The 139225-nt window shown below is 41.5% G+C and overlaps 15 protein-coding genes, 1 long non-coding RNA gene, 1 other non-coding gene and 1 pseudogene across 32 annotated transcripts; 10 read left to right on the top strand and 8 right to left on the bottom strand.

Moving 5' to 3' along the window:
* Positions 1-4108: 4108 nt before the first annotated feature.
* On the bottom strand, positions 4109-5200 carry LOC135649124 (F-box/kelch-repeat protein At1g57790-like). The gene has a single exon (XM_065167234.1). The coding sequence runs from the start codon at positions 5198-5200 to the stop codon at positions 4109-4111; it is 1092 nt and encodes a 363-aa protein (XP_065023306.1).
* Positions 5201-8790: 3590 nt separating this feature from the next.
* On the top strand, positions 8791-17424 carry LOC135648967 (putative RING-type E3 ubiquitin transferase C3H69). 6 transcript variants are annotated; one of them, XM_065167013.1, is made up of 6 exons: positions 8791-8906; positions 10375-10462; positions 10605-10876; positions 10984-11332; positions 12427-12496; positions 16923-17424. In XM_065167013.1, the coding sequence occupies exons 2-6, from the start codon at positions 10437-10439 to the stop codon at positions 17205-17207; spliced, it is 1002 nt and encodes a 333-aa protein (XP_065023085.1). In that variant the 5' UTR covers positions 8791-8906; positions 10375-10436; the 3' UTR covers positions 17208-17424. The 6 variants fall into 6 exon arrangements, with proteins under 6 accessions (XP_065023085.1, XP_065023083.1, XP_065023082.1 ...); XM_065167011.1 differs by having other exon boundaries at positions 10602-10876; XM_065167010.1 differs by having other exon boundaries at positions 8838-8906; positions 10561-10876.
* A 405-nt stretch (positions 17425-17829) lies between these two features.
* On the top strand, positions 17830-18377 carry LOC103999230 (arabinogalactan protein 23-like). Its single transcript, XM_009420908.3, has one exon. The coding sequence runs from the start codon at positions 18043-18045 to the stop codon at positions 18220-18222; it is 180 nt and encodes a 59-aa protein (XP_009419183.3). The 5' UTR covers positions 17830-18042; the 3' UTR covers positions 18223-18377.
* A 137-nt stretch (positions 18378-18514) lies between these two features.
* On the top strand, positions 18515-19596 carry LOC135648968 (uncharacterized). The gene is made up of 2 exons (XM_065167017.1): positions 18515-19328; positions 19434-19596. The coding sequence occupies exon 1, from the start codon at positions 18723-18725 to the stop codon at positions 19290-19292; it is 570 nt and encodes a 189-aa protein (XP_065023089.1). The 5' UTR covers positions 18515-18722; the 3' UTR covers positions 19293-19328; positions 19434-19596.
* A 3685-nt stretch (positions 19597-23281) lies between these two features.
* LOC103999228 (probably inactive leucine-rich repeat receptor-like protein kinase At5g06940) lies at positions 23282-29191 on the top strand. Of its 3 annotated transcripts, none has more exons than XM_009420906.3 (5): positions 23282-23744; positions 23857-24607; positions 24692-24917; positions 25044-27610; positions 28650-29191. In XM_009420906.3, the coding sequence occupies exons 4-5, from the start codon at positions 25150-25152 to the stop codon at positions 29006-29008; spliced, it is 2820 nt and encodes a 939-aa protein (XP_009419181.2). In that variant the 5' UTR covers positions 23282-23744; positions 23857-24607; positions 24692-24917; positions 25044-25149; the 3' UTR covers positions 29009-29191. The 3 variants fall into 3 exon arrangements, with proteins under 3 accessions (XP_009419181.2, XP_065023081.1, XP_018686579.2); XM_065167009.1 differs by having other exon boundaries at positions 25033-27610; XM_018831034.2 differs by having other exon boundaries at positions 24692-27610.
* A 12973-nt stretch (positions 29192-42164) lies between these two features.
* On the top strand, positions 42165-44573 carry LOC135648982 (transcription factor bHLH130-like). Of its 4 annotated transcripts, none has more exons than XM_065167043.1 (7): positions 42165-42852; positions 42919-43075; positions 43393-43694; positions 43771-43941; positions 44018-44083; positions 44185-44253; positions 44341-44573. In XM_065167043.1, the coding sequence occupies exons 1-7, from the start codon at positions 42526-42528 to the stop codon at positions 44428-44430; spliced, it is 1182 nt and encodes a 393-aa protein (XP_065023115.1). In that variant the 5' UTR covers positions 42165-42525; the 3' UTR covers positions 44431-44573. The 4 variants fall into 4 exon arrangements, with proteins under 4 accessions (XP_065023115.1, XP_065023113.1, XP_065023112.1 ...); XM_065167041.1 differs by having other exon boundaries at positions 42916-43075; XM_065167044.1 differs by having other exon boundaries at positions 42166-42852; positions 42928-43075.
* A 1030-nt stretch (positions 44574-45603) lies between these two features.
* Positions 45604-50522, top strand: LOC135648756 (uncharacterized). 3 transcript variants are annotated; one of them, XR_010501052.1, is made up of 8 exons: positions 45604-46068; positions 46759-47007; positions 47093-47227; positions 47673-47792; positions 47861-47947; positions 48032-48498; positions 49687-49875; positions 50132-50522. XR_010501052.1 is itself a non-coding variant. In XM_065166684.1 (7 exons), the coding sequence occupies exons 1-6, from the start codon at positions 45712-45714 to the stop codon at positions 48479-48481; spliced, it is 1398 nt and encodes a 465-aa protein (XP_065022756.1). In that variant the 5' UTR covers positions 45604-45711; the 3' UTR covers positions 48482-48498; positions 49687-50000. The 3 variants fall into 3 exon arrangements, 1 of the variants encoding a protein (XP_065022756.1); XR_010501053.1 differs by having other exon boundaries at positions 45607-46068; positions 46759-46884; XM_065166684.1 differs by lacking the exon at positions 50132-50522 and having other exon boundaries at positions 49687-50000.
* Positions 50523-50682: 160 nt separating this feature from the next.
* LOC135648754 (uncharacterized) lies at positions 50683-54559 on the top strand. The gene is made up of 5 exons (XM_065166683.1): positions 50683-50914; positions 50996-51410; positions 53039-53322; positions 53498-53716; positions 53910-54559. The coding sequence occupies exons 2-5, from the start codon at positions 51020-51022 to the stop codon at positions 54315-54317; spliced, it is 1302 nt and encodes a 433-aa protein (XP_065022755.1). The 5' UTR covers positions 50683-50914; positions 50996-51019; the 3' UTR covers positions 54318-54559.
* A 646-nt stretch (positions 54560-55205) lies between these two features.
* On the top strand, positions 55206-68258 carry LOC103999222 (uncharacterized). The gene is made up of 18 exons (XM_009420900.3): positions 55206-55416; positions 55548-55644; positions 55800-55853; positions 55947-55999; positions 57030-57063; positions 57780-57870; positions 58913-59004; positions 60881-60955; positions 61301-61395; positions 62464-62593; positions 63537-63626; positions 64994-65059; positions 65990-66081; positions 66360-66425; positions 66534-66597; positions 66986-67074; positions 67304-67430; positions 67717-68258. Exons 1-18 carry the CDS (start codon positions 55358-55360, stop codon positions 67780-67782), a joined length of 1440 nt encoding a protein of 479 aa, XP_009419175.3. The 5' UTR covers positions 55206-55357; the 3' UTR covers positions 67783-68258.
* Positions 68259-69814: 1556 nt separating this feature from the next.
* Positions 69815-74670, bottom strand: LOC103999221 (IRK-interacting protein). The gene is made up of 2 exons (XM_009420899.3): positions 74045-74670; positions 69815-71539 (listed from the first exon to the last, which is right to left on the bottom strand). Exons 1-2 carry the CDS (start codon positions 74267-74269, stop codon positions 70016-70018), a joined length of 1749 nt encoding a protein of 582 aa, XP_009419174.2. The 5' UTR covers positions 74270-74670; the 3' UTR covers positions 69815-70015.
* A 985-nt stretch (positions 74671-75655) lies between these two features.
* LOC135649424 (uncharacterized) lies at positions 75656-76780 on the bottom strand. Its single transcript, XR_010501262.1, has 3 exons — positions 76446-76780; positions 76190-76378; positions 75656-76019 (listed from the first exon to the last, which is right to left on the bottom strand). It is a non-coding gene; the product is annotated as an uncharacterized LOC135649424 (long non-coding RNA).
* Positions 76781-79652: 2872 nt separating this feature from the next.
* LOC135649613 (FT-interacting protein 1-like) lies at positions 79653-82229 on the top strand. Its single transcript, XM_065168157.1, has 2 exons — positions 79653-81194; positions 81294-82229. Exons 1-2 carry the CDS (start codon positions 79653-79655, stop codon positions 82044-82046), a joined length of 2295 nt encoding a protein of 764 aa, XP_065024229.1. The 3' UTR covers positions 82047-82229.
* Positions 82230-88171: 5942 nt separating this feature from the next.
* LOC135649478 (bZIP transcription factor TGA10-like) lies at positions 88172-92494 on the bottom strand. Its single transcript, XM_065167865.1, has 11 exons — positions 92146-92494; positions 91518-91621; positions 90866-90918; positions 90643-90780; positions 90471-90536; positions 90323-90382; positions 90139-90216; positions 89999-90059; positions 89623-89894; positions 88670-88909; positions 88172-88513 (listed from the first exon to the last, which is right to left on the bottom strand). Exons 1-11 carry the CDS (start codon positions 92259-92261, stop codon positions 88364-88366), a joined length of 1338 nt encoding a protein of 445 aa, XP_065023937.1. The 5' UTR covers positions 92262-92494; the 3' UTR covers positions 88172-88363.
* An 18932-nt stretch (positions 92495-111426) lies between these two features.
* On the bottom strand, positions 111427-114892 carry LOC135649768 (ETHYLENE INSENSITIVE 3-like 3 protein). Of its 3 annotated transcripts, none has more exons than XM_065168540.1 (3): positions 114592-114892; positions 114168-114498; positions 111427-113381 (listed from the first exon to the last, which is right to left on the bottom strand). In XM_065168540.1, the coding sequence occupies exon 3, from the start codon at positions 113291-113293 to the stop codon at positions 111461-111463; it is 1833 nt and encodes a 610-aa protein (XP_065024612.1). In that variant the 5' UTR covers positions 113294-113381; positions 114168-114498; positions 114592-114892; the 3' UTR covers positions 111427-111460. The 3 variants fall into 3 exon arrangements, with proteins under 3 accessions (XP_065024612.1, XP_065024613.1, XP_065024611.1); XM_065168541.1 differs by having other exon boundaries at positions 114168-114485; XM_065168539.1 differs by having other exon boundaries at positions 114168-114892.
* A 3080-nt stretch (positions 114893-117972) lies between these two features.
* LOC135649455 (squamosa promoter-binding-like protein 14) lies at positions 117973-121570 on the bottom strand (annotated as a pseudogene). The gene is made up of 2 exons (XR_010501268.1): positions 121025-121570; positions 117973-118945 (listed from the first exon to the last, which is right to left on the bottom strand). The product of XR_010501268.1 is annotated as a squamosa promoter-binding-like protein 14 (transcript).
* Positions 121571-121690: 120 nt separating this feature from the next.
* On the bottom strand, positions 121691-133203 carry LOC103999215 (G-type lectin S-receptor-like serine/threonine-protein kinase LECRK3). The gene is made up of 5 exons (XM_065167233.1): positions 133067-133203; positions 129352-129626; positions 129207-129240; positions 126995-129117; positions 121691-122538 (listed from the first exon to the last, which is right to left on the bottom strand). Exons 4-5 carry the CDS (start codon positions 128834-128836, stop codon positions 121855-121857), a joined length of 2526 nt encoding a protein of 841 aa, XP_065023305.1. The 5' UTR covers positions 128837-129117; positions 129207-129240; positions 129352-129626; positions 133067-133203; the 3' UTR covers positions 121691-121854.
* Positions 131822-131894, top strand: TRNAF-GAA (transfer RNA phenylalanine (anticodon GAA)). Its single transcript has one exon. It is a non-coding gene; the product is annotated as a tRNA-Phe (tRNA).
* A 1447-nt stretch (positions 133204-134650) lies between the features above and the next one.
* Positions 134651-138032, bottom strand: LOC135648617 (uncharacterized). The gene is made up of 3 exons (XM_065166458.1): positions 137475-138032; positions 136700-137321; positions 134651-135847 (listed from the first exon to the last, which is right to left on the bottom strand). The coding sequence occupies exons 1-3, from the start codon at positions 137801-137803 to the stop codon at positions 134837-134839; spliced, it is 1962 nt and encodes a 653-aa protein (XP_065022530.1). The 5' UTR covers positions 137804-138032; the 3' UTR covers positions 134651-134836.
* Positions 138033-139225: the final 1193 nt, after the last annotated feature.

Below are 139225 nucleotides of genomic sequence, written 5' to 3'. Positions count from 1 at the left end.
ATGTAAAGGAATTCGTATCTCCTTGATTAGTAGATCCTAATCCGTGAATGAATGAGATCTCGCGTTCTCCTCTCTAGTGATGATCTACACGACAGATGAAGTGGTGACACACCTCCTCTTACGGTGCGTTTTTTTCTCGCCTTCACGCACCACTACTCACAATAAGGGTAGTCCTTTTTGTTGCCTTCTTATACTAGAGAGGGGCCAGTTGGTTAAGAAAGAAGTAGGGAGAGAAAGATAGGGGGCGACGACTATTAGGTCCAACCTATGACTTATGTAGCCCCAACTCCTATTTATAGAGGGCTCTTACTGCTAACCTTAATAGATCTTATCATAATGGGTACTAGATCTTCATCCAATTACCTTGGGTTTAAAGTATATTAGATCAATATCCAATAACTATTCTAGGCTTTATTAGGTCTCACCCAAGGATCCATTAAAACAGGGGCCTATTGGACATCCCATGTCCAATCCTCTATTCGTCGTGTCATCTACCATATGTGTGTGACCCTCCAGGCCCAATACCGAGCTGGCCGTGAGTTGTACTTATTAGAACTTTTATTGACTTATAATTTTTTTTGACTCAGTGAATTATTATCTCCATAATAATTCACTCAACTCGTCGATTATGGATGTACTAGGCTACTACGCCATAGTCCCCAAACGATACAAGAGGATCTAATTCATTGGACCTGTCTATCCTTAGTTACCATGTATCTACAGTCCCTCAGCCATCTAATACCCCAGAGACCATATATTGAGTATGGTACTGTCAGGCCCATATGAAATTTACTCGAGTCTTGCTCTAAACGGATTCTCCTGAAGAACTTATTCTCTCTCAATCTGAATAATCCTGGCTAGGGATTTGTTTTAGTGAGAATATATATAATATTCCTTATATAATACTTAAAGTAGATGATCCTCTATTGATACTCAATTGCCCTCGTAAGATTGGCTATCACTCTTGATGATTGGCTATGTTAGATTTAAAATTTTCAGACCTTTCAGTCTGGTATCAAAGTATATAGTACTCATATAGGACATTCTTAATGTCTCAAGTCTAATGACCAAATACATAATTAGGATAACGGAATCACTATTTGACGATAAGGTATCATTAACCATCTAGTATTCCATGAGCGGATTATTTAGTGAACTCATTCTCTAATAAACACTTGCACTATATCCCTAGTGTCCTCACACAAATAGCTATGAGACTAGTTGTCTCTATCATATGGACGAGTATATAGTACACCAATTTATTCGATTATCTCAATGTCTCTCTCGAGCAATCTATGACCGGGAATATTTAGAGTATGTGTTTATAGGCGAATTGGTCTCATTATCATGATCTCATCATGATCTAATTCTTATTACACAGATCCAATGACATCATAATATATTTATCATCCAATATAAAGTACGAAAATGTCATAATAAAAATAACAAAACAGATTGTACAGCGTGTCATATGTCTCATCACCCACGTGATTGACTTGCAAAGTACATGTAACTAGCACCTCTAGTTGAGGGGGTACCTTGGTCCCTCCATTGTCAAGTTCAATGAGCCATGACACATACAATCAATAACGCCCGAGTCTAAGGCTTAATTTGCGGACTTGGAGTACACCCTCCAATCATAGCTTCAGTAGATGGACCAACGCCTCGAAGATATATATCATATGTTCCATACGATGAGGATAGGACCCTAGCTAACCTCAGTTTGGTCAAGTCCCCGTTCATTTAGCAGAGAAAGGAGGAGCGGGTTCCTATAGGCTTCCAACTCATAAAGCTAGAAGCATTCAACCCATTAGGACCCTAGGGGTGTTCAAATTAGATCAAACCGAATTGTTAAGGGTGGAATCGATCTAAATCATTTATTTTATTTGATTGGATTAAACTAAGGTAGTTCGAACTAGTACCGATTCAGATTTACTTAAGAAAATCGATTAATCTAGTTTGGTTAACCAATTTTATAATTTTAAGTAATTATATATATATATATTTATATATTTAAATGAACTAGTTTAATTCAATTGAATCCAAGCAAAATCTTAGTTCAATTGTAAAATTAAGGCTATGTCATTTGTAAAATTAGGCCTTAGAGCTAATTTGATAAATCGATTTGAACTGGTTAAGGGTTTAAGATAGTGAATTTATTGATATCTTTTAAATTAAAATCAATTTGGCTCAAACCGATTAACTAAATCAAAGAAGAGGACCCTTGAACTAAAACTATTTATAATCTTCAAATATAAATCATTGATGAATTGATTCAAATTAAATTGATTTTGAATTTGATCCGATTTGAACACTCCTAATGGGCCCCACAAAGCATGTGGTAGCTTTTCAAAACTAAATGATATTATACAACACCTCTAATGTCTTGGTGTGTTGTGTTTTCCCCACAACCCTAAGAGGTATAGCCTGAGAGTGATACACCCACATGAAACCCCCCTCTTAGTGAGCACCTTTACTCAAGAGTTTAAGGAGCATTTTGCTAGGAATATAGGCCCCTAATGCTTAACCTTTAGGGTATTCGAGGACAAGTCGCTAGGCCGAGATGGTCCTACCTGATCAAGGAACATATGTCACAGAAGATCTCAACGTTCGAGTAAGAGCAAGAGTTCCTACTTTGAGCATCTTCCTGATTCCTCATACCTCTTTACCGGATGACATATTGATTGATCCTTTAAAGCATCATTGATGAAGCCTAAGGGGTCATTAATGCCCACCACTTTATTCTCATCCAAGTTTTTATGATGGAACTTAAGCACACTAAACTCTTCTAACTATTTATAGACATACAATCGATCATTATACTCGCTTTAAAGGATCAATCAATATGTCATCCGGTAAAGAGGTATGAGGAATCAGGAAAATGCTCAAAGTAGGAACTCTTGCTCTTACCCGAACGTTGAGATCTTCTGTGACATATGTTCCTTGATCAGGTAGGACCATCTCGGCCTAATTCAAATGTTACCATGAGCCTCATCAAGTCCGATTAATTCAAATGTTACCAACATCACCACATCAGTCAGGTTGATCTGAATACTAAAGATGACAGTGATGCTAGGCAAATATTAGCCATCCAAAACTAGATATAACATATGTATTCAATCTAACTATCCATTTTATTGTTTTTATCTCATTAAACACAAGTTTTCATACTAGTTATTGTATCTTTACCCTCTTGCATGCTTTCAGAAGGTAAATTTTATTATTCTTGATTAACATATGCATCTTGAAAGTGACAGTTTACCATGACTTTACATGCGACCTGTGATAGAATATTCCAGGACTCTCTTATTTAGTTTCCATGATAAGGCTAAAATTTATCTCATTTGACTGAATTTGTTTTCTAATTAATTTTATTTAATCTATTTTTGTTTAATGGATCATGGTCTCTTGTTTTATTGTTATTAATTATAAATTATATAAAGTTCAATCTCATTTGACTTAATTTTGGTTTTGTATTTATAATATTATATAGAGGTTCAAGACCCATTTTGGGAAGAAGAGGATTAGGGTTTGCTATATCATAGAGTTCTAATTTGTTCCCCTTTTAACCACCCTAATAAAAGCATAAGACTGACTAATTACTTACAAGATTAGAAATTTCAAAATCTCCAAGTTCTAAGTTACTTCCATACAAGTGATCAAATGCAATTGTACTTTTGCTTAGATGGATGGAGATGAATGGTGGAATCAAATTCATGCATTGCATTTGTTCTAAAGAAAAGCTAGAGAGCAAATATGAGAGTGAGAGAAAAAGAAATGAAATTAGTAGCACCATTTCCTGCCGGTATTAAGGATTTTTTTCAACATCAAAATGTATTCCTTGTCCTGACGAAAAGTAACATTATCAACATTTACATGTAAGGTAAACATGCGGCAAATTGACTAGCTAAATTTGATATGTTCTTGGGAAGAATAGATTCCTCCTAGTTTGGTGTTTTGGTCTCCTATGACAAGAGAGGAGATGGATGTATTCGTTTAAGATCTTAATATTGTTCATCAGCAATACATTTTCCTTTGTTGCCTTTTGTTCGCTCCTTTTGTTAGAGAGTAATTTGTGCTGCAAAGGTGGCCAAGAACATGGAATGACTCATGCCTCGAGGTTCATAGCAGGAGTCTCCATCTTCGACGAGTCAGGGGTGAACCACGCTAACGTTTGGTGTCTTAAACCTATCCCTGCAAGCTCAAACATACCTTCATCCTTCATGGAGTAAGCCATCATGGTTTCCCGAGAACACTTTGAAAAGCCGTAGATGCAATCCTCTCTAAAAGCTGCTGATCCTTTTGTCGACACCGCCTCGGAGAATTGGCTGATGAGCAACGTGCCACCGCCCAAGCTATTCACCTGCACCACAGGATCGTCTGCCATTTCCGGGAGTTTGAAGACCTTTATATCGAACTCTTGGCACAGATGTAAGCCGTAGGCTATGATCAAAATATCGTCATTCAACTCTGCCAACTGACCATCGTACCAACAATCATACTCTTTTCGCAAAGGAACACGGATGGTCGACAACATCACTGGGTCAGGATCGAATTCGTAAACTATGACTTCCCATGATTGTGTCAGGACATATAACCTTCCACCATGAAAATAAATATTCATTGGGTTCAAAGCTTCCAAGCTCCGATAGTCGCCCATCGTCGTCCTTACGATTGCAACTTTCCTTCTGTGATATTTTGTGTAGCCTATAGCTGCAAACATGTAGTCCTTTGTTAGTGGAGACGCCGATAGGATGCCATTGGCGATGTTGGTGAAGCATGTGAACAACTCAACCTTAGCTCCGGTGATCGGATTCAGGAGGCAAATATGTAGACAATCATGATTATGTTTCCTCCATGATATTAGGAGCCAACCTTTGGATGACCCGCATAACCACTTGTTTTGGAGATTATCCAAGAATTTGATGTCTGAGACTGGTTCACCAACGACAGTCTTCAAGCTCCAGGGCCAGTTATAGAAAGTGGAGGCAAATAACCACGGAGGACGGGCAGCCTCGAGGAAGCCTAGAGTGCAAGTGACCGACTGCCAAGGCTTGCAAACTGCAGTGACACAAATGCGATCAGAAATGCTCAAGCAATTGAGTAACGTCTCCATTAAATCGAGTGGGAGTTGAGACCATCTTCCTCCTTCTTCTTCGACTTCTGTTGTTGTTGATTGAACTTGAACATGGGAAGCCATGCACGCTTTGTTTGGTCCTACACATCAACAAGATAGTATATTTTTTTATAGATACACATATAATATATATATATAATTAAATTACACGAGACATTTAAATGTTTTTATTATTGGAATGAAGATTTTGGTTTAGGGAAGATGATGATTTGGCTCAACTAATATGCTTTGGCTTATTTGAAAAGTTCAAAATAATATTAAATTTAATGGTGAAAGAATGATCCCTTCTTTCATTCTTATTAGAGCATTTGTTAGATATTAAAGACCATTGTGTTTTTAAAAGATATAGGTGGGATAAATCTATTAAATGGAGTTTGCTTGACATCTCATGGACTAAGGTAAATAATGATGGTTTGGGGAATTTTTATATGATGGATTGTATTATATTTTAAGAAATGAAACTGGAATAAATATTTTTTATATACATTGGATGCACACGAGGATAAACCCATTTTATTCAATAAAATTATTGTAATTTGAACACTCCAAGTAGCAAAGTATCAAAGGGTCCAATGGCTATACATAGAGAATCACTTTGATGTCTTGGTGAAGATTTTATAATATGATATTTGAATGCAATTTTCGATATTCTTGTTCCAAGGATTGAATTACTATATTTATTGGGAAGGTAGTGCCTCCACCCTAGCTATTTGAATCTCCCCTTGTCTCTCTTCGAAGTTTTTCATTTGAGGGAGTCATACATGTATGAATAGATATTGATCCAAATGAAACCATCAAAGGGCCCTTATAGATATGGTAGGACCCACAGTTAGACTATCAACACTAGGAGGTTTCCCTCCTAACCATATGAATTTAAGCTTGACTTCGGTGAAAGTGATATATGTATCTCTACCTAGACTTGACTTATCAAGGAACACAACCTTGGTGTTGGCAAGATGAAAATGTGCATGTCAAAAATTTTCCTATCCACATTTTCTTTTAAATCATTCTTTTGTATATAAAATCATCATTTGATAATCGTGCACCTTAATTCATTTGTATCTCTCATAGTCATTCTATAGGGGTTTTTAATAAACTAGATGAGTCGATTAGAGTTTAATGGAAGTCGCTCAACGTGGGCTAATATATTTGAATCAGAGAACATCAATCTCACCCATCGAGTCGAGGAATTGATCGATCAACTTCAATTGGGTAAATCCCTCTAGCAACAATATAATAATATCAAAAGTAGATAAAAAATATAGATCAACTTATAAGTGATTAACGGATATACTACTATTAACTTGGGCTAATGGATTAGACTCGAAAAGTTAATATGTCAATTATCCGATTAAGTTAAATTATGATAATTAATATTAAGGCTAACCAACGGAACATGGATATAGTGAGAGGCTTGAGTAGGAAAGACTTGACTAGGCTATAGGATAATTTTTTTTCAATGAAATTAGTGGATTAGTTATTTCATAGTGACAATTATTTGGTCACCTTTAGATAAAATCGTATGGTCTATGCTAGAGTATAATTCTGGGCTATGTAAGGCTTTAACTTATTAAGCCTTTAAATAGGAGAGATTGTAATATCTCAGTTTAGTCCCATACTAAAAATAGGTCCCTCTTCTTATGGTGATTTGATTGTATGTTCATTAATTATGATATTTTCTAAAATCCTCTATTGTTATAGTAATTAAATTTTTTTTTAATCCAAATTCACATCATGGAGAATATGCTTTATGTATTTTGATGGATTCACAATAAAGGAAATAAGGAAACTTTATTTCTATTTGATGCAACTTTCCTATATCTCTTTGGAATATTGGATTTAAGAGGGGCTATATACAATTGTGATAATCCTCAATCAATCAATAAAAGTGAAAGGAAAATCTCTAAAATTTGAAAGGGGCTGGTTCATTAGATTTTGTTGCAATTGATATATCTATCTATACACTAATTTAACCTAAAAGCTCAAGTTGACTGAATTATGAGTCAAACTTAATAAAATTTATAAATCTTAATCATCTTTTTAAACTTTATAAATAAATATTCCTAAGATGAACTAATTTTTGTTGGCTAGGTACCGGTAGGAGTCACTCAATTGCTTGCCTCCATTTGTGATAAGTTAGGTTTGATCCTTCTAACCTCAAACACGCTTTCATCCTTGATGGATTAAGCCATCATGCTATACCAAATATGCTTTTGGAAGTCATAGATGTAATCCATTCTAGAGCCTCGTGATCATTTGATTGACGATTAACATCGTCTCAAAAAAATTACTAATGAGCTATACGCTATCACCCAAGCTCTTCACCTACACCACAATATCGTTCACCATCTCCTAGAGCTTCAAGACCTTCAAGTCGAACCCCTGTCTCATAGTGAAAATATAGGTTATGACCAAAACATTATCGTTCAACTCTGTCAGCTTATCATAGCAAGACCAATAGCACTAATCATTTCCTGAAGGAAGATGGATTATTAACAATATCACTTATTCGTGGTTAAAATTCATAAATTATGACTTCCCATGATTGTGTTAGAACATACAAATTTTCACTATGAAAATAAATATCTATTGGATTTAAAGCTTCTAAAATCCAATAGCCACCTATTGTCGTCATTATGATTATGTCTATCGTTTTGTGATATCTTATGTAGCCTATAACTAATAATATATAGTCTTTTGTTATAATGGAGATGTCGAAAGGATGCCATTGACGACCTTAGTGAAGAATGCAAACAACTCAACCTTACCTCTAGGGATTAGATTCAAGAGGCAAAGATGAAGAGAGTCATGATTATATTCTTTCTATGAGATTAGTAGTCAATCTTTGGATCCTCACATAACTATTTGGCCCGAAGAATTTGATGTCTAAGATTAGTTCACTAATGATGATCTACAAGTCTCGGCACCAATTATAGAAAGTGGAGACAAACAAACATCCACGGATGATGAGCAACCTCAAGGATGCCTATAGTGGAAGTGGTCGACAAATAAACTATGATAATACAAATGCAATTAGAAATTATCAAGCACTTGAGTAACATCTCCAACAAATCGAGCAAAAATTGATGGAGCTTCAACATTCGAAGCCATGTTGATATATATACATACATACATACATATATATATATATACATATATATATATATATATATATATATACATACATATATATATTATATATCTATATCAAGCCGTTACCGGTTTATTTTGCAACCGCCAACGAACCCGCCCTGTTCGTAACGCTGTTGTGAACGAACGAACCAAACCTCCATCTCGTACTATTTTAGAGATATCTTAAATCGTTTTGGTCGACGCGTTCCTCGTTTGACTTTCTATATGTTTCTTTCCACACCCAGAACATTAGTCCGCAAATGTACCCGACTTTCCTGGCCATGCCAACCAGCGGACCTACATAAATTATCTCTGATACCTTCCCTCACCCAAGGCATCGGTTGGTACCTCTAAGATGCCAATTTATCTGAGCCGACAACACCAATAGTTATCTACCCTCGGAATTTTAACAGAATTACATTACTGTCACTTCGCTGATTCTCTAAGGTGATCTCTGATAGAGGCATTTTCGTAGTTTCATGAAAAATACGAGAATCATTTGGGACACGAGGAGGACAGCAATGAGCCCTAAAAGAAAACAGAATAAATTGGGTAAACTCTTTACTCTTTTCTCCGTTCTACTCCTCCGGCTTCGAGTTCGTCGTCTGCTCTTCTTCCCTCCCGCGATGCCGAGAAGGTGATATCACCTTGATCCTTTACCCGTGACCGGTATCTAAGTTCTCGACAGCTTACTACCCGATCTTTTTGCAGTTTTTTGTTTTTGATCGATGGAATTTTGTGATGCTTTTCGAGAAAAAAACATTCGATGATTCTTCCGGTTGTGTCGGTGGATTTTTCTGCTTTGTTAAACCTTTTTTGGGCTTTCTTTAGATGCTCATAGTAACGCTTGAATTTTGGGAATTATATGGTTCGATGCGTTAATGATTCAGTTTGATGGTTCGGGATTGTTTAGGAAGATGTTTTTGGGGGATTGTTATTGATGTCGAATTTCTATGTGTTTTTAAGCGGGGTATATGATCTTGGTCGGATGCGTAAGATATTGACTGTAGAAGACTTGTTTGAGACAGACTAGAGAACTTCAAGTGGGGACAAAATAGGTTTTTGAGATAAAATAGTTTGTTGGTTGTGATATCTCAATTAATATTCTATCTGTTTAATTTATAATGGGTATATGAGGACTTAAACCAGCAGAAAAAGACATTGGCAGTTCAAACCAGTTATAGAGGGAAGGGGATGACGATAACAAAGGAAAGCAGGGCATTTTTAACTTCGGTATCTTGAGTTATTAGAAATTTTTTTTCTTAACTTGAGGGCATATGTTAGGAATTGTTTTGAAGAGCAGATGAGGTTTAGTATCACCATTTAACAACGAGATATAGAATTATGGAGGCTGCTTAATTTGCACTATTTTTAGCACTATTCTGAAATAACAACTCGTGATGGTCCACTGTTCTAGCCTTCTAGGTACTTCTAGTTTTGGATTTTGGAAGTTTGTAAGTTTTTTGGAAGCTCCATGGGCCGTATCTTCATTGAATTCAGTTTGATGATATGGCTGGGAGCTGATGTTTAGAACTTCTTGACTAAAAAACTATGGTGTTTTTAGTTTTGGCTTATATTTGATATTATTTGTTGATCGAGGTCAACAAGAAAGGGTAGGTTATTTTTAATACATTATGCAAATTGTTCCTTTCAAAGTCTTAATTTTTAAGGATCTATAAACTTTGGATCTAATCTGTAATTTAAGATCTAATATTTCATTCTCAGAACTCTCAAAAAATTTTGGTTTAATTTGAAGATCTAATCAAATGATCACTTACATCTATTTGACCTCCAAGCTGGGAAATGATTTGGTCCAGTTCTGTAATTTTCTTTCTTGAAACACCAGATACCTAATAACTATCTTATGTGGAACAGATGCTTTCCTATAGTTGGCATAATATCTCCGAGTCGAAGCACAAATATCAGACATTTAAACATGCCTTTTTTGTATGACTTTTTCAGACGTTTACTGTCACAAGTATCAAACAATATTTCTATATAAGCAATATTGCGTATATTTGCTTAGTTTACAAACACCTTTTTACGAGCTTATGAAAAATGAGCATTTGCTTTATTTTCTCTAATATATGTTCTTGATAGCCCAGGGTTCTTTGCAAGTACTTTGCACATGGAACATGCCTAAAAGCAGAGTATTGTGAATTTTCACATGATTGGAGGGATCGATCCAATAAAGTAATGTTATTAACCTCTTAGGTCATGCTTTTCAGCATAGTTACCTTACTTTCCTAGTGTGCATAGAGCTTTGCTTTAATGATTATTTATGATTATAGGCATGTACCTTTTATCAAAAAGGTCTCTGCATCTATGGTAGTAGGTGCAGGTATAGCCATGTTGGAGATTCCTGTCATGAAACATCTGATCCGGCATCATCAATATCTCACCATGCATCCAGTTCTTCGCAAGTTGCTTGTCCTTTTAGAGCTTCTTTGAGCAGAGAAACTACTCAAGCATTTAGAATTCCATTGAATTTACCAGCTTCAAGCCAATCCCATATCCGTCCTTGTGAGCATGCACAAACCCAGAAAGTTGGAGCTGATACTTTCCTGAGTGATGAGAGCAGCCATGTTCATGCATGCATCGGGCCAGGTAGTACTGTTCCCAGTGAATTTATGATTGCCTGTAGTATTTGCATTTTGCAAAAGGTTTCCTGACATTGACAAAGACTTGCTCTATTTGTGAACCGCTCTCTTCAGGTAAAAGAGAAGAGCACTCAATGACCGGTCAAAAAAAGAACAAGCTCCTTGAAACTCTAAAGTATAGTCAGGAGATAGAATGCAGTATTTGCCTGGAGATTGTTTTGTTTAAACCCACAGATGCTGAACGGAAGTTTGGTATGTTATCTGAGTGTGATCACCCATTCTGCATTTCATGTATTCGGAATTGGCGTAGGAATTCTCCAGCTTCTGGGATTGATTTGAACACCGCATTAAGGGCCTGCCCAGTGTGCCGAAAGCATTCATACTTTGTTGTTCCCAGTGTCACTTGGTTCTCCACAAAGGAAGAAAAACAAGAGATAATTGATACCTACAAAAACAAGCTCAAGTATGTATAGTTTTATTATTTTATGCGTACTGATTCTAGTTGTTATGCATTTTATTTGCACTAACCTAGGATGTTCTTTTTCATTTGGATTATATGATGTTCAGACATTTACTGCGAAGTAACTAACCTAATGCTTAGCAATGTATCCCTATACATGTCAGTTATTTTGTTCCTAAGTGTAACAAGTCTCATAATTTTCATTTCTTAAGAGGTTTCAACACTTTATGATACAGGACATGTAGTCTATAATTCCTGTTGTTTAATTATATTTGCTGCCTTTTGCCAATCTGTTGACTTTCTCTTGTTCCTCTTAAAAGGAAACACATATATTTGGATTACAAAATTTTCTTCTCGATAATCTAGCTCAGTCTTAGGCAGTATCTTCCGAAACCACTTAAATAAGATTTACATGAGTGGCACACCATACAAGAATACTAATTCTTATTAACTGCCAGACCTCCTCAGTCTGTGACTTCTGGTGTGCATCATGATCTTTGACATCGGTACCATTTTTTTGGGTGTAAATCACATAAACAACAATAACTGCACACACATCTCTACGTTTTATATTACCTGTATTCGCATTATCATCATATATTGCTTAGCTTTTTCAGCCTAGCAGCTCCCATGAGTAAAGGCAATGCAAATTGTCAAGTAACACTTTCTGACATACAAGCTTACCAAAGCCTTAGTGATGGCTAGCTTATTCTTGTTTATAATTTGAACTTATTTGCAGATGAACTCTCTATTTTCCCATCGTATTAAAATTCCACGAGAAAATGCTGGATAAAATAACAAGGAATGAATCTTTATTACTAAAAAATTAACATCAATCTTCAAGGGCAATGCTTCATCATGCTTAATCATATATAATAATTATATATAATCTTACCAAAGGACAAGTATGTTGTTCGATGCTTCATTATGAAACATAATCATATACTATTATGAAGTTACTCTAATAATGAAAATAATCATATATTAGGTGATATACTGTTTGAGGATCATCAATTTTTTATCCTTGTTTGCCAATTTCATTTTCTGTTAGTCTAATTATGCACACTGTGGTCTGACTCATAGCTTTTCCTCGGCAGGTCGATTGATTGTAAATACTATGACTTTGGAAATGGGACATGTCCCTTTGGAACCAGTTGTTTCTACAAGGTACAAATGGTTTACACTTTGATTTTTATGACATGGGTGTTACATGCATATGCCTCTGCGTCACATGGGTGTCACATGTCAATGTCTTTAATCACGGGGAACCTGTTCATATAACTTGAAAATTAGCTTCAAGGTGGTACATTTCATTCTAGATATATATCTGAAAAGCAGCAGCCTACCAGGCCAGAGTGGAAAAAAAAGGATGCTAGATATATATTTAAAGGTTATTGTTTATGTATGTTGGGAGAATATTTTATTCGTGAAAAGGAAGAAGTGCTACCTTGCTCAGATGGAGATCTTATTCTTTGGGCATCGTATGCTTTATACAAAATATATATCTTTTTATTATATCTTCAAATATATTATCTTTCAAGAATCAAAACTAGTTTGAAATGCTTCATGTATAACATGTAAATGTGTATATAAATTGTATCATCTTCTTTTCTTTTCTTCCTTTTTTCCCCTCCTTTCAGTTTTTTCTCTTTTGTTGAGACTTGGGATGTGAGACTTGGTAGATGGGGCCCATGTCTGTGGATGGTTGTGATGTGAGGAACAGAAATCCTATCAAAATTACCAGTAGGTAGAATCCTCACTGCAAGTAGTCTGTCTGTTGATTGGATTTGAATCCTTCAAGTCATGGAGTTGAGGCAACTGGTCTATCTGTTTTGAAGTTAGGGATCTCTCTCTTCTATCCCTCTATCTTCCCTCCCCATCTCCCTTGTCTTTCTTTATATCTGTCACTGCCCTTCTTAGACATCAGTGACATGGATATGACAGTGATAAGCTATTCCTTTCTCCTTTCCTCTTCTTTTCTCTCCTTATATCCTATTTTCCTCCTTCGCTCCATGGTGTGTCTATATGTTGGTAGACTGTACGATGCTGTGAATGATGAATTTAGTGTATGTCATGGTGTTGGATATGTGTGGCTGTCAGGGCATCCATCTAGCACTTTCCATCTACTAAATGTTGGCTCTTAGCACACAAGCTTGCGTGTCTTACAGGTGTCCATGTTTGATAGTTGAAGAAGATTAGCATTCTAACTACTGGTAACCTAGCTCTAGACATGTAAGCTTCTTTGAGAACAAATAGTTATATCATTATATCCTAACTTACAACAATACTTAATGCTTCTCATTTGCAACAAACTATTCGTTGGCATTACAAGTAAACATTGTATTCCTACATATGTTTTGAAAACCACCTTCCACGCAAAGCTTAGATTATTATATAAATTCATTCTTTAAGTTCTTAGGAAGGTGGTGTATAGCCTTCCTCTACTAGTATGACTATGAACTCCTTGGTCAGTATTGATTTCTAAAATGTAACAATTATCTTTGACAAGCTATGGATGAAGACTAGAGATCTGTGAACGTGGGCACTTGTACCCCATATCCCAGATCAAATCTCGTTAATCTACATGTCTGAAAGTTTCTTAAATTGCCTTTGTATGTTTGTGGTGTCACTTTGTCTTGTTACAAAGAATTTCATCTAATCATTTATATTTCCATATCACATAAGACATATGTAATAATAAGACATATATTCTTTCTTAATTTAGATTATTTTTATTAAAATTATACTAAATTTATATTTATTTCCAACTAAAAAACCCTAATCTATTTTTTTTATTTTTAGGTATTTTTGGAGTTATTTTTTATATTTTTTAGGCATATCGTTAGTACACTCGGTACGTATCGTACCAACCATTGGTTCGTACACTAGTACGGACCGAAATTGCAAACCTTGTGTCAAACATAAGTTAATACCAAGATATAGTAATGTCTTGTACGGCTCAAGGGTAAAGTTCTCATAGCAATTTCACCATTCAATTTTTATGCCATTGTGGCTATTGTAGTTGTCATATGTTGATGTCTTCACAATCATTCTCATCTTATATATACTTGTTGAATTATATTCATTAGGGTTAAGGTTCATTTTAGCCCCTGTGGTTTTAGTTGTGAACCATTTAAGCCCTTATGATTTACTCGTGTCTAAAATAACACCTACATTTTAAAAAACGTAGCATATAAACCCCTCCCATCAAGTTTGAGTTAATAGATGTTAGAATCTGCTTACGTGGTATACTGATTCACAATAAACCATTAATACAATGACATGTATGATTTAAGTTTAAAAAATGATTAAGGTCCATTTTAGCTATGGACTACTTAAGTCCTTATGGTTTACTCGTGTTTAGAATAACCCTTACATTTTCAAAAACGTAGCATATAAGTCCTTCCCGTCAAGTATGAATTAACAAACGTTAGAATCTACTTACATGGTATGCTGACTCACAATAAATCATTAATATAATGATATGCGTAATTTAAGTTTTAAGGTTCATCTTATCGAGGAAGAGGAAGCGACGAATGCCATTGTGGACGAAGACAAAGAGGTAGAGGTAAGAGAGGTCAGAGGCAAAGGTTGTTGTGAGTCAACAATGTTGTTGTACAAGGAATACAGTGTAATCTAACAATAGATTGAAATAAGCACTTCTGTAATAAAGAGTATCCAAGCAACAAGTGAAGGCTCATACATGCCAAAGGAATTTGAAGAATTGAGAACCAATAGTAAGAACAAACTCAGACCAATCCTTCAGCAATCACTGTTTTCTTAATTCTTTAGAAGATTCAAGATATAGCAATAGAATGCATCATAGAAAGACAAAATTATCTTTATGACATCAACTACATCTAACATTGATAACTATAACAGAAAAGACTTCAAAACACACATAATGTTGATAGTTTCACATATTCTTCTTACCATAGTCTTTGAAACCTAGGGAATAAGAACTCTCCCCCTCGATGGTATAAATAAACTGCAAAACACATCTGGAGCAGACCGCCAAAAAACACTCAAGCCAAATGTTACATGTGAATCTTCAAGCTAAACAATGAGTTGATCTTACTGGGCTCAGTCCATGAAGGAACAGAAAGGCAATGGTCTACTTTGAGTAACTTGGACCATCCCAGTTCATTCTTTCAGCTTAGAGTATCGATTCCAACATTAAAGAGTGCTGCACAAAGGTTGATAACCTGTTGATAGTTTCTTTCAAAAGAAACAAATATTTATCCATGCTAAAAAGTGGCCCTAATAATCATTATCATAGCTTCCATAAACATTAACGATTATTAAACTCGACCTATCAAAAGGAACAGATGCAAGTCAGTTTAAAAGCCATTTCTTATCCTAATGAAATTCATCAACAAATGCATGTTTCTGGCTTGCTACAAAGCGTTACTCTAGGCTTGTAAGATTTGAGTTCTTGAGTCAATAGATCTATTAGGTTGGGTTGTAATAATTGGTATCAAAGCAAACCTGACACTATCTATGTGATATGAGCGATCTGGAGTTGGGAATATGGACTCATGGATGGTGCAAGAGACACTTCAAGATGTGAAGCCACCATTAGACTATGAATTGTACATGATGCCTAGTAGAGAATGGTTCAAGATTATGTTTCAGGTCCTGATGTCAGCACATAAGGTTAAGCTTGCAAATCTAAGTTACTGGAACAATAGTTTTATCAGGTTAAATCATAGCAATTTTCATATTTATTTTATATAAAAAATAAAATTAGCGAAAGTAGAAAGTAGAGTTGCTAAAAACAGACCACATTAACAAACTTGCTAAAGCTACACAATTTAAAAATGTGTAGTAGATGGATTTGGCACAACAATTATCAATTTGAAGGAAGCTCACGCTTCTAGATATGAAAATGTATACACTGATAACAGAGAGAAAACCATTACCCACAAAATCTCCTGAAAGAAAAACTTTGGAAAAGAAGAAATTTACAAAGACCTAAAATGGCAGTCGGAAAGATGAATGATTAGATGATAGCACAGGATATGAGAATCATGCAAGAGAATAATTAACTTTGACCACGACAGAATTGAAGATTTCCAATCACATTATAAGGTTCTTTTAGAAGAACATGAACAGATACCTTAGACTGTGTAGCAGTGATTTAAAAAGTGTTAGGCGCCAAAAGACGCCAAGATCCAAAAACGCCCGAGGTGTTAGGCGCTCGTCCGAGCGAAGCGAGGCGCTAAAATATAAAAATATATAATATAATTAACAACATTAAAATCGAAATAATATATTATTAATCTATTAACAGTATTGAAAATTAATCATTTCAAAATTCAAATAAACTTAATATTAAGAGTATACTGTATACTGAGCCTGACGGAGAAACGAGGAAGCGACGGCAGCGGGGAAGGGAAAGAGAGCGGGAGGCTCTCTTATGAATCATCATCCCTAGTCCAGGTACTGTAATCTGTTAATTTTATTCCAGATTGTGGTATGATGCCATCGCATTTTGTAAGACGTTAAGGTTTTCAGTACTTGTTCTGCAATTCGATGAATCACATTCGTTAAGGTTTTGGCTATAACCAGTGATGTATGCATTTTCTTCCAGCACATTTACAAGCCAAGTACAAATAGGCGAAACACATGCAGACCTCACAGATATAGACCCCATCCACACCGGCACGGACAAGTAATGGAGGGAGAGGAGCTAGAAGATGTTGTAAACCAACTTGTCATGGGGAATGAGTTAGCCAATCTTGCTGCTCTATTAGATATCAACGAAGGGGAATCTGAGGATCTTGATGATGCAGATCTTGGCAGTCTACTAGCGAGTTTTCTACTTATGCAGATGGACGATGAAGATTCACAAAGCGATGATGATAATTATCCATGATGTAATCAAAGTTGTAATACCAGGATATATAATTTGTGGAGTCTGGATTAGGCTCTAAAAGTCCGAGTCTGATGAGTTTCCTGTTAGCATTTATTCAGGAACTGCAGCTCAAAACTATAATTCTCTAGCATTTGTTATGTTGTATATTTTCAGCACTCCTTACATTTTGTTATGTGCTTGCTGCATATGCCATATTGGTCTCAAGATTTACTGATCAGTACTTACAATTCCAATTCCTCAGCTGAGTACACTTTGTAATTTTAATTAATACGTAGACAGCACCAGAGAAGCTTGATTGAGTGAGCTGAAAGATGACCTGAACTTGAGCACTCTTTGAATTCGATGCTGTTCCTAACAATTCTGCCTGCTGAAGAATGAGGGAGTTTTGACTCGATGCATCATTGCAATGTGGCTCTAATTGTTGTGGTTGTCCGATTCAAAACAATCCATCAAACAATCACCTGTTGTGTGCTAAATTGGACTCGAAATTTCTGGTGTTCATAACCTGGTCAGCAGACCCCCCACTATCCATGCAAATGCAAGCACGTAAACCTTCCCTTGCCAAACATGGCCACCACACATTCCTCAAAATATGGATCCCTTAGAAAAACCAGAGGCCACAAATCCTTGACAGCTCTCAGAGAGAGAGAGAGAGAGAGAGAGAGAGCACGGCAACTGTCAATACGGTCCTATAAGATCTCCCTCGCTTCGCTCCCATTCCTCCTCAGGCCTGCCAAAGAAGAGGGAGGCAAGCCCAGAGTCTAATTCCCTCGTCTCCTCTGCAGCTCGGGCGGCTTCCGTTCCAACTCTCGCGCCGCCCACCCGCCCGTTCGCAATGGAGATGAGAAAGATCGCCTGCGCCATCCTCGTCGCTGCCGCCACGGCCACCACCGCCCTGGCGGCTGAGGGCCCCGCCCCTGGCCCCGCCAGTGCTGCTTCCTTCGCAGCCGCCCCCGCCGTGGGGGCCGCCATCGGAGCCTCCGTCCTGTCTTTCTTCGCCTTCTACCTGCAGTAGCCTCACAAGGAAAAGGAAGAAAAGAAAGAAGCCTCGAAGTGAATAATGTTTCATGTCGTCGACATCTCTTCGTCTCTTTCGTCTTCTTCTGCCTGGTGTTTGTACTACTGTGACTGGCGATCAACTTAAAAGACCATCATTTGCTACTTACTTCACCTGCATCGTTTCGTCCATCTGATACATTACACTCTCCGTCATTACGTATGTCCGACTCGGGTTAACAAAAACTCAACCGTCAGACTCGAGCCATATCGGATCGATTGTGAAGCCCGACTCGTTCAGATCCGAACCCGAACTCATCTCAACTAGGCCGAGCCGCCCGAGTCACACCGTGCCTTTCTCAACACGGCGTTTCAATCTTCAAATGTGAAACCGCCCCCGTCTTCCATTTCTCCGCTCCATTTCCGTCTCCTCACGCCGCCACCATCGCAGCTGCCCACCGCCGCCATAAAACCCCTGGGCTTCTCTGCCTGCCGCAAAACCTTAATCTGCGCCGCCCGATGGTTCGCGCGTACACCCAGGAGCACGTGTACCACCACCCGTGGGACCGCGTGACGACGGCTGCGTGGCGCAAATTTACGGATCCCGATACCCCTGCCGTACTCTCCCACATCGTCGACGTCCACACGCTCGATCGCCGCCTCGACCCAGACTCCGGTCGCCTCCAGGCCGTTCGCTCCATCACCGTCCGATCGCCGCCACTACCCTTCCTCCTCCGCCGGATCCTCGGCCAAGACGCCGTCGTATGCCACTGCGTGGAGTCCACGGTGGTCGATGCGCGCGGGCGGTCCATGGAGATCGTGGTCCGCAACGCTAGCCTTCGTGGCCTGCTCGAGGTGGAGGAGCGGTCCACCTACCGGCCCCACCCTGATCGGCCGGAGGGGTGGACCGCCTTCCGTCAGGAGACCAGCATCCGGTGCAAGCCCTTCTCGGCTCTCGCCGCCGTCGCCGAGAAGGTGGAGCAGCGCTGCGCCGAGAGGTTCCAGCAGAACAGCGTCAAGGGGAGGGAGGTCGTCGAGAGGATCTGCAACTATCTAGAGGCCGAGACCGCCGCCGCCATTTCTTGCTGATCTCCGATCTATAAGAGTCAAACACAAGATGTAAAGGTAAAGGGTTATTCCCCTCTTGCGATCCGTTTGGAATTCGTTGAATAAGGTTATGGTGTTGATGTTGTCTCCTTGTTGATGCTTTACTGGATCATGCATTTGTAGAACGCTCTAGAAATTGCTGTCAGCAATTCCATGGTGTTCGACGGAATCTGAGGTGTTGTTCTCTTTGGTACCATGAATCTGTATTGATCATAAAACTCTATAGTGAATGGTAACCTTACAATTGTATGATTCTGAGAACTAAATGCATTCCCCTCTTGCGATCCGTTTGGATTTCGTAGAATAAGGTTATGGTGTTGATGTTGTCTCCTTGTTGATGCTTTATTGGATCATGCATTTGTAGAATTCTTTAGAAATTGCTGTCAGCAATTCCATGGTGTTCAACAGAATCTGGGGTGTTGTTCTCTTTGGTACCATGAATCTGTATTGATCATAAAACTCTATAGTGAATGGTAACCTGACAATTGTATGATTCTGAGATCTAAATGCACCTCTTGCGATCCGTTTGGAATTCGTAGAATAAGGTTATGGTGTTGATGTTGTCTCCTTGTTGATGCTTTACTGGATCATGCATTTGTAGAACGCTTTAGAAATTGCTGTCAGCAATTCCATGGTGTTCAACAGAATCTGAGGTGTTGTTCTCTTTGATACCATGAATCTGTATTGATCATAGAACTCTATAGTGAATGGTAACCTGACAATTGTATGATTCTGAGAACTAAATGCATTCCCCTCTTGTGATTCGTTTGGAATTCATAGAATAAGGTTATGGTGTTGATGTTGTCTCCTTGTTGATGCTTTACTGGATCATGCATTTGTAGAATGCTTTAGAAATTGCTGTCACCAATTCCATGGTGTTTGACGGAATCTGAGGTGTTGTTCTCTTTGGTACCATGAGTCTGTATTGATCATAAAACTCTATAGTGAATGGTAACCTGACATTTGTATGATTCTGAGAACTAAATGCATTGAAATTGTTAGATTTCGCCTCTGATCTCTAAGATATGTCATTTTGTTTTCATTGGCTATATTTGGATAATTCATAGTTTATACCCACAGTTACATGTTATTGTAAGGCTTCCTCTCTTGTTGATAAGATGGTACAATTAATTGTACCTTTAGTTACATATAATGAGGTCGAAGGGAATTTTGTCAAAAACACATTTATAGTCTTTACTCTGGAACAAATCTATGAGCCTAAGTTTTCTATACAAGAGTTGAATAAGGACTCCAAAATTTTGGCTACTGAATACAAGTGACCTTCTTATAAACCATCACAACATGTAATTTTTCTTGAGATTGATATTAATTCAAAGAAAATATTTTGTTGACCTGCTTAGCTATGGTGCCACATTGTTTCACTTGATTTTGGAAATTTCAGTTTTTACTGAACTTTAGCACTTAGAATTGCAGTTTAAATGACCTTCATGTGGAGGAGAGTTGTGGTGCCCTGTGCTCAGTATCTTTTTTCTTATGTCCCTCTATGCAATTAACATCACCTTTATTAATATGTCATTTCCTTAACTTAGCAAGTTTGCATGTCATTCTCCAGCCATTTGATATGAACTATACGGTGAGCCATCTATAATCTATTTCACAATGTATTATACTGTTCCTACTAATGTCACTTTTTTATCACTTATTTTTAAGCCCTAGAGTTTGTTTTATAATTGATCTGTTTTTACAGTGATAATTGAACAAAAATTGCTTTCTCCAAGTGATGTATAATAAGATCATAAAACAGAAAATTGCAGTGACATACTTCCCATTTGTCTTTTTTTTTCCTCATATTTATGGCTCTTAATTTTGCTTCCCATATGCAACTTTCTTTACATGACCCTTTATGTCTTCCCATTCAATTTCTTTTGCTACACAGCAGTGATTGAAAGAGGCGCTCAGGCGCTCGGGTGAGGCGAGGCAAGGCCCGAGCACCTCGCTAATGTCCCAGGCGGCGCGCTTCAAACAGGCGCCGCTTGGGCGCTCGCCCGAGCCCAGGCGCTGGGCGCTTCGGGCGAGCGCCTGGGTAAACCAAGTGACCGAACCAGGATTTTAGGTCTGGTTCGATCCTGGTTCGGTTGTTAGTTGGTTCAATCGAACCAACTAAACCGATATAACCCTTACCCAACCCTAACCCGCTGCTGCTGCCGCTCCCGATCTCGCTGCTCATCGCTCCTGCTCCCGCTGCCGTTGCTCGTCGCTGTCGCTGCTCGCGCCTCCCGCGAGCCCTCCAGCTGCTCGCACCTCCCGCGAGCCTTTCCGCTGCTCGTGACTCCCGCGAGCCCTCCCGCTGCTCGCGCCTCCCGCTGCTCACGCCTCCCGCTGCTCGCGCCTCCCGCGAGCCCTCCCGCTCTCTTTCCCTTCCCCGCTGCCGCCGCTTCCTCGTTTCTCCGTCAGGCTCAGTATACAGTATACTCTTAATATTAAGTTTATTTGAATTTTGAAATGATTAATTTTCAATACTGTTAATAGATTAATAATATATTATTTCGATTTTAATATTGTTAATTATATTATATATTTTTATATTTTAGCGCCTCGCTTCGCTCGGGCGAGCGCCTAGCGCCTCGGGCGTTTTTGGACCTTGGCGCCTTTTGGCGCCTAGCGTTTTTTAAATCACTGCTACACAGTCTAAGGTATCTGTTCATGTTCTTCTAAAAGAACCTTATAATGTGATTGGAAATCTTCAATTCTGTCGTGGTCAAAGTTAATTATTCTCTTGCATGATTCTCATATCCTGTGCTATCGTCTAATCATTCATCTTTCCGACTGCCATTTTAGGTCTTTGTAAATTTCTTCTTTTCCAAAGTTTTTCTTTCGGGAGATTTTGTGGGTAATGGTTTTCTCTCTGTTATCAGTGTATACATTTTCATGTCTAGAAGCGTGAGCTTCCTTCAAATTGATAATTGTTGTGCCAAATCCATCTACTACACATTTTTTAATTGTGTAGCTTTAGCAAGTTTGTTAATGTGGTCTGTTTTTAGCAACTCTACTTTCTACTTTCGCTAATTTTATTTTTTATATAAAATAAATATGAAAATTGCCATGATTTAACCTGATAAAACCATTGTTCCAGTAACTTGGATTTGCAAGCTTAACCTTATGTGCTGACATCAGGACCTGAAACATAATCTTGAACCATTCTCTACTAGGCATCATGTACAATTCATGGTCTAATGGTGGCTTCACATCTTGAAGTGTCTCTTGCACCATCCATGAGTCCATATTCCCAACTCCAGATCACTCATATCACATAGATAGTGTCAGGTTTGCTTTGATACCAATTATTACAACCCAACCTAATAGATCTATTGACTCAAGAACTCAAATCTTACAAGCCTAGAGTAACGCTTTCTTCCAAGCCAGAAACTTGCATTTGTTGATGAATTTCATTAGGATAAGAAATGGCTTTTAAACTGACTTGCATCTGTTCCTTTTGATAGGTCGAGTTTAATAATCGTTAATGTTTATGGAAGCTATGATAATGATTATTAGGGCCACTTTTTAGCATGGATAAATATTTGTTTCTTTTGAAAGAAACTATCAACAGGTTATCAACCTTTGTGCAGCACTCTTTAATGTTGGAATCGATACTCTAAGCTGAAAGAATGAACTGGGATGGTCCAAGTTACTCAAAGTAGACCATTGCCTTTCTGTTCCTTCATGGACTGAGCCCAGTAAGATCAACTCATTGTTTAGCTTGAAGATTCACATGTAACATTTGGCTTGAGTGTTTTTTGGCGGTCTGCTCCAGATGTGTTTTGCAGTTTATTTATACCATCGAGGGGGAGAGTTCTTATTCCCTAGGTTTCAAAGACTATGGTAAGAAGAATATGTGAAACTATCAACATTATGTGTGTTTTGAAGTCTTTTCTGTTATAGTTATCAATGTTAGATGTAGTTGATGTCATAAAGATGATTTTGTCTTTCTATGATGCATTCTATTGCTATATCTTGAATCTTCTAAAGAATTAAGAAAACAGTGATTGCTGAAGGATTGGTCTGAGTTTGTTCTTACTATTGGTTCTCAATTCTTCAAATTCCTTTGGCATGTCTGAGCTTTCACTTGTTGCTTGGATACTCTTTATTACAGAAGTGCTTATTTCAATCTATTGTTAGATTACACTGTATTCCTTGTACAACAACATTGTTGATGATTTGTATACGAAATGGGAATCACCTGAGGAATCGCAATAGTTCAAATTCAGATTTTTGGTTAAAGTTGATTGTCCTTTTCTTCTAAGAAGTAATATGAAGCCTGCAATATGGAAACAATCTTGTACCGAATTCTATTTTGTTCAATGTGGATCATAGACAATTTGCAGGGAACAATGCTCCAGAATTAGGCGATTGATTGGTTTGTCTTAACAAAGAATGCTCCTGAAATTTATGGTTGCGTGCAGCAATTTGTATCAGGTGATTATGTGATAGCAATTTCTTTTTCTTTATTGGTTACGTGTATTATCATGTGTGCCTATGCATAGATGTTTAATTGTTAATCCTACTAACCCTTATCTTTTCTTAACAGGCAACAATATCACTCCCACCTAAAGACAATGCTAATTCTACAATTTCTCGTAGAATCCAGTGACGAGATTGTTGGCCCACTCCAATGAACTCTTGAAGAAGAAGAAAAGAACAACTTAGATCATATGTGCAGTTTCATCAGCCTTACTAAGATGCTGTCAGCTCGGTGGATGTTACACTTGGAACAAAGCCCCAAGTGCAGGACAAGAGCAATCATGGTGCTGGTGCAGTCTTCGTGCTCAAGAATTCATTTCATTCGGTGCTCAAGTTGGTGCCACTTCAGACCTTCTCTATCCATATCCGATACCATTAACTCATGGGAAGAAGGAAAAAAGGTAAATCTTGAAAGGAGTCCCGTGGGATGGGGTGAGACGGATCTCGCGGTTCCATCTTCATCATGGATTCTGATTCTGAAAGTAATAAGTTGATGTGTGCAATCTTTCTCTTGGGTGGGTAATGTTCTTTTCCTGCTTGGGGTTGACTCTCTTTGGTTAAAGGTCAACAACTTGCTAGTGGAGGGTTTGTGGTGGAATGCAAAAGACAATGTCACGTTCTCTACCAAATTTCACTGTACCATTGTTGTCTTACCCGAAACCCCACCAGAAGCAGACACCTTTCTGTATGTGATCATTATTCACACACCTGGATTTCATGGTGAAGAACTTGGAGATTCCTTGCCATATATAATCCCGCAGCCGGGCATGGCAAGATTTGGTGATCGGAGAACAGCATACATTGCAGACTAAAGCATGGTAATTATGTCCATCGAGTACTGTCTCACTTACAAAGCATTGACTTTTCTTTTCCCTTTGGTTTACATGCTAATCAATGTACAGCGGAGGATGACAGTGCAACAATCGACGGAGCATCTCAGTGCGCCTTTTTGGACGTAGCTGAAAAAAAGTATGGGTGTGCGTCCACCGTCGACCGCTACCTCTTGCATGGGAATCGTAACCTTCGTCACAGCCGTGTGATCGGAGGAGGACAACCGGGAGGCAACGCTGGAGTGAACTCGGGTCGTCGCTTCACAGTGACCTCTGACATATCGTCTCCGACTCACGGGTCAGTCTTTCAAATGCTTTTAATCCATCCCTGCTTTGGGTTCTGCATTCTGTGTCGGTATTCTTCTTCGTTTATTATTTTAAGCCTGTTATTTGTACTGCATCATCAACACAAGATTAATGGTAGGTCATGAGGTAGATGAAGCCAGCATCAGGTAGTGGAGTCCACCGGTCATGGAGGACTCTGTGCATCTGGGTGTCTCTTCAATGCCAAGGACTAAATCTAACAGAGCATGCAGTGCTGTTGCAGTGCAGAGGCAGCATCACTGCATCATCAGCCTCGCTGCAACAACTACAAAAGGGAGTTGATCTCATCTCCAGCTCAAAGAATGACTCTAAGTCCCCACTCCACTACAAGCCTTGGCAGCAGAATACAACTCTGTCTCAGACCCAAAGAGTGGGAAGAAGAAACCATGGCTTCCTCCTCCGCAGCTCACCAAACTCTCCTCCTGACTCTCTTTCTCTCCTTTGTCAGTGCCCTCAGCTCTTCCTCTGAATCAGACCTCCTCCTCACCTTCAAGTCCTCCATGGAGGACACTACCTTGGCTCTATCCGACTGGTCCCCGAACTCCACGAACCACTGCAACTGGACTGGCATCACTTGCTCCAAGACCACTTCTCTGGTCACCTCTGTGGATCTTCACGGCCTCAACCTCACCGGTGACATCTCTCCTTCCATCTGCCAACTCCCTCAGCTCTCCGACCTCAACCTTGCCAACAACTTCTTCAACGAGGCCATCTCTCTCCGGCTCTCCGAGTGCACCAGACTGGTCACTCTCAATCTCAGCAACAATCTGCTTTGGGGAACATTTCCTGACCAAATAGTTCTGCTCTCCAGTCTATCTACGCTCGATCTCAGTAGGAACCGCATTGAAGGCCAAATACCCGTCCGCTTGGGTTCCTTGGAGCGGCTCCAAGTTCTCAACTTGGGAAGTAACTTGTTCTCAGGTATCATCCGTCCCCCTGTTTTCAGAAACTTGAGCGAGCTAGTCCTTCTTGACTTGTCGCAGAATCCATCTTTGGCATCTGAACTGCCTCGAGAAATTGGGGGGCTGGCTAAATTGAGATGGCTTAAGATGCAAAGATCTGGTCTTTATGGTGCGATTCCTGAATCCTTCATTGGTTTGCATGAGCTGGAGGTTTTAGACCTTTCCCAGAATAATTTGACAGGACAAATCCCTTTGGGGTTCGGGTTGGGTTTTCTGAAGTTGACTGCTCTGGATTTCTCACAGAATATGCTTTCTGGATCATTTCCAGCTGATGTTTGCTACGGGAAATCTCTCAAACAACTCAGTCTTCTTGAGAACTCCTTCACTGGTCCAATACCTTACAGCATTGAGAAATGCCTGAGCCTCGAGAGGTTTCAAGTGCAGGACAATGGCTTTTCTGGAGAACTTCCATCTGGTTTGTGGTCACTGCCAGAGTTGAAGCTTGTCCGAGCTGAAAACAACCAGTTCTCAGGTGAGATGCCCGATTTGGCTGGAGTTCTTTCTCATCTGGAGCAAGTTCAGATTGATAACAATAGCTTCACGGGGAGAATTCCTGGAGGTCTTGGAATGATTCGCACCATGTACAGGTTTTCAGCTTCGCTTAATGGTTTCTCCGGTGATCTCCCTGCTGATATTTTCGATTCACCGGTCTTGAGTATCATAAATTTGTCCCACAACTCGCTCACAGGGTCAATTCCAGAGCTCAGGAACTGCAGAAAGTTGGTCTCGTTTTCCTTAGCAGACAATAGTTTGACCGGAAACATCCCACCTTCTCTTGGACACCTACCAGTGTTGACATACATTGACATTTCCAGCAATAGACTCAGCGGTGAGATCCCACCAGAGCTCCAAAACCTGAAACTTGCACTGTTCAATGTTTCCTTCAACCAGCTATCAGGAAGTGTTCCAACTTCTCTGGTTTCTGATCTTCCAGCTTCATTCTTACAGGGAAATCCCGATTTGTGTGGCCCTGGGTTGCCAAACCCATGCAATGGGTCACTAAAAAGACGAAACTCTAAGACCATTGGATTGTTCTGGGCGGCAATTGTGGTATCCATTGCTGTTGGTTTCACAGTCTTAATTGTGGGGCTTTATGTGGTGTGCAGGATGTTACGAGGAAAGCCCAGATCTGGAACATGGAAATCGGTATTCTTTTACCCTCTCGGGATTACAGAAGAGGAGCTGCTTATGGCTTTAGTTGAGAAAAATGTGATCGGTGAAGGTGCTTTTGGCAAAGTTCACGTCCTTCAGCTACCTGGGGGAGAATTTGTTGCCGTTAAGAGGCTACTAAACTCCAGTAACTTGTCTTTCAGAATAGTGAAGGCTGAAATTAAGACAATGGCCAAAGCCAGGCATAGGAATGTCGCCAAGTTGTTGGGCTTTTGTTACTCCAAAAGCACAATTCTTCTTATTTTTGAGTACCTGAAAAAGGGTAGCTTAGGAGATGCCCTTCATAAACCAGGCTTCTCGCTAGAGTGGAGTTTTCGCCTCAAACTGGCTATTGGATCCGCACATGGCTTACTGTACCTTCACAAAGATTATGTCTCACAGATACTTCACCGGAACATGAAATCTAATAATATCCTTATTGGTGATGGTTTTGAGCCAAAGATAACTGACTTTGGCCTTGATCGTATAATCGGGGAGACCTCATACAGGTCATCAGTAGCTTCTGAGTTGGGTAGCTATTGCTATATGCCTCCAGGTAAATTATTTAATATAAGAAATCATCTACTACTCTTTTTAGGAATTTAATTCTCTGGATTTACTTAGACATATTTCATATATGAATTTCCCCAATATAATGTGTCAACTCAATTACATCAAGAGATACCAACCCATTGGATGTTTCTTGCATCTGTCATTGTGGTACAGATACCACAGATATTAATTGCAATAACATGGATGACATTGACTGCCATTCAGTTCCTTTGATAAATTATATAAGTTCCTTGATTAAAGTCCACATTGTGCTTTCAATTGAAAGAGTAGGTGAATCTCTTTATTTTTGAGACAAGATAATGTATCCAGACTTTGCTCTGATCTAGTGTGGTTATACAGAGGACAGGGATCTAAATAGGCCTTTGATCCCCATTCTATCTCCTCCAATTCACCAACAGCGAGTAGAACTTTTGGCCCCACTTGGAGATGGTGCCTTATATACATAAATTACCCTTATAAAGCTTGGTAATGCAAGGCTGTGAGTGAATGTACAGCAAGCGACATTGTAAGGAAGTATATCAAATTATTCCTAGGTTTGACACTATGAGGTGGCAGAAGATGAAAGGTGTTTGGCATCATTTGTGTAATTAGACACTGGCTTGCTAGGTGTATAAATACTTTCTGGTGATTTAAGTTTGACTGCATATAATTGAATTGCTAGCTATTGTCTTGCGTGAGATACTGATCATGGTTTTGCTGATCTTAGCTTTTGGATGTCAAGCAATAAATAATTAGGCCATAGAACAAGGAAGCTAAAAACAAAAGTGGAATGCTAGAGCTTTCAGTATTGTTTGAACTTATTGCACATAAACAATGGTTAATCGAATTTCGTTTGGTATTTGAAATTGTAATTTCTTATTTATTTCAAATATGCCAGGAATGTGAACTTTTGCATTCCCTGTGAGATGAATGAATGTTTCTTTTCTCCTCATAAAAATGAATTGAATGAGTTGAACATTGCTTTGTTTTCATCTAGCAAACTGAAATATCTGTACGGCATTGTGCATTGCTACTGATTGCAGAGTATGGCTGCAGTAAGAAACCAACAGAACAAATGGACATATACAGCTTCGGCGTGGTGTTACTGGAACTTGTTACCGGAAGGCCAGCTGAGCAGCCGGAAGTTAGGGAGTCCCTCGATGTCGTCAAGTTTGTAAGAAGGAAGGTGAACATGACAAATGGAGCTCTCCAAGTATTAGATCCCAAGATCTCCAGTTCAGCACAGCAAGAGATGTTGGAGGTACTCGAACTTGCTCTTCGATGCACTTCTATATTGCCTGAGAAGCGACCAGCAATCGTCGAGGTTGTCCGATCCTTGCAGTCGCTTGAGCCAATCGCCCACCCTCCAATGTTTTCCAGTGAGTTGCCTTCTGCCGAATAATTTACATAAAGAATCAACTGCCTTTGCTAGTGTTCTAATATGCAGGAGTGCAAGAAGGAATAGAGGTTTTGTATAGCAGAACTTACATTGCTTTTGCTGCTGCTTTTCCCTGATGGCTTGTACAGTGAAAATTAGTAATTTGGAGTGGTATTTCCATTAATTGTTATCCGCCACGCAGATTTACTGCTTTGTGTTTAGTTTTATTTCGTTCGTTACAATTGACTCTTAAACGACAACGATCTGCAAACTCTCCAGGAAAAAGCCTATACTTCTGTTATTGTGTGCCCAACTTCTAAAGGAATGTGGCAAATTTATATCAGTTGCTCTGATAAGAATACAAAGGTATGAATCATGTCTCATGTACTGATTTAAGCATTTAAATGAAATAATATCGATAAAAATGTTGTGGTATCTGAATAAAAAATCGTGTGCCCATATCTTCATCTGCCACACATGTAAAATGCAGGGACATCTTTTTTACACATTACTTCATAATCTTCATTTTTTTTATTTTATCCTATACTATTATTGTGTAAATTTTGATGGTTATAATAAGTTCGGAGAAAATATCGTTGATGTTTTGATCAGCCCGATGTAGTCTTAAACCTGTATGTATAGCTTCATCCAAAGTGTCTCTAAGGTGGAAACATTGTATTCTCAAGGTGTCATCTATATGAAGATCGATAACGGGAGGTTTCTTGACCTAATCCCTCTAAGTTAGTAATCTACGGTCCCCAAATGTGGGTTCAAATAGTCCAAAAAGAGTTCTTTGCATTGGGTTTAAGATATCTTTTTATATTGAGTTTGTGATTATTTTCATCATCATAATAAATGAGAAGAAAGCTAGTGAATACCTTCATTGTCATAAAGGATGATAAGAAAGTTTATGTTTGTGCTTTAAATCTTCGTTATATAAGCAGATGGGTGGAGGATGACTTGATCTCACGTAGCAATCACGTGTCAATTGATATTAGCATTCTTGGGGGCTCTTGTAAGAGGGGTTTGAAACACGAGCATTCGAGATCTTATCTTATAGGTCAGGTTTTCCCAATTCTAGTATTTCAGGCATGTTGGGCCTGTGTTTATGTCGAAACATATTTCTCTTAGTGTGAGTCAAATTTTTTCGACTCATGCATCTCGGGCATATTTAACCTTGTACTTCTATCGTAGCAGATTTCTCTTCATGCGAGTTGAGTTTTCTCAACTCATGCATCTTAGGCGCATTTAGTCTTATGCCTCCACTATAGCAAATTTCTCTATGCAGGTTGGGTTTCTCAACTCACACATCTCATACATATTTGGCCTTGTGCTTTCATCATAATGGATTTCGCTTGGCATGGGTTAAATTTTCCCGAGTTATATGCCTCAAGCATATTTGGCCCTGCACCTCTACTGTAGTGGCTTTATTTTAGCGGGGGTCGGGTTTTCCTGACTCACATGTCTCGAGCGCATTTGGCCTTGCGCCTCCGTCACTATGGATTTATCCTAGTGTGGGTCAAGTTTTCCCGACTTATGCGTCTCAGCCACATTAACTTTGTGTCTCTATCGTGGCAAATTTTTTCACGCGTTGGGTTTTCCCGATTTATGTGTCTTTGGTATGTTTTGCCCTACACTTCTACTGTAGTGGATTTCTACTAGCGTAGATCGAGTTTTCCCAACTCACATGTCGCGGGCACATTTTGCCCTATGCCTCTATTATAGTGAATTTCTTCATGTGGGTCGGGTTTTTCTGACTCGTGCATCTTGAGCATGTTGGCCTTGTGCCTCCGTTGTAGTAGGTTTTTTCATATGAGTCGAGTTTTTTAACTCATGCATCTAAAAATTGTTGGCTTTGTGCCTCCACCATGGCGGATTTTTTCATGTGGGTTGGGTTTTTTTAACTCATACGTCTTGAGCTTGTTGGGCATGTGCCTCTGTCATGGTAGATTTTGGGTCCTTTGTGGGCTCTAAGTCCTTCCTTTATCATGATAGATTTTGGGTTCTCCCTCCGCCAAGGGATTTTGGATCCTTCCTTTGCCATGATGAATTTTGAGTCTTCTCTCTAATGTGGCAAATTTTGGGTTCTCTTATTGTGATAAGCTTTAAGCCCTCCATCCGTCATGGTGGATTTTAGATCCTCCCGTCATAGCAGGCTTGAAGTCTTTTTTTCGTTGTGGAGGATTTTAAGTTCTCCTTCAACCGTGGTAGGCTTCAAGTCCTCTCTCCATCGTGATGGACTTCATATCCTCTTCTCGCCATGGCGGGCTTTGTCAAGGGGTGCTCGATCAATGACTTCATTGACTTCAGATGTTAGAGGGACTTAGTGAAATTCTAGGGATCGATTAGTAGTACCTCGGGCCAGGCCTTCTTCGGTAGAGAGACCATCGTCATATAGCACTAGAGCGACTCCCTCGGGTTGCTTTTCAGCTTTTCAACATTGATCCTCATTAGGAATTTTATCACAATGAATTTGGTCATCACCATTTTGGAGTAGGGTTCATCCCCAAATATGACATGCAGGCTGTATCAATCATGATCCTCTTCAATCAAGCGTTAATCATCCTCACAAAAACCACAAAGGTATTGTTATGGTTTGGGTCGAAGTATTATAACTCTTCTTTCTTGAAAGTTATTTTCGAGTCATCTTCTAACCCCAGATACTTTTTTATGGTAGCCCGAGCATAGGCTTTACGACCCGAAGAGCTGCCTCCTCCCGAGGCAAGGCCACCAATGATGACATTGATCTACATCTCCACCTCTCCATCGACCCGTGAGGTCGAAGCGAAGATTCTCGGTGCCTCTAGACAAACTTCCCGAGGTATTCTCAACAAATGAGTTCTTTGATTTGCTCCTTCAAATCATAATAGTCCTCTATGTCATAGCCATAATCACGGTGGAGATGGTAGTACTTGGATTTGTTCTTCATATCCAATGGTGTCTTCATCAGTTGAGGGACTTTCAAGAGCCCTTTTTTTTTAATCTATAAAATGACTTCGGTTCTAGTCATGTTCAAGGGAGTTGACTCAGACCTCAAGCAAGGTACCTTGGGTCGGTCATTTCTTCTTCGCCTTAAATTCTTCATTGGTTCAATCATTTTTTTCTTTATCATGGTGACCTCAGGGTCGGGATTGATGGTGGTCACTCTTGTCTCAACCTTTTGCGCATCTCCTCATCCTTACTCGAGACCAATGCCTCCATAGCAATATATTCGTTGGCTCTTTGAAGCATCTCAAGTGGGCTCTCCTCATCCTCACGCATCTCCTCATCCTCGCTATCGTCATTGATGGCCTCTCCACCAATGACTAGAAAAAGTGAAAGGGCTTTAGTCCCAAGACCTATAATTATAAGTGACAGATGGGCTTCTTGCATGCCTAAGATCTTGATAGCGAGGATTAACATTTTCTCTCGAGATTGTTGGAACTCTCATCATATCTCTGCTAGACGTTGGTCAATTTGTTGTAATTGGATCCTCAATGAGTCATCCATCGAATCCACTGACTGGGTCTCAAATTCAAGTTGAGTAGAGTGGTGCACTATATTCCATGGTCGGGGAGTGAGGCACTCCCTAGACCAGCGGTTCCATAGGCCTTAGGTGATCCTGAGATGTTGGCACCACGTTGGGTGAGGGAATCCTGACAAAAACCAAAGCCAGTGACGGTTGAGATATTGATCGCGGTTGAGATGGTGGCGGTGCTTGTTGGGCTAATTGAGGTAGGAGTGGGAAGATAACCTGGATCATGTCAGTTAGTGTCTGCACCTATTGGGTGAGGTTCAAAAATGCCTTGACGAGAATAAGTAGGTGGCTTAAGGTTATCCCCGAGGGTAAAAGACCTATGTCATTGAACAGACGCTAGTACCGCATTGGTGTTTGCGCCGAAGTAGATGCATCCACATTAGGGAAGAACGGAAGTTATCCCCCTTGAGTAAAAGCGATATGGATTGGAGGCAGAGCCTACTCGTTGGAGCATTTGTTCGAGGGATTGATGAGTGACCATTCTTGCGACATCAAGCTCTCCTAGCATCAAAATGTTAGGAAATAATATCGTTGACGTCTTGGTCAGCCTAACGTGATCCCGAGGTGTCTCCGATATAGAAACATCATACTCCTGAATTGTCATCTATACGAAAACCGAGGCCGGGAGAGGTTTTCCAACTCGATCCCTTCGACGCTCAAGTTAGTAATATGAGATCCCCAAATGTAAGTTCTAATAATTCAAAATGAATATTTTACATTAGGTTTAAGATATCTTTATATACCTTAGAAGATAAGAAGGGAGTTTGAATGAAACTTATGATTATCTTCCTTATCATAATGGATGAGAAAAAAGATTGTATTATATTTCACTACTTTGAATCTATGCTTTACCCAACCCATGGTGGATGCAATTTTCACTGTAAATGTGGGATTGATGGAAGAATACATGGTCTTATAAGAGGTGATCGTTTCTTGTTTCTCAAGTGAAGATAACTTTGACAAAGATGAAGGTGAGTGAGGACAAAAAGCCCAAATGATATACAAGAATTGCTTCAGATAAAGCGATCGGCTGAGCCTAAGTAATATTCGTTCAGCTTTCGTTTCTGCATGATGGAAATCCCCCACAGAGATACGGTGGGGAAAAGTCATCAGACCGAATTCTGATGCTGGGAGCGCACATGAGAGCACTTTTCTTCCTGGCCAAGTTTTGAGAGCATGGAGGATTATACATAAACCCACCCACCATTAATGTCGTTGCAAATAGCTGTGATCGATCTCGATCGACTTTTCCATGAACCGGATATAGGAAACACAAGGGCACTTGGGACAGATTTATTGCACCAATTAATACAGCAGCATCTGAGAGGTTCTTTGGGTGGCCTTTCTTGTTGGGAATGTCTACAACCTGAGTATATTGCAGTCAGTGGGGTAGATATGCTCATGCTGATCTTTTGCAGAAGCTGCTGTTGCCTCTTCGGGGATGAATGGAATATATTCCGATCGACGAGGAAGAACCACAGCATATATGGGCATCTGAGGAGGAGGATATGATACCCAAAATCTCTGCCCGCGGATGCAGGAATCTTGAGGCTGCTAAGTTATTGGAGGTGACTGCATGCAGGCATCGTATTCTGATCCCACTGCCACGGCCACCAGTGTTCTCCAAGGTGACGGATTCTTGATGCTCTCTCGTGCTGTCATAATTCGAGGCGGATGAGGACGGACGCTGCTGATCTCCATGCATTCATTTGTTGATCCAATTCCGATCAATTTAGTTCCGGTTTCAGTCGAATCATCCCGCTGTTCATATCTTAGTATGAGAAGATATACTTAACGTATGTAAAATTACATGTCCATCCCGTGATAGACTTCAGATTTGCGTGCACGCTCCGCAAGAGTGACGATGACACGTCTGTCCTAAAGGCAGAGAAAGGACAGTTGACATCGCGAAGCAACAGCGGCAGCAAACCAGCATCGCTACGATGGAAGAACACTGTGGCGAGTGGCTTCGATGAAGACGAAGACATTGGTGGGCTTTTACTTTTCTTCTCTGTACGGCGCGCAAACGCTCGCGAGAGCGGCGAAGGCGAGACGGCGATCCCGAACGGAGAGCGACGGGATCGGACTTCTCCGTGATGTCGAGACTTCAGAAGATGCGACGCCGCCGTTGCGTTGACCACCGCGTTCGGTCCACAGAGAGAAACCCGAAGCATAAAACACAGAATTATATCTACATATATATAATTCTGTGTTTTTACATATTTAGCCATATAATTCCCTGTTGGTTGAATCAATTTAAATAAAATATATAGCAAAATTAATTTTTTTAAAAAATAAAATACTTAAATTGAATCATATAACATCTTCGTTTTGGATATAGCAAAGTGTCCAAGTCAAATAAAATTGCTGTATAATTTTGACCAATCTACTGGATATAATTTGGCCTGGTCAACGATTGAGGCGTTAGAGTTGACCGTTGACACCAAGGGGATGGTCACACACATCCTACCAAATGTAGTGTCTTACGATTGCATTCCCACTCTAATCTCTACATGTAGCCAAAAAGAGTGTACGGTAAAAAATATTAAGTTTATTAGGAGAGAAAGTCATTACATATTTATATTTTATGCGTAAGATTATTCGAAATGTCTCTAAGGTAGAAACATCGAGCTCCCATGGTGTCGCATATACGAAAGAGATTTTTCGACCTAATTCCTCCGATGCTCAAATTAGTAATATGATATCCCCAAATATAGGTCCAAGTAATTCAAAAAGAGTCACATGCATTGGATTTAAGATATCCTTTTATATTTCAAGAGAGTTTATGATTGTCTTCCTCATCATAATGAATAAAAAAAGCTTATAATTATCTTCCTTATCATAAGGGATGAGAAAGAAGCTCATAATTGCCTTCCTTGTCATAATGGATGAGAAGGAATCTTGTGTTACCTACTTTGAATCTTCGTCCATGTAGATAGATGGGTGAAGGGTAACTTGGATCTCACGTGACAATTATGTATTAGTTGACAGTAGATTTCCTATCATTTGTTACCCTCCCAAAGGCATACTTCTGAGCTATTGCGAGAGAGGTTCAAAACATGTCATTTAGTTCGTCCGATATGAGAGCATTCTAGATCTTGTCTTGCGAGTTAGGTTTTTCCAATTCAAGTATCTCGGGCATGTTGGGCCTGAGTGTTTGCCTATCGGATTTCGTTTAGCACAGGTTGGATTTCCTTGACTTACATGCCTCGTGCATATTTTGCCCAATGTCTCTGTCATAACGAATTTCTCTTAGTGTGAGTTAGGTTTTTTTCAATTCACACGTCTTGGGTGCATTTGGGCCTGTGTCTCCCCCATAGCGAATTTCTCTTCGTGCGAATCAGGTTTTTCCGACTTATTCGTCTTAGGCGTATTTAGCATGATGCCTCCATCGTAGCATATTTCACTTGGCATTGGTCAAATTTTCTCATCTTACACACCTTGAATATATTTAGCATTGTACCTCTACCGTAGTGGATTTATCTTGACGTAGGTTGAGTTTTCCTGACTTACATGTTTCAGGTGCATTTAGCCTTGCACCTCCATTAGAGCAGATTTATCTTGGTGCGGGTTGGGTTTCCTTGACTCATGCATCTCGAGTGTATTTAGCCTTGTGCCTCCATCGTAATAGATTTATCTTGGCACAGGTCAAGTTTTCTCAACTCACATCTTAGGCGCATTTGGCCTTATACCTCCGTTGTGATAGATTTCTTCTCATGTGGGTCAGGTTTTTTAACTCATGTGTCTTGGGCAAGTTGGCCTTATGCCTCTATTATGGCAAATTTCTTTATGTGGGTCGGGTTTTTCCAACTCATGCATCTCAAGCACATTAGCCTTGTGCTTCCACTATGATAGATTTCTTCATATGAGTCGAGTTTTCTCGACTTATGCATCTCAAGCATGTTGGTCTTATACCTTCGCCATTATGGATTTCTTCACATGGTTTAGGTTTTTTTTTACTTGTGCGTCTTAATTGCATTGGCCTTGTGCCTCCACCATGACATATTTCTTCACAGGGTTAGTTTTTCTCGATTTACACGTCTCAGACATGTTGACCTTTTGTCTCTACCATTGCAGATTTCTTCACATGGGTCGAGTTTTCTTGACTCATGCGTCTCGAGCACGTTGGCCTTATGCCTCCACCGTGACAGATTTTTTTTCATGCAGGTCGGGTTTTCCTGACTTAGGGAACGTTAGCTTTATACCTCTATTGTGACAAATTTCTTCATACGGGTCAGGTTTTTCTAACTCATACATCTTAGACATATTAGCCTTGTGCCTCTATCATGATATATTTTTCACATGGGTTGGGTTTTCCTTCTCATGCATCTCGAGCGTGTTGAGCTTATCCCTCCGCCGTGGTAGATTTCTCTTTCACCTACCATTGAGGGCTTCAAATTCTCTCTCTACCATGACAAATTTTAGGTCCTCCCACCGTAGTGGGTTTCAAGTCTTCCCTCCGCTATAGTGATTTTGAGTCCTCCCTTTGTCGTGGTAGATTTTGGATCCTCCCTTTAGTGAGGCAAATTTTGGATCCTCCCTCCATTATCGTAGATTTTGGGTCCTCCTGTTATGATAGGCTTCAAGTCCTCCCTCCGCCATGATAAATTTTAGGTCCTCACTCCACCATGGTAGATTTCAGGTCCTCCCACCATGGCAAGCTCCAAGTCCTCCCTCTACCATGGCAGATTTTGGGTTTTCCCACCGTGGTTGATTTCTCTTTACGCGGGTCGGGTTTTCCTAACTATAGTAGTTGGAACTCCACAAAGAACATCAAGGTCTCTTCTGCTAGTCATAGGTGTCATACAAGCCAATCATGTGAGTGATGATATATGCGATACAATATATACTTTTTTTACTTATTATTATTTATTAGTATTTTCTTACTTTATCTTGCGTATTACATATATTGTGATGTCTATGAATTTGTGTAATGAGAATCAGATCATGATGAGATTGGGATAATGAAACCAATTCGCTTTTAAGCATAGACCCCAAATGATCTTGGTCGTTAGTTACTCGAGAGAGACATCAAGATAACTAGACAAACTAGTGTGCTATATATCCATTCATATAATAGAGGCAACTGATTTCATAGCTACTCGTGTGGGGACACTAGGGATGTAGTACAGGTGCTCATTAGAGAATGAGTTCACTAATCGATCTACTCGTTGAATGCTGGATAGTGATGATACATTATTATCAGACAGCGATTCCATTGTCCCAGTGGTGTATCTTGTCCTTAGACTTGAGACACCAAGAATATCTTGTATGAGTACTCCTCTCTTTGATACTGGACTTATAGGTCCGGAAGTTCTAGATCTAACACAATCGGTCATTGGGAGTGGCAACCAACCTTACAACGATAATTGAGTATCGATAGAGGTTCATTCACTCTCGATGTCATGAGAGGAATATCCTATGTATTCTTGCTTAGGCAAATCCTTAGTTATGGTCATTCGGATTGAGAGAAAAAAAGTTTTCTATGAGAATCTAATTAAAATGAGACTCTAGTAAAAATTATATGAGCCTGACAACACCATATCCGGTATTTGGTCTTTGGAATATTAGATAAATGAGAGATTATAGATACACGGTAATTGAGGACAGACATGTCCAATGGATTTGATTCTCTTATATTGTGTGGGGACTGTAGCATAGTGACATAGTACGTCTATAGTCGATGAGTCAAGTGAATTATTATAAAAGATAATAATTCACTGAGTCAGAAGGAGATCTGATAGGTATAACTCACAATTGGCTCGATATTGTGATAAGTAGAGGTTCGGATATGAGATATCTGCTAGAGCCCTATCTTATTGGATATCCTATAAGCTCCTAAATTATTGGATCTTATGGATAAGATCCAATAAGAGCCAATGAGAGATTATTGGGTAGAAATTCATTAATCTAAGAGACTTGGGTAGTTGGATGGAGATCCAGTACCAAATAGGGTTGGATTTATTAAGGTTAAGTTGATAGGGACCTCTATAAATACGAGAGAATTAAAGGGGCATAGACCTTTTTTTGTTATCACCTCCTATACTCCTCCCTCCCTCTCCTCCTTAGCCGATAGACTAGTCATGAGGCATGTGGACAGCAAGAAAAGTCGACCTCCTCTTGATCACGTGGTGCGCATGGAGAGGAGGATCGTGCAACAATTTGAGGAGCGTCTTCGCTGCATCTATCATGTGGATCATCGCTAAAGAGAAGAATAGTTGACCTCTTTCATCCTCTCTCACAGATCCACAAGTTTTCAGTGATATACAATCTCCCTATGTAATATATCTTTTATATACATGTAATTTTCAGTTTTACAGATTTTTGCACACTAATCTTCTTACGACGTTAAAAACTTTTTATGCAGGAAATCTGAGATTCTTGTTTTATGTTCTTCCATTATGCATGTGATGCTGCCCTAGTTTTCCCAACATCTTCCATGGTAATCATGGGGTATAGGAGGTCATCTTGCATGACATAAGCAGAGATCACCTTGTCGGCTCTCCCGCATAATGCGATTCGCGAGGGCATCGATCAAGGTGGACTTAGTAGAGCCATTTGTCCCCAACACCGTGAAGATCTCCCCTTCCCTCACCTCGCTATAGATGGAATTCAACAGCATCTTAATCTTGGGGATTTTGCCTCCGGTGGTCTGAGTGAGATCGTGGGATCAATGGCAAGGTCGTTCTTGCATAAGAGCGATAACTTTCTATGCTTCTTTATGCTCCGAGGGTGAAGTCATCAAGCTTGAGGATGTGATGCTCTAAGGAGGCATAGCCATCGGTCTTGGCAACATCATTGTTGTGAGCATCACCAATGTGCTTAAAGAGCTAGCTGAGGGTGACGGACTTTCCATCACCTCCACCTCTAGAGTCCTGATTGGTAGTGATAGTTTTCAATGCTTCTTCATGCTGTATGAGAGATCGGTGAAAATAAGGACAAAAGGGATGGAGGCAGAAGGCTAAGTGGTCATTGATGCCACCTCTAAGGGCAAAGTCATTGAGCTCGAGGACGTGGTGCTCTAGGTTGGCGTAGCCATCGCTCTTAATAACATCATTGTTGTGAACGTCATCGACGCACTTGAAGAGCTAGTTGAGGGTCATAGACTTTCCATTGCCACCACCTTCGATGTCCTGGTTGACATTAGGTTGGGGCTGTGGTGGTTGAATAGGCCGCCATGGTCAATGTTCTTAGCCTTTGCCATTAGGAAAGATCACTAGTCGAATAAGGATATCTTATCCATGAACTGGGATATGGTATCGCTTCGCTATCCCCTTTTATCTTGGGGTCTCTTGTTGGTCACCAGTCCTAATGATAGTTGAGTTACTGACCGCGATTGAGATGGTGACATTACACGATTGAGATGATGACATTACTTATTGGGCTAGCTAGGGCAAGAGTGGAATAACAACTTGCATCATACCCATTAACATTTGCACCTACTTAGTGAGGTTCAGGAATACCCAAGCGGGGAAGAGTAGATTGCTCGAGGTTGTGTCCGAGGGTGAGAGACTCGAGTCATTGAACAAATACCCATATCATGTCAGCATTTAGGTCTAAGTGGATGCATCCACATGCGAAAAGGGCCTCCTCACTTGGGCATTTATTAAGAGAGTAGGTAAATATTTTTATGATATCAAACCCTCATTCTATCGTCAAAATGTTAAAAAAAAATATCGTTGACGTCTTGGTCAACCTATATGGTCCAAACCCATATGCGTAGGATAGTTTGAAATATCTCCAAGGTGAAAATATCATGCTTCTAAGATGTCACGTGTACGAAGACATAGGTTGAGAGAGATTTCCCGACCTAGTCCCTTGGATGTTCAAGTTAGTAATCCGAGACCCCCAAATGTAGATTCAAGTAGATGAAAAAGAATCTCCTGCATTTGGTTTAAGATATTTTTTTATATCTTAAAGGAAAAGGAAGAGTTTATAATTATCTTTCTCATTGTAACGGACGAAAAAGAATCTTATAATTATGATGAGAAGGAATCTCATCATAATGGATGAAAAAAATATCTTATATTGTTTTTAATTTAGATCTTATATGATAACCACGTGTCCAATAGATTTCTATCAAGTTATATATTTATAACGAGATGACTGATATGAGTCAAAAGAATTATATATATCTTAGATTGTTATAGATATTTAAATTAATATATTTTTTATTTAAAAAATATTTTCTTTTCCATGATAGAGTGAGACACCCACTATAAAATTTATATTACAGTGAACAATGATAAAATAATCAAATTGAACTAGTAAAACTAACAAAATTAAAATAAATATGTTAAGAATTAGATAAATATATTCAAAAGAATATAAGCACTTTTTAAAAGCAAAATATCAACCCTACTTGAAGATTAGTATTGGTCTCATCCCTATAATTCAATCAGTATCATACCTCTTAAAAGGAAGAAACAAAAAATTAATAAAGCTTATTAACAGCACTTATAATTGATAAATATAAATAAATATTTTTGGATGATTTTACTAAAAAAAGTCTCCCTTCTTTTTTTCTTCAAAAATGTCTCTAGTTTTTATCTTTTTAAAATAATACTCTTATATTTTATAATTTTATAATCGTTCTTTCCTTTCCTTCTTCTATTTCGTCTCGACCCCTCATCACTTCTATGTGGTCGTCTTTGCTCCCTACTGCCATCACAAGGCCTTGTGGCCTTTGCCCCTAATGTCGCCTCCAAACATCCCTTAATCATCTGCTCCCAACATTCTTCCTTGCCTACCATCTTTGCCCTTCATAGAGATGGTTGGAGAAGGACGAGCAACATCACTTAGAGATGATGAATTGTCTTCCCCCCTTTGCCATCACTCCCATGATCTCAATGGTCTTCCCTTCTTTGTTGCCTCGAGCACTCATCACCCTAATGGTCGCCCTCTCTACGCGACGGGTGAGGAAGGATAGGCAGCGTCGCACAAAAGTAATTGGACGAAGACGACGAGTAAGGAAGGGAAGGACATTTATAAAATTACAAAAAAATAGAAACATTATTTTAAAAAATAAAATAGAGGCCACTTTATACCAAATAAATAAAAAAATTACAAAAAAATCACCCAATATATTATATATTTTTGAGTTCAATCAGGATTCCAATTATAAAGCCTAAGACACTTTGCAAAGCATACTTGCAAGGGTAAATTATATTATCAGTCGGAAGATAAATATGGGGAAAAAATTTTGAAGAGTTTCAATAAAACCATTCTGCATGCCTTACAATCGCCTGCAAATACTAAAATTTGGTGATAATACAAGTAAAATAACTGAAAACAAACGTTACACCATTCAAATCAATACTAAAATTTTCCGAAAAGATCCCTTTTCGTGTTCATAATTTGACATCCTACAATATAATTTAAATACACGCTTATATCTTCTCAAGAGCTTCCTTTCTGTGAAGAACATAATCTTCCGCTCAATATCCAAAGAATAGTGACAGAATCGGCACGTGATCTTTTGAATGGTTCCTTTTATTCCCTTTTTTCTGGTTTAATTGTCATTTAGATCGCTTCGGGGCATTTTTGGCAATTCATATGTGGGGCACTGAAACTGAGACCGGCCGTACACTGAAGTTTCTTACGATATCATGGGCATTTTCGTCACTTTGACTGTATAAATAGCAGCGCAAGCCGGAAACCTCTGTTTTGTTTTCGATGGCGGAGATTTGTGATTATAAAAAGAAGAAGAGCGACTCCACAAATTTCTGATGGAAGATTCTGTCTTCTCCCCACTCTTGCTCGTTCATTTATCGGATTTGGAGCTGCGGAAGATTTAGGAGTTAATTTGTCGGAGTCTTTGGAAGGTTTCGAGCAAAAAAAATTGCTTTTTTGGAGGTTCTTCGATGGCGATCGGGTGGAAGCTTGAGGTTTCGATTCCTGCTCTGTTTCCGATCTGTACGTGTTGAGCGGCTGCAGCTGCAGATCGTTACAGAAGCTTAGAGACAGATTGAGCTGAAGAAGAAGGTGCGTGACTTGGAGCAGAAAGGAGGAGGGGGAAGTAGTTATGTACGGAGCTCCTCCGGCGACGGCGACGTCGAAGGATCTCGACCTGGGTTATCCGCCTGCCGCGCCTCTCGGAGGCCACCGGAAGGAGGAACCCGAGTCGGCGGGCCTCCACGTGCTCCTCCACCATCCACCAGCACAACAGGAGCAGGTGAGCCCCGGTCTCCTCCGGTTCCGATCCGCTCCGAGCTCGTTGTTCGAAGAACTCTGCGAGGACTTCCTCCCCGCAAGACCCTACGGCGCCGAGACCGACGAGCCCTCGGTTGTCGATACCGTTGACTGCCAGAGGAGGCCTCAGTTCTGGCGGCCACCGCCATCGGGGGAGAAGGTCAGCCCTCAACATAAGGTTGCATCCTCCTCTTCTCTGCCGATGACGCATCATCACACGCAGCAGCCGTTGCAGATGCCGAATCATAGCTTGTCAGACATCTCATACCGGACGATGGGTTCGATGCTGGCGGAGGTGGAACAACACGAGAACGGAGGTGGCAGAAGCTTCGCCAACCTCACTCGCCAGAGCAGTTCACCCGCTATCGTCTCATCTCACAATGGTAACAATCTCTCTTCCACTTCAAATTCATCAAAAATGTTCCTCTTTTGGACAAAAACCATGCGTAAAATTTCGTTTTGCTTGGCACGATTCGTGTTTGCGGATTGTTTCTGATATGGACTGCGTTCTACAAGAACCTGAAATGGAACTCTTCCAAAGCTCTGGTAACGGGAACAAGGAGTAGAAATTTCTTCCTCCGTTGCGTGAGGAAAAGAACCGAATTGCTAACGCAATAGTAGATAGTCAACGACTCTAAGAGTTGGGTTCTAGAAAATCTCATCTCGTGTTGCTATTGGTCTTCTTTCATTGCATCTGTAGGCTATCCTATGATGAGGGATCTGCGTGGTTTCAGAAATGAGGGTCTTCCTCCCATGGGAGATGCAGCAAAAAGGTTTAGGGGTCATCAGTTAAGCTTAGGAAAGAGACAAAGCTCCTTGATGTCTCGGATCTCTGAGACGGGGAGCGAGGAGTTCGGCCGCGGTAGTCACGAAGACAGCGGGTGTTACATGCCTGGTTGGGAAGAGACCTCTCTGCTTTCTGCAAACAGCTTCGCAGGGACGAGAAAAAGCAGTGAGGGGGAGGACAAGACAGGCGCCGGTCTCAACCACTCGGAGCCTCAGGTACTTCTGCTTCGCCTGCTTCATTCCATCGATCAGCTTCTCTGGCTGCAACAATTCTGCTTTTGATCCTGAACAGAAGGGGGAGGTGAGGAACCATGTCTCGGGTGTCACACATCAGCTCAGCTTGCCCAAGACGTCGTCGGAGATGGCCGCCGTCGAGAACTTTCTACGGTTTCAGGACGCAGTTCCCTGCAGAATCAGAGCTAAACGGGGCTGCGCCACCCACCCGCGAAGCATCGCCGAGCGGGTTGCTGCTTCCCCTGCTCTTTCCATTCATAAGCATTCGTTGCCTCAGGTGCTCATTTAAGCATGGATTTGATCAGGTGAGGAGGACTAAGATCAGCGAAAGGATGAAGAAGCTACAGGAGGTTGTTCCTAACATGGACAAGGTAAGTCTCACTTCCGATGCAACAGCAGCACGATCTTGACACTGGATTGACAGTAACAACCACATCCTGCACTTCCCTTACTCGTGTTCATGAATTTGAAGCAAACCAACACTGCCGACATGCTAAATTTGGCCGTTGACTACATCAAGGATCTCCAGAAACAAGTCAAGGTATCCTTCTGAAGAACCATGCCGTTCTTGTAGAATCTTAACCTGGCATCTCTTTGATTTGATTTTACTGTTGGCTGCTGTTGCAAGACGCTGACGGAAGGCAGGGCGAGCTGCACCTGTTTGTCCAGCAATCAAAATTCTTACTTGAACTCGAAATCAGGAGCGAGAGGTTCCTAAAGACTTGGAAATGGCGTTGACTTTTCAGACTAGATTTGTCTTAGCTGGGATAAAGCTTTTTGCTTACTGGAGGAAACTCCATTGAAGCAGAGAAGACTCTTATCAATCATTGAATAGAACTGAGCCGATCGATTAAACTCGTGTATTACTCTGTTTCCTGCGTCCAATGATGCTTGCATTATCCAAGCAAAGGTTGGCACACTTGTCTATACGAGAAGAGGATGAAAGAAGCCATTGATGCAACTACTCTTGGCCTTCTGTCGAGAAGATGAAATGATGAGAGCCGAGAACGGTAAGGGCGGGGAGGTGGTCGGAGGCAGCTGTATCCAACAAAAGAATTGCTTGCCGTTCAACAAACAAAAGGAGGCCTTCCTTTCCTTCAATTCCACTGTTGGTGGCAGTGATGGCCACGTCCTCAGCAACAAGAAGGCTCTTTCTTCCTATTCACTTTCCCTTGCGTCGAATACCTTCGTGAAGAAGGAATCTAATGTTTCCTTCATCTCGGACCACAAGAGTTGAGGTGGGATTGCCAGTATAACTCATCGATGATGATTGCATTACGAAACTAAGTAGATAATTAGCGTGCATAGTTTAGTTAGAGTCAAAATTGAATCGGTCAAAATCGAATCGGTCTTACGATTCATGATTCCAAACCAAATTAAAATTAGATATACTTCGTTAGGTATAGTTAAGAATATGGATAGAATAAGAAAGAAATCTAAATATCAATGAAAAATACGTCATTTTTTATGTCATTACAAACACCAACAACAATAATAAAGGTAATTATTTGACATGAAAATAGAAAGAAACATATCCTGTGGATCCTAAACTCCAATATTAGTGCATGTTTATCCTTTTAATTAGCCCGACTCGTTCGCATTTACGCCTTCGTGCCAATTTTGGAGGGCACGAAGTGCACAGCGATTGCTCTCACTCCATCTGTGCGTTTCGTCTGATCGATCACTTTTGGAATGCCAAAGCCAACTGGACTTTAATGGACGGTCGGAGATTAGATCTACTCCATCGAACTTCCATTTGGAAGTGCGACGCACCCGTTCAGTTACCGGAAGGGATTCGGTGAGGAGATATGGGGTCCCGCCGTGGAGACCCGAATATGACTAGTGAAATAGATGGTAGGCAAGGTAGGTAAACTTGTTTTCGTTGTCGGAATTCCCGAGTCCGCCCTTCTTTTACCGTCGCGCACAATTAAAGGTTTGAAAATTTCCAGTCTGAGCTCGAACCGCCCTTCTCCGCTCCATCTGCGCCGCCCATCGCACGATGGACGGCGGCGAGTACGCGTCCAGCCGCGGCCCGGGCGCTCCGACGCCGGCGCGTGTCTCGCTTGCCCACCTCGTCTCCCCCTCCCCTCGCCGCCTCTCTGGCTGTTTCGAAGAGCCGAGCAGGCCGGCGCTGAAGAAGATCGCTTGGGTCTCGCTCCAGGGCCGCCTCGTCGGCGCAGAGGAGGCCACATCGGCCGGCGCAATCGGAGGCGGCTTGAGCGGTGATGAAGCGGTGGCATGGGATCTCTTTAGCCCTCTCCATCGGGTCCTCGTAGTCGCCGTCGTCGCGGCAGCCGCTTACAACTCGAAGAGGGCTCGGCAGATCGAACAGTTTCAGAGATCCGTAGAGCTAAGGGTGAGCGCTTGATCGAATAGGGTTAAAGCTTACACTTTACGCTTATTGTCGACGTCTCGTTTTGATTGAATGGAAAACATGGTCACTTATGTTTACTTGCTTGATATTTGATCAAAGGGCTTCTAGTTACTGTTTGCAGTGGAATTTGATCTGGGAGAGAAAAAAAGTTGCAACTTTTGATGTCCCAGCTTGAGATCAGGAGACGAAAAAGGAAAAAGAATTCCTTTTTACAGTCCCAGAGTTCTTTGAAAAAAATATTTAAAAAGTGAAACTTTTTATCATCATCCGGAGATACTTCTTGTAATCAAGACCCCATCTTTTGTACTTTATGAACTTTTTGAACCTCTTCCAACTCTGTGTTTAGGGTGAGTAGGAAAAGAAGGGCTTTGATGGCTATTGTGTTGCAAAATATCTTTTCTCTAATGAAACAATATACTTCCTTTTAATATGTCTATATCAGAAGGCATCATATCCTCAGCTAGTTGTGTGTAATCTGAAACTTCTGTTCTTTTCTTGAATGACTTTGTAGCATGGGTTTTCTTTTCCTTGAAATTTTTAGTCTTAGAATTTCTAGTCATCCTAATTCCTAACAAACTACCTTTCTTTGTCATGAAGTAACTTTCTCAAAATGTCTATTTGCTTACTTAAATTGCAAAGAATAAATGTATCGTTTTTCTCTTGATGGACCAGGACGAGGTGCTCCTCAGCATGCAGCAGAAGCTTGATAATTTATGTGAGCAGATGAACTCCCTTCAGGATCAACCAGTCAAATGCATTTCGGGGCTTTCATTGGAGAATGATCAATTCAATGCTGAGGTGAAGCAATTACAGGTTGCATCTCAATTTTGTGGTTCTAGGACTTCACTGCTGGAGCTTAACCCTGAGAGTGGAAGTTTGCCTCTTTGTAGACACGTATCAAGTGGGCTACATGGAGGGAAAGTACATGTCTAGCCAAAAATGAAGTTTGCTACATGTAAAAGCAAATCTGTTATTATTTGGTGTAACACATTATCTTGTCGCACAGGATGCCACTGGGATAGAGTCTGCAAAAGGGGAGGCCTTCAACGCAGATAATTTGATCCCAACGGAGCAAGAAGAGCGTCGGATGTCTGATTTGTCTGATTTTAATTGGAGTGTTACATCTTCTGTTGACTTTCAGGTGATGAACTCCCAAACATTTCGGTATACCTATCGGTAATGTGGTACTTACTTGATTTCAATCAAAGTTATCTGGGTTATCATTTACTATATGGAAAAAAAAAGACATGATTGAAGTCCTGATATTTGTTGTAAAGCTTAAAGAATCAGCATCTTAGCTCCTAAGTTACCCTGTTTGTCTGTAGACATTAGCTTAACTTTGAACTCTCTTGAGAGAGAAAAAAGGTAAATACAGTAATGAATTTCTGTGAGAAAGAGAAGTTTGATTGCATGAGGATTTACTATACCACATTTTGATGATTAGCTTGCTCATGGAATGACACATAACTTGTTGTAATCAATTTATTTGTGAATGATTATATTACTGGTCAGAGGTTTACCTAAACATGTCTCAATGAAATCAGATAATCTTCCCCATATAAATTTGGTACTTGAATTGCTTTCAGCTAAGTGCATTAGCATCAGAGCAAGAATTCTATAACCTTCGCAAGGAGTGTGAAGAGAAGGATGCAAAAATAAAGGAATTAGCTATTGCTGTTGATGCATTTAGGGCTGCTGACTGTAAGGTGATTCTTGTGTTTTGAAAGAGTGCAGGAGAATTATACTGTGATAACTCAATTTTTTTTCCCAATAGAGGATAACGGAACTTGAAGAAATCATAAGAAGGAAGAACTTGGTGATCTCCAAACTGAAGAAAGATAAGGCTGTTCTCGAGAAACAGGTAGAATTGCTTTCCGAAATTATGAAATTCACTGCCATTATAGTTTCCACTGATTTAACTAATGGCATGAAAAATCTAACGTAGGTTGTTGAGCTTACAAGGCTCCGGAGAAGTTCTTCTACTGCTTTGGACACTAGCAATCTGCAGCCTCCAGTCATGGCAAATAATATCCTGTATGACATGAGTAGTACTAGTCCATCATCTTCTGACCCGGATTCTCCTATGACCAGCAAACAATACCATTCTCAACGTTCTGTTGCTGAGGATAATCCTCAGCGTCATGACATTAGAATGGCTGAAATTATAAGTCCATCCTCAGTGGAGCATTTAATTCCCTTGAACAAATCAAATGATGGGTCTCTAAAGCAACAATTTATTAGTCCTCTTAAAGAGAACCAAAGGATTCAGAGATCTGAACCAGCTTCTGCATTAAGACACAGACGAATTGTGCATTTTAGTGAAGATTCCAAGAGAACCAGAAGGGCTGCTCACCAGAAAGCAAATTACACCTCTTCAAAAATGAGATGGACCTAAATATTAATGTCAATAGGGTAAAAGATTTCTTTCTTGGCTTTATATATCTTTGCTTATGCATGGAAGCAAGGTTCGTCGTATCATGATATATCGCTTGGTACAAACAGTATATACTGGTCCAATAGGGGATCGGTATGGGTGGTACATGTCATTTTGTCTATATGCTCCATTGTATAATGTGTTGATACGTTGATACATATCGTATCGACATCCGGTCGATACATTAGTACGGACCGATAAGACGAACCATGCATGGAAGTTCAATTTACATTCTTTCTAGGTCATCATCATTTTTATTGTTTGTCCTAGCAATCATGCAATATGTGGTCCAGTGTGGTATTCAGAATCCCATTGTTGCACTTGTATATCTCTTATTGCCTTAGACTTAACCAAAGTACTCAGACCAGTTTTATTTACATCACACACTGTTACAAATGTTTTGTGTTGTGCTATGACATGCATCAATCATTTTATTTAAAAGTTTCAATGTACTGCATGTAACATCTGTCTTATTTGAATCATCTTCACAGCTCTCCATTTGGTTCATAAACATATGTAAATGTTCAGAATGATCTTTTTTAACCCAGAATAATCTTTCTTTCAAGAGGATTAAAATGCTTCTTTTGGTTCATAAAACATGTTAATGTTCAGAATGATCTCTCTTTCCATAGGACCAAACCCTCTTTGTTAATAGATTCCTGTCAATTAGATTGATTTTGATCATACATGTTTTGTTTCTGTTAATTAACCAGCTGAATGGAATACCATAAAAATCATTAAATTTGCCAATATTCAGAAGTAAAATTTGCAACGACTAAGAGTTGTAGTTGTTTTTTAACTAATATTTGATCACCGACATATCCAATGAGTGAACGCTAGGCTAATATATTGACTATGTAAAGTGCTGAATACAGGACCAAGATGGCACTTACAATATCTTTGTACTGAGGCATCCTATTGTTGGATATGCATTCAATCGGTTCTGTTGGACAAGTTATTGATGACATTCAAGTTTATATTCTGTGAAATGTACATGAAGTATGTAAGAAAATTACAGATTTATCTGTCTCTAATTGCTTTTGCCATGTTCTCTTCCTTTTATCATGTCAAATTAAAGCAATTTTACAGTATTTCTGATTTTTTGTATCTATCTATAGTTTTTAAGTGTGTTTTTGATTTCTTGTGTCTGTCTTATTGATCAACAGGAGCAGGTACTTGAAGAGGAAGCATTGATGATATGTAGGCACTGGGTGGAATTATCAATTTTGTATACAGTTTTATGGCACTGCAGCTGAAAGCCAACAAAAACTTGTTTACTCTATTTAAGAAAAGATTCAACATACTGAGAGTTCTAAGATTTTATTTGTCATATGTTAATGCTGAACAATTTTCAGGTGCAAACTCTAATGCAAGCTGTGCAATGCTCATTAATCTCCATCAATTTTCTTATTTTTAAATGTCAATCAAGAGAATCAATGTTGAATATATTGTTTCTTGCTATGCCATATTTTTAAATGTCAATGAAGAGAAGCACTGTTGGATGTATTAGTTCTTGTCATTATTTTTCCTCTTCTTTCTTCCTGCTCCTGTTTACAGGACCATTGCAATGTTGACTGACAAGGTGCGGTTCACCTGTATGGTCCGATGCAGGCCACACGCTGCTGGCCCTCAGAAACCGGGAGGGCCCACGCCAGCTCGTCATCAATGAAGTGGGGCCCATCGACGGCTAGCGAGGAGGAACCGTGTTCCCTGTCCGACAAGAGACAAGTGAGTTCGACCGGCAGCAGCTCAGGCGCCTCGTACATGGCGGCGATCCACCGTCCGTTTGCCCCCTTGGCTGGATCCTGCACCGTTGATGACCCGCATGTGGGGAAGGAAATAGCAGGTCCCCCTCCGTCGTAAGAAAAGCTTCCGAACGTTTTGCCTTCTAGAAGCGGTGGGGCTCGCCGGCGGCCGCCATTCTTTCTCCCATACCGTGTACCTTGGCCAAGCCACGAGACGCCATCTCCTCCGCCCTTGTGCCTTCAAAAAATCCTGACATGACACGCTGGTGTGGTACGTGGAACGTTTGTGAGAGGTAGAATGGTGTCTCCTGCGCCGTGGGAGACAGGGAAATTCCGCTTCCTAACCCCACTTACACCCTTGGCTTCCACCACCGTCTTCATTTATATCCTGCGTCTAATTTTGCCTCCAACAAATCCAACTGGCTGCGTCGTCCTCTCTCTCTCTCTCAATTCGATTCGAAAAGTCTCTCAAGCGGAAGACCTCTTGGTCGTACGTCGTCGTCTTCTTTCCCATGTTCCTCTCCTACTTGGAGAACTTGTGTCTTTTTTCTTCGTTCTCTGGAGCTTCAGGAGGATTCCACGTACTGAGATCGCCAATCACGCAAAGCTGCAATTTTTATCGTTCCGGCGACCCTTGAAAGCCGTAAAGGTCACATCTTTTCGCTGAGGTCCGTCCGAATTTCTTGAGGATAATCGATTTGACACGTCCCCTGTGGGAAGATTGGTGTAGCGAGAGGGAGCAGGGTTGGCGCGAATGGACCGCCTGCAGTCGTCGGAGCGGGGGCCGGTGGTGGCGATCGAGTGCGTTGCAGGGAGCTCCAAGGCGGAGGAGTGGGGTGGGGACATGCTGCAGACCGGGGACGTGGTGGAGGAGATCAAGATCGGGGGGTCCCCCGCTGTCCTCTCCCCGTTCAAGGGCGGGAGGAGCGGGGTCCAGAAGCTGCTCCACTCGGCGTTCAAGCGCGGGGACACGTCCATCGAGGTGAGGGTCCAGCGATGTGGCGGCGAGGCGGCGGAGCTCCAGGCCTGCATCGTGCCCCACAGCCCGGCCGGGCGACGCCAGTACGTGCTCCGCTCCATTCGCGACCCCAACTACGCCGTCGGGTTCGTCGACCGCATGGTGAGCGAGTGCGTGGCGTTGCAAGGTGTGGCCTTCGACCTCCTCCTCCTCTCACCCCCTCTCCCCATTTGCTTTGGCACGGATATTACTGTTAATTGTGGGCAGAGAGTCGATTTTCCAAGTTCGCATTTTTGTTCTCGACGATCCTTTTACATGGACCCGTAGAGATTGTTGTGACATCCCTAACAGTCCTCGGAAGGGGGAGAAGGATTATGTTGGTTTGTAAGACTTGATAGTCTCCTACCATTGTAGGATGGTGGTTCTCACCGAATCTGCAAGCAGTACTCAAATTGAATTCGACTACCAGCAGGGTTTATACAGGAAATCTGAGTTCTACTAGCTTGTCATTCAAGTAATTAAGATGGTGTTCGTTGGTGCTAGCTATGATAGAATTGGAAAAAAGCCTGTAGATCTTAGAAAAGGACATGCAGTAGAGGCAGGACTTCTTAGATTTAGGGGTCATGGGATTTTGTGATAAATTCTGCTATCATTAAAAAGAAACCTTAAGAATGTTATTTGTTTGAAGCCGACAACGAGTTTGTTCTGTAATTAAAATGCACCAAGTTTGCTTCACTTACAAACATCTGATAGAAAAGAACTTGGTAGATTATTTTAAGGCTATAGTTTACTTTTTTCAGAGGTAGCTCCTCAATTAATTATTAACCTCTTGCCACCGGTTCAATGGTTGTGTGGATGCGATGCGGACACATCTTTTGACTTGTCTGATTCTTAATGAGTTAAGAGCTGAAAACATATTTAATATGGTGAAGCTTTAAGTGAGAGTTGCTTCCTTGATGCATGATCTTGGATTACATGAAAGTGGCTCTGCAAGTGACTTTCATGCTTGGTATTTTATTGGATCCTGTTGCATCCCTAAGCTTGCTTATGTATATTATTTGCTTACCATGTGAAACAGCTACAAGATTCCTTCCTGGTTGCTGGCTCATTGGATCAACCTCCTTTGACTAAACTTTTGTGGGATCATTGACATAGGCCAGTCAAAATGATTGTATCTGGTTGAACACATAAGTTGAAGTATTCTCACTCTCATGGATCTTACCTGTTGTTATCAGATGATTACTTGTTAATGCAAGAATCTTTGTTGGTATGTTTCCAAAGTTAAGTTCTATATGGTAGGAAGGGTTATGTGAGAGAGTAAGCCTCATTGCTTATACTGTAGTTTAGATCATTTTAATTTATCAACCTATTGATATGGATTCGTCAAAAATATATGAAACAATGTTGGAGGATTTGTTTGTCTAATATTCTAAATGCATTTTCTTGAATTACCTGAGGTGATATATTTATCAAGTGATCACTTTTCGTGGGTAGTTTAGTATTCTACCATCAAAATATCTAAGCAATTTCAAGTCTAATCAAACAAAGGTGCCTAGATCCATAAAGAGATATGTTATTGCATTGGTCTGATATGCAAAATTTGCCACTAACCAATGTATAGTCTGATTTCATTGATTAATTTATATAAAGAATTCCATTTGACTCCTCAAATGGTTGACTTTGCCATGTGGATCATAACTGATTAGAGGAGCTGCCCATGCCGTAAATAACAATTATTTTTGTTGTCTCATGGAAATCAGCTTCCTGACTTTTCATTTTTCTCAAACAACCACTAATATCTTGCTTATTTATAAGGCTCAAGGAGCTCGAGGGTGGTCTGTGCACTGAGCACTGCCAAGGTTCAGGATGGATATGTACCGTACAATTGGGAAAAAAAGATGAAGGAATTTCTTCCAGTGCCCAACTCAAGCTGCTTCCTCTCAATGCTGGTACTTCCAAAGGCGCTGGACCTGGTTGCTTCTCGTTACAATTGCCTTGAGGACACCTTGGCCCGTGCAAACACTTGGCTCTTCGCTTCTCAGGCTTCAGGAGTCCCCATTGAATTCATGAATGTCCAGACTGAGGCTCTCTTAACCAAGGTAATCTTTGCAAAGGCTTCAATATAGATCTAAGGTGAAGAACTTCTCTAGCAGAGTGAGTTAAGCATCTTTTATGCCCCTTTCATGAGACATGGATATATTGAAATGATTTGCACTGGGGAGTCTTAGAATCTTTGTCGATTTGTACTTAATAGGTCATGTTTTCCCGTTACAGATATCTGGTGAGACAGCATCTGCAACCGTGAACAGTGGATCATTATCGGATCTTGCAAATGTTAGCCTCTATGGGTTTGAGGATTACCATGGGGTTGACATTGGAGTGGTCAGGGCAGTTAGGCTTTGGTTCACCCCAGCTGCTGGGGAACTCGCAGTAGATATTAAACTTCAAGAAGGTGATACGAAACTGGGATTTGCGATCAGTTGCACCGAAGAGGTTTGCTAAACTTCTCGCCATTAATCTATTGTCGTTCTTGATAGGTGTAGCTTGTGATCACTTGGTTCCATCCATCAACTTTCTTCTTTGTGATAGTAACACATACCTTGCAGCGATTTTAGTACCCACTCGAAGCACATCTTATGTTGATGTCGTGAGATCAAAAGCCTCACTCGATATTCATTCTTTGCAGGGTTTCATCTACATTTCCTCAGTGGATGATACGGATGATGAAGCAGCTTCCACACGATCAGGGCTTCGAGATATGTTCAGACAAGCAAGAAATGCAGACAAGCTGCTGGTGATCTCGAGGGTGTCAAATGAAAAAGTTCTCCCTTGGATGGTGTCTTCTGCTGGAGCAATTCGCTGCTTTGATACCATCTCAATCAGCCAGAAGCTCTCCTTGCATAGGCATGCTCTGAAGCCAATTCGAATACATGTTCTGATGTGGGAGCAACCATCGGCTTGTGAGTTCGCAGAGTATAAAGCTGCGGCACCAATTTCTCTTCCGTTACCTCCATTGACAGCTGATGCATTCGAGACGGGGTTTGAGAGGGACACTGCTGGTGATGTGTCGTTCAGGTTCAATGAAATTTCCTGATCAAATGGCTGGGTGTGACCATACCCTTTGCACAGAGTAGTTTCAGTTAGTGAGTTGAGAGCTGGTCTTTTCATATTCTCTGTAGTTGCTTCTATTTCTACACCGAGTTGAAGCACCTTTATGTCGTGTGTGAGTTGTGGTGATTGGTCTTAGTTCAGAAATTATGACATGGTTAACAGGAAGATGTTCTCTAAAACTGCTATATGCTTGTCTAAAGTTAAAATCTTTTCACCTTGTTTATGTATCGAAGGCATTACTAAGTTACTGCATGAACTATGTAATTTGGCGAAAAACCAAGCGACAGTGTGCCTCCTCTGAGATCAAGCACAATATAACATATTAGGGACATGAAGTAAAGAGCATGCAGCCTTTGTTGATTAGCTCTCTGATCCAAGTGAAGAAGTGCTTCTTCCTGCTGTAAAATCCCAAAGGTTCTCTGGAATGGGTTCCGCAGTGTGCTTGTTGTGGATTGTCTCGGCTCTCTCAAATCTAGTAGAATATGATTAATTTTGCACAGGTGAAGTAAATCCAATTTAATTCAGACAAATTGTTTCCTTCCCTTGCAGTGCTGATCATTCATGGAAAAGATGACTAGATTTGGAGAAGTTGAATTTTAGTATTCTATTTATCCTTGCAAGGGAAGAAGTCAATTTGATTCTTAAAATCATGAGGAAAGAAAGAAAATATTTTGAAACAAATAAAATTATTCTTTTGCAATTTACTTCATAGCAGTTTGAGTAATAAAAATAGTTTTTTTAGCTATAAAATTATGTACACTATCTTTTTCGATCTTATGTATATAATATAAATAATATAATGGAGAGATTTGTATTGTATTTATCTTATGCTTTGTTGGATGCTATTTACACAAAGGAAGAAGAATAAATAAAAATAATATTGTAAGTATTTTAAGTGAAGAAAACAAAAAAGAGGAAAAAAAAAAGGAATATAAACCTACAAAAATAATTGCGCGGGAAACCCGACCGCGCGGGGAACATAACTCGGCCGTCCGGTCTCCGTCTTCTCCCTTCGCCGCCTCCATGGAAAAGTTCGTCGAGCCCGTTCACTCACCTCAACAAAACCCTAAGCCTCCTCTCAGGTACGCCCTCACCCCCCTCCTCGAATCCCCACGGTTCCTGCTTTCTAGTAGGGATCTCCCTTGATTCTTGATCTAATTGTGCCCTACCCGAGTTGATTTCATGGGGATTTTGCTTATTTTCACGCGTCAAGGCCTCACTGGAAGCGGATGATCGCCGAACTCGAAGGAAGAGTCCCTTTCTGTTATCGGCGCCAAGCTTCTCAGCTTCTGCTTGATTCGCTTGCCGAGGTAATTTGAAGCCCTTGGGTTATGTTGGATCCCTTTGTTTTTCGCTTCCCGCTCGAATTCATCTTTTGATTCCTTTTATTTCTCTTTATATTTGTGTGTTTGTTGGATCTAATTGTTCGTTATTGGATCTTTACACGTCTCATTTTCTTGAGTAGGTTAGGATTTTCGAACATAATTACAGAACCGAACCTGATGGCTGTCCGACGCGCGTAAGGATGATGACACTGTAGTTCTGCTATTTCTAGTAGTGACAAGCTTTTTGGGGCTTGTGCCTTATAATTAGTGGCATTATGCTTTCTCAGATGGCACGGATGGCTAACGTTGCAAATCTGGACATGCCGGTTTCTTATTTAAGGTCCATGCTTTTGTTTTTCTTTCTTTTTCAAGATTTTATTTTTATATAGATTCAATGCACAATCTAATTCATGGTTTCGTATCATGTGTTCCTGTCATTAGTGGTCTTCTCTGGAATATAAATTTCTTGAAATATGCAGATGCTTGCCGGCAAATGTTTAGTGTGATGCCTTTGCCCTAACTTAGTTATGTTATTTCATATGCTTATCTAATTTAAAAAACTGATAAAGATCCTCTTTTAGATGACTGTATTGTTCAACGATGCAATTGATGACATATGCACAGTACGCAACATAGAAAATTCTATTTTCTCAATGTAAGGCAACTAGTAAATAACCTAAAGTATTTATTTTTTTATTTGGAATTTTTTATAGACTTGTCCTGATAAATGACTGTTCCTCATTACACTCTGATCAAGAAAGTTGAATAAGATATGGATAATTAAAAAGCAGTTTTTTTTTAATTGTCTATGTGAAAAATAAGCCATAGCCAACAATATAGTGTCATATGGAGGTAGGCTAGATATCATGTTAAGTCCTTGTTTGAGTACAAATGTTACAGTTTCTACAAGTGCATAACCCATGTTTAAATGTAAAGTATAACAGGCTGATGTATACTAAGGAGTAAGGAAACTCAAGTTTAATAGTTTGTGGGTAGTAGCGATAAAGATTGGCATGAGTCTTTAGGCAACACCACCTTTCCTCCCTGCAAAAGGAAAAAATGAATATCAGAAGAGCCTTTGAACTTTTTGTATAGCTTCTAAATAAAGATAAGCCTTTGAACTTTTTTATATTATGTACCCAAGGCTTTTAAATATTAGTTAAAAGTTCATCAAACTTTTAAAATACGTTCTTCAGTTTTTCTTTTTCCCTATGAAGCTGCCTTTCGAAAATTGAAACCAGTATAAGTTTTCTTTTCTTGTGAAGAATGGTGCATAAGCCTATTACTTGTATCTCTTTACATAAGCCTGTAAGATATTAAGATATATTGCTATGCAATAGATTGTTAACTTGTGCATAATGCTTTTACAGGCAGGGGACTTCTGGATTAGACTTCGACACCAAGGTTACTACTGACATTTGCCTAAGTTTATGAACTGATCTGATAATTACTTGTATTTTTTGTTTTACCAGTTTTATTCAATTCATCTTGGCAACTTATCTATAGGTACATCATACATGGAATATTAATTGTCAGACATTCTTCTCAAAATCAAGGCAAATATGAGGAGTCTGGTAAATTCAATGGACATAGAATATGTACAAGTAGTGAAAAGAAGAAAAGAAAGAAAATAAAGAGAAGGAAGGAGTGAGTCACTAGCACAAAATATAGAAAACAAAATAGGCCAAAGTATTGGTTCCAAAAATTATCAAACTTCTCTTGGACAGACACACACATATACATACATATTCATCAATTTTTTAAACACTTTCATATATCCACAAAATGGGCCAAATGGTTGACCTTACAATCATCAGATTCCAAAATATAAATTTTCTTAACAATTTCTATAAAATATCAATCACAGTATAACCAATATCTAATATATGATTGTAGAGCAAATCAGTAAAAACTGATAGTATTAGTTTATTTACCTTAAATATTTTCAATGTCAAATTATTGTATGTTGTTGTCAGATCTGGCAATATATATGCAATATTTATTATCTTCTCCCTATTTTCAATGATTTCTCTCCTTCTCATTCTTTTATGATGCCAACCTCATTCTGTCCTTTGAGGTGAAATATTAATAATTATGTATCTTGTGCTTGAATTACACAGGGAATTTATCTTGCATCAGTAACAAAAACAGGATGCTTAACAGTGCATGACTTTGAAACCTTGTACTGTACAATATATGGTCCAAAGTCAAGTAAGCTTCCTTCCCATGATGAACATAATCAATTGTTGGATGTTCTATATTGGCATAAGGTGCTTCCATTACAAGATTATTTATAAATGTTAAGTGGTACACATGTTATGTTCATCCGATGCGGATCATTTTAAATCAAATAATTTTTTTAATTTTGAAACAAAAACAAATAAATATTGTTACATAACATGTATTGTGGTTTACATTTATGTGCTAGCTCTTAAAACAGTTTTGTCATAGTGAATTTACAAAGCATGTGACTTACATAATAGGTGCATGTTCATATGTTAAATTTACTAAATACCATTAGTACTTGAACTTTGGGATATATCTCAATTGGGTAACTAAACATCAATTTTTACCATTGAGTGTTATAAAATATTATTAGTTATCGAGTCTGTCACCTTTTGTTGATCAATCTTGATGTAAACCTGAGTCTGCTCCATGGTAAAACTTGAGTTACTAACCTAGCATTAATGACGGCGAGAAAAGTTGTCTGACATGACTACTTGAAAAGTCAAGTTTTTTGTCATTTGTAAATTTTGATTTTTGAGCTTTATTGTGCTTATCAGAAAGATTTTTCTCCTTCACATTATGTCAAGTTAGCAAGTTTAACCCTATTGTATAGACATGTAAGCTTACTGTCAAGACTAATGAACTGAAGTTAATGGTGGACTTGATTGACACATTAAATAAACCTTAGAGGAAGTCACTTGGAAAGAGAAATTAAGTCTGGAAGCCTTCATATTTCCTCAAAGTTCGAGGACTAACAATGTAATTTGTCCTTTTTTATTCATATCTCCCAAGAAGTCTGATATCTTATTCAATGGATTCTTAATCCATAGAAAAATTGTTTTTATATTATTCATCTCCCATGCTATATCCCTTCAGAATGGAAAGAGTTGCCTATTCCATTAAAATATATAAATTACACATGCTCAAAAGATAGAATTTTGATGGCAAATCACTATCTTTTTGTCACAGCTCTCTAAAAAAGTAGATGTACATGAGGTTGACCCTAAATTCCTTGTTTTCTACATAGGTTCATTGGAGGATGAGACAAAGGATTTGCTCCATATTTATACCTCCAAGGCATTAGATTCTGTTCGCTGGAATCCGACTAATCAAGATGAGGTTTGCATGATTTAGATATGCAAGTACAATTTTTCATGTTCTTGGAAAATGACAAGCATCTTGTAATATGTGCCTTCAGTTTTAATTAAATAATTGTCTAATACATATGTTTTGCATAAGGATGTTGACGTAGATCTTTTTTGAAGTGCCTTTTTGTCACAACTATTTTTAATTCTAGTGTTTTCCTTATGATTGCCAACCAAGGGAAGATTTTGCTGATCTAACACATGTTTTGTGGAAGGATGTTGATGTAGTCCTTTTTTTAAGTGCCTTTTAATTACAAGTTACAACTATTTCCAATGCTAGTGTTTTCCTTATAGTAGCGAAGTAACTGAAGATTTTTGCTGATTTGAAGTTACCTAACATTTGCATTTCCAACTAGTAGATGATTTTTTACTTGTGGCTTTCATTCCTGTACAATATAGTGGATAAAATATATATATATATATATATATATATATATATATATATATATATATATATATATATATATATATATATATATATATACTGGCTACAGAAAATGGTGCATTTGGGAGTAGTACCTATCAGGGATTGTAATTTCATACACCGACCCATTGAGTTTGCTCCAGACTCACATGGTATGTCAGGATGTACTGTGGTACCAAGAAGAGTCGAGGGAAGGAGGAGAAGAGGGGAGGGGGGAGGAGAGGAGAACAACGAGAAGAGGAGTACCGGGAGGTCTTATAGCATGTGCACTTATAATGTTGGGAGTCTAGGAGCCACGTCTATATGCAAAACCCTAAGACTAGGCTTTAGAAAAAATTAAACTAGACTGAACCACCAGAAAGTGGTAGTCTATGTCTCCGTTCGCATTAGGACTGGTAAATACTAGCTTGTCCATGTATTTAAAATTGTTTAATCTCTTTATCTCATAATTTTTTTTTGCAAAGAGTCAGTGATAAACAAGATTCAACCCCAGGTGCTTATTTACCAGCTAAGCTAGCGCAAATCTTCATTGTTAGATGAGGGGTCTAATCCTCAAAGTCAATCTGGTACACCGCCAGTCAACTAAGGCTTTAGCCTTTAAGTACCAAAATTTATCAGACAAGCCTTTGAGCCCTCAACATTTGGTAAGTGGGTATAGTTCCAACAGTTTAGATATAATATTTATTGGATAATGTTTCGAGCCCTTAACCTTCGGTAAGTCAATCTAATACTCCACCACCAAAACTTATTGGATGAGGTCTTAAATTCTTAACCTTTAGCAAGTGAGTCGAAATTATCCTAGACTAAATATTTGAAGTCTATATGGCAACAGGGTTCTAGTTTTGTTTCATAAATTTTTGGAAGTAGCAAACTTTTGCTACCCATAAACAATAAACTTTTTTTCACTAAGTAAACAATGAAACAGTGTTAGTGAACCAAGCTTCATATCTTATTTTTCAATTTTTCTGGAAATAAAATAAAATAAAGCCTCTGAAATAAGGTGCTGAAAACGTGGAAAATTTTGAAATTCATACATGGTGTACATTCACTGATATATTCTTTCCTGTTGAGTTGGATACAAAGTAAGCTAAAATCTTCATGTGCAAACATGTGATGTGGTTTTAGTCTAATATATATTCACATCCTATATAGTTTACATGAAATAGTTTAGTTGCTTCTTGTTTTTCTTTGTCAAGCCTATTTGATGCATTTGTATTTATGCATTTTTTTTTGTGAATTTGTGTACTATGTCTAAGCATATTTAGATCAGAATGTTCTTCTGAATTTGTTGTTATGTTTAGTTTTTATGATGCATATTGGCATATTACCTTGCCATGAAGTTGATTATGTTTATATGTTATCACCAATAGACAGTAAGTTAAGTGGTCATTACTTCAGTCTAAGTTAACCATTTTTTCTTCCACAGGTAGCTTGTGCTTCTAGACAACATGATAAAGTCATGCTTTTTGACATTGGTTATATCTCGTCTGAGCCTGTTGAAGTAAGCATTGTGCATCTTTTACTAGTTTTTGCTTTAGATAATGGCTCAATATGCGTTAACTAATCCCGGTCTAAACTTCAACCTGCCTCTTTTGAGATCCTCGAGTCTTTGAGCATTCTTTACCTTTACCTTTTTGATTGATGTCATTGAATCTCTTTTAAACCATTACATATAAAACTTATAAATATAATTACTTTGGCATTTCCTATTTTGCATATTTTCTGTCATTTTTTTCAGTGACTTTGGAGCTGTTCAGTCATGATGAAAGCTTCACATATACCTATTTTATTTAAATGCATATGTCTAGCTTTTTCATTATGATCCCTTTTTTTGCCAATAAAATAGGTGTTAGAGAAAGGCAAATCAAAGTTTTCTCATCATACTTGTGAACTCTACAATGGGTTGTCTGAAATAATGTTTGCTTCAGCTGACAAGTCAAGGTTGGTGACCTTTGTACTAAATTACACACCATACTGAAGTTTACTTTGGTTTTAAATGCTTGTTTGGAACTTCGTTTGGCTTGTAATTTGGGGAGAATATGCTGGATTCATTATTCCATTCTGCATCTTGTTTATGATTTTGCCCTGATTCTGGGCTTTGAACTTTTTAAAGGATGTGCAGTTGCCTTACCAGGGGCTGCATTTGGTTCATTGTTACATGACCAGGTTAAACCATCATCAACCTGGTTAAATCACTTGGATCTCATCTTTTATATGATTGCTAGCCTCCATAATACCAATCATTTTTTAGAGAGATATTAAGTGGTGGCTGGGCTATTCTATAATCAATATCAAATTCAAACCCCTCTGTAATAGATGTGAAATGTATATGCTTTTATTCTGATCCATAAACATAGACCCAATGATTAAAACAAGTAGAAAAAATTGAATATAAATTTCTATAGTAGATGTCAAATTCTAGTTGTTTGGTTTTTTAATTTATGGCTAGTATTATTTGAATTCTGTATTATTATTTTCAACAACTGGAGAGGGAAATAATAAGAAATATATCATTATTAATGGCATAGTATTATTATCTGAATTCTTTTTTTTTTAAGATGATAGAATTGTAATACAGAATAGTAATACATCATTATTAATGGCATATAGGAAATATATTTATATTATTGAGCAACAATTTTCTACCTAAATTAGTTTTCTTTCTTAATTTTTTACACAATCCAGTTAATTTTATGCAAATTAATCATATAGTGAATTGAACAAGAGGATTTATGTTGAATGAAGAGAAATTGCAGGATGCTATCTTGGTCACCTTGGTAAGGGGAGACATGTACTTTCTTCAAACATTCAGAGTAATTTCTCTACCTTTTAGAAGCTTTTGGAAATATCCTCGTTAAATTGCACTAGTATTTTTTATTGAAATCTATGGAATTTATGTGTTTGTACTACAATGAATTGTTCTTTCAGTAGAATTATAAAAATTAATGCTTTCCATTGTGTCCTGTTATTGTTTATGAATTATGATGGCTGCCAAATTACTTCTTGTAGGTTGCTTGCTTCTGGTCTTGATGGTGCTATTTACATATGGGATAAGAGATTGAGTAATTTTCCATGTCTTGAGCTAACGACTAATTCACATAGCCAACTTAATAGTATTGCATTGGACTTGGAAGATCGGGTTTGTAATAACAAATTTAGCCTTGTTTTTCTCTAAATCATACTATTTTATGTAATTTTCTGTTCAGTATGTTTTAATGTTCGAGTATGCAATTAGATGATGGGTATTTCGAGTTTTATGCCATGTTTATGCCATGATTTGTTAAATGACCACGCACCGTATCAACTTTACTGATCTTTGATAAAATTCAAAGGTTAGCCTGTTTAATTATTATTGTTGATCACTGCTATTTGAAGGTAGCATAACATTGCATACAAACACATAAACCTGGTAACAAGCATTCTTTTAAGACAATCAAATGACACAATTTTCTTATAATTTCTTAGTGGTTGGAACTTGAGGTTAACTTTGATATCCATATTTCCATCTGAGAAATCAATCTTTTCCCAGAAGGGATCATAATGTCTTTCTACAGGTTCGTGGATCTACTCATAGTTCTTATTTTTCGTGCACAATTTTGTGGAGTGTAGATAGTGGTTATGACAGATTTGATAGAGAAGGAGATGTGTAGTTTTTATTGGGATCTTTCTGGAATAATCGTCTCATCTCCAGTGTATTTTTGTTGGGAATTTTCTGGAATAAATTGTCACATCTTTTTCTTCCTTACAATAGAAATCCAATCAAAAGAATGGCATCTAACTTTTCTTGTTAGTATATTAGATGCTAAAACCCTAGATATTAAGAAAGAAAATTAAATAGTTAAACCATTTGTTAACTTTTGAGCATTTTAGCTGGCTATAGTATTAGACAAATAATGTCCCTTGATGCTGGAATTCATTAAATTCTTATCAACCCATCACTAAAATGTGTGTACCCCTTGTTTCAGTCTTCCACAGGCCGGGTCCGAGTCAAAGGGTGTCAATCATATTTTAATTATCTGAGATGTATCTGTCTTTCTATCTTCTACTTTGTTAAGTATCAAATTTATTTATTTGATCCTTAGGTTGTATTTGGGGCAAGTAAACAAGGAATCATTTATGCTTGGGATCTTCGTGGAGGACGGCCATCATATGCTTTTCAAAGTCACAATGATGTAAGATGCACATGAATCATTTCTTGCTAGATTTTTAATTCCTGTGCTTATGATTTTTTCTGATTTTGTATATCTAAATGAATGTGTAACCTTTCGTTTCGTGGATGAAAATGATTTATATTATCTCATTTCTATTATAGTTTTAATCTGTTCTCATATGAATCTAAACATAATATATGGTTTTCTAATAAAATATCAATAATTATGATCAACATCAGTTGATTTTAGAGTTAGACATGTAATTTACAGATATCAAGTATGGCTGATGCCAGTGCTGACTAAATGATTCCGCACCAATTGCTAAGATAATCCAAGTTTTTTTATCCATACCCCTTCAATGAGTAGATCGCCCAGTGGTTGTAAGAATTGTCCAAAATCATTGAAGCAACTTGTCAAGCCTCCCCATGATGACTGACAGCTGGGCTGTTTTAGAGGTCGTTTTTTAGGAATATGTCACTACTATAAGTAGAAAAAAAGATAAGGAGAAAGAAGCTCTCTGCATCTAGATTGGCAACTAGGAAAAGAAACAACCAACTATTAATTAAGTTTCGGTTATAAAGTAGGAACAACAGCTTATTCCATATATTCATAATATTCAATAAAGCTTCACTATGTCTCAAGGACTTTTCAGTTGCTAGTAAGATATTCACCAGCCAATGTACTAACAATTCCATTCATCCAGGTTAAGAAAGAAGTTAGCAGCATAGGCAATGGTGGATTTCAGAATGAGAAGATGCTTATATTCTAGATTACTTAACTTTTTCTTCATATGTCATATACTTGGGATCTATAAAAGGGTGAAATGAATTGTAATTAAAGATAAAAAATGAACTAAAGAAAGTATATTTTCCCATAATAGTGTGACTTGTTCGAGGCCAAATCTAATCAAGTCAATCACTTATTCTTTCCTTCCTCTAAGAAGATGATTTTTTAGATTTGATTTGGAAAGATCTATCTTCAATGATATGATTGATAGGCTTCCATCTTTATATAATCTTTAATCAAGATGCTTTCTTGTGTGATGAAATTTTCAATTAGGTTCAAGGTCTATCTACTTTACTTTTCTTTATTATCTTCAATTAAACATATTATAGATTATGGACTTCTAGATATGGATTATGAATCTTGATTATGGATGTCTTGGAAAATGGATGTTGTTTATAGGTTTGTAGTCCTAGACCTGACAGCCTTTGAAAGGGTAGACTTTGTCAGGCAAAAACAGTTATGTCAAGGAACAAAATCATACAGTTACTTTTGTTTGTCCAGTAGAAATCCTTTTGAAGGTCTCTAGAGCATATGTCAATTTTTAATTTCTTTATATGTAAATGTATATGTAGTTTAAGTTCTCTTTGTGAATCTATTTCTAGGCATCTTGCTCCCTCCTGGCATCTCTAAAGGTTTCGTCAATGTTGGAGAGAATCACAACTTTAAAGGTATTATAAAATATGATTTCTGCTCATGATTCTGTTTTGTTTAGCATTTTTCTTGCCTTTGTTTTTTGATAAACAAACAGTCCTGACAATTTTAAGATCGGATATTATGATTATATTATGAAAGTTAAAGTACATATTATCATTAGTATGTGAAAATTTGCTATTTATGGAATGCATACCTATGAGTGTGCATATATGACCACATGATTGGGTTCGACGCTATGATTTTGGATTTCATAGGTACCATGGGGGATGGACCTTCAATCCACCATGGACCAATTACTTGAGGAATCTAGTTTTGAGGATCCATATGTAAATTTTGTGGTCATATTCTGATAGTGTGGGTAAGTTGCTATTGATGAATCAATCGATGTCTGAGATTACTTTTTGATATTGATGTAGTCAGTATACCTGTTTTTAGTGGACTTTACCAATGGAAGCTCCATCAGTTTCTGTTCATAATATCTGAGAAAGTAGGGAGTCTTTTGTTGGCTTGATTTTCTTCTCGTAGAATAATACTCCAACACCTGAGTTTCAACTAATAGTCAGTTAGCAGCTAGTTGATGATTTTGGCTGAGACATATTTTATAGGAGATAAAGGCTACTGTCAGTTAGTCTTTGAATTTTCTTCAACCTTTGTAGGATCATTCCTCTTAAAGAATCAAATTAGATGGACATCTGGTGTAATCTCAAATTGGCTCCTCTCAACAGTATTAAGTTTGTCTAGTACCATGAAGCAAGGTTTTCGGTTTACTGACATGCCCTTGTACCATTGACTTGCTGATGTACAGCCGGTTAGTGGTTTTGTGCATGTTTCCATCATGTGCCGACTTGCATATTGAATCCTTGCCTTCAAGAAGTCTATGATTCTATTATTTTTGTCGGATAGTTTGTGTATCATATTTGTTTATTATTTTTATCAACTTTCAGGCACAATCAAACATCGTCTCAAGGGAAATTCACTCCATCAGCTTTGATCCATCTTGCTATCATCAGTTAGCATTTCATCTGGATGATGGCTGGTAGGTTATGTTGGTCATTAGTCTAATTAAGCTATTTAATGAACAACATAGAATTTTTGAAGTTCATAGTTCTAAATTTTTGCAATTTTTCACTTATAAACTATATCAAAGAATAAAACCTTTGCATGCTCCAGTTCCAGTGATCTACACATGATTACCTTATATCATCAAATCCTTGTGTTTTTTCCTGAATAGCAAACTATTTCATCAATATTTGTTAGGTTCCTGATACTTGTTATGATGTGAATGCATGTGAGGTTGAACATGGTTTGTGGCAGGTCTGGAGTCTTGAATGTCAGCAGCTTCAATGTGACACATGTGCATTGTCCACCGCCTGCTTGGTTGTAAGTTGAGACACTTGCATACATACCGAATGTTTTTAGGAGGTTTCGTTTTGCGATGTTCTTTGCCAGCTTCTGTATTTTCTTCTGATGTTTCTGTTATGCAATTAGGGATGGCATGGACATATCGACAAGTTCAATCATGCGAAGACCCTCTTGGCTTCCGACGTGCTCGGTATGCCTTCCCTGTTATCATTTGACAAAACATTTAGTTTCATCCTCCATACATATATGTGCATGCTCATACATACAACACAGATCAATTGTACATCCATACACCCACCATGCTTATATGTATTCGGGAAGATTGAGCACTGGACAATCTATATGATTGTGTGTACATGATATTTTATTCTGAAGCATTAATATATATCGTCCAGTATGAATGGCTCAGATTTTTGACAATGCAAGAGCTTGATTGAAAGCTTGTTCCTAAAATAAAAAAAAGAAAACTGCTTCTTTGGATAGCCTAGCTTTTTATCCATTCGATATTACCTTGATATAGTCAAAAGTCAGACTACTGTTTATATCATGCTTTAATAACTGAGATATTCTGTCTTCAGATATATGCAGTTGGATCTTCTTCTGGTAATGGGTTGTATCTTCTGGACTTCTATCCAGGCACAAGCTCAGCATGTCATGTAGACTTCAAGTGAGTTCTATTATATCTTTCTTATTATTTTTGTCCCAAAAATATGACTGGCTCTGGAACTCAATGTAGAATTCTTTGCTTGCAAAAAGGTTGGCATATACCTTATTGAGATGATAGATCAGAGATCAAGCTCAGTTCTTGTTCCCACATGCATTTTCATTTATATGATTTTAACATCAATTTTGCTTCAATATTTTTTACATATATATTTCTTAAATTTATTTGGCAGCGAGGAATCACAGAACACTTATAAGGAATATCGTGGAGCAGTCAAAAACCAGTATGTTCCTGTGTCACAGAACATACTAGTCTGTGCTGTCCATCCCCTCAATGAAACAATAATTGCAGGGACTAAGGTTGGTTTCCATGACATGAAAAGTAGTTAATGAAAGAAGCAACGTAGATGAAACTTCTTGTTGCCGACAAGATTTTTAACTTGCTTGCTGAAATGAAGTCAGTTACAGTTTTTCACTAGCATCAGCAGTAAAAATGTAATACTTCATTTACAACATTAACAAAATGCATTCTCTACAGCATCATTTGCATGCAGACCTTTGTTGTGTAATTTTGCTATTACACTTATGGCCACAATGAACTGAGTAGAATGCACTCTTCATGATGGAATGAATGTTTTGATTTCAGGAATCTTCTTTGCTGGTGGTCTCTCCAAGGCTTCAGGAGCTCCAGAGCACAAACTCTACTACCTGATGGCCATAAACATGCCAGCATCATCATCAGTGACTAGTGAGAACATGTACATGAAGCCCATGAGTTATCAATAGCCACCGATCTTGGTTTATAAACACACATCTGCATATCTCTGTTCACTTCCGATGTGAAACACCGGGTGAAAAGTGGCTGACCAGCAGAGAAAGCCAAGGAAAACTGAAGTGAGCAGCAGCTATTTTTGTGCCTCAAATAACCACTCATTTATGCTACAAGAACAATGTCTGCCGGGAACTTTTGGGAAGCAGATACAGGTCAGCAAGATACCCTTCTCGACTGTCAATCCGATCTATTTATTTGATGCTGCCTTTTCTGTCATGGTTTCAAGATGCTCCAATGGTTGTTATATCAAGCTTGTTCATTAAAAAAAACTGTTGTTTGCGTTACCATTTTAAGATGGGGGTTTTGATTTCATTTAATTGATAAGTGATGAAGGCGAGATTCGAGATTAGGATCTTGTGATAAATTATCAAAATCTTTACTAATTAAGTTGTTTATATTTTTTTTTGCTTTCCATCTCTTTGCTTCAACGGTTATCATCATCATCTCATCTCATTTCGATATCCGATACTCTATGCATAATCTCTTATTTAGATCAACGGTTATCATCTTTTATTGTTTCTTATATTATAATTAATCCTCCTGTCATCATCTCCAAGAATAATGAGTATGACGATGTAGCCGAGTACGATGCCCAGTACCTTATGACTATGTAATCTTCTTCCTTTGACGATGCCACCATGCAGTTCGTTATAATCCTCTGGGCAAGTTAAGTACTTGCACTTGTACGCCAGAGCGATGATCCATCATGATGGAGTTCCAAGTATTCCCTTACATCAAGCAATAAAGATCCGATCTTTGGTGGCCTATAAGTCCTCCAACTTTGGATCCAAGCAGGTTGATGTATCAAGATTCGCTAGGTAGAGAAGAATGAAGAACGTGCCATCGTCATCTTGAGCAAGATCTCATTAGGAATTCCCCGTCAATGACACCGGAGATGTTGGACTAACAAGATCGAGGGCATAATTGCCCATTCACATAATAGAAGAGCATCATAAGTAAAAATAAAGGAGATTTTAATTCACGACTTCTTACTATTTATAATCTCATTTTAAGAATTTTTTATATTCCTAAAATAATTTTCTGTAAATAAAATTTTGATATTCCTAAAATGACTCATGATTTGAGCGAGCACGAGCATCATCTCTTACTACACTTATGGTGAGCGTCAAGAGGGTGTCGGTGCAAGCGATATCAATGGACACCGTCGATTATTCCTACGGCAAGCAAGCATCGAGAGAGTTTCGACAGGTGATGATCTGAGCGAGCATGGGCATGAGCATTACCTCTAACTACACCTATGATGAGCATCAAGGGGGTGTCGATGTGAGTGATGTCATTAGACATCATCGACTCGCTAGTGGACGCCCAAGGAGATGAAATAAGGTGTTGGTGGAATAAAAAAAAAAATAAGAAAAGATAAGCCCGATAATAATGAGGTTATAAATAATAAAATAATTATTTTATTATTTTTAAAAAGAATTATCAATAGTAAGAAGATTACTCCTAATAAGAATAGGATTGTGGAAAGCAAGCTTCAAAATAAATTAATGTGGATATATATATTTATTATCCTTGACTTTTTCTTTTCTTTGGGGAGAAGTCCAAATTTGTTTTGGCAGAGAACAGGAAAAATGCACAATTCCAATGATCGTAAACAACACTGCACTGAGCATCCTACAAGAAAGCACAGCAGAAAGTAGGCTGTTCAGTGCAAAACAATTCCCAGCCTAAAAAGCAAGCTGGGCGAATAAGTGATCAATGCCCAACATCCGTATGTTGCTTGATTGTCCTGTACATGGAAACATCCTTAATTTGGTTGCATTCTTGCCGTTGTCCACTCTCCAGTGGCTACCTCATTCTTCATGATGAAGTCTCAGATCTCTTCACACCATCAGCTAGATTGGCCCTTTTTTAGTGTACTAAGAACAGAGTAATTCATGCTGTCAGAGCCTTCTCAAACTCACTCTTGATTGGGACATCAGAGACCTTTCCATGTTAGTGGGATAAAAATATACAGCTTTTTCTCACGCCTATACTTCAAAAGAAAGATAAAAGCAAGCAGTATGGAGATGAAAATTACACTTTCAGTCACTCCAGAGAGCGCAAATGTGTCGCTACAAACAGAAGAAAAGAAACACCACGGAACAAATGATCATGCCACAGAACTATGCCTGCAAAGAACCCTGCACCGCAGCACCCTATCCTTCACATAGAATCCCGGCATGACCATGATCTTGACTCGAGCAGGAGCTTGCGCTCTGTGTCTGTCTAAGGGGATATCCTCCATGTAGATGGGGTCATAATCTCGATTTTCCTCGACTCGCAAGATCATCAAGGGTGGGCTGAAGGAAAAGGCCAGCAAATGGAGCAACCAAATGCACTTGGCAGCGATGAAGAAGCACTGGAGGAGCTGTTCAGGCCATGGCCTCGACCAGTTTAGTAAGGAAACAAGGCAGCTCATTTTTTTATCACAAAACCGGCTGAAATCTTCGCTATAGTACTTGGTTCCCTTCTGCAACACCTCGTTCCAGCTCAGATTCCGGAGCGCAACAAATGACGAGAAGTTCTCTCGGCACTCTTGCCAGGGATCTAGAAACTTTGGAGAGCCATTCTTATGGAATGCACAGTTCTCAAAGTCCTGATATAAAGATTGGTTTATGAGGGCTTCTAAATGATAGATTACTCCTTTTGAGTACTTGCTACTTAATGTCATCTGATGTGGTTGGAGAAGCAAATTTAGTTTCTCGGACAGATCGTCGCTGGTTTCTTCTGTCTGCTGGATGATCATCTTGCAAAACTGCTTGATGGAGAGCCTGGCTTCTGATACTATCTGCAAGAAACCCTCCACCATTACCTCTTGGCTGACCGGCATCGAGTTGTCTTTGTTGCCACCGATGGACTTCATTCTTTTTGACAGATTAGACCTCTCCAGACTCTGGGAACTCTTTGTATGTGTAGCCTGCTTTAAGGCCGTTTTCAGCTCTTCACAATATGCTTCCAGACTGACTAGCTTCTGTTGCAGCTCTCCCAACGACAACCTCATCTCTGAAACTTTCGCCAGGGCAGCATCCCTGTTCTCATTGGCCTCGAGGAGCTCCTTCTTCAGTGACTCGAGCGAGAGAACCCCCCATTCCTTAAGAAGTTGGGACATGTCCTCTGATTCCATCGTCTTTGGTGACATTTCTGGCTTGGGCTTCTTTTTTGATTTTGGAAATAACCATGAAAGGACTGGCCCTCTGTGTTTTGTGTGCATCTTTACAGATTGATCCGGATTGTATGGTGCCACTGTGCTTTTAACATTCTTGAGATTCTTCTGGTCAGCATCCACTTCCATGTTAACAGTTTCCCGCTTGCGTGCCTCATTTGTAATGCCCGTTCTACATTCTCCTGAGCCTGTTCTTCTACTTGAGGACTTGAGGATATCGGCTCCTAGAGTGGCTTGCGACATGGGCATGCGGTTAGTGCATGAGGTTCTGTTGGATAAGTGCTCGATTACAGATGAAATGTTTGGTTCACTGTTTGACGTGGAAAGTTTATTCACACTTTTGCTATCAAAGACAACTGTTTCAGTATCTGTTCCTTCTCCATCCAGACCAATTGCACTCCAAGTTTGTGACAAGCTTCTGTTCTCTGCACAAAGATAGTGGTATCCAGGCAACGGTTCCTCTTCATAACTCTGTTGAAATTCTCAAAAAAAAAAAAAAAGTTGACTTTACAAACCAAAGAATGAAACTGACTAAATAAAATATCATTTAACAAAATTCTACACGCATGGTTCCAGTGACAATACCAAATTTATCTAACAATTAGTATATACCCAATAACTAGGCAACATGTGCTGAAAATAGATCAGAAAGTGACTGGAAGTAAATGTTTCACAATTTTACTCTAGCAGAAAATCCCATAAATAAGAAAAAAAGATACTTAACTAATATCTTTTCTACACCTTGGCATTCATTCTATTCTAGTATATATTTACAACAGAGAATCAAGATAAAAGATAATGAATACCAGCATTTCCAGTGTTTGGGTGGATACTGGGGGAAGCTTAGACGTCATGTTGCTTGATTTAGTCAGTCCAACTCAAAAGGCAACCTTATCAAGTAGGAAGTAAAATGGATGGACAAGAGAGTTAAATAGGTTGAGATGGACGAGTGAATGTATGTGGTCATCACAGAATTTAATAGGCAGAGGTCCTCAAGATTCACATTCATGTCACAATAAACTTTACCTTCTACAGCAGTTCAAATTATTGGATGTGAGCGATTGGTAGAATACTCTTAGTTCTGAACTTTCAAGTGCCCAAGAAATTTGTATGACAAAAGGAACAGCCAAGTTGGCAATGCATTGAATTACTTAGTTTCTCTTGGGGGTGGAAGAGGAGACAGTATTAGTTTACTATAACACCAAAGACAAATAATCAGAGTTTAATAAACAATATTTTCAAATGTGCAAGTTAAGTCAAATGGTCATATATTTTGATGATCTAGGAATCAAAGAGCTACGATGCTTAAGAGAAATTCCGATGCTCTCAAAGATCTTTCTAAAGTGCTTAAAAGAAGAGAAACTGGGTAGAGTAGCCCAACTTTTATGAATGTATTTTGGGAAACAGATGATGTTCAGTAACTTGGAGCTGAGAAGGTTAGTAAAGTTCATTTTTGTCTTAAAGGTTCATAGGCACTGAAATATGCCAATTTCCGAGGAGACCAGGGGAAAAAGGATGAAAATTGAGAGTGAAAATGCATAAAAGGCTAATAAAACCACCAATGAAATTCTGGACATTAAAATTTTGAGTTATCCTATTCAAACAACGGATTCAGTTTGATTGCTGCAATAGGGTCCTAAATCTACCATAAAATAATAGCCAAATAACATCGCAAGGCATTGAGGTTATACCTTCAAAAGAGTGAAAATAGTAGTGGTATTTCTTCTCACACTTCCGAAAAATTTGTGAAGCGCGTATAGAACCATGGAAAGTCAACCACATATGTCCTTCCTCTTGGGTCGACATGGGTCTTTTAATTGCTCATTTTGGCACATGAATGAGAAACATTAAAGAGAGGGAGGTTCAATCTAGGAGAATAGTTGGCCAGCTATCTTTCGGTTTTTCAATTACAGTTCTCCTTTTAGTAGATGAGACATAATCATATTGCCAGCTTGTTGAGCCATGCAGACCACATGGTCACCTTTCTTCACTCTTGCTTTACTTTTGTTGCAGTGAACTTTTTTCCGCAGACGGAAAGTGATGAAGGCTGATGAACTTGAACCGAAGACTTTACAATGATCTGACAATCAGCTAAGCTAGTCAACACCTTATCAAAATTCATAGAACAAGGTTTCGAATCTAAACTTGAGATAACCGAGACGGATTACCATGATGTTTTACATATAACATTTGTATGTCGAGGCTTCAAACTTAGATTAAACTTAAATGAGACAGATACACTATCACAACACCAAAGTGAGTCGGATGCACCATCACTACATCACTATTTTAGGTGTTAGAAATCAAATCTATCAGGATGAGGTTTTGAACCCTTAGCCTAAAGTAACTTAATTTTTCGGTGAACTCTTAGGTTTCAAACTCTCAACCTAATGTAAGCTAATTTTGTTTCCAACTTCGCGGCCATACACCAAAAGCTTCTAAAATTTGTCTAGCCAACGCTGAAGGCACAATGGCACTCTTAAGATGCTTCAGTTATACATCATCACATAAAAAAGGCTCCAAATAAAGAAATCAAGATATCCTATCACCTATAACTCGCAAAATTCGGACAGAAAGACAATATAATGATCGTAAAAACTGATCAAACCTGATTGGGACAACACTAAAAAACATACTGAAACCCTCGAATCTAGCAGAACACTAAGTGCTTGAAATCCCAAGAGTGAGCAAAACACTCCATGAGATCAAGAAAACTTAGCTAGAAGGATCAGTAGCAGCTCAACATCATATATCCCCTTCAACAAAGAAAGACATCAGCAAGAATCTGTCCGAGAGATGCCATGATGTGCCCCCAGTCGATCAGACAGAAGAAAGGATACTTAAGGAGAGGTATTATATGAAGATCCCCACCAAGATGCCACCTTTCGCATTGGAGAGCAATAGACTCGACAGAAAATCCAACACTTCACAAGGAAGGGGCGCAAAAGCTGAGTCAAAAGAGCAGCAAGAACTCACCGGCGTGAAGACAGGATAATCTTCAGGTACCGCGAGCTGATTGGCGCCGCGGGAAAAGGAAGGGGAAGCGCCGGCGGGCAACCTCACCACCGCGGGACTGCCGCCGGTACTCCCGTGGAGCAGCGCCGCGTGGAGCGCCCTCAGCTCTGCCGCCTTCACAATGGCCGCCTGGATGTCCTGCCTGTGGATCCCATCAGCACCACCACCACCACTAGACGATTCCATGGAGCTCAAGATCTCTCAGGGCATGGGTAGGGTGGAGCTCAAAAGAAGCAAGGGTTGAAGGTAGTAACAGAAGCCGCGGTGAGGTGATCATGTCCAAAGACAATTCCTTGGGAGGAAGGGAAGAACAAGACAGAGGGGGGAAAAGGCAAATCCAAGAGTAGGGTAAAAAAGCATACAAACATCCAAGAAATGGGTTGAGGCCGGCTTTATATAGGAGCAGTATGGAAGAAGAAAGGTGTCTCCTTGCTTTTCTTTAGTGCTCAGTGGAATGAACGACCACTGAGGACAGCATGCCCACTCGCCATAAAAAAGAGCTCTGATGACATCTTACAGCCATTGACCTTTATTGTTCCCGAAGCCTTTTCCTTTCTTCCCTGACCCAGATTTTGAGGTTGAAGATGAACGGAACACAAACTTCATCGACCTTATAGTCACATCACATCAACTCCCTCAATGCAAGGTTTGGTGGTTTTGATGGCCAAGAAATTTTTGTTCTGATTTTTCAAGCTCACAGAGGTGACAAAGACTAGATTTAGATTTAGTTGACATGATCTTATGGACAACTACAGCAAAATTTAGACACTTTGGTCCATCATTAGAAGATGTGTCAGTCATTGACAACAATTCCTCCACAGTCCTTCTCTAACTTATTAGAAGGTACAGAGAAGAAGGAAAGATATTTGGTGTCTTCAAGACAAGAAGTGGCTGATAGATGTTCTCTTGTTAGTTAATCTAACTGTATGGGCGGTTGCATTAAGTACACACTTGGAGAAGAAAATGAAGACAATGAGTATCAATGCATTTGGAGGAGATGATAGATTAGGACAAATAATGCAAGCAGTGGGCTACAACATCATTAGTAGATGCTCCATTCTTCTCTTAAATCTTTCTTGGATTTGTATGAAGATATGCGGCTTTAATTCTGTGTTGCAGAGGGTAAAGATTTCATTGTCAGCCAGCCAAGCTTGGTCCCTAAATTAAGATTTGCCCTCTGCATATTCTCCAGCTCAGTATAGTATGACAAATTAAGGCCAATTTTGTCACCTAATGCTCATAATTCACCCATCTGCTTTCTCTCTTCTCTCTCTTGCTTGTTTGAGGAAATGCACTCATCAGAGTTGTTGGTAAAATATGTGGGACATGTTTTCTTTTTGCTCTCCATAGAAGTAGCAGATACTTCCCAGCAAGAAAAGCCAAGATCCTAAAACTAGCTGCAAGAAAGAACAGAGTAGCTCTCCTTGGATGTACTATCGGTATTTTTTGCGTGAACCAACACAGATGGCTGTGGTTGCAGGCACCACATCCGTGGAAGACAGGGTGGTAAAACATTGATGTGCTTATAGAAGAAAACAAGATCTTGAGGTGTGTCTTCTTTAAAGTCCTCGAATCTGAACATGTCATGTATCAACTCAGGAATCTAGAGAGGCTATCATCATAGCAGAAGCATACCTATCTATTCTCTAGATTTTGTTCGAAGAGAGTGTAGCAACATGGCTTATTGAACAAAGAGAGTAACTTTACATATGACATGATTATTTCATGTCATGATGGAAGAATCTTACAACCAAACCAAAGATTATGTGGTATTTAGGGTGTGTTGAAACGACAAACACATCATTTGCTTCTTGTCAGAATGCCCTACGCATGCTTCAGAAGCAGCAGTCACGCTTGCAGCTGCAGGCCTCTCTCGAGAGCTGCAATGAATTCTTTTGCTTCATGCTTTCTCTTGACATGAACAAAAAGAAAGACCCTATGCAAACACATCAGAGAAATTGTAGGCTGGTTAAGAAAGAGAAAAACAATGATTTGAGAAGCAGATTATATGGAATTATTTTTCTTTTCATGCTTACTAGTATTTGACATGTTCTCACTATCAAAATCTCAAAGCTATCAGTGTGTTGTTGTCTGAGCTACTTTTACCTCATGCTTCTGGTGCATGGTAGGGGCCATTGGCACAGAGAATTATTAAGACCACTGAAAGCACATCCCAAAGGCAAAAGGACAGAGAGGCTGAAGAAGAAGGGGAAGGAAGGAGAAATGGATCCAATAGCTCCCCAACAAAAGCTTTTGCACTGGTCCCCTTGTCACATTGCCCAGATAGCACTTTTACTGTTCCAAGATTGGAATATCTATTAAAGGAGAATTGAGAAGTATAGTGTGCATTTATAATACTTACTTGGTGGTTTCTGTATTGCCCTGTTGACATGAGATGTGAAGGGTATGAAGAACTGGAGAAGAGTGCAGTGGAGGAGTTTGATGCTTCCAACCCACTTCCATTTTTCTTGGTTGAGGTTTCTTGTGGCTCCAACCAATCAAAAAGGACAGTGAGATGCCAACTTATGCAGAATCCAGAGTCTCTAATTAGTTCCCTTCCATCTTTTGAAGATAACTAGCATCAGCTCTCCTCATGCTTCATCTTTGCATTTCCATGAATAAATGATGGATATACAAACATGAAGATTAGGTACCATCAGAACACATGCAAGTTTGGTTGAGAGTGCATTGACTTCTACTGAGACATCTGTATTCCACCTAGCCAGCCAACTAATCATCATTGTCTCCCCTACTTAGAATGTATTGCAAGCCATAAGGGTTTTGGTAAAGATCAGTTTTCTAAGGCTTGTCATCTTGATAAAGTATAATATGATTCATAGGTCCTCCAGCATTCTCAACCTGCATTCTTATCAGGCATATCATCATCCTTTCACTGAGTGGAAATTTATGGATCAGACAGCAGGTATAGACCATAAAAAATTCCTACAGTCAAATGTTTTCTCAGGCACTATTTTGATACTGAGGAACAGATGAAGTTCTGCTCTCCCCCATCCCCTGTTTCTTCAGAGACAAAGGATCAAAGTCAAAAGCTCTTTTCTCCCACATTTTGGAGCAGAAGAGCTGTTAGAGAGAAATGACAAGAGGTGTTGGTGACCATCCAAATGGACAGCTGTTCGTTTGGCATGAGGTAGATGAGTTTGAGACTTCACTCACCAAACTCCACCCTGTTCTTGCTCTACACAGGTGATGAGGTTCCTTGTCAGTAGCCCTTGTTTGAGTCCTTGGAGCACTTCTCTGGTCACAACCCAATGGGGACCTTTCTAGCTCTGTATAAGCTCAGTTTATTACCAACAGCAGGATATCTAATCCCCTCCACAGCAGAAACAAATGGGCGTCTCACAAGGTGCCAAGCACTAGCCAAACAAGGTCAACATGTTGCAGAGAACCCCAGACATCTCTCCTCTAACAAGGTCATTCTTTTCTGATCTCCCTTTGCACTGAGGCACTGGTACCTTGTTCAGAGATCCATGCCAAATTGAAATCAAAAGCTTACTCCCCTTACACCAAGAACAGAAGAAAGAGCATCATTTAAAAGATTGCAATGAATGCCTTGGAATTAACAATAAAAAAGAGAGAGAGAAAAGAATGCATCTATATATATATATAAAAGATTCTCCAGTTTCTGTTGAACATTTTTACTGAACATAAAATGAAGGAAAGCATTTCTAAATCATTATTTTCTTTTGAAGTTTTAGGAGTACTTGAACAGGAATGACTCTGATTCACATATGACATAGCTTAATCATAGAATTACTGGTCATTCATGTACTCCTGCATCATTTTGAGATTAACATGTACTGCTCAATTGCGTCAACAGCAGTGTCCTCTATGGCACTCATCTCCACATCCCAGTCCTGTTGCTCTTGTGCAATACCAACAAATAGAATGGGCTTTTGTTCAGGAAAGCAATATGGATTCATGTAGGCCCTTTGCTATGCTCTCCCAGCTATAGTATTTGGTTCATTTCCAGGATACATAACCTGTAATCTTTTACTCTGATAGGATGATGCTTACAAAAACTATAATCATTCCAGCTGCAGCTATAAATTCAAGTGTAGGTGTCCCAAATGTTTGAACATTACTGCCAATTATTGGTTTGTACTCACAACATTCTCGGAATCGTTATTTCAACATCAATTTACTGTTTTTTGGTGCTCAGAGAAGTCTGAGAATGCTGTTCCCAAACTCTCACATCTTTTTCATCTGTTCCTCACCTCTTTTCTTTTCTTTCGTATGTCGGAGATCAGCTTTGCATCATCAGTTCACCAGTGAAGCATTATTTGTAGTTTGGAGTCATTATTGATTCTCCACCGTGGGGGCCTAAAAGTTCTCTGTAAAGAACTTACTTAGCTCTCAGAATCTTAACTGTTTACAGATGTCTAACAAGTATGGAGAATCAATTCCAGTGAAAGCCAGCCACCAGTAAGAAAGAATAAAGACAGCAATCACTTTATCCATCTCACAAGGAAAGAGAAACCTCAAGCTCAGGACTGCCTACTCTACTGAGGTTATTGGGTTCCTCTTGAATTCATGTGATCAGATGCCTTCCGTCCTCAAACTTCCATTTCACCAGAGAACAACATATGACGAGTGTTTCTTCTTCCTTTGAGTGGTCTTAGCCCTGTAAGACATCAACTTGAAACACCAATGAAGTGATGAATCAAACTAGCTAATGGGATGTTGGGCTCGGAACCACAGCAGGCAAGAAGAATGGCAGCTCAGTGTTGTGAGATGCGAAGGGTGCCAAGGAAATCAGATGGCAGAACAGCCATTACACTATTTTATTCAAACATGCAGAATAAAGGTTAGAGGAAAGCATCTTTGTCTAAAGTCTCCGAGCTCCAAAAGCCTTTGAATTTATGCTTTCAGGGAATCCTTTGCTTTATTACTTGACATTTACCCTCGCTTGCTGTCCTTTTGGAACTGTTTCCAACAGTGCGCAGAAGAAATGATGCAGCTATTTAAGAACTCCTTTTTTAAGTCACTCTTTTAAGCATGGCAACACAGCGAAGTCAGCAGGGTGAGCTCTCCATAAACAAGCTCAGCAATCTAGTTAAGACAAACCACTAAACCACAATCATCATCATCATCATCCTATCTTTATTCCCTCCACTTCTCTCAACTTTTAATTGTAGCTCGATCACTTCCTTCTGTGACACTTCAGTGTCAGGTTCGCAAAACAGCTTCTCCATGAAACTTGTGGTCGTCTTCCTCCCTACATGAAGGCAGCTCGTTCCAGGCCGCAGTTTGCTTCGGAAGGCGAGAGTTCACGGGGTTGGCATCATCAAGCAAGGTGAGGAAATCCTCCTTCAGAAACAAAGTCCCCTCCTGCTTCTCCACCTCTAGTGTCATTGCATGGACATCCACCAGTATTGAATCTGATTTTATTGTCATTAAGGAACCTACTATTAAGCCCTTGCAGATGAAGATAATTCCATAGACACTGCCCTAAAACCAGCTGCTGTTGACGTAGAGGTAGCCCGAGGACCGATTGAAGGCTCGCTCCACCCCGGAGAATCCACCGAGCAGAGCCGCGGTGGTGTCGATCATGGCGCAGCAGCAGGTCCAACCGAGCCGCGCAGAGGAGTACAAGCTCAAGGATACGAGTCCGCAGCTGGGCGAGCGGTGGCCGCATGCGAGGGGCGGCGGCTGGATGGGCCTGGTCTACGGCGGCGACAAGCTCACGAGCACATACGACCTCGTGGAACAGATGCACTACCTCTACGTGCGTGTCGTCAAGGCCAAGAACCTCCCCACCAATGCCGTCTCCGGCAGCTGCGACCCGTATGTGGAAGTGAAGCTGGGCAACTACCACGGCACAACTAAGCACTTCGACAAGAGGGTCAACCCCGAATGGAACCAGGTGTTCGCCTTCTCCAAGGAGCGGATCCAGTCGACGATCCTCGAGGTCTACGTCAAGGACAGAGAGATGGTGGCACGGGATGACTATGTGGGCAGGGTCGCCTTCGATCTCAATGAGGTGCCGACGAGACTGCCGCCGGACAGCCCGTTAGCCCCCCAGTGGTACCGGCTCGAGGACCACCGGGGGGAGAGCAAGGTGAGGGGGGAAGTCATGTTGGCAGTGTGGATCGGGACGCAGGCCGACGAGGCCTTCCCGGACGCATGGCACTCCGACGCGGCCTCCGTCCAGGGCGAGGGAGTGTTCAACATCCGGTCCAAGGTGTACGTCTCCCCCAAGCTCTGGTACCTCAGAGTAATCGTCATCGAAGCCCAGGACGTGCAGCCCAACGACAAGAGCCGCCTCCCGGAGGTGTTCGTCAAGGCTCAGGTCGGCAACCAGGTGCTGAAGACCAAAGTTTGCCCCACCAAGACTATGAATCCGATGTGGAACGAGGACCTTGTGTTCGTGGCGGCCGAGCCATTCGAGGAGCACCTGGTGCTGACCACCGAGGACCGCCTGAACCAGACCAAGGACGAGTTGCTCGGGAGGATCGTCCTGCCACTGACGTTGTTCGAGAAGCGGCTAGACCACCGGCCGGTGCATTCGAGATGGTTCAACATGGAGAGGTTCGGCTTCGGAGTGCTCGAGGGTGAACTGAGAAAGGAACTCAAGTTCTCGAGCAGGATCCACCTCCGTGTCTGCCTCGAAGGAGCCTACCATGTGATGGATGAGTCCACCATGTACATAAGCGACAACCGTCCGACGGCGCGGCAGCTGTGGAAGCAACCCGTTGGAGTTCTGGAAGTGGGCATTCTCAGTGCGCAGGGACTGGCTCCGATGAAGAAGACGGACGGCAGAGGCACCACCGACGCCTACTGCGTCGCCAAGTACGGCCAGAAATGGGTGCGGACCAGAACGATCATCGACAGTTTCAGTCCGAAATGGAACGAGCAGTACACCTGGGAGGTGTATGATCCCTGCACCGTGATCACCCTCGGGGTGTTCGATAACTGCCATGTCGGAGGGAACGAGAAACCTGGAGGCGGCGGAGCGGCGAGAGACATGAGAATCGGCAAGGTGAGGATCCGGCTGTCGACATTGGAGATGGATCGGATCTACACGCACGCGTATCCCCTCGTCGTCCTGCAGCCGTCGGGGGTGAAGAAGATGGGGGAGCTGCACCTGGCGGTGCGTTTCACATGTTTGTCCCTGGCGAGCATGATCTACCTCTACGGGCACCCGCTGCTGCCCAAGATGCACTATATTCATCCTTTTACCATCAACCAGGTGGACAGCCTGCGGTACCAGGCAATGAGCATCGTGGCGTCGAGGCTGGGGCGGGCGGAGCCACCGCTGAGGAAGGAGGCGGTGGAGTACATGCTGGATGTCGACTCCCACATGTGGAGCATGAGGAGGAGCAAGGCCAACTTCTTCCGGATCACGTCGCTGCTCTCGGGGACCATCGGCATGTTCCGGTGGTTGGACGACGTGCGCCGCTGGAAGAACCCCATCACCACCTTGCTCGTCCACGTCTTGTTTCTGATCCTGATCTGCTACCCGGAGCTGATCCTGCCCACCATGTTCCTCTACATGTTCCTGATCGGGCTGTGGAGCTACAGGTTCCGACCGAGGCACCCGCCGCACATGGACACGAAGCTCTCGGCGGCGGAGGTGATACACCCCGATGAGCTCGACGAGGAGTTCGACACGTTTCCGACGACGAAATCGCACGACATAGTTCGGATGAGGTACGACAGGCTTCGGAGCGTGGCCGGCAGGATTCAGACGGTGGTGGGCGACCTGGCGACGCAGGGGGAGAGGTTGCAGTCGCTACTGAGCTGGAGGGATCCCAGGGCGACCAGCCTGTTCGTGGTGTTCTGCCTGGTTGCCGCCGTGATGCTCTACGTGACGCCGTTCCAGATGGTGGCGCTCTTGGCGGGCCTGTACATGCTGCGCCACCCCAGATTCAGGAGCAAGCTGCCGTCCGTCCCCAACAATTTCTTCAAGAGGCTTCCTTCGCGGATCGACAGCATGCTCTGAGGGAGAAGAAAACTGCTACTAGATTTTGCCAGTCCTCTCATATACACTGCTATCCATTCTTCCTTACGACTTATTTTATTAGTTCGTATAGATTCCGCGAGGAGTGTGGGTTTGCGGAGCTGTTGTAGTGATGTCTGGTTTTGTTTGCCGTGTGATGCACAATTCTATTTTGATTTCTTGCAAGAGTTCTTACGGAGTGCATGCAGTTGCCCTGTTCTGTGGAAGGTGCCTGCACAAATGAGGATATGGGTAAAGAAATGATAAGGCAGAATAATAATGCATCAGTCTATGGAGATTCTAAAATAAATGAAGATTCTATGCCGTGTGATTGATGGATTGGAATAAAGCTAAACAAGGCATAGTTTACCGGAAAAGTAAATAGTGTCCATGGATGCTCAATGTGCTGTCATCAACTCAATGCTCAATGTGCTATCATCCAAGATTTGGCTGCTGGTCTTTCCAGAGAAGCTGCACAAGATAACATCTTCAATGTCGAGTTAACTATGGGGAGGGATCGTAACATATCTGTGTTGTCAACCGAAAAGCAAATTGTAGCACATGAACAATGGAGTGAGTATATACACAACTGTAGCAAACCATGACTAATAGCCTCCTGCAGATAAACCTCCTCTGATGCAAAGAGTTTCTCTTAGGGACTTGCTTATTCTCCCATCCAGTGGAATACTCGGTCATCAAACTTCTCAACATCAACTCCAGAAATCTGAATCTTGGTGGATGTTACAATGATATAAACCTTATTTGAGCAACGTAGATGGTCTGCATTGATCTCGAAGGGCTCTCCAGCAGTAGCAGCAGGAGAAGATAGAATCTTGGTGGATGTTCCAATGGTATAAACCTCCACTGATTCAAAGAGTTTCTCTTAGGACTTGCTTATTCTCCTACCCAGTGGAATACTCGTCATCAAACTTCACAACATCAACTCCAGAAATCAGAATCTTGGTGGATGTTACAATGATATAAACCTTATTTGAGCAACGTAGATGGACTGCATTGATCTCGAAGGGCTCTCCAGCAGTAGCAGCAGGAGAAGATAGAATCTTGGTGGATGTTACAATGGTATAAACCTCCACTGATTCAAAGAGTTTCTCTTAGGACTTGCTAATTCTCCCATCCAGTGGAATACTCGGTCATCAAACTTCTCGACATCAACTCCAGAAATCTGAATCATGGAGGATGCTACAATGATATAAACCTTATTTGAGCAACGTAGATGGACTGCATTGATCTTGAAGGGCTCTCCAGCAGTAGCAGCAGGAGAAGATAGAATCTTGGTGGATGTTACAATGGTATAAACCTCCACTGATTCAAAGAGTTTCTTTTAGGACTTGCTTATTCTCCCATCCAGTGGAATACTCGGTCATCAAACGTCTCGACATCAACTCCAGAAATCTGAATCTTGGAGGATGTTACAATGATATAAACCTTATTTGAGCAACGTAGATGGACTGCATTGATCTCGAAGGGCTCTCCAGCAGTAGCAGCAGGAGAAGATAGAATCTTGGTGGATGTTCCAATGGTATAAACCTCCACTGATTCAAAGAGTTTCTCTTAGGACTTGCTTATTCTCCTACCCAGTGGAATACTCGTCATCAAACTTCACAACATCAACTCCAGAAATCAGAATCTTGGTGGATGTTACAATGATATAAACCTTATTTGAGCAACGTAGATGGACTGCATTGATCTCTAAGGGCTCTCCAGCAGTAGCAGCAGGAGAAGATAGAATCTTGGTGGATGTTACAATGGTATAAACCTCCACTGATTCAAAGAGTTTCTCTTAGGACTTGCTAATTCTCCCATCCAGTGGAATACTCGGTCATCAAACTTCTCGACATCAACTCCAGAAATCTGAATCATGGAGGATGTTACAATGATATAAACCTTATTTGAGCAACGTAGATGGACTGCATTGATCTTGAAGGGCTCTCCAGCAGTAGCAGCAGGAGAAGATAGAATCTTGGTGGATGTTACAATGGTATAAACCTCCACTGATTCAAAGAGTTTCTTTTAGGACTTGCTTATTCTCCCATCCAGTGGAATACTCGGTCATCAAACGTCTCGACATCAACTCCAGAAATCTGAATCTTGGAGGATGTTACAATGATATAAACCTTATTTGAGCAACGTAGATGGACTGCATTGATCTTGAAGGGCTCTCCAGCAATAGCAGCAGGAGAAGATAGAATCTTGGTGGATGTTACAATGGTATAAACCTCCACTGATTCAAAGAGTTTCTCTTAGGACTTGCTTATTCTCCCATCCAGTGGAATACTCGGTCATCAAACTTCTCGACATCAACTCCAGAAATCTGAATCTTGGAGGATGTTATAATGATATAAACCTTATTTGAGCAACATAGATGGACTGCATTGATCTCGAAGGGCTCTCCAGCAGTAGCAGCAGGAGAAGATAGAATCTTGGTGGATGTTCCAATGGTATAAACCTCCACTGATTCAAAGAGTTTCTCTTAGGACTTGCTTATTCTCCTACCCAGTGGAATACTCGTCATCAAACTTCACAACATCAACTCCAGAAATCAGAATCTTGGTGGATGTTACAATGATATAAACCTTATTTGAGCAACGTAGATGGACTGCATTGATCTCGAAGGGCTCTCCAGCAGTAGCAGCAGGAGAAGATAGAATCTTGGTGGATGTTCCAATGGTATAAACCTCCACTGATTCAAAGAGTTTCTCTTAGGACTTGCTTATTCTCCTACCCAGTGGAATACTCGTCATCAAACTTCACAACATCAACTCCAGAAATCAGAATCTTGGTGGATGTTACAATGATATAAACCTTATTTGAGCAACGTAGATGGACTGCATTGATCTCTAAGGGCTCTCCAGCAGTAGCAGCAGGAGAAGATAGAATCTTGGTGGATGTTACAATGGTATAAACCTCCACTGATTCAAAGAGTTTCTCTTAGGACTTGCTAATTCTCCCATCCAGTGGAATACTCGGTCATCAAACTTCTCGACATCAACTCCAGAAATCTGAATCATGGAGGATGTTACAATGATATAAACCTTATTTGAGCAACGTAGATGGACTGCATTGATCTTGAAGGGCTCTCCAGCAGTAGCAGCAGGAGAAGATAGAATCTTGGTGGATGTTACAATGGTATAAACCTCCACTGATTCAAAGAGTTTCTTTTAGGACTTGCTTATTCTCCCATCCAGTGGAATACTCGGTCATCAAACGTCTCGACATCAACTCCAGAAATCTGAATCTTGGAGGATGTTACAATGATATAAACCTTATTTGAGCAACGTAGATGGACTGCATTGATCTTGAAGGGCTCTCCAGCAATAGCAGCAGGAGAAGATAGAATCTTGGTGGATGTTACAATGGTATAAACCTCCACTGATTCAAAGAGTTTCTCTTAGGACTTGCTTATTCTCCCATCCAGTGGAATACTCGGTCATCAAACTTCTCGACATCAACTCCAGAAATCTGAATCTTGGAGGATGTTACAATGATATAAACCTTATTTGAGCAACATAGATGGACTGCATTGATCTCGAAGGGCTCTCCAGCAGTAGCAGCAGGAGAAGATAGAATCTTGGTGGATGTTCCAATGGTATAAACCTCCACTGATTCAAAGAGTTTCTCTTAGGACTTGCTTATTCTCCTACCCAGTGGAATACTCGTCATCAAACTTCACAACATCAACTCCAGAAATCAGAATCTTGGTGGATGTTACAATGATATAAACCTTATTTGAGCAACGTAGATGGACTGCATTGATCTCGAAGGGCTCTCCAGCAGTAGCAGCAGGAGAAGATAGAATCTTGTTGGATGTTCCAATGGTATAAACCTCCACTGATTCAAAGAGTTTCTCTTAGGACTTGCTTATTCTCCTACCCAGTGGAATACTCGTCATCAAACTTCACAACATCAACTCCAGAAATCAGAATCTTGGTGGATGTTACAATGATATAAACCTTATTTGAGCAACGTAGATGGACTGCATTGATCTCGAACGGCCACCAGCAGTAGCAGCAGGAGAAGATAGAATGAAGCAGTACCAACAGACAACTTGACAATTGAAGAAAAACACAACCTATAACCCAAGGAATATGACAAATGTACTTAGCAAGAATCAACAAGTATGTCAGGAAAGAGAAAAAAAACAATGTTTATAGAATCAAACAATCTGCGAAAAGAAAAATGCTTATGGAAATTCAACGAGATGTCAAGATTACTAGCTTTATCCATGAGTTCAAGGAGCCTAGTTATGCATCTATAACATTAGCACATCTGCAGTAAAGAATCAAATAAAAAGCTTGGACAAACAAAAGAAAAATAAAACAACTAGAAACAGGGAGTAGCAGATGTGAGAGCTATATTGTCTCACACAATTTTCGAACCTAATATAAGCATTAATCTAATAATTTCATATCTAATCTTTTGGCTCTAAAACTTACAGAAAATGAAGAATGTGCACTCAGTTTAGTAAAGGCTACAAATCCCAAACACTAATTAGCTTATGATATATCTGGGAAATTTATGGCTGTTGTTATCATACTGACTTTTCTTTCTGTAATTTTCATCCTTGGTAACCCTATTCTAGGGCTCAATTAACTTGATACTCCAGCCCAAAATACTTAATAATAATCGACTCATTATAGACTTATAAACCATCTCAAATCAGGAACTAAACTGGGATGTCACTTATCCAATGGGAAATGTAACTAAAATAACTTCAACACATATATGACCTAAAGATCAAGAACCAAAGTTCATAAAAGGAGTCCACAAGAAGTTGAATTGCTATGTCTTACATGCAACTTGACAAGGCTGCATTAGTTTCTAAGGCCTAAAAGTTGAGTTGCAGCGTCATAAATGCAACTCAACTAGGTTGTACATGTTTCCAACCTGGACAGAATACCAATTGAATTCATATTGTATTACTACTTGACAAAAAGATGCGGACCAACTCACCATCAATCTCAGGAACTTTGAATTTGTATACCAAAATCTACTAAAACACTGTATCTTTGACAAGCTTAAGCAACAGAACACCTGCCCTCTATCAACCATTTCCAAGTATTAACTTCCCTGCAAACAGAAACCAATGAGATTAGAGCAGTAATTCGAAGCCAGTAAATCAATATCAAAATAATGCACTACGTTCTTTACTTGCAATCGATTAATTATAATGAAAACTACGGCCGTATCGGAGAGCAGCCATTCGATGAAGAGAGATCTGAACTAGCTCATACAAATCAAAGAAAAAACCTTTCATGATCGAAGCAACAAAAAAAGTTATAGATGATACCTGCAGAGGCTATTGAAATGGCACTCTTTTGGAAGAAAAATCTTAAATGTGCAAACGCTCAGCGCTGCAAACAATCCCGACGGAAGCTGCTTCAAAAAGACGAACCTTTTCCCGAACCCCGAAACGAAAACCATCAACCCTTAGACCAAGACAGGGAAATCGCCGCAGAAATCAAAAGAGCATGGGGAGAAAGAAGGGTATTTGGACCTGAGCTTGGCGGGCTTGGGTTTGCGGCAGTTGGGAATGGCGTATTGACGTCGTCAGCTTGGTAGAACTTGAAGAGAGTTCCGGGCGGCTAGGGCGGTGCCGCCATGCTTGGCCTCGATCGACCAAACCCTGCGCTCGCTGTACATCTTGGACCGCAAGCACTCCCCGCCCCCATGCTCGAGTTACAATCTGAACCTAGAGAAGCACCCAATCCGAGGAACAAGGTCGGGTGGCCCTCGCCGCAATGCCCACCCTCGTCGTCGCCGGCGAGCAGTCGAAACCCTGGAAGCGACGATGGGGGCGGAGCAGGTGGGAAGGAAAGCACTGCGTGGAGACTGCAAAACCCTCGTATTAGTTGATGGGGATCGACTGGCCGTTGTTTCTAGTTAAGATTCGCATGGTGCCTGATCGATCTCTGGGACTAAACAATGCAAATGGGCCAGGCCGAAGGATCCCATGGTCCTGCAGAAGTATTTATATATTTTATCTTATTCCAACTTATTATCAAATTAAATTATTTAATTTAGCATTTGGAAAAAGAAATGACAGTGGATGAAAGGAAAATGCCTGCAATATTGGGTAAATATTTGTAGAGAACGTGAATCCTAAACCATGTTTCCTTAAACAGCGTGTTTATGCATGGAGTCATTGTTTGTGTATACATCTCGAGATGAGTTCCGGATAAATCACATCATCCCTCAACTCTTTCAGTGCTAAGAGACGGTAGTCGTACACAAATAAGTAATACACATTTGAGGCCACTCTCGTCCTCATCTGCATGCATGCAATGCCTGGTTGCGTTCGATCACTGAAGTCTCGGTCGAGAGAGCCAAAGGGAGCTTAGTGAACGGAGCCGGTGAAAGTACTCGGCAATGGCTAACAAGCATCGCGCCATCTGCCGCGTCGTCAAGATCTGGTAAAGCCGGTGAAGTGCTTGCTGCCTCAGATGATCTGCCTGCAAGCATTCATCGCATTGTAGTTAGGCACCATATCCTACCTTATGTTTTAGCTCACAAGGTATCTATGTCCTTCGCATGAAGGTTTCCTAGGCGAACTTGCAGCACCCCAAGTCGAAACACAAAACAAGATGTTATATGGATCGTAAGCTTACTTCTCGGACGAAGCTTTCTAAGGTGGTGAGCTTGTTCATGGCGACGGTCATCTGCCCCATGTAGTTGGCCATGTTGGATGTGTAGCTCAGTTCGTCGGAGGCAATGGTGTCCGAGAGAGATTTGTTGAGGGCTTCGAGCCCTTGGCTCAGTGCTTCCTCGGTCTCCTGCGTCGACTGCTGCATTCCACACACTCCCAATATCTGCTGCTCTGTCAATGGCTCGATGTGTCTCAAAAGCATCTAAACAAGCATAATGCGTATCAGCACAAGTAGAACTATGATGATGCTTTAAGAAGTTTGAGCCTTTCCATGTGAGCTGCTTAGTTATCCTAAACATCATATTTGAATGTTATTACTCAGCATATATACCTCAAGAACAATGTATATTGTCCGAGTTGAAATTTAGATGTGCATCAAAATACACACAAAAGCTTTTGGGAATTGATCCAAAGATAGTACTCAACCCTTCCACTAGAACACATCCTGTGAGCTCATGCCCTGCTGATCATAAGGCACCAAATCCATCATCTTCCTATGGCATACGAGAACTTTGTGTACATATATGTTAATAAGCCTAGCTCTTGGCCAATTACTTTCCAAGCGCAGTGGTTGATACATCCTTAAACAAATGGCTACTGCACAGCCTTTCTGGCTTGGAGAGATGATTATTCAAATGATAATATTCACCATTTGGTGATATCGATCCTCAAAGAAACTATGCTCATGTCAGAACTGCCTGTTTAAACCTTTATTATTTATACTTGCATGAGGTTTTTGTTAGGTCTATTTATCATGGCAACTGTATCGTTACCGGAGAATCAGAGTTTGCTGCCGAGCATTAAATCGTCCTGCTAATGCTATATGGTACTAATGTTGGTGTTTAATCCCAGGTGTACGGAGATGCATGCAAGAAAGAGATCTGTTGAAGGTGTTGGATGAGCAGTGAAAGGGACCTGAATGAGCCCGGAGGGGCGGAAGCCACCCATCCACATGAAGCAGCGCTCGGCAGGGGTCATCCACATGCCGGAGATGAGGTGGAAGACGTCCGACTTGATGACCGCACCCTTGAGATGCATCATCTGATCATAATGCGCGAGGCAGATGTCCACCAACATCCGCAGCTCGGTCTCCGGCGACTGTTCTTGCACCGCTCTGCGGAGCTCGCACATGAGCCTGTGGTGCTCCTCCACCCACCTCGCGTACTCCATGTCGAACGTGGCCTCATCTAAATGCAACCCATATTTCGTCAGCAATAAGCTTCCAAACACTGACATGCTTCATTGGTGAACTGCACAGTACTCATGTCAGCTCACTGTAGAATGATGGTACCTGAGTTGAACCCACCGACACCTGCGTCCACAAGAGCTGCTCCACCACCAAATAATATACCCTTCAAGAAGCATGATATTTGATTGAGGGGAATCGTAAGATGAGTTAAATGAGTTCAAATATGTAAGATTAATGGGTACCTGTGCTCTTGCCTTTTGAAGCTCTTGTTCAAGCTGAGAAAGCTTAATCCTGCTGCTCTCTAATTGTTGTATATAAGCCTGTAGATTGAGAAGAATTAAGCAGCAAATACATGAGTCAGGTTTTAGGTGCAATATTCTGTTCTTTCTGCTCATCATCTTCTATGTTCTCCATTATCTGACTGACCTTTTTCCTAAGCCTGCTTTTCCTGGCTGCTTCCCTGTTCTGAGCAAGCCTTCTCAGTGTCTGCTCCCAAATAAATGAACCATATTGTTAGAGAGTTCTCCTCCTACAAAACAAAGTACTTTAGAGGGAGAGCTTCACACTAGCACACCTTAGGGTCCGGTGTCTTGAGCCTTCGATGATCTGAACCAGATATGCCCTTTCTGTTCCCTTCTTTCTGAAGCCGGAAGTAAATAACAAGTAAAAAAGCCTAAATAGAGAGAGTGAGAGAGAGAGAGAGAGAGAGAGAGAGAGAGAGAGAGAGGAAGGGAGGGAAGGTTCACCTTGAGGATGGCTGCTTTGGTATCCTCGCCATGCTCAGGCAAAGCTGGGAGATAACTCTCAGCGTTGCCCAAATCCATGGCTTGTTCCGACGGCTTAGAACCACCACTACTTGCTGGAGAAGCCAAGCTGATTCCACCCTATGAGTAGTAAATGTCATATGTACTGCCAGTAATATCAAAAGAAGATGAAGAGCAAGAGAAGCTGAGTTCTCATTCCAGGTACCTTTGTCCTTGGATCTACATGCATGGGCCGAGAAGGGAAAATGTTCAACGTCTCTGCATACATGAAGTCTTGCAAGCATTAAATTCCCTCGAGGTGCACCTTAAATCATCCCAGCAGAACACTAAATGGAGAATAGTTCCTCTTGGGAATCAAGGGACCACCTTTTGCTTCCGCAGACATGATCATGGCAGAAACATGAAACTATTTCAGAGAGACAGACTCACAGGAGATTGTGTTTGTGTGTTGTGTATCTCTGCGTGTGTGTGTGTGTGTGTGTGTGATAGAGAGAGAGAGAGAGAGAGAGAGATAAACACAAACCGATTTCTACCCCTTTCAGTACATATCACAAAGAAGAAGAAGAAACTCTAACAAATGAAAAGTAATCAGAAAACATACTCTCATATGCTTATTTTTCAGAATATTAGGTATTAGATTTATGGTCTTATCAGCCAAAATCTGGTCAAATACAAAGTACGAACAAAGTCTGTTGGCCATGATGTTCTCATGACCCAAAAAAGCTCTTCAGCAAGCAATCTCAATAGCTATCGGATTCCACTTCTTCATCCTACTACTTCCTGATCTGATATCCAGGAGAAGCAGCCGATGTCAAATCGAACTACGAAGAAGTGAAGGTTAACCAGAAGAGACTCACGTTTTTGTTCTTGAGCTGAGGTTGAGCGATCCTGCCCATCTAAGAACATGAATAGAGCCTGATCCAGCTCTCCCAAGTCATAAGATCCAGACTCCTTGTTTCTACTGTATCATATCAGTACAAAGTTTCTGGTAAGCAAAAGCAATTAATTCACAGCAGTATTATTTCTGAGATGAAAATTAAGCTAACTTAGTTGAGTTTTACTTGGAAGAACTCGAAAACTTAGATTTAGTTGAACTTTGGTTTATGACAATTCAGCTATGCATAAAGCGTACATCAGCTATAAGACAATCATGAAGAACTTTTAGATGTTTATACATCAAAACCTTAAATTTCTTGCCAAAATCAAGACTTTTGTGGCTTGAGATATTCCTACACCATTAAAGAAACTGTTTTTTTTCATAGAAGTAAATGATTCTAAGCATAAATTTGGCTATCTTTTACTTGATTCACATGAAATAGAATCCTAAAGTATGAAATTTCAGAGACCGAAATCATGCATTCCCTTTCCTCTTGATCACGTTTGGAAACAAACAACTCTTCTCTCATCATCAAAGCACACAAAACAGAAGAAAAGAAGAATTTTTGAGACACGCCAGGGGTTCAGCTCCGGCGAGATGAGTGTTACATGAAGCTCGCATGAATGGAGGAGGAAGAAGAAGGTGAAGGATGAATCATGGCAAAGGAGATCTGTTGCTGCTGCTGTTGCTGCCGCCCTAAGCTGGAGCTCCCGTTGCTTGCCATCAAAATCCGAGTTAGCCTCCCTTTTCAGGTCTCTTCTTCTCTCTCTATCTCCCCCCACCCCCACTTCGGCCAAAACAGCCCATTAATGGCGAAACCGACTTCGTTCTTTACTCGTTGGTGATCTCTCTGCACTCCAAATGGTACAGAAAAGCCAACTTTTCTTCCCCTCTCTCTCTTTCTCTCTCTTCTCCTCGCAATCATAAAACTACTTACCGCGATTCCTACCACTGAAACACGAAGACTTCCATCGGGGCGGTAAATTGACCGTTCTAGCCCAACCGGAGAACGGGGGCGTGAAACGGTTGTCGCGGTGACTCGATCCCGCTATTTCGCTGAAAATAACGGCTGTTATAATCTCATTAACGGAAGGGATCGTAACCGTTATAATCGTTGCAGTAATTTCAAGGCCGTGTAATCTCATTGTAACGGTCACCCTATGATGAGACTTCCTTTTATGGTATAAAATTTCTTCCTATTATTATTAGTAAAAAAATTCTTTTATTCAATAATGACCATTATTTTATATTTGAGTCAACATCACATATTCCGACTTTATGCCACAACACCACCTAATACCAACCAACATTACCAAATACATGTGAATGATTATTGCGCAATTTTTTTTAGAAAAAAAAAGTGATAAAAACAGAGTTTGATCACAAGATTTTATTATTAATGGTTAAATCTTTACCGGTAAACTAGCTAATATCTCTAAATGATATTTTCAACTCTCCTTAGTAATATGTCTAGTTAAAATTATATTTTAGAAATAATTTGAATCTCAAGTTAAAACTCAATAAGAAATATAAAATCAGCTAATCAACATTCGTTACATCAACATCACATAAAGTTAACACCCTCTTGCGCACGTAGATATGAATCTAAAAAGTTGGTTACCAAACCATTTCCCTTACAGAATATTCGTAGGAATATTTTTGAAAATTTAAGACAAGGGCAAATTGAGTCGGTTACAAATTATCTCCTTCGGAGAATACTCGTAAAAATATTTTCAGAAATCCAGGGACTAATCGGGTTAGTTACAAACTAAAATATTCATAAGAATATTCCTGAAAATATAGAAGAAAGCCCGAGTATGTTATGAACTGCCTCTCCTTCGTAAGAATATTTCTAGAAGTGCAAGAGCATATCGTGAAATTTTTATGAGATATTCCTTCTATTCTATAAAAACGTATCATTAACTCTAGATTAAAAGCAAAAATCTCGATACTAAATTAAACATTGAAGGGATCAATTTGAAAAGTTATCGATCGTGATCTTTCTGTAAGTAACGAGTCTGGATAAATCACATCAACGATAATTTTTTCCTAATCCTGACTTTATTAGTAAGTGGATTGATACGTCTGATCAAATTTTGAATTCTTAATTTTTGATAAATTAATAATATTTTAAATATAGGATTCATCCAATGAGATTCCATACTTTTAATCGTTGGTAAACAGACGTCGACCAACTCAGATGATGGAATGTGACGAGCACTGACCTCGTTGTCGGACTCATGTCTTGTGAGTGTCACACACGTATGCTACACCTGACTCTGCAAATAGTGTCTGATATGTGATAACTTAACTACGTTCGGCACTTACATTAAATGGTAACGATGACATATGGTAACGTTGACATATCACAGTTGACAATTAGATTTGACACCAACGAAAATAAAAATAGTTTCCTAAATCCCCATGCTGAGATTCATTTATTATTACTATAGTGACGGTTGACAACTATCAAAGAGCTAACATAGAGGAGGACAGTGTGATCTATTTGTGTGTGAAAGAGGGTTGGATTGATGATTGACACTCTCTCGATCGTCTCTTGCTAGTCCCACGCTACATGAGACAGTATAGATCGACATCATACCACAAAAGTTCGAATAGGTTAACCCACACTATAGAGGGTTGTATACGTTGGCCACCCACATGAATGTGTGGCAAGAGGTACAGGCAACCCTTGCAACCGTAGTTTTCTCCCGTCGACTCTGCAGGTATAAAAATCGATCCCTGATTCATGAAGAGAGGATGATCCTAAAAAAAATTCACACTAGATATAGAACCAATTTTTCATTAACTAATTTAAGCATCAGAGGGGTCGAGTCGAGAATTCCTTTCGATATCGACTTGTTGTGTAGGGTCCTAACGAATATCAAATCTACTCTAGCTTCACCTCGGGATAACTTCAAAATCACCCTCGCCAGCCCTTGCTCAGTCTCAGCCACTCCGTCTCTCCCTCGAGAGGACTCATATAGATGATTTCGTGTTTTCGGGATAAGTTCGAGTCAGTACCGACTCTTGGTCCGTGACATCAAGTTGTTAACATATAGAATCCACTATCCAATATTGTTAGGTAAACAACACATTTTGACATGGCTTGCAAAATTGACCACGCAAATACAAAAATATATGTGTATAAATATTTCAGTAAGATGGCACAACATGTCAAGGATCTTATCAACCACTCCACATTATTGTTGTGTGTGGGTTTCGACTGACGGATAACAAAAAGGGAGGAGGATGTCTGACAATTACAACACAAACATAATAAACTTCCATTAATTTATCTATCCGAGCCTGCGATCAACATCAAGGCAGTTCTACTGTGTTGATTATTTAGAGAAAGATATTAATGGAGTAGGAAAGGGAAGCTTTCTGCCCTTTGCGTGGCAAGAGATAAATGGATTAGGTACATCAATAACATATCTTTCAGCAATGTCCCATACAACATATTATTAGGTCATCTAAGTTTGTGAGGTAGAACTTGATGGGAGATAGATGGAGACCGCAGGCGAGCGCATCTCACCCACTCCCCTCGACGAGAAAGACGCTGACTTGAGAGCGATCGCGCGAATCAGAAAGCGTGCAGATGATGATGACACAGCTACAGAACTAGAACTGCTTTCTCTGTGCATACCATTCGTGTGTGTCCTTCGAAGTTGTCTCCTTGTAAATTTCTTTGTTGATGAACATTGTAATCACTAGTGCATGTTGCAAATTTAACGCGTCTGCTCCATGGCTTGGAATTCTAATTACTCGTTTATTCCGTATACTTCTTGTTTTTTGATCTTGAAGAAGAAAACCAAGTTCCCAACAAGTTGGATTTCCGATGCAAAATTTATTTTGAGACAAGGAATATAATTTCATGTGCCGAAATGATATCGATGCTCAAACCGACGTAGATCTCATCCATGTCAACGTAAGAAAGGGAGGAAAAGTGAAGCTGAGACGGACGAGAAACAAAATAAATGAAAGTCAAGTACTCCTAATCATTTTATGGGGAGTATATTGTCAGCATCCGACGAAAGTTACCCTCTTCCCATCTGTCCACGTGGACAATGGCCCAAGACAGATAATTATGAATTTTTCTTCCTATCCTTTTCGTTCACATGAAAAAGAGATAAGGAAAGACGGTTAGAGATGGTTCGAGACTATCTCCCTATAAAATATTGTATGAAATAATTTATCCTTTTATGATTAGGTATAAAAGTTTACCTTTAATACAAAGAAGGGGAGCAGGACCTTTCTTAACTACTCGCATTCATACTCATACACTTTACGTTACTAATTTGGGTGTTGGAGAGATCGATTTAGGAAACCTCTCTTGACCATGGTCTTCAGACGTTAATGACTTCTTTCCTAATATTTTTGGTGCTACGAGGGCTCGATGTTGCAGGAACATCCACCCACCAACCCTCTCAACGAATACTCAAGTAAAGAGGCTTTGTCATTGACCCATAATACTTTTACTAAAGGGGGTAATAGTACCCTTTTACATGTATATGTGGATGCATCCATCTCGACGCAAACGCCGATGTGATACTGGCATTTGTTCAATGACTCATGTTTCTCACCCCTTGGGGCGACCTCTAGCCACCTGCTTGTCCTTGTTGAGGTGTTTTGAAATCTCTTCTAGCAAGTGCAAATGCTAACATATATGATACAGGTCATCGCTCCACTTTTGTCCCAATTAGGCCAATAGGTGATGCTAACAGCTCAACCACGGGCACGGGCTCAACCACCACCGACGTCGACACCCATCGAGTTTCCCCCACTCAAGGTGGTGTCAACATCCCAATAGCACCCAAGGCTCATTGAACCGTAGGTCTAAAGGGCACTTGGCTCCCCAACCGTGAAATTCAGTGGACCACACCATCACTCTATTCTGCCTAAATCCGAGATCTAGTTGGTAGATTCGATAGATGATTCCTTGTAGATCCAACTACGATAGATGGATCGATGCTTGGAGGAGATGCAACGAGAGTTTCAACAATCCTAGGAGGAAGCGTTGGTCAACTCCACCTCGGGTCGATCGCCATTCACCTAGAAAATCCAAGAAGAACCAATTTCAGCAAACTTCCGCCTCCTATCATTGGAGGCATTCGATGGTAGTGGCAACCCAATGGAGCATATTGCAGCTTTTCAGACCCAAATGTCATTATATGTCACTTCTGATGCTTTGATGTACCACACCTTTCTAATCATATTAAGAAGCCCAACACGAGAATGGTACACCTACTTGAAGTTGCTTTTCATCAATTCTTTTGCTTAGCTTGTGAAGGAGTTTGAATTTCACTTCCTCAAGAACGTGTACTCAAGATCATCGAAGACAATACTTCTTGGACTAAAGTAAGGGGAGAATGAAGCGCTTGCAGACTTTTTCGCTCGATTCACTAATGAAATTCGAGATGTGAAAGATGCTCATCCATCATTCATAATTCAAGTCTTTATGATGAGATTCGCGCCCTTTTGTCTCTTCTGATCATTGGAAGAGAGGCCATCGGTGACGGTACCAGAAGTACTCCAGAGAGCTAATTATTACATTGCCATCGAGGCGATGATCTCGACTAAGCGCGAGGAGTCACGCAATAAACTGAAGTAGAAACAACCACAATCCGCCTTGACCCCGAGGTCACCGTGGCAAAGGAGGAACAAATAACCCGAGTCCCCAAGACCCGAGCTGACCACCCCTAAATATGTCTAGAATTGAAGTTTTTCTATAGATAAAATAGAATGAGCTCTTAAAAGACCCTCACTCAATAAAGACTCTATTTGTGAAGGTTCGAATACTATCGGTTCCACTAGGATTATGGCCACGACACAAAGGATTATCACGACTTGGAAGAACAAATTAAATAACTCATATGTTAGGGACACCTCGAGCGGTTCGTCCGAAAATTCTAAGAACCCTAATGCCGACCTCATGGGTCGGTAGAGAGACAAATTGACGTCATCATTGGTGGACCCACCTTGTATATATATGTATATATGTATATGTATATATATATATATACATACATTTATACATATATATACATGTACATATACATGTATATATGTATATATTTAAATATATATATATATATATACATATATACATATATACATATACATATATATATATATACATACATACATATATACATATACATATATATATATACATACATACATACATATATATATATATATATATATATATATATATATATATTTATATACACACACATACATATATATATGTATATGTATATATATACATATGTATATATATATATATATATATACATATACATATATATATGTATGTATATGTATATATATATATACATATATATATATATATATACATACATATATATATATATACATACATATATATATACATATACATACATATATCAAGGTGTAGGTATAACAAGTTGAGGAAAGAAAGTTTCATTACTTGAAACGACTACATCAATTTGGTTGAGCCTCTACATCCAAAATGATACCTTGACATATTGAGATAAAGATGAGTCAGGCAAATAAGCCCGACGATGCAACAAGGAGTGAGTATAGTAGGTAAACTCGATGACTTAGTAAAGACCAAAACCTTACTAGGCAAGATATAAATCGCCTCCCCAGCTCGAGGCGTGTGAGTTGAAAAAACACGACCCACATAAGGAGAAATCCACTACGATGATGGCACAAGACAAAATATTCTCAAGACACGTGTTAGGAAAACTCAACCCATGTAAGAAGAAACCCACCATAGTAGGAGGCATAAGATAAAATGTGTCTGAGGTGTGTGTATTGGGAAAATCAGATCTGTGTAAGAAAAAAATCCGTCACAATGGGAGGTATAAAACAAAATGTGCCTCGGACACCTGTCGGGAAAACCTAACAAGTGTAAGAAGAAAACTACCACGGTTGGTGGCACAAAACAAAATATGTCCGATGTGCCTAAGTCGAGAAAATTTGACTTATATAAGAAGAAACCCGTCATGATAGAATGCACAAGATAAAATGTGTCCGAGGTACACGTGTCGAAAAAACTCGACATGCATAAGAAAAAACATGCCATAGCGAGAGGTATAAGATAAAATATACTCGAGACGCATATGTCGGGAAAATCAGACCCACATAAAAAGAAATTTATCATGCCGAGAGGCACAAGACAAAATGTACCTGAGATGCATGTCAGGAAAACCCGATCCGTGTAGAAAAAACTCACCACAGCAGGAGACACAAGACAAAATGTGCTCGAGATGCATGTGTCAAAAAAATCCAACGCACGTAAGAAGAAACCTGTCACGATGAGAAGTATAAGACAAAATGTACTTGAGGCATATAAGTCGGGAGAACCTAACATTCGTAAGAAGAAACCCACCATGGTAGGAGGCATAAAACAAAATGTGCACGAGGCGTGTATTGAAAAAACTTGACCTGTGTAAGAAGAAACCCACCATAGCGGGAGGCATAAGACAAAATGTACCTGAGACATGTGAGTCAGAAAAACCTGACCCACATAAGAATAAATCTACCATGACGGGAGGCACAAAACAAAATATGCATGAGATGCGTGTATCGAAAAAACCTGACCCATGTAAGAAGAAATTTGTCATAACGAAAGGCATAAGACAGAATATGCCCGAGACGTGTGAGTTCGAAAAATCCAATCGCCATGAGAGTAAAAATGTTACGAAGAAAGAATTTTGAAGCATGGAGGTCAAGTGTTGACCCATCCTTTACTCAAGGTGGGTAGGCCATTGCCCAATGCAGAACATTGGTCTCGAGGCTCACTAGTAAATTATTTAGGAAAAAAAAGGAAAGAAGAAGAAGGAAAGAAAAAGGACGCGGGCACCTTAGGTAGAAACCAGCCCCCATTGCTCTAGGTGAGTCCCTCACGGATGAGAAAAGGAAGAACCCACTTTCGCACCACCTATGCAGCCAGCCTCGACTCCTCTCACAGCTTGCCTCGATGGTGAACATAAGAGGAGGGGCAGGTTGGTGATGGACCGCCTCTAGTGGCAATCCTCTCATCTGTGACCACCGTTGCACCATGGAGGTTGAGAAACCAAACCCCCTCCTCTGCCCAAGGCACAAAGGTCGAGAAACTCGACCCTCTCATCATCACATCATAGAGGTCGGGAAGCTTGACCCCTTATTTTGCTTGAGGCGTCAAGGTCGGGAGGCCTAATCCCCTTCTCCGCCCGAGGCGTGGAGGTCGGGAGGCCTAATCCCCTTCTCCGCCCAAGGTGTGGAGGTCGGGAAGCCCGATCCCTTCCTTCGCCCTAGGCATCAAGGTTGGGAGGCCTGATCCCCTTCTCCGCATAAGGCGTGGAGGTCAGAAGGCACTCCCCCGACCTCTGCCCAAGGCATGGAGGTAGGGAAACCTAATCCCAGCCTCCACTTGAGGCACCGAGGTCGAGAAACCCACCTCCGCACCACCTATATAGTTTGCCTCGGCTCCTCTCGCAGCTTGCCTCAATGGTAAGTAGGAGAAGCGGGCAGGTTGGCGATGGGGCTATGCAACTTCTCTGCTGCATACCCATTGCCGAACATGGGTTCCTCATGGATGAGTAACGAGGGAACCTACCTCCACACCACCTATAGCTCATCTTGGCTCCTTTCACAGCCCACCTCAATGACAAGCATAAGAGGAGGGGTAGGTCATCTTGGCTCCTTGGCATAGGTCAATAATGGACCACTACCAATAACGATCCTCTCCTCGCCTACGACCATCGTCGCACTATGGAGGTTGAGGAGCCCGACACGCTCCTTTGCCCGAGGCATGAAGGTCGAGAAATCTGACATCTCGCCTGTGGTCATCGTCACACTATGGAGGTTGGGAGGCCTGATCCCTACCTTCACTCGAGGCATGAATGTCGAAAAGCCTGACCCTTATCTTCGCCCAAGCCATGGAGGTTGGGAAGGCCTGACCCCCACCTCTGCCCAAGGCATGGAGGTCGGGAAGCGCTACTCCTGCCTTTGCTTGAGGCATGGAGGTCAGGCCCAACCCCTATCTCCACCCAAGGCGTGGAGATCAAGATTGCCTCCGCTTGAGATGATGGGTCAAGAAGCTCGATCCTCATCTTTGTCCAAGGCATGGAGATGGGAATCGCCTCCACTAGAGATACTGGATCAAGAATCCCGATCCCCATCTCCGCCCAAGGTATGAAGATCAGGATCCCCTATACTCAAAACATGAGAGTCCAAGAAGCCCAATCCTCCTCACCTATGCTAGAAGATGAGAATGTAGAAAAACCTAACTTTGTTCCACCAATGTACATCCATTGACAATATGAGGGGTAGGTCAATAATGGAGGAACATTAGTAGTGCCGGGGGGGGTTGTGCAATCCCAAACGAACATGTCAAACGAACTAAATATATCACCAGATCAACAATGGATCAAAGAGGTATAAGTTTGATATATTAGATGAACTAGACATCGTACTTCAAATCCCTCTTGTAAAAGCCTCGAAACATGCCTTTGGGGGGAGACAAATGATGGAGAATACACCGTTAGCTAATCATCAACCAACACGTAACCACCATGTGATGTTCAGGATAGAAGGGGAAGACAAAATAGCACAAATGCTTATGTACCAAGATACATAAGCATGCTAAATTAAAATTTAGAAGGATAAACACAAAACTCACGGACAGGCACAAAAAGAGAAGCATTTGTAACCTTCAAGTGCTTCCGGTGTAGCATCAGATTAAATCCTCATTCTAAGAGTGGACAGACAATCATAACTCAAAAGAGTCGTGATGTCTAGAACAATGAGAAAGTGTTAGGACTCTAGCTTGGAGAGTCCTAATTGAGAGGGACATCCATGTAAAACTGTTAGGACTCTAGCTAGGAGAGTCCTAATTGAGAGGGACATTCTGCTAGGACTCTAACTAGGAGAGTCCTAATTGAGAGGGGCATTCATGTAGGAGGTGTTTTCTTAGAGAAGAATTAAGAGTTGTAAGGGAATAGGAGTCTTGACTAGGAGTCCTATTAGGAGTTGGTTAGAAGTAGGAGTCTTAAGTAGGAGTCCTATTAGGAGTTAGGGTTTAGAAGCCCTATAAATAGCCATGTATTCCTTCTCTTTTGATAAGCAATAGATGAATCTTTTCTGCAGCCTTTGAGCAGCAACTTGGAGGGAGGAACCCCTATAGAGTTCCAAGGAGGCCGATCCCCTAAAGAGATCAACCCCAAGTTTAGAATCTGCAAGGGTTCTAACACCTGGTATCAGAGCAGCGTTCTTGGCGTCTCGCTGCCCTTCCACAGCCATCCATCAACCCTCCACAACCATCCAAAGCAATTCCCACAATTGCTTAAAAGATCGTCACCGAATTCCGCCATCATCTCCACCACCGCGGATCATCCTTTGATCTCCCCGTGAATTGCAACAGGTTCTGGTTTCCTACCTTACTACTGCTGCAATTTAGTTATCCTTATTCGAAAATCAAAAAAAAAAAAATCGTTCTTATATTGCTGCATAAACTTTTCGTCACAAAGTTTTCATCTCTACAACGAAAGATACATTGCAGAATTCCAACCGCATAGCACCATCTGTTTGATCTTGCTACTATGCTTTTTCTATCCAAATTTCTACGAAATTTTTATGACATCTTTGACACTTCCTAACAGTGGATTTCCCTTTGGTTTCATCAAAAAATTCTCAGTATAAACTACTGATCTTTTATGTCCAATCTGCTGCACTTGAATTGCAGAATTCAAGCCGCATAGCACCATCTGTTTGATCTTGCTACTATGCTTTTTCTATCCAAATTTCTACGAAATTTTTATGACATCTTTGACACTTCCTAACAGTATATTTCCCTTTGGTTTCATCGAAAAATTCTCAATATAAATTACTGATCTTTTATGTCCAATCTGCTGCACTTGAAAATCTATGCTGCAGAAAATTTCAGCTGCATATCGTTGCCTTAACCCATCTATTTGCAATCTTTTTTGAATGAAATTTCTTATAGACTTCATATATCATCTTGGCTTCCATCTAAGATTGATCTATTAAGAAATTCATCTCTAAAAACGATTTTATGTTGCTGCAAATTTTCATCGTAACCCGCTGAAATTTTTCGACGATAATTCTGTAATTGCAACTTGCATCAATTTCTTTGCTGTTATACTGCCGAAATTTTCTTGATTAAATTAGATATCCTTGCTGTCATATAAACTGTGATTTTGCTATCAATTCTCTCCTCAATTCTCTCAAGTTTTTGGTGGAAATTACGTCGAGAAACCGTTATTTCTTCGACGACAATTCTACTCTTACAAGACAGCACATACTTGCTGCAACTTCCACGGATTTCTGTCAAACCTTTGCTACCATCTATCATAGATCCAAAACATTCATCCACAGCCCTAAAACTCTACCAAACCACACCCTCAAACTGCACCCAAAACAGCCACAAAATAAGCCTAAACCGCAGCCTACATCCACCAATCCACCAACACTTTCGACCATCACTTCTCTCAACCTATACATGCCTTTAACCCAACAGCAAAAGAGAGATCTTAACATCATTGATTTGGGGCCATATACTATGGTATCTAAGGAGGCAATCAATGTTAAATTCGAAGCCTTGGAGGCGCAAATGGAGGATAAGATTCGGACGCTCTTTGCCGAACTCAGATTGGGCCGACCACTAAGCCCGAAGAAATCATATCAAGGAGAGAGCTTTGCCCAATCACACCAAGCCCGAAGAGATGACTTCCAAGGGAGGGTAGGCTCTATGACCAACCCCAACTATCCATGCATGAGAGTGGACTTCCCTAGATGGGAAGAAGGAGACCCGATTGGTTGGATCTCGCGCGCGGAGCGATATTTTCGGTACCACAAAACCGCGGATGTATCTATGGTGAAAATTGCAGCTATACATCTTGAAGGGGATGCTATACAGTGGTTTGACTGGTTTGAACATACTTATGGAGTCCTTTCATGGCGACAATTCAAAGAATGACTGCTGATTCGCTTCAGACCAACCGATTACGAGAATATTGACGAACAACTAGCAAAGATCTAACAAACCTCCACCATTCAGGAGTACCAAACCAGGTTTGAAAGGTTATCTGATCAAACTCATGATTGGTCTCAAAAACAGCTATTGAGGACCTTCATTGAGGGCTTGAAGCCGGAGATCCGAGGAGAAGTTAAAGCGCGACAACCGTATACGCTTATGGCAGCCATCTCTTTCGCACGACATCAAGAGGAGCAATTGAACCATGAAGCTCGGAAGACTAGGGTCTCTCCTCAACCAGTAATATTGAAGCCCTTAGCCCCCTCTACTGTCTACCAAGTCCCTACACCAAATAGGTTAACAAGAGAAGAGCTTCGGGAGCGATATGCGAAGGGGTTATGTTGGCATTGTGACGAGCCGTGGAGCCGTGAGCATCGCTGTCGTAAAGGGGGACTTCTTATGATTGAACCGATAGAAGAAGAGGTCATTGAACATCCAAAAGAGAGCCTTGAACATGAAGAAGAAGATGCAGAAGAAGAGCCACAACCGACCGAAGTTACGGTACATACACTAGCTGACTACTCAAACCCGCAAACGATGAAAATTGGAGGCCTTCTCAAACAACAACCAATCACTGTTCTCATCGACACGGGCAGTACTACTAACTTCCTAAATAGTAAGCTTGCTGTTCGGATATCATTACCTATCGAGAATCGCTGCAGGTTTGATGTTAAGGTCATCGACGGACAGATTTTGAATTGTGATCATAGGCGCTTGCAGGAGAAACTATTGCTGCAGGACCAAGAGATAATTACAGATTTCTTCCTTCTCCCTCTTAACAATCATGAGGCCATACTCAGAATTAAATGGTTGACGACATTAGGTGATATTTCTTGGAATTTTATGAAACTAATTATGAAATTTTACAGTAAGGAGAAACATGTGACATTGCACGGGAAACGTGGGGGCGACATAACAACGATTTGCACACAACAAATGGAGAATGTTTTGCATAAAGCATGCAACGGCTTTTTGGTACAACTTGAGCAGGAAACTAAGGGAGAGCCAACAGAATTTGAAGATCCAAATCTACTTCCTTTGCTTGCTGAATTTTCAAATATATTTGACGAACCGCGCAACCTACCTCTTACCCGTCGACATGATCATTGTATAATGATTCTTCCAGGCAAATCTTCAGCAAATGCTCAGCCATATCAGTATCCACATCTCCAGAAGGATGAAATAGAAAGGATTATAAAAGAGATGCTCGAAACAGAAGTTATTCGGCCATGTTGCAACCTCTACTCTTCGCCGGTGCTACTTGTACGCAAGAAGGACGGAACAAGGCGAATATGTGTTGATTACCAAGCTCTCAATGGCATAATCATCAAGGACAAATACTTTATTCCAATAGTAGATGAATTGCTAGATGAAAGGGAGCACAAATCTTTACAAAGCTGGACCTTTGATCCGGGTATCATCAAATACGAGCATGCTGTAATGGACAAACTTCTAAACAAGATGTTGGATGTAATGCTTATGTATGTCTGTGTCTTTTGGCATGTTCATGCCTTGTACAGAATGTAAAGGGGCGACCGAAGGCTTAATAGTCCCATTTTAGTTGGGTTGGTGGCCTCTTTAGGCTTGTAAATAAAGGTTGTGTCATGTGGACACGTTCGAGAGCTTTTCGGTCTGTAATGGACAATTTTACCCTTTGTTGTGCAACTATTCAGAGCTTGTAAAGTCTGTTTGTAATTTGCATTGTCTATGAAGTGTTTTTCGGACATGTTTGCTTGTGGATCCCGATTGAGGCGTTCTCTTTAACCCGTTCTCTCTTTTGTTGGTCCTAAGGGACAATGGGAGGCTTCGGGGAGGCTGACCTTTGCGGACGGACGCGCGAGGGTGCCGCACGCCTTAGGCAAAACCAGCTAAGGTCGTGACATTATGGTATCAGAGCGGGACAAGCACTCATAGAAACACTTGACATGCAAACGTGGGGGACCTAGCGGGGCTGCGTTGAGGGCAGTCAGCAACGCGCGACCGTTTGAGGGAAAACGGGCATGGAGATGTAGGGAAAAGAGTCGCTCAGAGGAGTGGGCATCTAACATTAGCATTCAGGGGAATGGCCAACCCTTCGCGCAAGAGGCACCACGAGAACAGGTAAGCTTGGAAGAATTCGGAGCGCACAAAGGTTGGGATGGCTGAGTTTGAGCTACGGCTCAACGTTGACAACTATACTTGATGGTGCTCTAGGCAAGCGAGGCGCTTGGCAAGAATGAGACCATCCAAGGTGGAATTAGTTGCTCAACGACCAAAAGAGTTATGCAAAGCTCACAGAGGTGAGGGGAATTGCTAACTCGAAGAATTTGGTACTCATGCATGGGCTTGTATGCGGACGATGGAATGTTCGTGGCCATCCCAAGGTGACCGAGACTCGGCACCATGGAGCATTGAAACTTTCTCTTCGGCATGCGAAGGATACGTCCGGAGGAGGCTGAAGTGTGCAACGAGTTCAGCATGTTGCTAGGCCTTGAGGGGTGCAGCGGTGGCTGTATTGACGTGTAGGCGCAATCTAGCAAGTGCGTTTGCAAGAGGCAGAACAATGCACAGTTTGTTCAGCAGATCGGAGTAGTCCAAGGGGATGGTGGTCTCTGAAACGAAGAGAGATGTTGCTCCAACGGGACAGTTATCCAGGAGGGATAAGTCTCGGCTCTCCAGAGGGAGAATCATGTGAGACAGACTTCACATGTTGAGGAGGAAGTACCTCATAAACAACAACTCCACGAAGCTCAATGGACCGAGCAAGCAGCGAGGAGTTATCGCATGATCTCGCTCGAGAGAATGCATTGGCGGATGCATTGCGAGATCAAGTGGGGGAGCGACCCAAAGCAACTCAAGGGAGGGCTGACCCGTGGAATGGTGGGCGCGAGGGCCACCATCGACTCAATGCAAAAACGAGGAGCGGAGCAACTTGGGTGTAACTTGGCGAAGTACCCAAGCCGCATGAAGGGAGCCAGCATAGAAGTTGGAACATGGAGCAGAGGCACAGCGCTTTCCCTAGACAGAGGTCAAGGACATGAACTCTTGCAGAGGCAGGAGTAGAATCATGCTGTTCCCTGGGTCCTTCATTCTGACAGAGCGGACTCATCTTGCATGGTGCCAAAGACGAAGGGAGCTTCGGGGCACATGCACCTTATCTCGGAGGAGCATTCGATGGAGGAACTAAGGCGACTCAATTTGCGGAGGCGAAGTTGGGTACAGAAGGCCTTAGCACGGGGCAAGAGGACGCAGAGGCGGGTACTCTTGAAGAATATGCCACAGTGTTGCCATTCAAGTTGCTATGAAGGAAGCGGTGCGCAATGGAGATTGTGCTGGTAGGGACAGAGGCCCAGGATCCAGACAATGGTGCACAAGTTATAGTGAAGTCGGAGGACTTCGGGAGCTACTAGGCGACGGACTGTCCTAGAGCGGTGCTTCATCTAGGTGTGACCCAAAAGTGGGTGGATGAAGGTCGATTGCCAGAGGAGCGAACAAAATCGAAGGTGGAAGGGACCCTGCGATGTATTGGCAGAGGCCACACATGGAGGGTTCACAATTCGAGTTTATTCCACAAGGATCAGAATGCAATGGAGATGCCACCAGGAGGCAACATGGTGCAGCAGATCGTGGTGGAACAGTTCGTGGCAATGCGACACACACGACATTGTCCCGTGAGGGATGAGATCATATGGAGGTATGATCGGGAGCTACTGGGAGCTCCACTTTGGTGAACAACACGACGGCAAGAAGGGCTATGGATTCAAGGAGTGAAGGCCATGGTACCGCAGAGGCGGGTCTTCCGTGCGTGCATCGAATTTTGCATCGGACGAAAACCTTGGTCATCAGCATATGGGGGGCTGTGTTCCACTAAGGGAAAAGTTCGAAGGCAAGTACCAGTGAGTTCCATGGGAGGGACTTGATCATACAGAAGTATGATCGAAGCAGCTAGAGAGTTGGACTGCTCCAGAGCTCATATTCGCTTAAGGGAGCCCGACAAGTCAGAGGACAAGGTCGAGTAAGCGAACGTTGCTACCAAGGAAGCTAAGGAGAACAGAATCGGTGCTAACTCTACAACGTGATGGCAGAGGCCATGCTTGGGAGTTGCAGTCTGTCTTTCCATCGACCAAACGGACTGCTTGGAGAATACAGTGGTGTTGAAGCAGGGGGTCGAAAGGGGCGAGGAAGCGACGACGAGTCCAGAGGGACTTAGCTACCCAAAATCAAGCATCAGTCAGAATGGAGGTGGACTTAGAGGAGTGCCACAGAGACATTTCTACTGATCATGCAGAAAAGGGATACAGAGGCGAGGCGACGGATAGTAGGGCCATGGGCATGCCAGCGCCATGGTACCGCAGAGGCGGGACTTCCGTGCAAGTCATTGATCCCTTGCTCTCATGGAGGGAGAGCGCTTGGTCGTGAAAGGGGCCGGGGAGGTGGAGCATGCAGAGGCAATCTCCAAGTACCGAGACAAGGCTGAAGGGCAGAGGCCAAGAAACTTCGTAAGACCGGTGTCAACAAGTTTCTCATCAAGATAGCCGTAAGTGAAGGACTTCGGGTCATGCAAGAGTGCACGACCAAGGAACGAAGCAGGCAGTACGCGGTGCTGTACCTTTGCTACTCAGTGGAATAGGCGGCAGGGTTGATGGAGAAGACGGTACAATCCCAAAGGCGACCTCATCTATCAGAGAATTACTCCAAGTTGGGGTGAAAACTTCCCGCATTCCAGAAGTTCGATGGCATTGAGAAGGTGAATCACAGTAGCCAACTCAACGCAAGGAGTGCAAACACTTCAAGTACTTCAGAAGTGTGAGCAAAGAGCAGGCGAAGGCCAGTAACCAGCTCGATGCATGAAGTACAATCTCGAGGAGGCGGGCGAAGTCAAGTAACCTTTGCCTTCTCAACTCTTAAGAGAATGGGCGAAACCGAGTACCCCAGTTCTCTTATCTACCCAGCAGAGGAGCTCTGCACAAGTTCAAAGACCCTTCGAAGATAATGGAAGATAATAGTTGTCAAATCCTCACCAATGGTGATCAGTGCTACTGAGAGTAGATTGTCCGCTTCATTTTCCAACGAAATGCCAATCGAAAGCGGAAGTGATGCGAACCTACTTGGATGTGACAACTAACTGAAAGAAGAGTCAATGAGCAGATGTTGTGGAGGAAGGACCCAAAACTTCAGAAGTTTGCGAGGCGATGCTCGTTAAAGCTCCAACAAGCATCCACCCAGTTCAAGCAGCATGTGGAAATTTTGAGAAACTGGCGCAGTAAGAATGGTCTTTTCCTTCATTTGGTGGATCCGCAGGAATCAACGAGGATCAACACAACTCAGCCAACCCCACACCAGAGTCAGAGTCATTGGCGAGTTGAAGCAGCATGGCGGATCAAAGGTTCGACTACTCAAAAACAGCAGCGGAGAGCAGTTGGGAGCCAGGAGGCGCATTGCAACTGGAGCAGAAGATTGAAGACTCAGCAAAGGCGAAGAGTTGCAGGGTTCACAAAGGCTTCGACGAGGACGTCGAAGGGATAAGTGGGGGAGAATGTAACGGACAAACTTCTAAACAAGATGTTGGATGTAATGCTTATGTATGTCCGTGTCTTTTGGCATGTTCATGCCTTGTACAAAATGTAAAGGGGCGGCCGAAGGCTTAATAGTCCCATTTTAGTTGGGTTGGTGGCCTCTTTAGGCTTGTAAATAAAGGTTGTGTCATGTGGACACGTTCGAGAGCTTTTCGGTCTGTAATGGACCATTTTACCCTTTGTTGTGCAACTATTCAGAGCTTGTAAAGTCTGTTTGTAATTTGCATTGTCTATGAAGTGTTTTTCGGACATGTTTGCTTGTGGATCCCGATTGAGGCGTTCTCTTTAACCCGTTCTCTCTTTTGTTGGTCCTAAGGGACAATGGGAGGCTTCGGGGAGGCTGACCTTTGCGGACGGACGCGCGAGGGTGCCGCACGCCTTAGGCAAAACCAGCTAAGGTCGTGACAATGCGAAGAAGACATATGGAAAACCACCTTTTGAACACACAACAACCACGAATTTTTGCTTTCTTCAACAAAAGGTGGAATATCTTGGGCATATCATATCAGAGGAAGGTGTGGCAGTGGACCCCTTCAAAATTGGAGCAATGCAAAACTGGCCGACCTCGAGAAACATAAAATTGCTACATGGCTTTCTGGGTTTAACAAGCTACTACCGCAAGTTCGTGAAAAACTATGGAAAGATCAGTGCACCACTTACTTCCTTACTAGAAAAAGATGTCTTCCAATGGTTGGATAGAGCCTCTGCTGCCTTCGACAAACTTAAGGCAGCCATGACGACGACGCCAGTGCTAACGCTACCAGATTTCAACCGACCCTTCATTATTGAGGCCGACACATCTGGAGTCGGAATTGGAGCCATTCTCATGCAAGATGGTCAACCACTCACATACACTAGCAAGGCATTATCTCCCTCCCATCAAAATAAGTCAACATATGATAAGGAGATGCTTGCCATTGTGCGCGCAGCAACGAGGTGGAGACCCTACTTGATTGGTCGACGATTTCAAATTAAAACCGACCATAAAAGCCTCGAGTACTTTTTTGGAGCGAAAGATATCATCCCCTGAGCAGCAAAAATGGGTAACAAAACTTCTTAGATTTGATTATGAAATAACTTACAAAAAGGGGAAAGAGAATGTTCTTGCAGATGCGCTTTCGCAGCTACCCGAGCAAGCTGAAGTTTCGGCCATTTCACTTCCGACCAGCAACTTTCTTAAGGATATTAAGATGGAATGGCAGGAAGATTCAGAGACTAGTAAGATTATAAAAAAATTGGAGGAAGCACCAAGCTCCGTGGCTCATTACAATTGGGACTCAAAAGAATTACACTATAAGGGACGCATTGTGCTTATGATAAATTCTACTTGCATCTTCACGAGTAGATTTTGGACCAAGTTATTCTATATGCAGGGTACTAAATTGAAAAGGAGTATGGCATATCACCCACAAATCGACGGCGAGACAGTTGTAAATAGGTGCTTGGAGACAGCCCAAAGCCACCCACCAAATATGACTACCCAAAGAGAACTCCAGACCCAGCGAAGTGCCATTATTGATCAACGGATCGTGACTCGACGACGACGACCCACTAATGAAGTTCTAATACAGTGGGCGAACCTACCAATAGAAGATGCCACTTGGGAGAACTATGACGACTTGAAGATCAAATTCCTAGAATTCATGAATCATCAGCCTCGAGAACAAGGCTGATTTGAAGAGGGCGGGTCTGTTAGGACTCTAGCTTGGAGAGTCCTAATTGAGAGGGACATCCATGTAAAACTGTTAGGACTCTAGCTAGGAGAGTCCTAATTAAGAGGGACATTCTGCTAAGACTCTAGCTAGGAAAGTCCTAATTGAGAGAGGCATTCATGTAGAAGGTGTTTTCTTAGAGAAGAATTAAGAGTTGTAAGGGAATAGGAGTCTTGACTAGAAGTCCTATTAGGAGTTGGTTAGAAGTAGGAGTTTTAAGTAGGAGTCCTATTAGGAGTTAGGGTTTAGAAGCCCTATAAATAGTCATGTATTTCTTCTCTTTTGATAAGCAATAGATGAATCTTTTCTGCAGCCTTTGAGCAGCAACTTGGAGGGAGGAACCCCTATAGAGTTTCAAGGAGGCCGATCCCCTAAAGAGATCAACCCCAAGTTTAGAATATGCAAAGATTCTAACAGAAAGAATGTCACATCAAGCATGTTACCAATTGTGTATGCACCTACAATAAATCATTCTCCCTACGTGAACAAGAAAGTGAATAGACCAACCATTGTCAAGACGTTTAGGGACCTTATCTTGTGAGATAGACTGCAGAGAGAAGAACATACATTAGCAATCTAGGTGAAGAAGACTAAAGGAAAATGTAATGACAAGAATTTTACTAAATTATGTTCCCAAATACTCCATAATGTCATCATCATGCAATATGTCACCAATATCAGGTATTGGGCTGCTGATCCCAATTAAATCTAATGGCAATCCAAAGGAACTGCCATCAAACCTATCCGGTTCAGTGTAAAATGATCCATCTACGAATAGATGCATGTCTCCAGTGATTGTATGTGAATTCACATTTGGTGTCGTCACATGGTCATAAGAATTATTCCCCACAGGAATTATGCTATCGTCAGACATTACCGAATGACCAGGAACAAACATAGGGTATTGCTGCTTATCCTGCAAGATACCAGAGCCCCCTGATGACTTATAAAATCCATAGTTGGACCCTGTGTTAATTGTGGTAGCAAATTCCAACTCACTATTCCCAACTTCTGGATACTGTAATGGTTGGTCATCAGTAAACATGTTCCCTGCAGCAACATTAATAGAAGGGATGCTTGCAAAGTTGCTAATGGCAGATTGTGGTTCAAGGTTTTGGTTTTGGAGATCTCTTCCTTGGTGCCTTGAATTCGGATTCATATGGGTCTCATGGCTGACACTTTGTGCGTGATGAACCAACAAAGACATGTCTGTGTCGTTCATATCTGGAATAGCGTTTCTCGTCTCCTTTGGTATGTGCTCATTCTGAGTTTTAGCTGTCTGCCTGTCAGCAGATGCAACACTTAAACGAGGTCTTTTTTGCTTCGGCTGTTCACTTGTTTGCTCCTTGCCTTGACAAAGTTGGTTGGAATTTATAGCTGGGCCTTCCTCCCTTGAAGTCACTGCACAAGGTAGCGTCTCAACCTGCAGATTTTTCGCATCATCTTTGCATGAAGTCGATCCACGAGCATCTTCAAGGCCATCAACATCATATTCGTCGCTACAACTGTTTGTGTCCTCTCGACGCTCCCTATGACCACTATCCTGAGTTACATCAGACATCCCATTATCACTGCTAAGTTGATTGACAATCATTTCTTCTCTATTCAAAACTCCCAACCAAATGGAACTCTCTTTGGCACTCATCTTATCCTGCAAGCACTTCGACTTTCGTACATGGGTTTTGATCTTTCCAATATTGGGAGACATGTGTTTTATCACACCTGTTAGTACCCCAACCTTCCACACCTTCTTCAGGTCATGTGGCTTCTTATATGGGGGGCCTTGACCCTTGGGTAAGCCCAAACCTATCCACCAGTCTTCCTTTCCAGAAGGCCACCAAGGCGGGGGAACACCCTTCTCCAGTGGGAATTTTCTTTGTGGGGGATCACAGTGTTGCATCAGTGATGACAGAAGAGATCCCAGTGTAGCATCTTGGAGATCCGCAAGGCTACATTGATTTTTGCTTCCACTGTTCTGTGCTTTATCGGCAGCAAAATTCTCTGCCTCATATTTAGCGATGGCAGAAGGCCCATTCTTATCAAACTTCACTTTCTCCTTCCACCAAGCTCTTATATTGTCTGAAGCACCACTTACAGGCTTTCCCTTCTCAGGAATGATTCCATATACAAACCCACGGACATTACACACCTCCATCAGCTTCAACATGTACTTCAGAATCCCATCTTGTGCTCTGGACATCTTTTTTCTAAGAGCCTGTTCAGATGGTTGCTTTGGCTTAGACGTTTCCAAAGCTGCTTGCTGGGCGGCAAGCCTTTCACGTTCCTTGATTCGCTTAAGTTTAACTCTATCTTTCCACATTCTTCTCGTCAACTCCTCTGATTCAATTTCTTCATCACTGACATCATTTTCATTGAGATTGTCGCATTTGACACCATCCACCTCAAAATCTGATGCATCACCACCTAAGTCCTGATCTATTACTGCTAGATGAGTCATGGTTCAGGTAACCTCAGGCCAACAAACCTTTTATCCACTCCAGTCAAAGACCTTTCTTCTCCATGCCTTTATGAAGCGGATTCAGAACCTATCAAGGATGTATCCCACCAAAAGGAAGTAAGCATAATAGAGTTTTGCATAAGTATTCGAAAAACAGCAACTCAAATTTTACCCACGAAAGGGAAGTAAACAAAAGAGTTCCGAAGAATAATTTGACAAATTAGCAGACCAATTTTTCCATCTAAAATAGCTTCATCATCACAAGCCACATTCCAGTGTTAAAACCACCCCCCCAACAAAAGCAAGCTACGATAACTCAGGATAATCGACAAAATAGGCCTACATGATCTAAAGTTGCATCGGAAATAAAAAGGAGTTCCGACTAGGGAAATTTCATTAAACGCAAAATCCTGATACTACTAAAACTTCCAATTCCATTTCAAAAGGTTTCCTCATTTCGAGTCACCAGAGGCAGCTTTTTTTTCAACACGCACCGCAGATCCCAATAAACCCTTCCATCCATAAGGCCATCTTCCAATAGATATCTTGAAAGAAGCAAATATATCCCCAAAATCCCCTCTTTCTCAATCACCACAAAGTCCCATGTAATCTCAGATTCAATCGGGCCTACCGATTCAATCAACCACAATATCCATTTATTCCTTACAATAACCTAGGGATTCCTCATCCTTCGCAAACAAAACAATCAAAAGACGTTATCTTTTAGAAAAACCAGGCCGTCTAATTACGATTCGACGATCGATATTACTTGCAAAAGCCACTAGACAATCAGATTACTTATAAACCCCCAAAATCCAATACATATGGGCAAAGAAACGAGCAAAATGATTTCCGAGAAGGGTCGAGCGATTACCGGATCGAAGGTGGAGAGGAGGTGTGTTAGGGATTTCTACAGGAGGCAGGAGTCCCCGGTCGTCGGCTCCCAATTCCAACTTCTACCACTTCTTCTTCTTCCGCTATTGGGGAGGCGATGGTTAAGAGGAGGGGGAAGGAGGCGACGACGATAGCGAGGTTGGTGTTGCCGGGCGAGGGCGACGACGACGAAGAGGAGGGGATCGCGTTACTTTAACCGGCCGCCGCACGGAGTTGGGTTCCATTTTAATTGCCGGCCCACCAAGTTCAGTGGACCTTATTCGAGATACATCCCCCCTTAATTCGACGATCGATATTACTTGCAAAAGCCACTAGACAATCAGATTACTTATAAACCCCCAAAATCCAATACATATGGGCAAAGAAACGAGCAAAATGATTTCCGAGAAGGGTCGAGCGATTACCGGATCGAAGGTGGAGAGGAGGTGTGTTAGGGATTTCTACAGGAGGCAGGAGTCCCCGGTCGTCGGCTCCCAATTCCAACTTCTACCACTTCTTCTTCTTCCGCTATTGGGGAGGCGATGGTTAAGAGGAGGGGGAAGGAGGCGACGACGATAGCGAGGTTGGTGTTGCCGGGCGAGGGCGACGACGACGAAGAGGAGGGGATCGCGTTACTTTAACCGGCCGCCGCACGGAGTTGGGTTCCATTTTAATTGCCGGCCCACCAAGTTCAGTGGACCTTATTCGAGATACATCCCCCCTTAAGCCGACACCTTTCTACCACCGTGCGGGTTACCCGATCCCCACAAGCCTTGACTTGTGGAGCCCACTGTATTAGTCACCTCTTCCTGCAGTGAAAAGACTGGTAAGAAGTCGTGTAGGCCAACGGGTCCGAAGCTACTTTTTTTCCGAACATTCTTTTCCCGACGTGGAGCGATCATCGTACCAAGTATTCTGGTTCTTAAAGTGTAGGACCCACAATTGGAGCCCCTCCTTTCCACAACTCATAAGTCAGGTAGAGAAAAGGGTTAGAACCAATATTTTTTAATTAGAACTCTCTCTCTCTCTCTCTCTCTCTTGTTATTTCTGATTTACTTGTCCAATGAACCCACTTGGATTTTTTTTCTTCTTTTTCTTCTTTGTTTTTGTTTTTACTTTTCTTGGTTTGTTTTTGGATCCATTTTCTGTCCTTTTTTTTTCTTTTCCTCCCATGCATGTGAGGAGATTGAACTCAGCACCACAAAGACCACAAATTGGGTGGCTCTAAAGACTCAGTTGACTTGCATTTTGATCATAATATTTGTAGGGTTATGTAATGGGGGATGATTGGATGTGCTCCATTGATAGAAAGCTCTTCTTTGCCCATTAAAGAACAGCAAATTGGCCCTTCAAGGCTTCAAGAATAGCTTATCAATTTGATTTCATTCATGGGATTAGAGTTGATGTGTAAAATCAAATACCTTGTTATGCTTGCATTCTGTGAGCAGACAAAATAATCAGCCTGTTCAAAGACAGCTGCTGCTGCTGCTTCTTCTTCAATGTGAATTTGAACTCTGTAAATTGATGGTGTAGCTTCCTAAGTTCAGCACTACTTTTTCTCTGTGTTGAACAAAAGAGAGTCAGAGCTGCTTTGGCTTTACTTTTCTCCTCCTCTAACTTTTATGAAGGTAGCAAGTGGACTGTGTTCTCTCCACTGAGAGATTCTTCATCAAAGCTGAGTAGATGCTACACTTTGTAAGTTGTAAGTATTTACTGCCTCTTAGTTCCCAAGTTTTTAGATGAAGATTTAGCTTTGATCATAATCAAACATTACCATTATCCACTCTTGATTAGCTAATAGTGCATGTCTAACTATTTATTTGAAGGATTAAACCTACCTACTAGAGTAAAAATCTGAGATACCACTGTATTCATGTTCTCCTCACTATATGGAAATGGCAATTTCAGTTGTCTAGGGAATCTAAGTAAGCTTATGCACTGATTTCTGATGTGTGCATACATAATGATAAGATTAACCTAACAAGTCATCTCTTTTGTTTCAGGACTGTGATAATTCAACAAAGGAATCTCTTGTATTTTGAGACTGGTGTGACCCATTTTCATTTGTGACAAAAGCTTGTAGAATGGATCACATAAATGGTGAATCATATATAACTGTGCTATGTCTTCAAAATTTTTCCTTGTTTCAACTCTCTGGACTTATGTATGATAAGAAATAGTCTCTATTTCTGAGGTTTAATTTTATAGATAAAAAAAAAATTCCTTTGATTAACTGATACTAATATTTCATTCAAATTTGCATGGAATTGTATATTACTATGTTAAATGTATTGTAAAACAGATAAACTGCTTATTGTTTTATTGCATTGGTGAAGAGAAACACAGCAAGAAATTTTGAGATATTGAATGCCAAAAACATTGCCATCTTCCCACAAGAAGAAATGCAGTTGGAATTCAATGCTATTGATAAGAAGGAATCCAGTTCACAAACCTCCATTACCTATGAAAACCTTTTTGTCACACAAGAATAAGAATCTTTAAGTGGTCATGCAACTGGACATCAATAATTCTATTGACTTTCATGAAGCTGGGTACTAGTCTCATATGGCTAAGAAGTCAATGAGTTTGTCTATATAAATTTTATTGGTGTAGAAATACCATACTGCTAGCTTAATCATTCTCCCTGATAGGAGGAACAATTGGCATGAGTAGTTCCAGGAGACATAGGGACCAGAAAGCACATTGATAATGTCTGGACATGGAAGATAACAACAAGGTGTACTGAACCATACAAGGAATGCATGGAGAACTTATGGAGGCCTCACTCACAAGGAATTGTTGGTGGCCACAGCATGGCACAACCAGTGAACCACATCATGATGTTTTGTTAGATGAAGTTGTCAAATGAGAAGAAACAAATGATGATGATGATGATATTGCCAACATTGGATCACATGAAGGTTGCATGATTTGGCCAATCATGAAAACTTGCTTCTCCTACTTGGAAGCATGATGATATTCCCAATACTATGTATCATGCTACATCATCTTAATTGGTCTCAGAAGCATGATTTTACAAAGTTTGATCACTTCCCATACAACACACCATGGAAATAATTCCTGAGGTTTTGCTTCTTCAAACTTGAGTAACAATCTTAGTTGACATTTGCATGAACCCAAACTGATGATTTCCTTAACCAGAGGTTGATGCACACATAAGAACAATAGATTCTGATCTCATCAAGTGTCATGGACTGATTTGCTGCTTCCTATACATATCCACACTTTTTCTCAGAAAAAACTTGTGATCTGATGACAACAGAAAGCAACAAAAAGGAAAGGAAACAAAACAAAAGAAATGAGTCACACTAAAGATTTACTGCAACAAAAAGAGCTCAGCAGAAGGCCTGCTCAGTAATACAATTTCCCGGATGTCATGGCATGTAAACCCAAGTTGTGTATCTGAAGAAGCTTTATGCTTATAATAGATCATATTTGTAATATCAGCAACACATGCTAATAGGTAAAAGCCCTGTGGACTTGTTTATATAGAAGAATCATACATTGCAGCAGATGGGTAATAGCCCACCAAAGAAGTGTGACTGATGGAGATGATGTCCAAGAATAGTTATTTGCAGTCTTGTTGGGCAGAATCTTTTTATCTGTGGAATAGCATTAGTAGCATGCCCCAATTCGGAAGCCGTCAAGAGATGTCTGCACAACCATGTCTATTTTCTTCTCCACAGTACAAAAAATGGACGCTTGTTTCGTTCAAAACAGTCAAATATTCAGTGAAATCTATCATGAACTACAAAGAAAAATAGCAGCACAGCTGTAACAAAGCATGAGCTAAATGACATCACAACATTACTAATGCTTCCTGGCAGCATAGGTTTCATATAGATGGACAAAAGATTTAAGATCCATAAAATTTTTGGAAACAGAATCACCATGCACAAAGTTTCGATTCATCACAGTCAATTGATCATAAGGTCTAGAGAGACCAATGTATGCCGGGAACCGAATGGTCACATGCCCTACCTGAGCCATGGTCAAGGCACTGCCCATTTTCATGCGGAGCAAAACCTACCTGATGAGAAAAATGAGCATCGCTAGCCTCAGTTTCTTCTGCTAATCCCATTTCATGTTGGATTTCATGTGGGATAGTCCTGCCTCCATGACTTCTTAGCCCCCACGAAGTGGTAGTGGAATTACCAGGGATGACTGAACGGGTTGATGGAGGGGGCACAACAAAAGTGCTGTTTGCTGGGTTTACTGAAAGGTTTCTGGCAGAGTTGCTGCTCCACGAATGAGTTGACAGAAGAGAGAGAGCACAGCTCGAGTCAGAGACCCCTGCAAGAACTTCACCAGGTGGAAGTTCCACAGGGGAGCAGAAGTTCCCTGCCAGAGGACCCTGATAACAGGGACGCGTACCATGTAAGAGAGCCGCATGGGTTGGAGCATCTAAGACCCCATGCCATTCATCGGTAACCACCCGATCACCAGCACTAGCAGTTGGCCAAACATCTCTTGCACTACTTGAGAACTTTGGGTGACTGAAGTCCACCAGAAAGCTTTTGAATCTACCAGGTTCTTCTGAGGACAAAGCATACAAATGGCAGTGTATCAGAAAGCTGCAAGGAGGGAAATGTAAATGCAGATACAGTAAGAAGCTTCTGACCATGAAAGGATGATGCAAACCGGCCATAGCATGATGCAAATGTCCCAGGAGGCGGCTTCCTGCGACGTTCATTATGTCCAGCAAGTCGTCTACGACAACTGCGCTTTCCTTGGTCAAATTCAGGTAATAGATGAAACCTGTGATCGTGTAGCCATAGTAAATAACAAGACAAACATTATCTATAAAGTTAAATATCCCAAAAAACAAAGTGCATGTTATGCATTAAAAATATTTACCAATGATTTTAGGGTTATGCATATTGTGCATATTATGTTAGCTTATGATCAAAGAATATAAATGTTTCATTTGGATGATAGATTTAGAAGAACTCTTGCAAGAGGGCCTAATAACTCCAAGCAGGCAAGCATCTTCTGTATGGTTGAGCAAAATTGCAGTTTAATTTACCAAACACCAAGCCTGTACAACCTACAGCTGAAAACAAACAGTAGAAGTCTGGAAAACAGTGTCGATATTTCTCAGGATAGGCATGGGCTGCTTGGGGGAAAGGAACCACCAAGTATTCCACCAAAAATAAATTACACAAGAGCAGCTAATCATATTATTTACTAGAACAATTGAGAACTCGATGTATTTTCTTGCATGACACCGTCCCATCACATAAGTGGGACGGTCCCTACAATCATTGTAATCTAACAGCATACCGCTTAGTTGTACTTAAACCCCTTCCACACTAATACTATAAAATTGATGGGCTAAAGCTTCAACTTTTCATCCAAAGAGAGCAGCAGAGGCATAAGAGGAGCCATTTACTTCTTCTAATAGAGGCTGCTATACAAAAAGTGTAAATAAATTTTTCTGTTTAGAAAAACTTGTGAACACCATCACAATAGAATGTGACAGAAATATAAACAGGAATTGACAAATGCAATGACCAGAGAGCAGAAATAGTTATTGGCCAAATGAATGAAAGGAAAAGAATCTATTTAGACATTGAACCATCATTTAAAAGGGCTCAGACATCAATCAAGATATGAATTTTCCATTCTGGATACACCTATCGCACACATTTTATATCAACTCAACAGTTGCCCACTAGATATGAGATCTTCTGTAACAAGTGAAATTCTTTAATTAGCTTAAGAAGAAACCATATTGCTTCTTTCTATGGAGCATGTCCACAACCTAGATCTAAGCTTGTAACCTGACAACTCATGCGCATAGTGACTAATTAAGATGAGAACAACATATAAAAGATTGTCACAGTATCCTTATACAAAGATACACAGAGGAGACATCCAGATTGTTTCTTCGGAAGCAAACGCAAAATGTAATAGACAATCACTAAATGAACTTAACTTTCCAAAGTAGATGGATATCATAATTGGAAATCATGAAAAATGCATGCATTTGCACATTCATAACAACTTCGAACACATTCTTCAACTTGCAACCAAAAAAACAAAAGACACACTATGAGAGAGAAAAAAAGAAACATACAAAATAACCAATGTCCAAACGGCAGAGGATCAAACATATTAGTAAAAGCAGTACTGTTAAATCAAGCACACAGTAACCAGATGGGCGACCACAAAAACTACAATAATTAGGAGTGCGAGGAGGGGCATACTCTAATATAAATTATATTAAGAATGCCCAATAATTGATCTCAGCTACAATCAAGTTCAAGGCTAGCATGCAACCCCATATTTACTGTCTGATATATAGAAGTGGCAATTCCCATCCCAAACAAACAACTAATAAACAAATAGAGACAAAGTCTTTCAAGAAAAACATAGCCATGTAGTTTAACCAAAGGGAGAACTAAAGAGGACAAAAGAAATGCCCATATGAAGTGAAAATTAACATCCAGAAAAAACGACAAAAAGGAAAGCAAAAACAACAATCCCCAAAGATGCCAAGATCAACCTGCATGAAACAATTTGCAGGGAAGAAAATGATATAAAAAGAAACTAGAGTCCATTATGGTTATCTTTTTTTTCTTAGGAAAAGGCCATTATGAATGACAACAAGAACATGTAACCTCAAACCCAACACATGAAGGCAAACCAACCCTACATCAACATCCAAGGGCAGCAAAGCTCACATGAGTCCACTGACAAAATTAATATCAAAGATCGTCTTTTTCGTCAAGTCCTAACCCTAGAATCAGATTAAGAAGGGGCACATACGAGAAGTATCAATATTTTCACTGCGCCTACAGAAACACAACACCCGACCAGGGAAGCAAGACTGACCTGCTACACTGCTGACAGAACCTCTGCTCCAAGCCTGCAACAATCACCTTGGGTGCCTTCGAATGCATCCCACAAACTTTGTGCCTACAATAGTAAGCCTTAACCCCCGTCAGATCGGCATTGCACCCTTCCACCTGGCACCTAGGCGGTTGCTGCTGGCCCCCCTGCGCCACCCCCTTCCCCTTCTTCCCCGGCGGCGATGGCGCCGCGCCCTCCTTGATCGGAGCCAGAGGCGGCTTGGAGGAGCTTCCACTCCCACTCCCACCGCCGCCACCGCCATCCTCAAAGTAGATCTTTTGCCCAAACTTAAGCCCATGGAGAGCGTCGCCGGAGCCGGTCGAGGCCCCGGTGGTCTCGAGACACCTTTCATCCATCCGCAACGTTGCAGCTCTCTCTACAGCTTATCCATTGACTCAGAGACCTGAAAGAGGCCAGTTGGCTTCTTTGGACAGAGTAAGAGAGACTGTGCGGCGCCTAAAAGGACGAGTTTTGTGTCATTCTGCTGCCCCACAAGCTGCCACTGCCATATTGACACTATTTGCTGCATCTTCTACAAATATATATATATATATATATATATATATATATATGTATATATATATATATATATATGTATATATATATATATATAATATTTTTAATAAAAATTATGTTTATATGAGATCATGATTTGTTCTCCTTAACAATTGTCTCACCTTCTGCAGCTAAAGAGCAGCAAGAACAGGGAATCGGAAACCTGCATACTGTAATACCAAAACATGAGCAAGGATCATCCTTTCTTTGTACCTCTAGATGTCAAGTTATGGGCCAATCTACCGTGAAGGTATCCATCACTGCAATGAACTGATGTAGGAGGACGGATCAGGGGGTATGGGGACAGCCACCGTGCCATCAAGCATCTGAGCCACCTTGTGCATCGTCGGCCTCATCGACGGCTCCTCCTGGATGCACCAAAGCGCCACCTTCACGAACCTCTCCATCCTTCTCATGTCCGACGTCGCTTCCTCATCCCCTTCCACGAGCAAGTCCAGCCTCCCGTCTCTGAAGCGGTCGTTCGCCCAGAAGGTCAATATCGCCTCCTCCGCTTCTCCCAGCTCCAGATCCACGTTCCTCCTGCAGCATATGATCTCCAGCAACATGACGCCGAAGCTGTACACATCGACCTTGGCCGTGACGCCCGCGTTCTTGAACCACTCTGGTGCGACGTATCCTTTGGTCCCCCTGATGTCCGTCTTCGTTCGCGTCTGGTCCGTCTTCAGAAGCTTGGCCAAGCCGAAATCTGAGATCCTCGGCACCAAGTTGTCGTCCAGAAGCACGTTCTGGGGCTTGATGTCGCAGTGGAAGATCTGGCTGATGCACTCCTCGTGCAAGTAGAGGAGGCCTCTCGCGATTCCAAGCGCGATCTGGACGCGTTGATCCCAGCTCGGCCTCACGTCCCCGGACAGCAATGCCATCAAGGAGCCATTGCTCATGAACTCGTACACCAGAAGAAGCCGATCCGCCCCTTTGTCACTACCTTAGCTGGTTTTGCCTAAGGCGTGCGGCACCCTCGCGCGTCCGTCCGCAAAGGTCAGCCTCCCCGAAGCCTCCCATTGTCCCTTAGGACCAACAAAAGAGAGAACGGGTTAAAGAGAACGCCTCAATCGGGATCCACAAGCAAACATGTCCGAAAAACACTTCATAGACAATGCAAATTACAAACAGACTTTACAAGCTCTGAATAGTTGCACAACAAAGGGTAAAATGGTCCATTACAGACCGAAAAGCTCTCGCACGTGTCCACATGACACAACCTTTATTTACAAGCCTAAAGAGGCCACCAACCCAACTAACATGGGACTATTTAGCCTTCGGCCGCCCCTCTACCTGCTGTACAAGGCATGAACATGCCAAAAGACAACGGACAGACATAAGCATTATATCCAACATCTTGTTTAGAAGTTTGTCCGTTACATTCTCCCCCACTTATCCCTTCGACGTCCTCGTCGAAGCCTTTGTGAACACTGCAACTCTTTGCCTTTGCTGAGTCTTCAATCTTCCGCTCCAGCTGCAATGCGCCTCCTGGCTCCCAGCTGCTCTCCGCTGTTGTTTCTGAGTAGTCGAACCTTTGATCCGCCATGCTGCTTCAACTCGCCAATGACTCTGACTCTGGTGTGGGGTTGGCTGAGTTGTATTGATCCTCGTTGATTCCTGCGGATCCACCAAATGAAGGAAAAGACCATTCTTACTGCGCCAGTTTCTTAAAATTTCCACATGCTGCTTGAACTGGGTGGATGCTTGTTGGAGCTTTAACGAGCATCGCCTCGCAAACTTCTGAAGTTTTGGGTCCTTCCTCCACAAAATCTGCTCATTGACTCTTCTTTCAGTTAGTTGTCACATCCAAGTAGGTTCGCATCACTTCCGCTTTCGATTGGCATTTCATTGGGAAATGAAGCGGACAATCTACTCTCAGTAGCACTGATCACCGTTGGTGAGGATTTTGACAACTATTGTCTTCCATTATCTTCGAAGGGTCTTTGAACTTATGCAGAGCTCCTCTGCTGGATAGATAAGAGAACTGGGGTACTCGGTTTCGCCCATTCTCTTAAGAGTTGAGAAGGCAAAGGTTACTTGACTTCGCCCGCCTCCTCGAGGTTGTACTTCATGCATCGAGCTGGTTACTGGCCTTCGCTTGCTCTTTGCTCACACTTCTGAAGCACTTGAAGTGTTTGCACTCCTTGCGTTGAGTTAGCTACTGTGATTCACCTTCTCAATGCCATTGAACTTCTGGAATGCAGGAAGTTTTCACCCCAACTTGGAGTAATTCTCTGATAGATGAGGTCGCCTCTGGGATTGTACCGTCTTCTCCATCAACCCTGCCGCCTACTCCACTGAGTAGCAAAGGTACAGCACCGCGTACTGCCTGCTTCGTTCCTTGGTCGTGCACTCTTGCATGACCCGAAGTCCTTCACTTACGGCTATCTTGATGAGAAACTTGTTGACACCGGTCTTACGAAGTTTCTTGGCCTCTGCCCTTCAGCCTTGTCTCGGTACTTGGAGATTGCCTCTGCATGCTCCACCTCCTCGGCCCCTTTCACGACCAAGCGCTCTCCCTCCGTGAGAGCAAGGGATCAATGACTTGCACAGAAGTCCCGCCTCTGCAGTACCATGGCGCTGCCATGCCCATGGCCCTATTATCCGTCGCCTCGCCTCTGTATCCCTTTCCTTCACAATCAGTAGAGATGTCTCCGTGGCACTCCTCTGAGTCCACCTCCATTCTAACTGATGCTTGATTTTGGGTAGCTAAGTCCCTCTGGACTCGTCGTCGCTTCCTCGCCCCTTTCGACCCCCTGCTTCAACACCACTGTGTTCTCCAAGCAGTCTGTTTGGTCGATGGAAAGACAGACTGCAACTCTCATCCATGGCCTCTGCCATCACGTTGTAGAGTTTGCACCGATTCTGTTCTCTTTAGCTTCCTTGGTAGCAACGTTCGCTTACTCGACCTTGTCCTCTGACTTGTCGGGCTCCCTTAAGCGAATATGAGCTCTGGAGCAGTCCAACTCTCCAGCTGCTTCGATCATACCTCTGTATGATCAAGTCCCTCCCATGGAACTCATTGGTACTTGCATTCGAACTTTTCCCTTGGTGGAACCCAGCCCCCATATGCTGATGACCAAGGTTTTCATCCGATGCAAAATTCGGTGCACGCCCGGAAGACCCGCCTCTGCGGTACCATGGCCTTCACTCCTTGAATCCATAGCCCTTCCTGCCGTCGTGTTGTTCACCAAAGCGGAGCTCCCAGTAGCTCCCGATCATACCTCCATATGATCTAGTCCCTCCCGGGACTATGTCGTGTGTGTCGCATTGCCACGAACTGTTCCACCACGATCCGCTGCACCATGTCGCCTCCTGGTGACATCTCCATTGCATTCTGATCCTTGTGGAATAAACTCGAATTGTGAACCCTCCATGTGTGGCCTCTGCCAATACATCGCAGGGTCTCCTCCACCTTCGATTTTTGTTCGCTCCTTTGGCAATCGACCTTCATCCACCCACTCTTGGGTCACACCTAGATGAAGCACTGCTCTAGGACAGTCCGTCGCCTAGTAGCTCCCGAAGTCCACCGACTTCACTGTAATTTGTGCACCATTGTCTGGATCCTGGGCCTCTGCCCCTACCAGCACAATCTCCGCTGCGCACTGCTTCCTTCATGGCAACTTGAATGGCAACACTGTGGCATATTCTTCAAGAGTACCCGCCTCTGCGTCCTCTTGCCCCGTGCTAAGGCCTTCTGAACTCAACTTCGCCTCCGCAAATTGAGTCGCCTTAGTTCCTCCATCAAATGCTCCTCCGAGATAAGGTGCATGTGCCCCGAAGCTCCCTTCGTCTTTGGCACCATGCAAGATGAGTCCGCTCTGTCAAAATGAAGGACCCATGGAACAGCATGATTCTACTCCTACCTCTGCAAGAGTTCATGTCCTTGACCTCTGTCTAGGGAAAGCACTGTGCCTCTGCTCTATGTTCCAACTTCTATGCTGGCTCCCTTCATGCGGCTTGAGTACTTCGCCAAGTTATACCCAAGTTGCTCCGCTCCTCGTTTTTGCATTGAGTCGATGGTGGCCCTCGCGCCCACCATTCCACGGGTCAGCCCTCCCTTGAGTTCGATCTCCATATCGACTCCAAGTGTGCCTCCATTTGAGTTGCTTTGGGTCGCTCCCCCACTTGATCTCGCAATGCATCCACCCATGCATTCTCTCGAGCGAGATCATGCGACGACTCCTCGCCGCTTGCTCAGTCCATCGAGCTTCGTGGAGTTGTTGTTTTGTTGAGGTACTCCTCAACATGTGTAGTCCGTCGCACATGATTCTCCCTCTGGAGAGCCGGGACTTATCCCTCCTAGATAACTATCCCATTTGAGCAATATCTCTCTTCGTTTCGGAGACCACCATCCCCTTGGACTACTCCGATCTGCTGAACAAACTGTGCATTGTTCTGCCTCCTGCAGACACACTTGCTAGATTGCACCTCCACGTCAATACAACCACCGCTGCACCCCTCAAGGTCTAGCAACATGCTGAACTCGTTGCACACTTCAGCCTCCTCCGGACGTATCCTTCGCATGTCGAAGAGAAAGTTTCAATGCTCCATGGCGCCGAGTCTCGACCGCCTTGGGATGGCCACGAACAATCCATCGTCCGCATACAAGCCCATGCATGAGTATCGAATTCTTCGAGTTAGCAATTCCCCTCACCTCTGTGAGCTTTGCACAACTCTTTCGGTCGCTGAGCAACTCATTCCACTTTGCATGGTCTCGTCCTTTGCCAAGCGCCTCGCTTGCCTTGAGCACCATCAAGTAAAGTTGTCAACGTTGAGCCGTAGCTCAAACTCAGCCATCCCAACCTTTGTGCGCTCCAAATTCTTCCAAGCTTGCCTGTTCTCGTGGTGCCTCTTGCGCGAAGGTTTGGCCATTCCTCTGAATGCCAATCTCAGATGCCCGCTCCTCTGAGCGACTCTTTTCCCTACATCTCCATGCCCGTTTTCCCTCAAACGGTCGCGCGTGTGCTGACTGCCCTCAACGCAGCCCCGCTAGGTCCCCCACGTTTGCATGTCAAGTGTTTCTATGAGTGCTTGTCCCGCTCTGATACCATAATGTCATGACCTTAGCTGGTTTTGCCTAAGGCGTGCGGCACCCTCGCACGTCCGTTCGCAAAGGTCAGCCTCCCCGAAGCCTCCCATTGTCCCTTAGGACCAACAAAAGAGAGAACGGGTTAAAGATAACGCCTCAATCGGGATCCACAAGCAAACATGTCCGAAAAACACTTCATAGACAATGCAAATTACAAACAGACTTTACAAGCTCTGAATAGTTACACAACAAAGGGTAAAATGATCCATTACAGACCGAAAAGCTCTCGCACGTGTCCACATGACACAACCTTTATTTACAAGCCTAAAGAGGCCACCAACCCAACTAACATGGGACTATTTAGCCTTCGGCCGCCCCTCTACCTGCTGTACAAGGCATGAACATGCCAAAAGACAACGGACAGACATAAGCATTATATCCAACATCTTGTTTAGAAGTTTGTCCGTTACACCTTGGCAGCAGAATCCCACCAGTCGCACCAGGTTCTTATGGTAGGTCTGCCCAATGGATATGACTTCGTTCATGAATTCCCTCCCTGTTTCCCTCGAGACCTTGTCGAGTTTCTTGACCGCCACACGAGTTCCGGCTTCGTCTTTCAAGAACCCCTTGTAGACGACGCCGGAAGCGCCACTACCCAGCTCCTCTCTGAAGCTATTGGTGGCTTCTTCGAGCTCGGGGTAAGTGAAAGACCGCAGGCTCAACGTCGGCAAGCTCGAGGGAGGTTGACGCTTATGCAACCTCTTGTTGTGGACAAAGGACCAATAGGTGACGAGAAGTATCGAGATCATGAGCACACATAGGGAGACTCCAAGGAGCAACGATCCCAGCAAAATCCAGGTCCTCTTGCCCTTCTCCTCCCCCGTCGAAGAGAAAGGTTGTGAAGTATTGTCTGTGGGAATTTTGAGGAACCCTCTTCTGTTGACATCGCTAGCCTTTCTCCCGTTGGACAGGGGAATCTTCTTCTTCCAGCAAGAACCACTATCGGCTAGGAAGACGGCGAGTGCACAGAAACAATCTGTCCGGCATTCTTCTCTGCACTGGTCCTCCGAGATGGGCGAGTACTCCTCATAATCGGATAGTGACCAATCCACGTCGACCAGCGTCCTGAATCCATACAGTGGTGGTGCGTCCGATTCGTCTGCATCGCAGCTCTGGGCAGGGAAGTCAGGCTTGCATCCTTTATACCTCCTGCTCGGATCCATGAAGGAATACTGAGGTGGGCACTCGCAGACGACGCTCGAGTTGTCGCTCGTCGTGCAGTAGCTATTGAATCCGCAAATACCGCTCCCCAATTTGAAGTTGGATGAACTGCAGATGTCAGTCGGCGTGAGACCCACCATAGTCCATCTATCCGACGGCCATGCACCGTTTCCGGAGCCGTTCTTGGGGTGGATGTACTGTCTGAAGACTCCATCAAAATCCAGCGTTGCCCTCTGGTAGAAATCTTCTAACGATGACATCTCCACGGAAGTGATATTGATGTTGGTGTTGCTTTTTCTAGAAAGGTATACGCTGCCAGATTGGTTGAAGATGAGTCCCGTTCCATTACCGACGCTGTCGCTGCTCCAGTAAGGATCATACTGAAAGCTGGACGGGACGGCCACCGCATAAACCACGAGATTGCCGTCGTTTTGCATGATGAGCTTGAACCTTCCCTCGGAATAATCCGTGTCTGTCAAACGGGACAGAAGCTTGGTATCCAGCTCCAGCACTTGGGAAGGCAACATGGTGTCAGCGGGATCCTGGAAGCTCTGCCATCGGGGCGAGCCGTTGGCACCGGCAAGTATGAAGTTACCAGTGTCGAGCATGGCGGCATAGGCGGCGTTGCTGACGCCGGGGTCCCACAGCGAACTTCCAGTTCGGTCCTTGAGCAAGAGCTGCCCGTCGGTCGTCAGCTCCACACTGGACCCGGCGGTCACTGGTTTATAGGGGCGTGGGTACCAAGCTACGGTTTTGCTTTCGATCTTCTCGAACCAGACAGCGAGCAGGAAGCTGCTGCTATCTGTTTCAAGAGGACGGAAACCGAAAGCGAACTCGCCGGAGGGGGAGAGCCAGTGAGTGTTTGGACCAGAGGTGGTGAGGGAGGACCCCAGGCTTATGTTGCTATAGCTTTTAGCACATGAGAGGCTAGAAAACGCAAGCAGAGAGACTGCAGAAAGGTGCAGGAAGGAAGAGAAGGACGCCATCACCTATTGCTGGGACTCTCTTGCCAGTTCTCGATGCAGGATCTCGCCAGTGCTGCGGAGTACTTATGGAAGCTGTTGCCGGCCTGAAGCCGAGAGATGCTTGGAACGATTTGACGACGTCTCTTTGTCTCGATGAGGATGCGACCAGTCAAACAATGACTTCCAAAGCTTGTTTCTTCAGTTACCGTGGTCAAAGACTTCTTCCATTCGCATACTACGACTAAGGAGGCAGCTTCTGACGCCGAAGCTTTTCCAGAAGCGGAGGTAGCTGATCTGTACATCTGAAAAATGCCATCAGAGAATAATACATGTTAACCATTCTATTTCATTTGGTCATTAATTAGTTATTAGATTTGCGAAGATAGATTACATTTTGTTAAGATACAACCCGGACCGTTGACCACCTGCACAATCCATGCCAAGTCATTACAGTTGACTTTTCTCTAGATTTTCCATATTGACTGCTTCCTACGAGTGATGAATGCATAAACAACACCACATCGAAGCTTGCTTACAGCTTTGATGAGCTCCTATAGCTGCGTGTAACTGCTATCCCTGCAGGGATTGAGCAAATGTGGATATGAGATTGAGCATCTCAGACCCCTCCATCTGAAAATGGCCAACTCCTTGGATCAGGTGGCTGTCGACCCTGCCGGCTGCGGATTTAAGCTTGTTTTGCAATTGATCTCTGTTCCCCAAAGAGGATGGAAGCCATCAAACCAAAAGGGTAACCTATACTGACATAGCCAACAACCTGGTCTATTTTATCGACAGCCGGCAATTGGAGCACCTGTTACAGGTAACAGAGGTCAATAAAAGCTTGTAATCTGCATAGCCCTACAGATACCAAAAGCCAACCAATTGGTATACAAGCATTCATATATAGTATACAGAATTGAGACCTAGACTGCTATTGTAATCATATCATGAAGATTAATACAGGAGATATGCAGATGCTGAAATCAAGGATGAACCTTGATAATGCTACACAAAGTGCCAGATTCTCTCTTTGGACCAGGTTGTTATTGTGCTTGTGAAAATTTTATGATTGGAAAGGTCAAGAACCACAGATCAGCAGACAAAATTTACTTGAGATACTGATAATAAAGCTGATGTGCTGCTATAATACCAATATGTTCAATTCAGTGCCATACAAGGAATTAGGGTCCATATGGACAACAGGAAACAATCAAAGTTTTTTTTTCTGTCAAAAGAAATCTTATTAAACAATAAAAAACATACATGCAAACTCCAAGGAGACCGAATCTCAGAGTTTTCTTGAGCGCAGAAGGTTATCGGTCAGCTCAATGCAATGAGACTACAGGATGATTGCATCTTTGTGGATTTGATATATACTTTGTAGTCTAACAAAATCACTTAATGCATTACATAGCTTACATCATTACCTGCGAGTCACATTTTACTTCATGTTCCATTTAATTGCTCACCTCTTATTACCCCTTCTCCTCTAACCTCAATATCCCTGAACTTTTTCCACCTGAAGAAATAACTCTGTGAATCCAGTTTTTCCTGGTAACCCAGCAAGCTTCACCATTACAGCCCATGCCACAGTGTTAATAAAATATGTTTGTATGGTTCCAACAGAAATTTATGACGGCTTGCCGATCACTAATGAACTCGCCCTGAGATTCATGCTATGGGCTGGATATGGAGAGTATATGTAAATTTCCCTCTCTATGCACAGTAAAAAAAGTTACTCTAATCTGAAGTAGCAAAACTGTCACCACTTTAAATCTATACAAACTCACTGCTCGTTTATTCTCAGGTGAGATAAAAATATGAAAGATCCTACAAGTGACTGTAGGAGGCAGAACATTTGCAGACAATCATTTGGTAACGTTTCTCGTAGCAAAAGAAACCTAAACCGGTTGGAAAGTTATATACATGATATTATTCAGAAAAATAAAAATATAGATCAAACGACAAAAACTTTCTTCACTTCAAATTTAGAATTTTTTTTATCCTCAAAACTTATACCGTTTTATGCAACAAAAGAATCGAGTTTGAAAAATCTGATACTGTTCTCTCTTATAGGTAATTCAAGAGTACCTTAGTAGTACATCGATCGCTCATGATTTTCGTTTCGATGTTTTATCTCCACATTGACATCTTTCTTCTTGTTTGACTCCCTCATGCATTAATCTGGTCGCATCATACTCGATTATCAAGTCATTAATCTCATGTATCGACTAACTTTCGACACAAACATTATTCAAGAAATTTTTTTTTTATTATATTTATCTTTATTAGTAGTATAACCTATCTCAAAAGAGAATATTAGTTATATTGTTATGTACTTTAAATAAAATGAACAACCTAGTTTGGATAGCTTAGTTGGGAAATTATCAGACTGAAGATTTAAAGGTCGCGTGTTCGATCCACGCTTACCGTATGTTTGCTATTGATGTCACAAATAGATTGAAGGAAGTATGTTATGTTTTGCCCCTTTTCATCAAAGGCTTTCCCTCTTAATTTTTCTTTTATCTTTATTAGTTATATCGGTTCATCTAATACCCACCAGCCATGGAATAATTGAGAGAGTAAGAAAGGGATAAAAAATCTTCACATTGTTTTCTCTCGTCACTTATTTGATTTCTGCAAAATCATTTTAAAACTTATACCGTCTTATGCAACAAAAGAATCGAGTTAGAAAAATCTGATGCCGTTATCTCTTATATGTACTTCAAGAGTACATTATTAGTACATCGATCGCTCGTGATTTTCGTTTCGAAGTTTTATCTCCGCATTGACATCTTCTTTCTTGTTTGACTCATTCACACATTAATATAGTCGCATCATACTCGATTATTAAGTCATTAATCTCATGTATCGACTAACTTTAGACACTAACATTATTCAGTAAAAATCTTTTTAAAATTTATTTATCTATATTCGTTGTATAAATTATCTTAAAAGAGTGTATTAGTTATATTGTTATGCACCTTAAATAAATATAAATACCTTGCGGGGATAGCTCAGTTGGGAGAGCGTCAGACTGAAGATCTGAAGGTCGCGTGTTCGATCCACGCTTACCGCATTTTTGCTATCGATGTCACATCAAAGGCTTTCCCTCTTAATTTTTCTTTTCACTTTATCGGTTCATCTAATACCCACCCGTCATGTAATAATTGAGAGAGTAATAAAGGGATCAAAAATCTTCACATTGTTTTCTCCCTTAGTACATCGATCGCTCATGATTTTCGTTTCGATGTTTTATCTCCACATTGACATCTTTCTTCTTTTTTGACTCCTTCATATATTAATCTGGTCACATCATACTCGATTATCAAGTCATTAATCTCATGTATCGACTAAATTTCGACACAAACATTATTCAAGAAAATCTTTTTTTATTATATTTATCTTTATTAGTTGTATAATCTATCTCCAAAGAGAATATTAGTTATATTGTTATGTACTTTAAATAAAATGGACAACCTAGTTTGGATAGCTTAGTTGGGAAATTACTTGAAAACAATAAAAAAAAAACAAAATCAACCAAACTACTTGAGCGACAAGATTTAAATTGGGTGACTATCAGTCCAAAAATCTTACCTATCTTTGTGAAATTCATAACAACAAAAGAACAGACAAGTGTGAAACATTGCCTAGCAATAAGAAACTATTTGGACAAGCATCAAATATAAATTGCTTATGGTACAAACTTTTGAAATAAAACTGCCTACAAATTTGCTTTCTAGTTTGGACAAATACTCTGATCTGCCCAATGTTTGTGATCAAGAATGGTTGACAATAGCAAGCAAGAGTTTGCAATTAGTTAGTTCACAAGGTTCCATCTAAGTATAAGAATGAAACTAGATAACACAAAATTAGCCAAAGAACAGTGCAAATGAAGAGATGTCTCTCGCACCATCTACAGCTCTAATTGCATTAATTAGCTTCAGGTAATTGGCACTGAGCCTTTTAAGAATCGTCAGACATCTTCAACCATTATAATTTAACCTAAAATATGGTTCCTTAAATAAAGATGTAAATTCTTTTAATTTAACTAAAAATATGACTCCTTATATATATCTCAATGATGGCAAAATATTCATGTAGTCGATCCTAAATAATTGGAACTTTATTGTTGTTGTTATTTATATCTTCAACCTTTAGGATAAGTTAAAAAGAGAAATTAATCTATCGACAAGCTTTGAATCCACCAGGAGAACACAGTCATGTTTGAAATTTGAAGAGGGGAATTACCTGCGGAGGATCCAACCAAAATGATGCCGCGAGGGGCGAGGGTATTAGAGGCCCACTTGCAGACGGCGATGGCGTCCCGGATCTCGGCAGAGCCGAAGAGGGAAGCCCGGCCGGCGCACCTCATATCAAAGGTGACAACCCGGAAGCCCCGTTCGGCGAGGCCGGTAGCGATCCCCTTGAGGAGTCCCTGGGAGCCGCCAAGGACGGTGTAGGGGTGGACGAGGACGACAACAAGGTCGTTCACGGGGGGTTCCGCCGGCTTGAAGAGCCGTGCGTGGAGCTTGACGCCGTCACTGACCTCCACTGACCTCCACCGTCAACGACTACATCCCTACCATCGTCACCTCCGATGTCTCATATATATATATATATATATATATATATATATATATATATATATATATATATATATATATATATATATATATATATATATATATATATATATATATATATATATATATATATATATATATATATATATATATATATATATATATATATATATATATATATATATATATATATATAATTAAAAAAATATCATATTCCGAACTCATATGCGTATAGTTATTCGAGATACGTTCGACGTGAATGTCACTGGAATGAAGATCAAGTTTGGAAGAGATTTCTCAACTTGATTTCTCTCACACTCAACAAGTTAATAATTTGAGGGCCAAGAATGCAAACGCGAATAGTCCCCTTAAAATTTTCCTTCTTCTTTATGTTAAAAAGTGAACTTTTATATTTAGTTGTGAAAGGTATATAAAAAATTTATAATTATCTTTCTAATCGTATATCTTATGATTACTTTTCTACTCATAAAGAGCACGAATGAAACCTATGATTGTCTTTCTGATCATAGAGGTTTATAATTATCTTTTAAGTCATAAAGTAGAAAGAAAATTTATGATTATCTTTCTAGTTATAGATGACAAGAAGAAAGCTTACGATTGTTTAGAATAATTAATTATGCTAATCATAAAAAAAAAATTATCATAAGGCCCCATCATTAATATTATAGTGGATAGTGATTTGATCCCATCAATACACTGTCGATGCTTTCTTTCGTTCTTATGCCACATAAAAAGCACAAAAACACATAGCAAATTGAAATAAACATTAGTAGTTGATAGAGAATGTCTATGCATTAACAGAATAGATAATTTCCCTCAATAGAATAAAGAGATTTCCTCATATAATTGGAAAAGACTTGGAACATTCAATCCGACATTAATCAATAAGAAGATCGAGTTCGGATGGATAATATACAGAATAAATAAAATAATTTTTTTTCTTAATTTATCGATAGTTTACTCAAATAAAATATTATCAAACAAACAAGAATCTCTCCAACATCAACATCCCCTTCCCATGTCGGAACTCCAAAGTCAACGGAGCTGAAAAGGGCAAGAAAACACACTTGCGTTGCCGACAACCAATTCGAGACCAAAGATGATATCTTCCCCCTTGTTTAGGTAAAAATAAATGTCCTAAGGCTTGGCTCTCCATGATGGACCACGTTTAATGCACACGGAAATCAATAGTACTACTGAAGTAACACAGATGAGAATGACATCGCCATGAAGAAATGCATGAGATTGATTACTTGGACACTTGGGACCATTAAATTTAAGTTACAGCGGATTACAATGACCACTATCATTACACCGGAAGCTTAGAGCATTTCTTTTTCTTTGCTGTTCAGTCCCCCAAAATGAGAAAAATAAGAGGGGAAGTCCATATAATTTACACAGCAGATCACCGGCCTCATCTCCGTCTTCGCTTCCTCGAAGTCGACGCCGGAGTCTTGGCAGGCGCCGCTGCCTCCGCCTCCTCCCTCTTCCTCTTCGCCGGAGGCGGTGTGACATAAGCCGCCGCCCTCTTCGGCGGCCTCCCCACGCTCCTTTTCCCCGAACCGCCGCTAGCCTCTGCCACCTTCTTCCCCGAGTCGCCGCCCCCTCCAGTCGCCTGACGGGAGCTCTGGTCCTTCCGGGCGTCACCTTTGGCTTCTTTCTTCTGCTCCCTGCCGCCGCCTGCTCCAGACGAGCTCTTTAGCATTTCCATTAGCGTCCCGTTCGAACTCCGTTTCATACGGTTTAAGAAGCTGGTCGCGCTTTGCTTTTTCTTGTCTGGCTTCACCACCTCCTCGACGGCCGCCACGTTGTCCACGGGTTTGGATTTGAGGCCCGGAGTGGGAGCAAGGTTGGAACTTTTGGCTGCTGAACCTCCGTCCCCTTTGCCACCCCGGACTTTGCTGCTCCGCAACCCTCTCGTCGTCCCAGAAAGGACGGTCCTTTCCTTGGTAGTGAGGCTCTTCTCCTCGTTGTCCGACTCCTTTCTCGCAGGATCAGGCTTCTCCTCCTCCTCCTTCTTCGCGGCCGCTACAGCTACCTTGTTCGATATGGAGCTACGCTTGCGGGAAACGATCGGCGGCGGCGAGGAGATCGTCTTGTCGATCAACGCACCGGCGAGGTCTGGTTCGGGGTTGGGTTTCGGGGAGGCTGGTTTGGGCTGAGGAGGAGGCGGCGGCGTGGGTTCCTTCGGCGTCCGGAAGGTAGCGTCCAACTCCTTGGTCACGAGCCGGCGAAGATGGACGGCAGCGACGGACTCGAGGGAGTCTTTGGGGAAGAAGACGACGGCGTTGCTGCAGAGCAGCAGCAGATCTCGGAAGAACTCTGTCGTCGAATACGAGCGCCCCGATGCTCTGCGGTCCAGCTTGGCCCGGACCATTTCCAGGTCCACGTGTTGCCGCACGAGGCTGCGGTATCTCACGCTTTCCTGGAGACAGGAAAACACAAAAGTCACATAATGCAATAAAAATAGGAAATAATAATACTTGAGTTGATGCTTACGTCAGATTCCGTGAATATATTAAGCATCAAAAGGTCGCATTTACTGCTCGCAACGTACATCGAACCACTTAACATCTTAAATGTCGAAGCATTCACCATTTCAAAATCTAAAACATGAATTTGCCACGTCAGCCGTGACGCGACCACAGCGACCAGATTTGAGCAACATTAACTTGCCATTTAGCCGCAATATCTAATGCCTACCAATCTCCGTTTACCAAACTTGGAAGTTGACCAATAGTAAATCATTTATGTTGTTCATCGCGCAAAATAGTTGATCAACCCAAAGTTGACCAATATAAGAAAATTGACTTGTATGTATATTTTAATCTATAATTTGTACAAACATTATTATATTTTAATCTGCTTGTAAACGTTCATACAGGCGGCTTGATGACTTTACCCAAAGGACACGTACGAGGCGGCAAGGCAAAGCGATGGACCGCTCCCACAGTCGGATCTAATAATCGATGGATTCCAATCGACGCGCCTTTTCTCCTCGCACTTTGTTCTCCGTCACCAATCAAACGGTGGAAAAGCGAAATCACCCAGGTTTTCCCACGTGTATAGCATAGGCCATCCAACGGTCAAAAAGCCCCGACAATAAACCTCGACTCGACGCTCGAGTTTTTACGATATTTCTCAATTTCTCACCGCATTTAATTTCCTAATCGCCCGCGCAAAGGTTGTGTCCAATTATAACTATTTAAGAATGATGAGGATGAGATATGTACGTTATACTCTTAAATAAACGCGAGAAATTGAAGAGATCACAAACCTGGCTCTCGAGCCGGCGCTCGAAGACGGACCCGTATTTGTCCGACCGGAAGATCTGGAGGACGTCAACCAACGGCTGTGATTCCGCGGCCGCCTCCTCGCCCCCGCCGCTACGGCCAATGAAGGCCGCCTTCCTCCGCCGCCGCGACAGGCTCGCCGAACTCTGCACGTCGCTGCTCTCCTTCTCCCCCCCTTCCCCTTCCTCGCCCCGCTTCGACTCGGCGATGGACTCGCCCGAATCGCCCATCGCCTGCTTCCGGGCCGCCGCGCCAACCGTGGGGCTCCCCGTGCTGCCGTTGTACGATCCCTCGGCCGCCTTCTCGTCGGCAACGGCGGAAGGATCAGTCGCGTTGCTGCCGGGCGCGACCGACGCCGACGCCTTCCCCTGCTCTCGGCAGTCCTCTCCGGGAATCTGCTGCGGGTCGTTCGAGTGGGACTGATCGCATGAGGGTACGGAATCACCGCCAGAGGAGATCCGATTTCCGGCGAGGCTCTCCGGCGTGGATCCCAGCGGACCAGCCTCCTTCTTCGTCTCGTGATCCGGCTTCTCCTCGCCGGACTCCGCCTGCCGTAAACTCCGTTCGCGCTCCTCTTGCAGACTTTTTACCTTCAATTGTAAAGATCTAAAAAAATACATATTCAGAACAACTTAAGTAAATCCACGAACCAACACTTGGACCGTCTGATATTTATCAGACGGCAACGCAAAAAAAAGGAAAGTGAAGGACGCTAAACAAATTACTCCGATCATAAATATGACCGAACCGACTGATTACCCGATGGACATATCGTAACGTTCGACCTCGCGGCGGAGTTCGGTGACGCGGAGCCTGCGGAGCTCCTCCAGCCACGGAACGTCTGCTTTCGAATCGGGATCGGCGTCACCTCCGTCGTCGTCTCCACTGCCGTTAACGACGCTGACGCCGAAACGACGCTGGAGGTCGCGGTATCGCTGACGGCAGCCTTGTGGGGTGACGAGCTGGGAAACGGATGTACGGGCCTGGATCTCCATGGCGACGGACTCCCAGCGCCGGGTGCCGTGGCGATTAACGGCGCAGGCGAGGAGGAGCTCCTCCCACGTTCCCCAGATCTCCTTCTCCTCCATATCACCGGATCTTGCCACCACCTACTCCTCCCCGGTCACCGTGCCGCTGTCATCGCCGCCACCACCGCCGCCGCCGTGAATCCTAGGGTTTCACCTCTCGCCGCTCCTCCTCTCCTCTCTCTCTCTCTCTCTCGCCCTTCCTCTATTTTAGTTCTTTCTTCTTTCTTTTATTTACGCTTTCGCCCCCTTTCCTTCTTTTTATGCTTCTCTCTCCTGGGTGGATTATAATGGGATAGATCGATACGCAAACCTTTTATAGCGAGTGGTTTTCACAACTCCTTTTTTTATTTGTGGAATGACGGAACTACCCCGATACTTTGTCGGAATCGCACGTTCCGCGAATTAACACGTCGTGGTGCTGATTTGATTCGGTGATCTCGGGAGCTCGTGACCGTTCGATCCTCGGGGTCTTCTTGTCGAGCGTATATCGGGCTTTTTGGCTGATAAGCTGTTCCCGGTGCATCACGAAACATCCGCTCCCACCAATACTTGTCCAGCAACAATCCAACTAGTGTTTGGTGGACCCCAACTTGACCCTTCAGACGCCGTAGAGGTGTGACCTGCAGTAGGATTGTCATGTGAAAAACGACATCTCTCGAATGACTTGGCAGTCAAGTAATTAAGTGAGCTAAATTTATAGTTTATATAAGCCATCATAATGATGCATCATTAATTTCATGTACTTATTTTGTTTCTTTTTAGCCATCTTATTGACATGTCTGCTTGCACGCATGGATTAGATTTGACATTATTGTGCTACATTGATACTGGGAATATCGATATACTGGATGGATCGAGTATAAATAGTCGAAATTAAGCGACATGGTATCATCGTTAAATGACTCGAAACTTATTTCGCTACAATATGGAAACATCAACCAAATGAAATTAACGCAGCTGCAACACCTACAGGTGCAAGCTCAAATCTAACATCTCATGGTTTGCCTGCCCCCTATTTTGTGCCTCAGACTTGGGCGCAGCTGATACGGGGTGAGACATGCCACCTAGGAGCTCCAGGGTCTGCAGCTGATGTGTTGGTTCTCCGCGAGCTTCGCCGTAGTGTCGTCGAAGCAGTAAGTTGGTGTCAAAAGCTTCACCGGCGTAATGAGGAACGAGAGTTCTATGAATAATTCCCCTTCTTTTCTCGTCATTGTTTTCTCTACAAGACAAAGCATGGCATATCAGCTTGCCACCGCTAATCTCTGCTCTGTCAAATGCAGATGGCTGTGCGTTTCCATTAGGGACCGAGTTTAATTGGGGAAATGGATCCATGAACGAGGAATGCGCGCCATAACCGGCAGCAAACGGGTTCACGAAAGGCTGAGGATCGTAATGAAAGATCATGTTTCTCGTAGCGACTTCCGGCTGCAAAAGCAAGCTCGTACCCATGGGGTTTGGAGCTGTCGCTTCAGCAAAGGTGTT

This window comes from Musa acuminata, chromosome BXJ3-9, assembly GCF_036884655.1.
Source record: "Musa acuminata AAA Group cultivar baxijiao chromosome BXJ3-9, Cavendish_Baxijiao_AAA, whole genome shotgun sequence".
Taxonomy (NCBI): Eukaryota; Viridiplantae; Streptophyta; class Magnoliopsida; order Zingiberales; family Musaceae; genus Musa; species Musa acuminata.
The sequence above is the reverse complement of the archived record's forward strand: the minus strand, read 5'-3'. Positions and strand labels throughout refer to the sequence as shown.

Excerpts from the sequence above, each read along its gene's own strand:
- LOC135649124 (XM_065167234.1), bottom strand. The coding sequence starts at position 5,200 with ATGGCTTCCCATGTTCAAGTTCAATCAACAACAACAGAAGTCGAAGAA.
- LOC135648967 (XM_065167010.1), top strand. Across the intron at positions 10,463-10,560 it reads GGAGGGATCGATCCAATAAA|GCATGTACCTTTTATCAAAA; the intron begins GTAATGTTATTA and ends TTATGATTATAG. Across the intron at positions 11,333-12,426 it reads ACCTACAAAAACAAGCTCAA|GTCGATTGATTGTAAATACT; the intron begins GTATGTATAGTT and ends TTTCCTCGGCAG.
- LOC103999230 (XM_009420908.3), top strand. The coding sequence starts at position 18,043 with ATGGAGATGAGAAAGATCGCCTGCGCCATCCTCGTCGCTGCCGCCACG.
- LOC135648968 (XM_065167017.1), top strand. The coding sequence starts at position 18,723 with ATGGTTCGCGCGTACACCCAGGAGCACGTGTACCACCACCCGTGGGAC.
- LOC103999228 (XM_009420906.3), top strand. The coding sequence starts at position 25,150 with ATGCAGTGCTGTTGCAGTGCAGAGGCAGCATCACTGCATCATCAGCCT. Across the intron at positions 27,611-28,649 it reads CTATTGCTATATGCCTCCAG|AGTATGGCTGCAGTAAGAAA; the intron begins GTAAATTATTTA and ends TACTGATTGCAG.
- LOC135648982 (XM_065167040.1), top strand. The coding sequence starts at position 42,526 with ATGTACGGAGCTCCTCCGGCGACGGCGACGTCGAAGGATCTCGACCTG. Across the intron at positions 43,076-43,392 it reads TATCGTCTCATCTCACAATG|GCTATCCTATGATGAGGGAT; the intron begins GTAACAATCTCT and ends TTGCATCTGTAG. Across the intron at positions 43,942-44,017 it reads CGCGAAGCATCGCCGAGCGG|GTGAGGAGGACTAAGATCAG; the intron begins GTTGCTGCTTCC and ends GGATTTGATCAG.
- LOC135648756 (XM_065166684.1), top strand. The coding sequence starts at position 45,712 with ATGGACGGCGGCGAGTACGCGTCCAGCCGCGGCCCGGGCGCTCCGACG. Across the intron at positions 46,069-46,758 it reads AGAGATCCGTAGAGCTAAGG|GACGAGGTGCTCCTCAGCAT; the intron begins GTGAGCGCTTGA and ends TTGATGGACCAG. Across the intron at positions 47,948-48,031 it reads AGGCTGTTCTCGAGAAACAG|GTTGTTGAGCTTACAAGGCT; the intron begins GTAGAATTGCTT and ends AATCTAACGTAG.
- LOC135648754 (XM_065166683.1), top strand. The coding sequence starts at position 51,020 with ATGGACCGCCTGCAGTCGTCGGAGCGGGGGCCGGTGGTGGCGATCGAG. Across the intron at positions 53,323-53,497 it reads CTGAGGCTCTCTTAACCAAG|ATATCTGGTGAGACAGCATC; the intron begins GTAATCTTTGCA and ends TTCCCGTTACAG. Across the intron at positions 53,717-53,909 it reads CGATCAGTTGCACCGAAGAG|GGTTTCATCTACATTTCCTC; the intron begins GTTTGCTAAACT and ends CATTCTTTGCAG.
- LOC103999222 (XM_009420900.3), top strand. The coding sequence starts at position 55,358 with ATGGAAAAGTTCGTCGAGCCCGTTCACTCACCTCAACAAAACCCTAAG. Across the intron at positions 57,871-58,912 it reads AATATATGGTCCAAAGTCAA|GTTCATTGGAGGATGAGACA; the intron begins GTAAGCTTCCTT and ends TTTTCTACATAG. Across the intron at positions 61,396-62,463 it reads GCTTCAGCTGACAAGTCAAG|GTTGCTTGCTTCTGGTCTTG; the intron begins GTTGGTGACCTT and ends TACTTCTTGTAG.
- LOC103999221 (XM_009420899.3), bottom strand. The coding sequence starts at position 74,269 with ATGGAATCGTCTAGTGGTGGTGGTGGTGCTGATGGGATCCACAGGCAG. Across the intron at positions 71,540-74,044 it reads ATTATCCTGTCTTCACGCCG|AGTTATGAAGAGGAACCGTT; the intron begins GTGAGTTCTTGC and ends GAATTTCAACAG.
- LOC135649613 (XM_065168157.1), top strand. The coding sequence starts at position 79,653 with ATGGCGCAGCAGCAGGTCCAACCGAGCCGCGCAGAGGAGTACAAGCTC. Across the intron at positions 81,195-81,293 it reads TGGGGGAGCTGCACCTGGCG|GTGGACAGCCTGCGGTACCA; the intron begins GTGCGTTTCACA and ends ACCATCAACCAG.
- LOC135649478 (XM_065167865.1), bottom strand. The coding sequence starts at position 92,261 with ATGGCAAGCAACGGGAGCTCCAGCTTAGGGCGGCAGCAACAGCAGCAG. Across the intron at positions 90,537-90,642 it reads CCAAAGCAGCCATCCTCAAG|AAAGAAGGGAACAGAAAGGG; the intron begins GTGAACCTTCCC and ends TTCCGGCTTCAG. Across the intron at positions 90,060-90,138 it reads TTCAAAAGGCAAGAGCACAG|GGTATATTATTTGGTGGTGG; the intron begins GTACCCATTAAT and ends TGCTTCTTGAAG.
- LOC135649768 (XM_065168539.1), bottom strand. The coding sequence starts at position 113,293 with ATGACTCATCTAGCAGTAATAGATCAGGACTTAGGTGGTGATGCATCA.
- LOC103999215 (XM_065167233.1), bottom strand. The coding sequence starts at position 128,836 with ATGGCGTCCTTCTCTTCCTTCCTGCACCTTTCTGCAGTCTCTCTGCTT. Across the intron at positions 122,539-126,994 it reads AGGTAGAGGGGCGGCCGAAG|AGTGACAAAGGGGCGGATCG; the intron begins GCTAAATAGTCC and ends ACCAGCTAAGGT.
- LOC135648617 (XM_065166458.1), bottom strand. The coding sequence starts at position 137,803 with ATGGAGGAGAAGGAGATCTGGGGAACGTGGGAGGAGCTCCTCCTCGCC. Across the intron at positions 137,322-137,474 it reads CGTTACGATATGTCCATCGG|ATCTTTACAATTGAAGGTAA; the intron begins GTAATCAGTCGG and ends GTATTTTTTTAG. Across the intron at positions 135,848-136,699 it reads AGCGCCGGCTCGAGAGCCAG|GAAAGCGTGAGATACCGCAG; the intron begins GTTTGTGATCTC and ends TCCTGTCTCCAG.